Below are 138,792 nucleotides of genomic sequence, written 5' to 3'. Positions count from 1 at the left end.
ATTTTCATGGCTGAGAGAGTCAAAACAAATCTGATTCCAGTCCCTGTAACTTTAGCTAAGCATGATTGACTTGTCTGTCTCTTCTCTGGTGTTCATATCATCATGAAGAAATAGCTGAATATGAGCATCAGTCCAGGCTGTGGTTTGCCTCGCTTCATTTTGTTATTCTAGGCTTTCCAAGCATGAGGGACTGTTGGCTATCAGATGTCAACATCCATCTCCTTATACCCATAAAACTTTGCATTTAGGGGTCATATCCTATCCTGTAGTTGGTTCGGATTACGTTCTCACTCCTAACAAACTGCATCACAATTCAATTGGAAGAGGACTGAGAGGCATTTTCAGGCGTCTCAGTATAGTTATTTGGCGCCAGCCAAGTTCAAATTACATTGTCCTCACCTGCCCAAATGAACCAAACTAAAGGAGTAAACGCTCCAGAGCTCAAATAAACTGCTCCAAACATGCTTGGTGTGAATGCACCCTGGCATAGTAGTGGGGTTAAGCCGGAAAAACAGACTATTCCCTGCTCATAGATTTTTGTCCAAACCACTTCTTTCTACATCAGTGGTCAATCAAATATAAACACCTATTTTGTAGTTTTATCAGTCTGTCATAATCAGCTCTTACATATTTGACTCATAGCTAATTTTATAATGTTAACAGACAGTCAGTTAGCAGTGGGCTGAAAGTATATGAATGGCATGTTATCTAATAGGCAGAAATTGTCACGGGGCAGACAGGGGAGCTAGCTGGTTTCAGTGATAAAAGCCTTTAAATATTGTAATAATGTGGGAGTAACATAATTCACTCCCTCCCACAGCTGTAGACCAAAACATTAATAAATTATTCATGCTTCATTGTTAACCAAGAGCAAAGCATTCAATTGAATGAAGAGATTGCACATTATATTCACACTGTACAGCAATTCAACACTTAAAGCAACGAGTCCTATACTGCCACTGTATATAATATCTGACAAACGTGTGACCATTTCTATTTTTTCATATTCTGTTCATGCACAGGCCAGTTGTCTTGCCACTCATGAGGCAGTATATTGCAATCAGCTTTTTAGATGCCCCTAATCAGCAACAAGGTGACTGGTTCCTGCAGCCATAATGTGGTAATGCCCCTTCCTCAGTGCAGCCATGAATGACTAATGACTGCTTGAGGAGGCTGTTTCAACAAACAACAACAACAGCAACGAAAACAACACAAACAGTAGGCAGTGAGTCTGCCTCTGTGTGGCCTGCCTCCACACAGTTAAAAGTATCTGCATGGATAGGAGCGACTGCCAGGCCTAACGTAGACAGATTGAACAAAACAATATTGGATTCAGCAGAAGCAGGTCGACAGACAAGCTAATATGGATAGAGGGAGGTGCCGTTTGCAGCTCCTCCTAGTTCACTCAGAGAGATGATAGGGATCAGAACACGGGGGTGTAAGCGAGGGCTAATATCCGCACTGCCCTGCAGAGTGCTGCTCTCATATCCGTCTGTGTGATAACAGTGAAGGATAGCTGCTCCGAGAGCCGCCCCAGTCCTGATAAGACATCAATAACCAGCATCCCGCCCTTCTTCAACCCCACAGCAACTACCTGCCAATCAACTCCTCCAGGAAATTGCCTTCCTGTCCATAGAGAGAGGCCGGGCGCTCTGTGTTTGTGGATCTCCTCTGCCTCGGTGTTATCAGCTCAGAAGGCCTTTGAGGTCTTCGGGCTAAAAGGAAGGCGATAGTGCTCTAATAGAATCGGAGGCTTGAGGCTCGCATTGATATGCGGGATGGTGGAGAAACAGCTCAACATCCTCAACACATTCATCTCTACGGCATCCCAGGGCAGCTTTGGCCGAGCGCCAGCAGGAGCCAGAAATTCATCTGATAGTGTGTTAATGTAAAGACACGGGAGGCGCAGCCCAAGGCCACGGTCCATGAAGAAGAACCTGGTTATTTAGGCCCACTCACAGGACAGATATACCATAGCCTACAACCTGCGGAAACATCACGAGTGAGAATGGAGCACCCCTGAGACGTGTGTGTAGATAAGGCAAGAAGTTCACTGTACAGTCAAAACCACTGCCTAGTCGTCTCTTACCTTCTCATACTCGGATGCCTTTTGGCTATTGCTGAACAACTGGAGACTCAAGTGCTTCTTCTCCTGGAGAACATCTTGAAGCTCATTCTCCTAGGCAAAGGAGTCAGGAAGAAAACAGTGTTTAGACCCCCACAAGACAGGCGTGATTAGACCAGAGCACAGCACTCAACTCAACGTGTTGTTAGCGATAGGCCATGCATTATTCATCCGAGGAAACTGCTTGAGGTTCTCTCCTATGTCCTAGAAAGCATGTCTAAAAGGAGAAGATGTGTGGCATCATGAAAAAGCTGCCATTTTAGTAAAAATGATAGCCACCACTACAGTGGAATAATAATAATACAATAATAAGCCTTTACCGCAATGTGTTAGATGTAGAGAATCCCTGTTCCCTGTGATAGGATGTACATCAGATATGCATTCTTATACCCCCCCCCCTCCGCCCACACACACACACACGCAAATAGCCTCCTTCCCCCCACCCTTTTTCCCACCAAGTGTGTCAGGGGGAGATTAAAAAACATCCCTTCATTGCAGAGGAGGAAAACTTAATTACATTCAATCAACAGCCATGAGGCGTGCCGTGGATGCAATTTGCAGTGTCAACTGGAGAGCTCTCTTTTTTTGATGTGCATTTCGCTTTAGCTACAGCAGCATGCACAGCAAGTGTTGTTCTTATGGGGAGCTAAGAAACCTCCTTGCTCATGCATGATAAATTTACAGTAAGTACAGTGCTTCCTAATGGCTAGTGACGGTGCACGGCGTTGTACTGCTGCTGCTTCCTGATGTTTTACTTATGAAGGTCGGCCATGTTTCAACAGAGGGCAAAATGTAGACACAGGCAAACATAAAAACTAACATCAATGTATCAATATACGTGTACACATGTTAACAGACTTCACATCCAAGAATGAGAAGTAATACTTCAGTTGAAATGTTGCTCAAAAGGCATTATAAGGCATCATAAGCACATTATAAGAACATTATGAGTGCCACTGATCCCATTAGATAATGCCTTATAAAACAACATTTGGTATGAGTGTGTATATTTTTTAGGACTATAGATAGCAATGTAAATTAGTTTAGGGAAATTAATCAAGAGAAACCAATCGGACGTATTGCAATCTACATATATAGTGATGTAATGGTTACAGTTATTTTCTTTGGCATTGGACTCAAATGTCATCTATAAATAAAGGAAACATATTGGTCCACCTTGGCAGGTGCTGTGGTGGGGTTGGGATAGTGGGGTGGGTAGATCCTGTGCTTAAAAAATCAGATAACGTTTTAAACCTTGTCTAAATGAATTAATTTGCAAGATTTTTAAAGAGACACATTTTTGCATAAATACAAAAAAATTTCATAATTGTTGTACAACAAAATCTACAAATGTGAAATGGTGTGAATACTGACTGAAGCATCTGTATTTGTGCAAGCTCTTCACAGCCACCTAACACTTATTCATACTGCATTCATAATGGTATTATGTGATGTGATTATAATACACATAGTATATGCATACTACTGCTGCTACTATCACTGCTGCTGCTGCTGCTGCTACTACTACTGCTACTACTACTACTACGGACATATGCACACCATAGAGGAGAAATACTGTCAGAGAAGGACAAATGGCCAAAAGTAAACAACAGCCCTATGACCTACCAAAGTCACAACTACTGAATCTACTGCTTTTCCATTCATTTCAATTCGCTCGCATCAAAAAATGTATTGGCATTTCAACCTGCATCAATTGTAACCAGTCAATTTTAATCTTTCCCGTACAAGCACTGGATTGCATTGGCATTCCTATTCATATCCATTGATCCTCCAATTCAGAGCTAATGTGGGCTGGCTAAGCCTCCAGGTTCATTCAGAGGGACAAATATCTGCTGAAGAAACAGAGGTGCCGCATTGTACACTGATGAGAGCAATGGCCTGAAATGCTTTTTGAAATTTCAGCTCCTCATTGATTTAAGCATTTGAACATGCCTGTTATCCTTATTTGAAACCCCTTTGTGGAATTTGGAATCTATAGCACACGCATGGCGAAGCACACCGAATTGTCCTAAACACAGGGAATCAGCTGTTTCTCTGTCCTGTATTGTCAACATGTTAATGCTTTAAACAGATCAGTTTACATCATAATCCCTTGGCAAGACATTTTTTTATGGAGAGACTGTGAGCCTAATGAGGAAAAGAATCCAATGTAGAATACCGTGCGCTGTCGACAGCATTATTCAGTAGAAAACCTGATATGCTTCTGCTTCACTAACCATTTCTTTAAGTGCAAACATCAAAATTATACATTTTGTACATAATATACTGTATATCCAATGTGATTATTGATTTGTAATGCTTTTGGATCAGAGCAGTATTCTAAGAAATACAACCTCAATAACAGAAACAACATAACTGTAGCTGATGTGCCAAAAGTTAGTGATTTCTGAGGATAAGATGAGGCACTTGATGTTTGACCAATAGGGAAGTCATTAGAATGTGTTCTATTCATTCTTGACGAGCCAGGGTAGGTCTGTGAATAATACATGTTGCACTATAGCACATTATAATTAGGCCCACGGTGCAAAATGCCTGAGATTCTCCTCTGTTTGGAAGCCTAATAGTGCAGAGGCAGTCATGTGTATTGTCCAGACATGGTCTGACTCAGCTGGTGTGTCGGTGCTGTGTGTTTAATTTGCAATCTGCAAGCCTGACGGAGGAAGCAGCCCTGCTCTTTAACACACAAGCACAACAAACATTTCACCCACTTACTCTGTTCTCTTGACTCAATTACTGCAGGCACCACCTTTTACTCCTGTTCAATATAGACCACAGGCAGCCAATCACTAGTGTACTGGCTCTTATTTCTTTAACTAGCACTTCTCTATTATGCCTGAATACGTTAGGAACAAACATATACTCATTACAGGTATTATCTGAGTGTGTGACTTTGCACTCGGGACTTGATTTCTTGTAATGTTGATGATCTTGGAATTAGAATAACCTTAAAGAATAACAATAGGTAATTCTACTGACGCACTCACTATTAGTTACTCTGGAGTGTCAGCTAAATGCATAAAATGTAAGGTGATACAAGTGTGCTAGCGCTTTATAGATGCTCGGCTAGAGGGGTGGGTGGGGGGTACAGCATGCATGATTGAGTGAGTGAAACTACGTTGACTTTAAATCTCCACCTGTTAACACCATCACTGTGGTAGCACAGTGTTGTAACTAAGATCCAAGAATCGCTGCACAAAATATTTAATTCATGTGTTGACCGTAATTAGTCACTGAGCTACATCCTGGTATGCGAATGTACTGCGCACCAACATAGAGCTGGCTCATGCTTGTGTGACTTCTACCGTACCGCCTGGTGTACGAGCGCACACTGTATTTCCCTTATGCAGAGCTCTTAGGGCTCTATGCGGCCTAAAGATGATACCGTAATTCCCCTGGGCACTGAAAAAAAGTACGCATGAACGAACCAACAAACACACAGAGCCCAGCTCTCATAGAGGTGCTCCCATGCACCTACTAATGTATAACTGAATTTATTGTACTGTGTAAAATGCAAATAAAATGAGACACACAATAGACCTCTCTATCTTGAAATGGGATTTTAGATTTTTCTGTTTTTGCACATACAATGCATGCCTAGCCATGTGCCCAAGCAAAAGCCAATGAGACCTGACAAAACATGCTTTTGACAGAAGGTGTTTGTGTTTGCAAACAATCCTTAATGAAAGCTCAGAGGCAGTATGCCCTTCATGACCACAGAGGCAGGCATTTCACACCCAGCTATCGAGCTAGATTTGTGAGCCCGGCTACACAGCTTGGTCCTTTGACTTGTTGACTGTGCTTGCTGTCTGCCTCGCTATTGATCTTCGATTAGCACTGATACGTATTCGGGTGATCTTGGCGCAGCAGCTGATGCTTGTCGCCATGGTAACAGGCCTTAAATGCTAGCGGAGGCACGCTCTGGTGATGGTTTGTAGTTAATATACACTCGATACCCAGGAAGGTGGAGGTGCCAGATGGCGATGGCAGTGTTTACTGTCACTCACACACTCACTCAGACTGTGTGTTTATATACACGACGGACGGCTATGCTCACTGCGAGGAGACTGCCGGAATTGCAACACTGGATATGAAACGTTAATGTACATTCCTGTATAGGCAGCTAGTGTTCGGTAAATACGTTATTATACACCAAACACCAGTGAGACATTCTGCACTGGGAGGCTACAGGATGCTCTTACTCTAACTGTATGTACACTCTTGCCTGCATTTGTTTTCACCTGAGAAGGAGAGAGTTAGGGAGAAAGAGATGGTGACAGACAGACAGACTGGCAGCTAAGGAGAGAGAGAGGAGTGAGAGAAGGAGAAAAACAGAGGAGAGAGGAGGAGAGAGAGGGGACAGAGAGAGAGGGAGAGAGAGAGAGAGAGAGAGAGAGAGAGAGAGAGAGAGAGAGAGAGAGAGGTGAGCCAGTTGAGACCAAACAGGGAGTGACATTACTGTCAACCCACCATCCCCTCACATTGGTGTTCATTGGTCTTGTCTCTGTTTGCGTCTCTGTTCTCAGAGCTCAGTGCGGGAGGAGATAAGAGCTGCGCTGCAGTCTGCGGAGGCCAGCCTGCCATTTCTGCACGCCATTTGGGGACAGTTTGTCCTTTGGGTAGTTTCCCCCGGACTGAGCAGGCTGACAATGGGCGAGGAGGGAAGTGCTGCTCTGGGCAGGGAACGTGAGAGGACGGCAGCGGAGAAAACAGTCCTAATGGAGTGTTTATTTGGGGCACAGAGCCACACACAAAGACAGCTCATCTAAAGAAGAGGGCTTCAGGGCATGAGGGAATGAATTCAAATGGTCCAGGACCAAACAGTGCCATTTAACTTACTGTTGAATCCCTCAAGCGCCTCTCCCTCTCATAGAAAAAAAAAATCTCAGTCCAGGCCATCTGCACTACTCTCTGCCTCCTACCTCTACAGGTTACATGTATGTATAATTTTTATTTATTGTACCAGTGTTCCAAATACCCAGTGCTAAGTTTCATCCTCCTCTAATAGAAAGGGGTGTTGAGAAACTCTGTATTGCTCCTCTCCTACACAGGAGTTCTCAAACATTTTCACGTCACAGACCCCAAAATAGATAAATAGGCTACAGACACCCATTTAATAAGAGTTTGATTTCTGTTGTTGTTGAGTTAGTATTGACTGATGCCCACTTGAGGTCCCCAGACCGCATTTTGAGAACCAATGCATAACACAACAAAGCAGCAATATTTAATTCTCAAGATAACATATAACAGAAGCTTTGTGCTGAGCAGAGCTCTCTCCATCTCAGTATAATGTGGAGTGATTGGTCTGCATGCTGGGACTCCTGTGGCTGTGATGGCAAAACCCCTCAGACCAGAACCATTAAGCCTTTGTTGTGCTGTGATTCACACTGCTGATGTTCTCCTGCTGTGAGAGGGATACTGATAATGATAAAGCCTGATGATTTCTCTTGTCTCAGGTATGTATGTATTCAAGAAAATTAAATAACACAACAATGCAGAGCAATTGTAACTACTGGTCATTGGTCACTGGAGGGTGCTTGGCGTTCAGCACTTGCCTTCAGCCTGGCTCCAACTGCAAACCCTCCGCTCACCAGCACCACCTGACAATAAAAGTTGAATAGGCATTGTCTTCTGTGATCTGCCGCTTGAAAAGGATCCAATTAAAATGGCAAAGTAGGGGTAATTCCCTTTAGGAGTGAGTTTGACCCAAGGGGCAAATTATACTCACTCTTCTTAACTCAAACCACCACCATACACAGCAACCCAAGCGGGAAAGCTGGCTCCTGTTGGTCTGGATGGTTGGTCTGGCCAGGCACTTGGTGTTCAGCACTTGCCATTGACCTGGCTCAAACCGCAAACCCTCCAATTCAAGTAGCAAAGCATGTGCAAGTATCTTGGATAAACTGAATAAGGTATGTTCCTTTACTTCGCTAGCAGCTAGCATCAGTTCTGATCAAGACTGATCAACAAAAAATACTAAACACAACTGTAACCAACCATCGCTTTGGAGTGAGTTATTGTATTACTATCAGAACATGAGCAATGAAGAGTAACAGGGAACTTGTTTTTATGCGCAGCCAATGTGCCCATATGTTAAAATGTCAAATGTCAAGGTGAGACATGTAGACAAGGACCTTAAGAGAAGTCAGGAAGGGTTTTTTTCTCTGCGCCTCATCCTTTCTCCCTTTCCTGGCCTTTTGTCTTGAGTCAAGGCCAGCCCACAAGGCAGAATGACATTTCTAGTACGTTCTGAGAAAATGTCCTTCCAGAGGCAGCGAACGACACGTGGAAGCAGAGGACTTGTGTAACATACCTCTGACCTTTCTCAGTGGGTGACCATTACTTATACAGCATCAACTGTGCTGTATACATAAGGAACAACACTAGCTGCATGAACTATACTGTATACAAAAGACACCACTATAGCCCCAGCCTGAGGACACTGCTCATAGTACACTGTGTACACAATACAGTCCGTAGCACCCTATACTGTATTCCCCACTGTGTTCCTGCAGGATCACACACTGCAAGCAAGAAAGTGTTGCTCTAATTCAGAAATATATTTCCCATGCTAACAAAACACAACATACAGATAATGCAAATTGAAGTTAACTGCTACCCTTTTTCAATTTCAGTAATCACAACCAGAGAGCCAAGCTATCACAACAGTAGACTGGAGCTCATTTCCTCTGGGGACCTTTGTGTGTGATGATAGCGGGCAAGGCTCTCAGGTGCAAATCAATTGTAGCCTCCCGTCCTTTCACTCAGAGGCCAGGGTATATTTTTGGAGCACTTACCAAAGTCTGACATGTTTGATTCTTTTTCTTCACCTCCGCCTCTAGTGCTTCACACTCCTTCCGTCTGGTGCTGATCTCAGTCTCCTGAGGAGAGAAAAAGCAGAGGACGACTGCTATGGTTTGTCAGGAACAGCAGCTTCCTGAGAGAACTCAGTGAGACTAGGCAGTCAGAGATAGAGAGAGAGAGAGAGAGAGAGAGAGAGAGAGAGAGAGAGAGAGAGAGAGAGAGAGAGAGAGAGAGAGAGAGAGAGAGCTGGAGCATTTCATTATTCAGCATTATTTAGGCGTGTGTGTGTGTGTGTGTGTGTGTGCGTGTGTGTGTAAGTGAGAGAGAGAGAGAGATTTTCTGAGATTATCTATTACATATTACAAAATGCTTTTATTGTTGGAAAACAGATAGGAGGCTGGAATGATTCTCAGCCTCAAATGTTAAAGATTGTGGGGTGAGGTGTAAAACAGGGTCCTCTGGTAATAATGTGGGAAAAAAAACAGATCCTCGGCACTCCCAAAATCAGTTAAAAAGCCTTTATTCTATTTGGCAAGTCATAACTGTAACTTAACAACTGGGGTGCCTTGGATCTCTTGTTTTTTCCATGGTTGTACAGTTTATTTTGTGCCAGGTCTCCCTTGTAAATGAGATGTAAATTGATCTCACAACTAACCTTGATAAATCAAACTCAAATATTTAAAAATTGTTTGAAAATGTATGTGTTTATTGCATTCTCTGCCATGAGTCACAGCACACAAGGCTCCACCAGCGTCCACCTGACAGCTGACACAACCTTTCCTGTTTCCTGATGTTTCTGAACGCTTGTTTTCATGCTTGTTTTTTTCTTTCCATCGAGCAGCCGTTTAATTGAGCTGACAACTGAATGCTGCGTTAGCGTTGGTGAATTACAATGGAGAGAAGTTCAGCTTTCTTCACGTCGTGCGATTACAACCAAAACACAGTTGAAGTCGGCTGCAATTACTATAGAGGATGACTTGTATAGTCTATCAGTGTATTATCCAGAGAGTTAATCACCATTGGCTTTTCACTGGGAGCAGACAGCTCAAAATGAGATATCCCCATCAAAGCTGCCTGGGTGATCTGCCCGCTCTGGAGATGCCACGTCTCACTGTGACTCTAATCCAATCAGGAGTTAACACTTCAATTTTAGCACGCTCGAAGGCATCCGCTAGTGTAGGGTATACACACTTAAACAGAGAATACCCAGCTCTTTTTATGGGTATTTAGAGTATAGTCAACTATAGTCAACCCTAACTACTACCTCCCCTTCTGTTACACTGTATGCATGAAAAGCATCAGTGGACTAGTATTACATCACCAACCAGATCCTCTGTTTTCAGCAGCTACATATCAGCACACAAGGAAAATCCTTACTCAGGATGGGAGTGAAAGGGTGCTAAAGTGCAGCTGGATGTTCAAAGATTAGTGTATAGAATTAAAAAGGGATTTTATCTGTGTCAGTGTGTTCTACCAGTGCACACTCTCTGGTTGCGTGGAAACACGTGTCCCTAAACAGGACTAAAATAAGCACCAGTAGAGCCACCAGAAGTCCACAGCACACAATACGTGCTGTACGTGTGAACGCATGAATGTGCACTTCATCACAGCAATGCCTACGGCTCGGTTTGACTTTGAATAGATATTGGAATTCATTCAAACGGAGGACATTTTGCTTTGCTACATCTGCTGGTTCCCCCTTTGACCTTAGAGTGTTGGCTATATTTAATAAGACAGCGAGCAGTGAGGTCAGAGAACAGGAAGAGCGGATGGAGGAGGAGGAACCAGCTTTGACCCTTTCATGCTCTTTAACCTTGTGGCGCTTCACCCCAGGCAAGTGACAGTTGGAATGATTACATCTTTGACCTCTTATCTGTCGTAGCAGGTCCAGCAGGCCGTGATCATGCTCAGCTGTGTGTGTGTGTGTGTGTGTGTGTGTGTGTGTGTGTGTGTGTGTGTGTGTGTGTGTGTGTGTGTGTGTGTGTGTGTAAGTGTGTGTATGTATGTGTATTATAGTAGTTCTCCCCTTATGAGGACAGGGATAGAAAAATGAAGAAAATCCTCCAAAGTGAGGACATTTTGCTGGTTCTCACTTCTTTAAGGAACTATTTTAGGGTTAGGGTTTGGGTTTGGGGTTAAGATTAGAATTAAGATTAGGTTTAAATTAAGGTCATACAAATGGTATGAATAAAGTCAGTAATACAAGCATATGCATATATGCTTACAGGTGAAAGTAAGAAGTCAAAACTGTGTTGGGAAATGTTTTCCTCAACCAAAAGGCACAAGACAGACTTCAAACGTCAGGTCTTTGTGCCAAGCATTTCCTTTTAAAATCTGCAAAAACAATGCTGATGCTTCAAATAAACAAAACAAATACTGTATGCTTTAGTGATGATTCATTTATTTACCTGGGAGTCATATTAGCCACTACAGAGGTTAGTTACTGTTGCCTCCATGGGATTTCTAACAGGCAAGCTAGACAGTTCTGTCTTTCCTATTGCTCACCACTATGTAGCCCACAGTCAAAAGAAGCTAAATGCAAAAAGGCGAGAAATGCCAAAAAATATTGGAAAAAGATTGAAAAAGATTGGACTCTTTATACATATTTACAGTATATCCTACCCTGCTAAATGTGAAGTGATTCTGTATTTCAACATTCCATCTATATCATTTCCTTTGAGTGAATCACATAGAGCCTCAGCAGACGGCTTGCCATCTCCCTTGTGGGTTGGTATCTAATGTGTACAGTTTTCAGAACCAGACGGCTTCGACATCACGCTATGAATATATCACACACACACACACACACGCACACACACACACACACACACACAGCTCTCAGGCTTGCTCAGGACCATTTGTTTGGAACACATTTGCCAATGTTCAATTAAAAATCCCTCTGATAAAAGATTCAAATGGCTGCCATTGTGAGTAATGAGCTCCTGGATAAAGTGAAGAGGCGTTTACTGCACATTAGATGAAGACAGATGAGGGAGACCAACCCCTTAAGCTGGATCTAGCATTTGTGCCTCAATGGCGCTAATGCAAATGCATGCACAACAGAGGTATATCCATAGCAATATACATTCCCTATATTCCCTCCATGATATTCCCCCATATGCTGTGAGTGGGTGGGAGTGAAATTCTTTCCACCACTTTCCATAGTGGAACTGATTTGCCTGTTTGGTAACTAGGGGTTTCACTTTCTGGCAAACGGCTCTATATTTTTAAAAATCAATGAATGCGTCAATGATTTTGCTTTTTTTTAACTAAATTTCAGATTATAGGCATAAATCAGGTTATGATTAGGGTTTAGGTGGAAATTATGGCAAGTTCCAGTCTGACAACTTGATCAGTGAACAACAAAAGTAGGAGCATGAAAGATGAATGTATTGGAATTTATGGATGCTGTCATTAACTTTGCTGATCTTCATTGTACGTTTCTCTGTATCTCACTCCTCTCTCTTCCACTCACTTTTTCCAACATTATCTATTAATTTTGAGATGCTTTTTTTTCTGGCTAACAGGAGAAATATTTAGTATATTGCTGCTCTGTTAGCCAGACTTCCCTTGTACAAGATATTTCTACCTGGACTAACCTTGACAAACAAATGGCAACAAATATGCGAAATCACTATCAATAAGCACATTTACCACTGGCTATAGGTACATTTGTACATTTTCCACAAATCTTTTAGTAGCACTGCAGCAGACCACAGAGGTTAGTAAAGGTTTTGCAAAAGAAGCCAAGAACTGGGAATAACTGTGCCTCAGCTGTGAGTCCTGATGCCCGTCTTGGTGTTCAGCACCATGGAGAGCTCCCCTGGGACAAAAGAACAGTAGCATGTGGTGTACTGTCTACTCCAACTATTTTCAGCTATTTTTGCTGCTGCTGACTCTCCACTGTGAGTCTCCCACAGCAACACCCTGGTAAAATGAGGTTTAGATACTATTCTTTCAGAAATGACTAATTAACACAGGAGGCTTTCCCCAATCCTATTCTCAGCCTTTGGTCTTCTGATCTTTTGTAGTTGGAAAAAGCTCTGCTCACAATCTCTGGTGAGCAGGGTTAACCTCATTATACTCTCTCTCTCTTCTCTCTCTCTCTCCCTCTCGCCCAGCCCCTGTTGTGTTGAATATGCATGATGCATAATGATGGATCATAATCCTGCCTATGGCTGAGTGAAATATTGAAAATGTCTTTATCAGGGGGCGATCTACTATATGCAAATAGTAGATATCTGATTAAGATATCAAATATAGACAGACATGCACATGAGTGCATGCTCCGGGATGGGTTTTAAAGCTGCCCCTGGATTTTGCTTTGATGATAGCAAAATCTCTTAGGTTAACCTCACATCTAATTATGACACTGAATGCTAATCCTCTAAACAAATATGCAGGCACACAGCGTGCTACAACTCAGCTGAAGCTACATGATAATCAAACTGACGGTCGCACAACACAAGAACACTTGACCTTTTACTGGGGGGACTAACGCCCAGAAACAAACAGTACATCAACTCTGACTGCGGCACACAGCTTTACAGCTAATTTGTTGCCTCTCAAAATGCCAGTGTTGCACCCCAAGATATACACATCGTCCTGAGACACCTTCTCCTTGTTATTGTGTGCGCCTGTTTCTTTTCTACAGTCGAGCTGCAGCCAAGGAGAAGGCTATTAGGGAGGCTGTAGCCTATCAGGCTGAAGGAGAGGCTACCAATGCTGAGTGTTAGCATGCCCCCACTGAGCTGTCAGGGGCTTTAAGAGAGGATTCCCCTCTGTTACCCAACACCAAAGCACCAGTTCCACTCGGCGGAATCCAGCCGCATCCAGCCTCTGACTATACTGACCATACTGCTGGCCCAGACACACAGTAATCTAGTCCAGCACAGCAAGCAGTCGTGATTTCAAATCATTTGAAATGGCAGAGTAAGTTACATAACCCCTACAGCTTAAGTCTGTGTGCGCGGGCACAGATGCTTGCGCTCTGCTAATACTGTACTCGTCTGCTGCCTGCAAGTGTGTATCTGTTTGCTTGTGTGTGTGCATGTGTGTATATGCACATCAACATGAAAGCTGACTGCTGAATCACAGATTTACAGAAAACCCAGTATAACCCCCAGAGGAAGCTAAGCCCATCCCTCCACACACACACACGCGCACACACACACACACACTCTGAGCCTTTAGCAATCTCCCCTCCCCTCAGCGTCACAGAGCCCACTACACACTCCTCTCACATGACCAGACCCACCTTGGTACTCACGCTGCCTAGGGCACAGAACAGAAAATAGAGAGAGAGAGAGAGAGAGAGAAAGAGAGAGAGAGAAATGGACAGAGGACAACAGTAATGACAGGCGGAGCAGAGGAGAGAGGGTAAAGAGTGAGGGGAGAGAAAACAGTGATAGTAGATGAATATGTGTGTATGAGGCGAGAGGAGGAGAAAAGGAGAGGCGGAGATATGAAAACAAATGAAAAGGAAGGGAGAATGGGAGAAATGAAAAATGGGAGGGAGTCAGGATTTACCGTCTAAGCTCCTCAGCTCTGCAGCATTTTGTCCCGAGTGTACGAGTGTCTTAGACCTCAGCGAGGCGTCCTCTATCAGGCATATTAAACGTCATGCAGCAGTGGCAGTGGAGGCGGCCCTTAGTGGCAGCAGGAGTAGCCTAGTCTGGATTCCAGTGCTTCTCCTTCCTTCTCTGCCTCTCTCTCTACCTGTCTGTTGCTCTCTCGCTCTCTCTCTCTCTCTCTCTCTCTCTCTCTCCACCGGGAACCAGAGACGTCGGCATGCTGCAGAATCAAAAATGAAGCTGCCACTATCGCCAGGGTCTGACCTCCCCAAGCCACCGAACGCTACACTACCTGCCTGCTGATGGCCTATCAGTCTACCACACTACTACTGAAGACCATAGAGAGAGGAGGAGGAGGAGGAGGAGGAGGAGGAGGAGGCAGAGGAGGCAGGGGGACAGAGAAGAAAGGGAAGATAGGATAGGCAAAAGCACAATAAGCAGGAAGATGTCGTGAACAAGAAGAACAAGAAGAAGAAGAATAGAAAGAAGACGACGAGGAGGAACACTACACTACTACTACTACTACTACTACTATCAAAGGGCTCTGTAATAAAAGGAATGATGAAAGGGGAGCGACAGGAGCAGAACAAAAAGGCTGAGCTGGGATCTATCACAAAATGTGTGGCTGTTGGAACAGGGGGCTAATTTGGAAGAGAGCAGGCTCAATGGTATATGCGTGGCTCTAGGGAGAGGGCTGTAATTCTGATAATCCCACTGCATGAACACCAAGCTTTCAGATGAGACTTTTACCTTAATGGAAGCTAAACAATGACTCATAGTGCCACAAAAGACTACTGCAGAGATAAGGGAGGGTGCTGTGCATTGCTGAAATGTCTATTAATCTGACCATGTGGTAAATGACAATACTAGAATCAATAATGCACCGTTACATACAGCGACTATGACAAGAGAGCAAACAGTTATTTTTACACTTTGGCAGCTGAAACCATTTAGCTGACTAAAGGTTCACAGAGAGCATCTGATGATTACTGTTGCAACTGAGCAAACGCTGGAAACCCACTGCTGCTGCCCACTCAGACATAGCGGCTTACTCATCCTCAGACTGGAGTTGCAGGCCAAACCTCTACAGACTGTCATTCAGTTCACATGGTAACCTTCATCTCTCATGGCAGAGCAGTAAACACCGCATAACAAAAGACGGTGCTCGCACACACATATCACCTCTGCATCTTTCATTGTGACCTTTGTCTTGAGAAAACTCATTTGACCCAAACGTCAAACACACAGTAAAAGATGCGGTGAGGTGATGTGTGTGGGCAGGAAAGCTATTTTCTTTATATGTACTGTAAACTTTGGGGTTTGACACCCTGCACCACAGAGAAGAGTGTGGTGGCGTGTATGTTATTCCCCTTTATTGGAGATTGCAGTACACACCCTCGTTCAAGGCTGGCTCAGTCACATAGATACACGCAGATGTGAAGCTTAGTGGACTTAACTGAAAACATGCTGGTGGTGTATGCACTCATTCCCTTCTCTTTGATTCCCCATCCAAACCATGTACATTTGCATTATTGGTTAACCAAATCTAAACATCCCAGCCAGCATTTGACATATGACCCAAACAAGCACAAATATATGAAAAAACATGACATTATGGCATGGAAAAAAATCATATTAAAAAAGCTTTAGCAACTGATATGAGAAAAATATTCAGGTCCTGATTTCACAAAATTACACACGTCGACTCTCAACTATCTCAAGTCTCATTTATTCAGTCAAAATGTTTACTGGGATATTTTACTGTCAAAAGACTATAAAATTACTTGAATAAATAACTGTGATGCTAACGGGCATAAACAGATATGTGTGGCATCACTTGGTAGGCGGAGTTGTACCCTTCAAGTACCCAGATGGCCCGTGTGTATCAATACACAACACTGATACTGAGTGCCAGAGTCTCACGGCTGGCTCAGTCCCATTCGAATGGCCACTAGCCAGGTAGATGAGCTGCTGAGACGATCGACTGTTCTCTGAGCAGTAGGGACAGCGTGTTCATCAGCCCGACCCCAGGAGACAACTTCTACATAGGATACTCAGCAGGGGCCCAAGGCCGGCTCTCAGCACAGGCAGCACAGGGGAGTGGATGAGCTTCTGTTGTCACTGACGCATTACACATAAACACACCATAAATAGAGACTCATCTATATGATGCAACTGTAAATACGCACAGGAAATCCAGGCACTTGTGGGGCATAGCTAACTCATTAGCAATACTACTGGTCTCTTTTTGTTCTTTTTAGCAGCCTGTCAGGCACAAATACAGGTGCAGGGAGCACAAAGTGGGATTTACTGACTGCAATTAGGTGTATGATGAAATTATTTCTTTAAAGCTAGCCACTATAATTTGGATATCTGGAATTTGGATAATTTATCTTGGCCCATACTCTTTTCACACCTCAACTGACCAACAATACAAACTAACACACCTCCCTCTCCACTGTGCACTAACCAAAGCAAAACTCCCATCTGTGAGCATGTACACAACTGTCCCTTTGTCTCCTCTTCTGTGGTGCCGACAATTACTTTGATTTGCTGTCAGTCAAAATGCTTATGAATAAATAGGCTTATGGTATAAGAGTATGATGTTCTACAATAGTCTATGATAGTCTACAACTGCTTAAATTTAAATGAAACCTTTTGAATTTTAAAATGTGAAAATAATAATGATCAGCCAATGTTAAAGGCTGCCTAAAATATGTTTTTCTACAGATTGGACTGTACCTATATTTTGCTTTCAGTCATTACCCAAAAGGTTAATGGCCAGTGGCATACAATAATAAAATATAAAATGAACCAGTTCAGGGGTCAATGGCTTTATGCAGTTAAAGTTAGACTAAATAGCCACCTACAGTAGGCTGTTGATCTCTGTAAAATCATGTGAGTCCTCCTCGTATTTAAGCTCAACTTCCCTGCTCTATCGTAATAGATAAGCAATACAAATCATCACAGCATGTAATTACAAACGTACACAGCATTTGATTACAAATTACAGGACAGCTTTGTCACAACAAAACAGAGAACACAAACGCAACCAGAAAGCTTGTGTTTCTGAGAAAACGGCCATGACTTGGCCCAGGATGTACAGGTGGAGGGAGCAGCCATCTTTCCCTTCATGCTGTCATGACTTTGCCAGAAACACTCACTCCTTTCTGCAGGGAGTTGTGCTGTCACATCTGAGCCCCTCTCAGTCAGAAGTCCATGGAGAAAGAGAATCTCACAAACCTGCCATGAGCACATTAATTCACATCGAACCAGGCTGCCTGTTTGTCTGCACACTTGGGCCCCAACCAGATAAGCTGATTATAACACAAAATATTACATGCTGTCCTATTTGTTCTGATCCAGTGTTATCACAATGTCCCTGGTAATGCAAAATCAGTGACCTATGAAATGTCAAGGTAGACAAAGATGGATAATTATGGGCAAATACAGTGATCCTTCAGATCCGAACTAGTGCTCCCCTTGGCACGACAAGAAATGTTGATCATTAGCTGCGACAATTAAGTCCAATCATTTTATCTACACCTACATTTCATAAAATTATTCCGAAGTCACAAGGGCATTAGGGCTCCCTCTTCCCACCCACTGGATTATGCTACTGTACATATCAGACAGCGATAGCACTTGTGTGTTGATTCTGTGGTAGTATTGAAATTCACATCACGAGGTCGGCAGCCTTTGAAGTGAAGCCTGCACTAACTAGCATATGCTCTGGTGGTACATCCCCTTCCTCTGCCTCAGCTGAAGGTCCTTTCCACAGGATGAAATGCTTAACTCCTAACAAAGGCTAATTCGGTGCTGGCTGGCTCTAATTTAACTGTCTTCCTGCCCCAGACAGAGAGAGCCCAGGCTGTTATAGGCGAAGGGGCTGTCACCAGCTGAGGTGGCTGTGTCTCCCTTTGATCCTGTGCCAGAGCCACAGACATATGCTGTTCCACCCTGCAGGGAGGAGCTGTACTGGGTGCAGGGAACAGCACTCCATTCCACTCTATTCATTAAATACATTTCAACAGCTGGTGGCTATTTAGGTTGCTCTCCGGATTGCAAAACCTGTATCGTGAACACACCTTGATTTTCACATTCTTTGTCAAAGCAGAGCAAAACCTACAGTGGCAAAATATTATTTTGCAAATGTCAAATGCTGCAACTGTGCAGCATTTTAGAGCTGGCCTGCCTGTTTTAGTGCATCAGACTATTCCAGTTTAATTTAGGACTGGCCTAAATGTCAGGAGGGTAGATCCCTGCTTTTTCTACCCTGAATCTGAATCTCAGCACCAGGCTTTGACATCCCTTCCTCAGCCCAATCTTCAATGTTTGCCAAGAGCTGCTGTCAGCCCGGCAACACACAAGTGCCCATTAACAGCTCCGTCATGCCAGAGAGAGAGGAAAATGGAGAGGGAGGATGTACATGGCCTGCTGTAGATGGTCATCAGGTTGTAAACCTGAGTGAAAAGGGCTGTCTATCTGTAAAAGGATTGTTATGAGGTGTCAGAAGACCTGGCTGTTGGCCTTAGCAAACCAGACAGGCTCTGATGTGAGGAATTTTCACATTGGGGTGCGGGTGAGGAGACCCCGTGTCCTGTAATGGGAGACAGGTGGTGCCCAGGAGGAGATAAAGAGTGAGGCTTTCACCCCACAGGAGCCTGGCACAATCACAGCAGAAACAGACGCCATTGCCTCCCATCTGGGCACACTCTCTAACCCTCACTGCCAATTTACAGGACACTCAATTACTGGTCATTACTTGAGCAGCGGACGCTGAGGAGCCAGTGCCTACAACCTCCAAGTGCCAAATCACACAAGTGGTCAGATGGAGAAGCTGAATAATGCCAGCAATGGATACAGACAAATTCAATTCTGCTCTATTAGTATCATCTGTTTGTCACAAAATGCTTAACAGAAAACAAAGCACACAAAACAGATAAAAACTAGGAAAATGAAAAGGCAAGAGATATAACGGGTAAATCAGAGTGTGTGCGTGCGAGAGAGAGAGAGAGAGAGAGAGAGAGAGAGAGAGAGAGAGAGAGAGAGAGAGAGAGAGAGAGAGAGAGAGCACATTTCATATAATGAATCGATCTAATGCACTATTTATACACTATATATTTACACTGAAATAAAAATTATTTTCCCATGAACAGGGTGTAGCCTCCATAGTATTTCAAGTTATTTTATATCTTTCTGTTCGTCTTTGGGCCAAAAGGAGAGCAACAAAAGTGCCCGGGCAATTAAGTTAATGGAGCAAAACATATACAGAGTATCACAAAAATGAAATGGTAACACGCAAATTTTCACACACTCACACAGACACTCGGGTCACACACACATAGTAGAGTGGAACAAATGAGGAGGCGTCCCTGCTGAGGCTCTATTGAAAACAAATTACTTTATTTTTACAGCAGAGAGCCCTGTAACTCCAGGGTGGATGAGGACTGCAAATCTGAATCTAATTTTGTTTCGGCCTGTGTTTTCCCATAAGCCACAGGGAAGTAAATTTCGCAATCAACGGACCTTCGCTGGTAAACTAAATTTAGCAGGTATTGTATAAGCCTTTGTGATCTGACTGACATTCTACATAAAAGAGATGATTATCGTCACAGGAGACATTTTTGTCAGGCGGGATGGGAGCTGAGATTAATATGAAGAGTTAACGCCTGGCGTGCACCACCAACAGCATAACAGAAAGCGAGTCGGCCATGCAGGCGTGTCAGCGCCTGGCATTAGCATATAAACAACAGCCTGGAGTAGATGGCTGCTGCTACTGAAGACTCAATTGTCAATATGCTCGCTGGTCCTCATCCAGGGATCAGAGAGGGCCTGACAGGACTTTGATTCCTGCACACTGGGGAGAGGATAAACAGCAGAAAAACAAGACCACCTGTCAATCACTGGGCTCTCCACTCCTTTCACTAACAAACTCCAATTTCAGTATTCAGCTTGAAAAAACTCCAATTTCACTTTTGCTTTTGGAAAAATAGACTTGGAAGAGACTGAAACAGACAAGGGGGGTGGGCGGAGGTGGAAGGAGGACAGAGATAGGCTAGAGCAATTTCATAATGCCATAATAATAGCCATAATGGGCTTTTTTTGCTTTCCCGGCCCGATACTCCACTCCACTGCGCTAAATCTATACAAGCAGCGAGGTTAATCCTGAAAGTCATTATTCCTTTCTTTATTCAGCAAACAGCAAAGGAAAAAAAACAAACACATCTAAGGTCAATTTGGAACTGAGATGCAAACACTGTGACTCTTTATGACTCTGTGAATGGCCACCCTGATTTAATGCTCCCTCCCATAAAAGGTGACAACATATGCCTGGAGACCACGGGACCCAGAGGACCTGATTGAGGGCAGGGCAGCATGCCTCATTATCCCACGTGGAGAATAATAGTGGATTATGTGTGTGGGTGTGTTTGTGTATGTGTGTGTGTGTGGTTTCTGGGAAAGGGCATGACTGTAGGGCCATCCATCTCATCTGCCTCCACCCAGCAGGGGCAGTGCCAGGCTGGTTAGGAGGGAACAGAGCCAGCATTAGTATAGATCCAAACAGTTCAGTGCCACTAGAACTCACAATGAATATCTTTCACAAGCCCTTACAACACTGCTGGTAACCACGCTTTAAAAGCCTGTCCAGAACAGGCATGCATTTTATCTGGATCAGTTTTCCTAGACATTGTAATGGCCTTTTACATGGCTTACACAGCATAAATCATAATATAACATATGATATACGTTATATATACCATTTGGGGGATGCTTCTATCAAAACACAGGGTACAAGCAGAGCATACCCAATGCAAAATAAGCCATAAAGCACTAACTAACTATGGCACTAACTGGTCATGTTAATGCCATAGTGCCACATACCCATTCAGCAACACAGGAGCATACTTATTATCTTTCCACTGAAAAGGCAACCTGTTGTTATGCTTGCATTTTTGCGAATGTTGCACTGCACTCAATAGTTACCATGGCATTTATGCTGGCAAGGCAAAAGCTTTTATTTGAAATTGAATAGATGCTGGTTTGTAACAGGCTTTGGCACTAAAGCTAAAGTTGTTGCAGAACTGGCATTACTGTGCTTAGACCCTCATTTCTCTACATAGGATTTCATGCCACGTCAAAGGTGTTTATGTGCTGTCTTAAATGGTCTGGACTGCTAAGATTTCAAAGGCAGTGTTTAATTATACATACAGAATGTGTCAATTTATAAAACACCTGTTGTGCTTTGAAAAAGAGAGAGAGACAGAGAGAAAGAGGAAAATAGGTAGACTGTGTGTGTGTGTGTGTGTGTGTGTGTGTGTGTGTGTGTGTGTGTGTGTGTGTGTGAGAGAGAGAGAGAGAGAGAGAGAGGGTGTGAGAGGGTCAACATAGCCTCTCAGATATTCCAGTCCATTCAATTAAAATCCCCAACTACTTCAAGGAACTGTATAAGATAAGCTATTACGCTAATTGACCCCTTTAATATAGGCTCAGCTAAATGGTGCCGTGCAAGGCAGAGCTAGTGTGAGATGTCAAAGCAGACATCTGAGGAAGCGTCTCCATAGAGAGTGCACTTGAATGGAACATTTACTTGTAATTTATCTGTGCAAATTCAATCAGTGTAACCATGACTATTATATTGTGTGTTATGTATATTGCATAAAACCTCTTGCCTCTTACTATGTGCTTTATGTCAGTATATTTCCATTCATTTTGCTGTATTTATGTAATGTACACCAACTCACCAAGGCAAAAAATGCCTTAGTAAATGTATATGTACATGGAGAATAAAGTGATTCTGATTCAGCGCTTAAATACAGCTCTCCTGCAAGTATGGCCAACAATTCTGTCTCAACACGAAAACCATCAATTTTCTCACACAGACTGACAGATTGAGATAAATTCCTCAGGAACACCATGATAAGTGCAGCTAAGAACTGTCGAAATGGACGTATGAATTCCGAACCACTTTATTTGTTATATGATATAGTCTGCAATCTGCAGTATGTTATTATCAGTAGATAGCAGCACATTAGGACTTCACGGCACATGTGGCTCTGCTACACCTGGTTAGAGCACTGTGCAACATGGCAGATGACGGAATTAGTGGAGTAATGCCCGTTATGTCCATGCAGATGTCCGATACTTCTGAAAACTCAACCGTCCAGTTTGCACTAAGATGAGGCAGAGTACGCAGGAAGCTCACTGACAACAAAGGACAGATCATCCTCTCCTCTTCCGCTGGCCCCCACTGACCTGCCTTCACACTCCAGTACACCGAGAGAGAGCCATGCTGCATGCCAACGGCGATCCACAGCATTTACTGAATCTCTGCAACGCAGACTGATATAATTTGGTATGCAACAAATAAATCAGTGCACCATGCCTTCTCCTTTATCTCCTTTGAAAAACACCAAAATTGCGAGGAAAGAAGAGGGGAGCGGGGCAGCAGAGATTGGGCAAAACAGAGAGAGAAGGAGAGAGAGAGAGAGGCAGAGAGAGAGATAAAAATGGGAGAGAAAGAGAACATGAGAGGGAGAGTGATTGGTAGCTGGCTACCATTCTGGCCCTGCAGCCCGGCGGCTGATGCACAGGGTTGCGTAATGGGCCTGCATGCAGTGTGAAGCACAGCAGCCAGGGCTTCAGCACATGTAGCTGAAGAGACCACTCCAGCCTTCTGGGGAAGGGAAGTTATTTCAGTGAGCACATACATACACAGGATGAGACAGCCTTGTTTTGACACAATGTGCTAAAAATAGCAGATTCTTAATAGAAAAAAAGCAGAGTGCCAGTCAAATCCAGACTAGCACGAGGGAGAGAGATAAAACATTTCTTCCAAAGACAGTCCTGAGAGCCGAACCGGGGGGCATGGTAAATAAGAGGACAGCGACCCGGGCAGGGCAGAAACCACTCACATCTGTCTGTGACTGTGATCTCACCTGACACCCGTGCTTCGTACGAGGCCGCGCAGCCACAATCACAGAAAATAAACCAACTGAAGCAATTAAGAATCAGCATGAGTAACTTTGCAGATCTGTTATGTAATTCTCGGCCTGTGGGGCTGTGTGTTAGGAAATGGCGTCAGGCGGGCCTGTTGTGTTTTCTGCCGCACATACATGGCCATTAATCACGCTCGGTCTCTTTGCTCTTTTCCTATTTCCAGAGAAGCGGAAGCCTGAGGGCAGCGGACCTACGGCACCGCAGCACGTGCAGACTGGACTTCAGCATCACTGCAAATGTCACACAGTGTTAGCTCGCTCACTGGAGGGCAGCCTACGGTGACAACTATGGTATGGGGGATCATGAGGACAACCTATAAATGGCACCTTTGCACCCTACTCTTTAAGCGTGCAATGTCTGGTAATTCTTTGATCTGACACTCCGCTCCCTCGGCTGAAATAAAGGCCTAAATTTGTGCGTAAATGTGCCAAATGTAATTCAAGGTTTGACTTTGCCTCCTTCTTTAGAGGCATTAAATGTATCTGATGAATGCAAATGCACTCCTGAAGTCCCTCCGTTGCAGATAAGAGAATCTGTTGTCCGAATAAACGTACAATATACTCAGGGGCTTAACAGTACGAAAACACCAGCTGCATTCCCACCCAGGAGGGAACCATTGGGAATAGTGATGAGTATAGGTATTCCTGTATACAGATAGACAGGCAGAGACAGAGCAGGTGGAGCAGGATGCATGAACGGATATTGTGTGTGTTAAAGCCACATCAAAGAACGCATCTTTTTTTTTTTCCTTCTCTCTCTCTCTCTCTCTGTCTCTGTCTCTCTCTCTTTCGCGGGTGCTGGAGAAGAGATTTCTGCAGGGGTGTGTTGGAGTGTGAGTCATCATCAGTGCAGAGAGAGAGAGAGAGAGAGAGAGAGAGAGAGGCATTCTTTAAGTCGAAGACAGCGCTTACGGCAGCAATGCAGCAAGGAAACACCATAAGCCCTACTTAAACCCATTAAAAGGGGTAAAATCCAAGGCACAAACATCAAACAACGGCAGGTAATGGACTGCTGCCCGGTGAAAATATATGCAAGCTCAGTGTTATGTAACAACAGGGCAGCACAGCAGCTCCGTGTAGCCTACTGAGTGATCAGGGCATCAGACACTGCTGGGTTGGGCCAAGGCTTAGGCTTACTGTTTGAATAATGAGAGATGTGACTTTCCATTGACGCCTGTGGTCATGTTACTGTAATGAAGACAGCCCTGCACACGGCAAATTCACACGGTATGAAATGGTATAGGGCGTAGGGCAAATACAAAACACAGGTAAATCAATTTTTTTTTAGGTTTTTTACTTGAATCAAGTGTCCTTTTCTTGATACTAGTGGAGTGATCTGCCTTATTGTGCCTTGTTATACGATAGCCTACTGACGCTTGTTTCTAGAAAATTCCTGAGTGTATAGTGATACTGCATAAAAACAAGTGGAATTATCTCATCCCACTGGCTGAATTTTTCACTGCTTTTAAGAAAAATAAGATTTTAAGACTATATATGAGACTAAATGACGTTTTCAGAAATACATTTTTGCAGTGTAAACAATATAAAGTGACTTTATTACCCAAACAGCATTTGAAATAGAAAATTCATGATAGACAAATACTTGCTATCAATGAAATCTTAATTTTCCATGCTTATTAAATTCTACAAGAATGCTTAATTTAGCACAAAAGGGTATCTTTTCATCTAACCAGCACTAGAATGCCAGCAGTCCCTTTTGTTGTGACTCAAGGATAGTGATGGAGCCTGTGTGGCACTGAAATAAGCTGGCCTCTCTTCGCATCGTAAGAATATCAATTCACAATTCAATTCAGTCGCATTTCACTCTCTTGAAGCTGAACCCTGAACTTTCTCACCAACACCGTACAAAGGCTACTTTCTCCAAGCACTCTCACTGGCCTTACCTTCTCCCAAACACAGACAGTGCAAGACTGAAAGACTAGTTCCCTCATATCCAGAGTAGCAGCAGGTAGCTAGCAGCGGGATTCGGTCTCCACACGACTGTCCGGACCAGAGCGCAGATGGAGAGATAGACAGACTTCTCTTCACCGAAGCCTGAAACCACCACAGAAGTCTGCAACCTGATCCTGAAGTTCATCTGAAGTCCATGGTGCTATCCAAGCCCGCTGATTAAATTACTGTGCGCTGCCAACTCTCCAGTCGCCCAATAATACACCATCGGCCGGCAATGGACAGACTCTAACTGATAAGCAGCGTGTTTGACACAGTAAATGAATATGGACTCACTGCCAGCATAACGAGTCCAAGTGGTGAAGGATATTCTTTTATTCAGCTGTCTGACTGTGAGGGAGATATTCAGGAGGGACATACACTAAAAAAACAAAGGGCAAAGACATTTTTCCTTTACCTGCAGCCACCGATGGCCACTGATTTAACAAATATCACATCTGCAGTAAAGTGTGTGATGGGTTAATGTAAGAAAGGTATTTTGCTCTGCTCTCTGCTACTGCCCATAGTAACTCTAAGATGATGCAAGTTAAAAATTCAGTCCCCTGTAAGTGGCTCAGTCTATATTTTGCTCTGTAAGACCTCTGTTAGATTAAGCTTTGAGTTTGTAGAGTAAATGTAGATGTAGCTCTGAGAGTGGGAGATTAGTCCCTTGCTATCTTTGTTTGGATGTTGACAAAATATACAAAACATGGAGCATGGTTATTCACTTAGTGTTTTTTCTCTCTAATCGACATATTCCCAGGACTCTCCTTTTCATACTGAGGGGATCCTGAAGTGGCTTCCATTTCACTGGAAAGCCCTGTGACACCTAAGACATCAACTGAGCACCAACGCCAGGACAGAGACAGATACAGCAAGAAAGGGGGGATGGGGGGGCGGCGGCAGAGAGACAGAGAGAAAGAGAGAGAGAGAGAGAGAGACGTAATCTAAGCAAATGACCCAGAAAACAACCCTTTTCTGGTGAATTCCTTGGACAAAAAGTCACGTCAGCAGTGTGAGTCACCCCGAGTTGGCCTGTCAGGACCACTTGCTCCTCACACTCATCCTATCCTACCTCCTAAGAACAAAACGTCGCATAGGACAACGTCCCAAACTCGGTAAGTAGCGAGAGTCTGAACTTAAAAGTCAACAAGCGCCGAGAAAGCCGCCTAACCACCAACAACGCTCTGATGAACAAGCGTTCCTCAGTGAAACCGAGGAACAATTTGAGGAGGCAAGAGAGCGTTAGAGGCAGTGTACGATAACAATACTCAACTCCACGGCACAATCACAGCTCATCCCGGCTCCTCAGACACCCTGAGTGGCCAGATTAACAGTCAGCTCCTCTATCTATCTGAGAAATGCTGGCAGCCATCGTTGCCCTTTCCCTCCACCCAGGCACCAATCTAATTAAGGAGCACTAGATTGAGCACATCCCACCTTCTGATGGTGTACAATTAGATATTAAAAGATTTGAAAACGCAATCTAATAACGTTTTCGTATTCTAAGTGTGTATGCAAAGCAGTGTGCATGCTTGACAGAGCAGAGAGAAAGATGATGATGATGATGATGATGATGATGATGATGATGATGATGATGATGACGATGACAGAATAGGTTAGATTAATACAGACATGATACTAACATGCATGAAACAGCAGAGCCAAATAAAAAATAGTGGCCTGCACTTTGTTTTTACTGAGCACTTGTGTATCCTGTAAGTGCAGAAAATATATATATATAAATGATGGATATATTATTATAATAACATCTAAATATCTAATAATATCTAAATAATAATAATAATAAACTTTATTGGTATTTGTATTTTTGTAAATAAATGTTGCAAATCGCTGACAGCATGAAAAAGGCAAAATGTCTTAAAGTGAAAATAAAATACAAAACAGGTGCAAGAAATAAAAAACAGAATACCAATAGCAATAACAATGAAAGTGGTTATTATAAAAAAAAAGATTATGGCTCTAGTTGGCGTGATTTGATTTTTAATGTCACAGTGCATGTTAATACAATACAACTGTGTACTGCTTTATGTTTGGTCCTTAATTGGTGTGCATTATTAAACAACCAAGAAAGCATACTGACATGATTTTCCCGTTGTGTATTGAACAAGAACGTGCTCCACAGTAAAACACACTATTAGGAGAGTGGGCACCTTTACTATTTTAAAGTTGTATTTATACAGTGGGAAAGTGGAGAGGGAAAAAGATTACAGGGAGACAGAGTAACACAACTATCTCTGGCCAAAAAACAAGCAGAAGATACTTGCCTAAATATTAATACTCCCATCTTAAACTGCACTTTCACATGACAATGCAGCTTGGGGACTTCAGTGACAGGCATTGTAATTAGCCATCACTTAATGGGAATGACCTTATTAAGCTGCTGCTGGGTCAGAAGCAGATTCAGGTTACCAAAACTGTGTGCTACCACCAATGATTCTTTTTTATCAGATGCCATCATATCATCCTATTTTTTTTTTTCTTGATCTCAAGTTCTCAGATCTCAAGTGCTCGTGTGCGCACACACACACACACACACACACACACACAGACACAAAGTCAGATCTCTCTTTAGGAGAGCAAGTATCAATATTTATGCACTGGCTGAGTCCATAAATCTCAGTGGCCGGTCCAAAAATCAATGCACGCCTGCTACATATTTTAATCTCCCTATGAAGGTCACATTACTCCAGCAGTGCCTGAGAGGATGAGGCACACACACTCGGCTAAATCAGCCGGCAGCTTTTGCATTCACGCCGCCCTGACCCTGTCCTAGTTCAACTAACGTTACAGGACCACGTACTGTATTAAAGAGAGTAAAAAACAGAGACAGCTCATCAGCCATAAATGGATTATGAAAGCCATCACACGGCAGACACTCTGCCTGAAAAGGCTGACTTTTCAGGGTTTAGCCCAGTGTAACATATGTACATTATGGATGAGGCAGAGGAGAAGGGGAGTGTTCAGTGGAGCGCTATCAGTTACCAGTAGGCCAATCTAAATCTCCCCCATCACGACTAACCTCTATTTCAGAGCCACAGGGGTGACACAGCAGCAAGCTCAGCCTTCCCTGCAGGCTAAACTTAGGCACAACTCTCTAGCCTCCGTGTAGCTCCACAAAAAAAAAAGCTGTGCTCTCATCTCGAAAACTGAGGGACTGCCAAAGTGATTCCTGCCATTGCATGAATTCGTCACTTGGCTAACAGGGCTTATGAAAGTTAGATGAACATTTTACGATCTTGTTAAAACCAGTTACATTATTAAAAGGGCACATTCATCCTGCGAGGCGAGAAAGAGAGCCTGCAGCAGATTGAAATTTTAATAAGCTCAATGCAGTGGCTGGAGATTGAGAAACTTGGCAGAGATTTAGCTTTGCAATCCTGAATATGGGCACTGAGATGATTTAGCCCCATTGGTATCACGCATACACTCCAGCGGGTCAAAAGACAGGGGATTCTATGAACCTGTGATAAACCCATTAACCGGCTTAACTAAAGACATTTCCCCTGGCATTTAATCCGCGATATAAAGCAATGTTTCTTCTAGTATTTTGTGCAGCAGTGGTGCTAATAGTACTACATTTATTTCCGTTTTGGAGGTATATTACTGTACATTAGGATACATTATGCTGTTATTTTAAGTCTCTAGCAGAGGTGATCTTTAGTTTTTTTTGCTGTGGTACCACACCACTGCTGAATGAATACAGAGGAAGCACTGTGATGCTGAAGCCCTGTGGCCATCATGACAGGCCAGACTGTAGATGAAGTGGGCTGGTGTCAGCAGGCCTGGAAATACCTGACCCTGGAGGAGACTGGGAAGGACTCTCTCTCTCTCTCTGCTATCTCTCTCTCTCTGCTATCTCTGATAAGGCTGTGATAAATGTTATCTCAGCATCATAAGTGTACAGTAATCTGATAAAGGCTCTCCCACCGTCTATACACAGTGCTGGGCATGTGTGTGTGTGTGTCCTTGTCTGCGTGCATGCTGGCATGACACCAGCCGCGCCAACCTCCCCATATCACCCTGCGTTTTAAGTTATGCTACACATCCCACCCGCTCCTTGCAGACCTGTTAGAGCAAAGAAGGAATGGGCCTTGTTCCAGCCGTAGTAACACCGTGTTACAGTTTACACTCAATAGTTACAATGGACAATTCTCAACTGGAAATAACACAGGATTCAGAGCCATGTCCATATGAATATTATGGATTTTGCTCTGTGCAGATAGACAAAATAGAGAGAGAGGCGAGGCAAAGTGGGAAAAAAACACAGAAAACATCCTACGCTCTTAGACTCCCACCCAAACGACCTGTTTTTAGATTGCCAGTGAACCAAAAACATCTATGCCTGTCATGATGTTAGGCAAGTCGACTATTGCCTATTTGGCAGTCTCTGCCGTCAACGGACTGGAAAGTTGGTAATGCTAATAGGCATGAAGAGAGATTGGTAGCAAGCAGAAACCTGGATGCCTCCGTCTGTGCATCTATTAGACAATGGAGCCATACTAGTCAGTCCATTGGAGAGGCAGAGTAGAGAGGGCTGTTGAGTGAATGGTGTGTAGCAAAAAGCAGTGCAGTCCTGGGTCAGCCAGCAGCATCAGAGCGTTAATAAGGGGGGTAATTGAATTAGAGGATCAGTGGAGGCCTGTAGTGTGGGCGCCACACGGCTCTAATTTCATTACAAGTGATGTAAACATGGGGCATTTGGAGGCTGGCCCCCAGCGCAGTAGCCTCCCACATCAATACATGCACAAACACACACACACCGACACTCACACAGACAAACACATTTTCAAACCATAAACCTGCATCCATAGATTTTTGTCTTAGTATAGCAGCATCCTGTTCGTCGCCTGTACGAGGCTTCTGCCTGTGTGTGTTTGTGAGATTTCTGAGTTTGCACTAGCGCAGGAATAAAGACGGATCAGAGGGAAAAAATGTAGCGCTGTGTGGCACAGGAAAAACAGGAACACAGCGTCAGGGCAGCGTCAGCTATTTCACCATCTACTCCACGGCGTGTTATGGTGAAGGATTCAAAGAGTCATGATGAAATCTGGGCAGTGGTGGCGCTATAACTGCTAGAAGAGAGCGTACATAAGACAGAACGTTGACAGGAATTATAAGCCTTCAGAATGTTTTTAGTTGTGTTTGTTTGGGAGCGCCTGATGGCCGTGCCACCATCATGATATCTGTACTCGGCGATGACTGTTTGTGATTTTCCCAATTTGCCTGATGCATATTTATGATCAGCATGCCTTGGTCTGATGAGTCACTTGACCATCAATCTGAGCGCAGCCCGAATTAACCTGTAGGCCTGACTGTAGGTCTACTCCCAGTCATGAATAATTATGAGAACAGCAGTACACCAAGGAGACTCATTATAATATCGCGCAGACCTTGCAGACCCAATGTAGTTTGCGTCCCCAACTACTGTCCTCAAGTCTTTCCCCTTACCATCTCGGCTGTTAGAATAAGACGCTCCCAGAGACAGATGGGTAATGGGTCATATCCTCACCTGCCCAATATGCGGGTGAATAAAGGACCAATCACAGCACAGGAAGGAAACCGAGGGACATGGAGACAGGAATAGTCTGTAGCACAGCAGATCGAGGTAACAGCAGAGACACACACAAGAGCACCTCTACCGAAATCGACTTTGAGGTCAGTAGCATTATTGATTTTTAGGGCATTTTCCTAAAATTTCCTAAAAATAAAAAAAGACTTTGTGAGATGATTGAAAGATACAGTATATTTAGCACTTACCTACAATTTCCAAAAATTGTAGATGCATAATTTAAGTACAGGGAAGTGACTGTACTGATCATTCAATGGCATCATAGGAATGCATTTCCTTCATTTTGAGAACTCATACAGTCATAAACTAAATTAAACCTATACTCAAACTTCATCTAACAACAGAGAAAAATCTTGGGAAATTTAGGCAAGATGGAGACTTTTGCAGAATAACATCCTAGAGGTCAATATCTGTGAAATTCTCTCTTCAACTGTAAGCTGCATGCCTAAATGCCTAAAAAGGTACAAAATCTCTATGGCCAAGACAAAAAAAGTGACTCCCTTATCAAGATTCCTCATAGAAATACATAGAAATGCTGCGTAGCATGAAAAGATGTAATGGCCGCAGACAGCTGTGTACATGAGGATGATACCTTTGCCAGAGCGCGTCTGCGGTTTGTTGATTGCATCTCCATCAGAAGATAACAGAGCTAGAGGCTAATGGAGCTTGCTGCAGAGGTGCCTCATGCTCTGTCAGTTTTTCATTACCACTTCACTCAGTCTTACGTGGGAGCATGCAGTATCGGTAATTACTGATGCCACGCCAATCTTTCAGAATCCATAATCGGCTGTTTTTCCACTTCAGGGGACTAACAACACCCCCCCTCCCAACCCTCCACCCACCCAGCCCTCTCTCCAACACCCCTGTTCCTCCCAGCCCATTTCTCTGTTGACTGAGCGATGCAAAACACCAGCTTAATGACACGATAGGATGCACGTTGACTTCGAAAGCGCTCGTTTCCCGGCAACCGCCACAGGTACAAGGGCAGACCTCGTTCAAGGATGTTACAATTATCAGGAGATACACTGCATTAAGGCTGGATGAAGGAAACACCTGCCAACTAATACCACAAACTCCCTCTTTAACGTCAACCAACCTGTCCGTTCACTGCAAAAGCACATGAAGGGGATTGCACAGTCAAGTGTTCTTTCCACAGACGCATTATGGAGTTCTTTAGGGAGATAACACTCCCACCGATTCATCTCACATTCAACTCCTTAAATAGATATTATTATTCCCTTTTGGTCGCTTTGAAAACGCTGCTGCACTGACATGATGCGGGTTTTAAGACTGAAAAGGCAGGCGAGTCTTTAAGAAATGTTGACAAGCTAATTATCAAGTAACCCTGTCACAAGCCAGCTGAGAGGTTAAAAATAAAGTTCACACCGCCCAGATTATGCTAACAATCACATTCAGTAGTGCTAACCTCGCACCCTTGAAGACTACAGCTGAAGGACTTTAACACAAGAAGGTGACACTTTCAGCGTGTGAGATATTTAAGGGTTGTGAGAAGGGTAGTGAGAATGTCTGGATGCTGCGTTTCTGTATGTTCATGCAATGCAACCGAATGGTTGAAACTTAAAGAGAGAAAATGGAGTACAAGCAACATTTTCTATCAGTCTTGTTGGCTTATGTTATCATTACTGTCAGCAATTAGAGTTCCAACATTACAAGAAAACGTCAGTTATTAACATCAACCGTACATTAACAACTAGGAAGCAGCTGCTTGCTTCAGTTTATGGTTCAGCCAAAAGGTGTCCATCATCATGTGCTCCTCCTGTGAAAACAACAGTCTGCTAAGCGCTGAGGAGACAGAGGAGAGAAAGCCGACAGACAGGGCAAGAGGAGCCCCCTCAACACACTCACACACACACACACACACACACACACACGACTCATCTCCTTCGCACAAGCACCACACTGAGGGCTAATCGATGCAGCTCATTCATATTGAACCACAGACGTCAGGGGAAGCCGGGGGAATTACAAGCAGCCTCTGCTGTGAAGTCGCAGCCTGGAGTAAGCCTGAGGAGCAGGAAGCCAGCTTGCTTCTCGAAACCTGCTGTTTACTGTCCATGACAAGTCAACAACATGGCTACTGTGTCTCCTCACACCACAAGTGCAACACCACTAAACCAGATCATGAGAACAATACACCAAGTTTTTGGGAAAGTAAGTTAAGTGATGAGAATATACACACCAAGATCATCCATGCACCCCCTGTAGATCATTCATGGCGACTAGCACTATCCAAAGTAAGAAGACTGACCTTTTAATATTGAAATTTGTTAGTGGTTTTTATTACATGGTCTGTAGTATCATGAATTTAAAAAATGAAATATCATTAACCCAATTTAGCTGATGTAGTCATTTAGGGGTAGGGTTAGGTTTGGAACTGTTTCAGGTGAGCAACCACGTATTCATCCGCTGGGCAGTGATTTTTAGCCCATCACCCACCACCTTCACTTCTTATGGAAATAGGGAAAGTAGTCCCTGGTAGTTCAAAACAGTGTGTTATAACATATTTTGTGTGAATTTTACAAGTCTCCTACACAAAACTGCCAGACTTGGCAACATATCATTTAAGATTACTTAGCATTAAGCTTTAGAGCTGCTACAAGTTCTCATTTTTTTCACTTTTGAGATAATGCTAGTCTCCTCCTATCGCTCAACATAGCGTATGCTGAAGAGTTAGCATGGAGCACTGGAGCGAATGATCTACCAGGGACACATGGATGATTTTGGTGTCTATGTTCTCATCACCTAGCCTAAAGGGTGAGTTGACCAACAGGCCAATCTCCCAGCTCCTTTAAGCTTGGCCTTCTCACAGACAGGGATGAGGGAAAGCACTGGCATAAGTTGAGAAGCATTCTGTCTCCTGACTTTTTCCGGACATGATCAGTGATCATTAAATACTGAGAAAACCGCCGCTCTGACCCCAATTAATCCCCCAGACGACTCCAAACGAACAGAGGAGAGGCGAGTTCAACTAATTTCAAAATTAAACCAACAACTGGAGGAAAAATAATTCATGGTTCACAAGTTCACAATCCAAAGCAGGGGAAAATGACATGAAAGCCAGACAACTGCTGAAAGCAAAATGCCTCCACAGCAGTCTTCGGCTGCTCTGTAATGGCCTATGCTCACTATGGCATCAACAAGCCTTTATCTCCCTTTCACACAGAAAACTCACCAGTAACTTCTGTTGTAGCCTTTGGTGGCTGAGGGTCCCCGGGTTGAGTCTCAGAGCTCTGTTGTTGTCCTCTAGAAGACGAAAGCTGTCCAAACGCTGTACGCCTGGGAACTGGAGGGGCAAAACTTCATTTCTCAGCTGTGGGGGAAAAGAGGGAAAACAAAAGCTGCAGTCACAGTCTTTTGAATTCTTCCAGCCAGATGAATGCAGTGCTGTACAAAGCTTTCAGGATACCTTTCCTCAATGGCTAGTGATCTATAATGATGGTAGTTCATAAACTAGTTGGCTAAGCTATTCCAAATGAGCTGCTACATTTAGCTGGTAATAAATCTGGTACCCTAGTATCCTATCCATAAGTGTAGGTGAGTGGTAGCCTAGAGCCAGCAGGTGGTCGGAGTGGAAAAACAGCTATGCTCATGTAGTGCATAGTGAGTGTTTGCCCCCCTCCATTGCTCCTCATAGGTTGGGTTTCACAATACAAAGGATTACGTAGCTATACTAGACCACCTGCCCACCTGCTGCATTGAGTAAACAGTGTCCCAAAGAGCTTTGACTACATGGAAAATAAACACGCATTGAAATGCACCACTATGCAATTCAGTAAAAACAATCACGCATAACAAAAAAGGAAAATGAATGCTTTCATTACGGATGAGTCGCAAAATGGAGTTGAAAGAGAACAGTGTGCTTGTAAGACTGTGCGACAAAATGGTCACAATACATCAACTGTGAAATACAGATTGGTCTAATGGTCAAAATATTCCAAACCAGAAATCCACACTGTATTATGCAAGTCAACTAAATGGGTATGCTTCGCCTAGCTCTGTTTACACACATGCCTAATTCTGTAAACAAGTAATGAACAAGTTGACATATCAGGGAAAAGTAACGCTTCAGTACTCATTCAACCAAATACTTACAAACCCACACAAGTATAAGATGCCAACGTGGTAAAATAACATCCTCTCTCCATGTTCAACCACTTAGCAGGCAATGCTGATAGCACTACCTAAACTGCTTGTTATTGCCAAGCCAGTGGAGCTAGCTGGAAATAATAATGCCCCCTTTTAAATTATTCATGGCTCCAGTCAGGTGGAACCAGATGCTGCTTTTGTGTCATAGAGGAAGAGCTGTAACTCGACTCAAGCACGGTAGGCCATCTCTGCATGGAAGTGCTGGGCTTCATAGGAATTAGCCTGGATGTCGCCGGGCGGGAAACAAAACATTGCATGTCATGACACTAGCTTGGCTGTTTCCATGTGACATTTCCCTGCCAGTGCTCAGAGGACGATGGTTCAGTAGGTTGGTCCATATGGGGCGAAGCCTGAGGTGCTGCTTGCAGTTCACCCACCCTGTGTTGGTGTCGCTCTGTACCCCGCCCTGACATTTGTGGCCATGGCCGGAAGATGACCTTTTTTTTGTCCATGCCATGCTCTAGTGCTGAATACTAATGCTATGGTGCTGTGTGCCCGCCACTCATGGGAACAGGCAGTGCTATTTTTAGCTGCTTGTCCCCAGCTGCACATCTCCAACCCGAGGCCAATGGGCAATTAGTGTTTGTTTCTCCTGGCAGGAGGCAGCGCCGTAACCTCCCTAACGCAAACGGACATCTGGACCCAGGCTGTCTTTGTCCCGCCCCGTGCCCCTGCCGCAAGGCACTAGTCCTACCGCTATGTCCTACCTCAACCCTCATAGGTGTTCAGAAGCTCTTCTCTCTAACATCTACTAATCTTTAATCTGGGAACTAGGTGACTCATTCACCATTTCTCTCCATATAATACTTCATGGCCTTGGCCGAAGATGAAATCTTCCTGCAGCCGTGTTTAAATCTGAGCGATAGTGACTCCTTGGTTAAGTCTAGGTTTGATTTTCACAATCAAAGGACCTATTTGTTTGTCAAAGGGGCCGTTCATGGTAATCATGTACTCATGGTTTAGAACACTATATGGTCATAAATTATTTATAACTGCAATTTTTGTTGAGAGGTAACATTTACAAACATTTATTCACTATGTAAGTGAGTGGCCTGCTCAGGCATGTACATTGGATCAGAGAGTGAATGAAATCTCAGAACAATAGGAGTGCACTATTCTGTTATAATTGTCAGGACTGAGGGGCTGGTTTCTGTTTTCATCCATATTAGGATCGACATTCATACAGGCATGTCTAATTAAGGCTGGATTAAACACTGTTTATGATTTCCAGTATACAGCCATTTGTACAAAAATCATGCTGGGTTGTAGTCCTAGTTTGTCAACATTTATAAGATAATATATTATGGTATATTTGGCTGAGCAGGTGTAATGAGTCAGTTTAGGAGTCTGCATGTCATGACTGTCTGTTTAATTCATTTTAGTCAGGGCAAGGCTAATTCAATCCATCTTATTACAGCTTCTTCATGCAATTACCCTGTGCCCCTGTTCATTGATGGACCTGCATGGAGACTGGAGATTGAGGCTTACCAACCCCACAGAGACCTATAACATATTACAGTGTAGCGTGCCCTACCATACGGTTAACAAAGATGAATCACTGCAAAACAGGAATCATCGTGCTGCAGCACCCACTGCTTGGCAAAGCTTTTTCTAGTAATCTGGTGTGAAATTCCACTTGATCAGGACATTAGAATCAATTACACCCCACACAAACAAAAAGCATTAACACCAGTGCACATTAGCATTCCATTAATCATCCTCAACATTAAAAGTGGTGTGGAAACAGCACGTGTGCCTTGAACTGACTGGCAGAGTGTGTCTGTAACATTGCCTGCCAATAATATGCTGTTATCAAAGACAAGCCTGTGCAATTAACCTCCGACATGGTGGACAATACACAGAGAAGAGCTAGCCACCACATGTCTGTATGAAGGAAGAACTTGAACAGATATGCTGTTCACCACACATCTCATGCATCAAAGGATCATGTTCTTGTTGCCTATTGTAGGCAACAGTAAGCTAAATAAATCAAACGCACCACAGACCAGGGGTCATATCGATACAATATCTGTCTCATGGTGATGAGGGATGAGGGATTTTTTTAGAAATAGCCCCTCATTTTAGACACAAACAATTTTGGGCATTTGAGTTGTATTAACAAACATACAAAGTAATGTTGCTAAAAGGAAGACCATCCGACATTATATACTTGCATTGACAGCAACATAGGTGGCTACGCAACATGCATCATTTTCCTTTAAAAAGAACATGCTAAAGCAGTGTGGACAAATCAGAGACAGTAAGCAAAACCTGAGGAGGGAAAGACAGAGACAGAGATAGAGACAGAGCTTGAACCTGTGGAGATAAGCTTTTTTTATTACAAAGCAAATCCTGGCAAATAATCGCCACTGCCTCTGGATTTTGGCAAGGCCAACATAATCACCCCCCATCCCCCCCACCCCCACCCCCAGGCGTGATCTGCCACCTTTCAGGACAGATCCAAATAGCCCTCCACCTCTCTGAGCTGACTACAGCCACAGGCTTACTGATAGCTAGAGGGGAACAGGAGGAATTTCTAAAAAACTGGACGTCTCATCTGAATGCTCTCTCCATACTCATATTCAAATGATTGTCTTGGCACTATAAGTTGTGTAAATGAGAGACTGGCTAATGCTGACTAAAACCACATTGGTCCCCAAGAATGGCGCTTTGCCTTGGAGTTCTACCTCCTCCCCTGCGCTGTATCCTCATTAAGACAATCAATGACCTGACTATTATATATACGTATATTATTATACAGAAACACTGATAAAGCTAAAGCATTAGCATAGGCCATATCTATGCAGGTATAATGGCTCAACACAGAACAGCTCTCAAAAATCAACCAAACATTGCGGTCATGGTTTTGAAATACTGTGTATCTCTCAGGTTGTATCCCTATGGGCCTGAAACTATTAATCCATCCAAACATGTTCCTGCTGTGAAAACAGCAAAGCAATTTAGAGTTTCCCTGCACATCAGTAAACAGGGGTGACATATTAGCGTCACCAGCTAGTACTAACAACAACCCCACTTCATCAAACATGACAGAATTAAATCAACCCCCATTTAATTTCCCGAACCAAACTTTTGGGGCTCATCTAATCTCATGCTCTTTAAGCCAGATCAGTGTGGTCCATCTGACTGAGTGGACAGCCCTGATCAACTCCAGGAACAATCAATTATGAATGCAGTCAGATCCCCGAGGTGATTACTGGCTACTCTCCTCTGACCTCCAGCGCAGTCAGCAGCCAGCCCCTCCCTGACGTCTGAGCCCGACTACAGCAGTCAGCAGTCAAACTGCCGACATGACGACAGCTGGCACAACATATCCACTTACATTACATTTGTGCTCAGGGAGCTGCGGCGGAACACAAGCATGTGTGCTGTATGTAAATATACACATGCACTCACGCACACAAACACACGCATGCATACGTATAGATACAAACAGGCACAGTTATAAAACCGGATGCACATAGATTCACACATATGGACAAGCACGCACACATGCAAACACACTGAACATATGTGTGTAGAGAGGATCTAGTGTAGAGAGGCATTGCAAACCAGGGTTTATAAATCTACAGCGCAGAACATCTACATAAATCAGCCCACACATGAAAATACCCTCAGGACACACAAGAGAGAGAGAGAGAGAGAGAGACAAAAAATGCTTGCTTTGTCATGCACAGGACAGTCCAATATCAAACCAACAATGACAGTGATGTGGCTGCTGACGATGATTATGCACTTTCCCGAGTCTCCCGGATTCATCTTTACGGAGATTTCCCAGTGAAGATGGTGTTATGTAACAGCGGCCGTGGACCCTGCTGTTCATATCACTAATGCCTCGCACCGTGGCGAGGCGGTCACGTGCCTTATCCAGGCCACATCCAGGCGCCAGCAGCGGCAGCAGTGATCCAGCTGTTACTACGGCCTAGCTTCAGTCACTGGGGACCACGCTGAGCCACGCTCCTCTCACACAACCCCATCCTCCACTGAGCAGCCCTGACCAGCGCCTCAGCCTCAGCCTCCGCCTCAGCCACTGTGGACTTATTCACACCAGTACTGGAGGGGACATCGCTTCACAGACACTACCCCTACTACACAGCTCATCCACCGCATGTTGCTTTAATCACGTAGGAGCAAATTGTTGTCAGGAAACATTTCAATAGATTTTTGTGCCTAATTCCATTGCTCTATTGCTGGCTGTGTTGACCATCTATATTGGCCAAAAGTTGCTTATTGTATCACCATCCAAAGCTGCTGGTTTCCCCAACAACATCATGTTGGAGGATACAGCCCATTCATATAGAGCTAAACAGACCAGGTTCAAAGGACATTTGCAAATTATTCTTAGCATTTGTTTTAACCTGCTTCAAATACCAGATGGGCAAGCACTAGATGGATTCCATAACGCATAAAATCAGTGAGACAGTATTTACTTTTGAAAGTCAATTTAGCATACTTTTCTGTCATTAAAAACCTGAAAATGTCTGAGTTGTCCCAGTGCGGTAAACCCCACCCATTTGGTGCCCCCAGTGGGAAAAAACAAAAAGCTAAGAATTTTATGCAAATACTATTTGACCCAGGTCTGGACTTCAAACGCTAAACAGTACACTCCCTCCCTTCCTTACTCCCTGCTTGGCTCCCTCTCTCCTGTCTGTCTCTTTCTCTCTCTTGCTATCATTTCATTGCAGAGCAAACAATTTTAAGTTAGGAATATGGATACCCGTGCACTGTGCATAGTGAAGATAAAAGTCCCTTGCTGGCAGCTCAGGGATAAGCGGTAGAATGATGAATGGCCGTGCCTCCCTGTCAAGGTGGGCAGGTGGAGCTAGAGTATGAATGGGAGCCTGGGGTTGGAGTACTCTCTCACATCCTAGGTGTTGGTCGCGACTAATTATGGAACCTCTTCAAATGAGTGACCTTGGGAGGCAGCAGAAACATACACACATGCATGCATACCAGCAGACACACATACATACACACACACACACACACAAATACACACACACACACACACACACACACATACACACAGACCACATATTATCTTATGCACACAGTGGAAACTACAGATCACAGTAACCTTCACTATGTGTTCCCACTATCACCCTTTTCTCTCATGACTGCCATCTATAGGATCTTGTCTCACTGCAAACTGCTTTTGAGGACACACAGAAAATACAAAAACAGTTATCTCCTTTCCTTATCCATTAATGTCCCCTACAACCTATCAACACATAACGCATGTGCGCGCACACACACACACATACACACATTTCTGATACTTGAAATAACATACTAACCATATCATCTGTTTTCAGACCCACTATAGGCTACTGGTATCCTAATAGCCCAACACTGATGGATAATCTGCACAAATGTTTGCCAAAATGGCAAATTAATCAATATCAGACACCTACTGTCTCACAATCAGCATTTCACATTCACATCTCCCACTCATTAATACAACCTCATTGTCCCTGATGATTTGTCTCAACTCAAAACTAACACAAACCCATTAACTTCCCTTGCATGTAGCCTCGACATAGACAGCCTTTTCACAGGCATGGTAGTGATAGCCAGAACTAACATTGTCAAACCATGTCATATCAACCATAGACAATAAACACACTGCTCATGCTATGCCAACTGAAGTATTCTGCAGCATGTCCTCAATTAGGACAAGAAACTCATATAATCTAACACAGAAATATGACAGTGAATCTGTATTACATGCAAATGATGTGCAATGTCCTCTGGCCACAGTGCTGTCAAACCGGGATATTCTGCACTCCGCTGTAGAACAGCTCTAAACAGGCAGATCCATGGGTCTCTGAAGAAATGCGTAAGGGTAGGGGGTTACGTGTGTGTATCTAGGAAGCATATGATAAGCAGAAAGACAAATTTCAACTGTCTTGTGTTGCCAGGGCAACAATCTTCTATCTTCTATCTTCTGGGCGCCGCAAAGAGCCTGAGACACCGAGGCATGTTATGATCATCCTTATTCCCCCAGCAGCAGCACAGGGATGCTGCAGCAGAAGCAAACCCTGGCTGAGAAAAACACAAGGCTTGACAGCAGACAGTAGACGGTACAGTACCTCAGCAGCGGCTAGAGGACCAGTGCAGAGGCAGCTGTTTCCTACTGGGTCAGATGGACGGAGTAGCCAGCAGTGGGACCAGGACGATGGCTATGGCAGCTCCGTAGCATAAAATGGTTCATCAGCGCTCGGCAGAGAGAGGCGCAGCCAGGCAGCGCAGGGAGAGAGAGAGAGAGAGAGAGAGACAGCCAACGAGCATCATTCAGCTCACACTACCGTGGCTGTGCAGCAGAGCACACACATCTACACGCCCCCTTTCTCTCTCTATCTCTCTCTCTCTCTCTCCCCAGCTCTCGCTCGCTCACTTTCTCTCACACACACACACGCACGCTTACTCACACAGACACAGGCACGCAGGGGTGCAGAGGCAGTGCAGTGCGCAGCAGCACTGAGCAGCGCTCTCTCTCCAGGATGTCTTTCGTCTTCCTTAATCAGAATCGGTCACTCTGTCTTATTCTCAGCAGTCACAGGGAATCCTGTCAATAACCCCTCCTAGCACCGTGTTCCCCCATGCCGCCAGCCCACCTCCCCACCACTGATGAGCAGCCATGATTGAAGCTGGCAAGGTCATATGAGGTTCTGTTGGCCTTTGGCGTCCCCCTTGGTCCTTCCTCCCCGTTCTCTTGCAGTGCTTCTCAGCTATTTTGCAAGCTGATACTGGGACTCTGCCTCGCCTCCTCATGGGTCATTATGCTAAAGAGGCTCCCCTGAGGCTCAGCTTGACAAACCCTCGCTCACTGCACGGTGTGCCAGACCAATCAGCTATCACAAACAGCAGCAACAACATTACCATCCAATCACAGATCAGGAAATCAAGCGCAGAAGGGTATTAAGGGGGATTATTTGGGCCATCCTGGGTTTTTCCTCTGTAGGGAGACATGGAGGAGAGGGGCACAGAGCATGCAGTTTGGCTGCCCTCTCTGGTTGTCAGTGGTGCTGCACTCTGTTATGGGAAAAGGAGAGGAGGAACAGGGCCCAAAACAGATATGCTTTCCTCAGCTTGGCTGCCTAGCAACCGCAGTGGCTCCTTTCCTCTGTTTAGAGCCTTCCCTCCCCCTCCAGCGGGACCCTCTCTGCAATCCCAATTGAGAGCTTATATTGCACAGCGGCTGTTTAACACTCAAGGCACTGCGACATTACACACGATTGATGTCAAATGTTCCCGCCCATGTCCTCTACTCTGGACTGTAAACACGAAAGGAGGAGCTGAGCTCTGACAATGAGCCAGCAGCACACCTGATGTGTTCACTATAACATCAACTACTATAGGCTACTGTAGGCTCTCTCTCCTCAAGGGGTAAATTCACTAAAACCATAGCACAGATTTTGTTATTCTTTTGTGTCTTGGTAATAATGGACAAGGAAACTGTCTTCATTAATCTGCTTTTATTCTATAATTAATTAATGTATATGTAATGACTGGCCTTCAGACATTTGCTTAATTGCTGCTGATTTAATGTTTCTCCAGGAGACAGAATAATGTAATCTTTTATTGTATTTGCCTTGCCATGACATATCAAAGCTGCACGGGTCAAATGGCTTTGTGCTTTTAAAGTTCATGTCAACTGGGAAAGCTACAAGACTCAAAGACCACTTTAATATGAACATTAACTGTTAACATCAAGCTGTGGCTCCTGTCTGAACTCTCCAAAGTGGGACCAAGGCCTCTTCTGACCCTTTAGTGGAGAAGATGGAGCAATGCAATAGGTACACACAGGCCAGGTAGGTGAAGGGTGCAGCTAACTCACTAATGATGCTGCCAGGCTTGTGTTAGTATTACAAAGATGTCAATTCTTACAAGTTTACTTCTTAGAATCTTTTTTTTTTTTTACAATGACTCAGAGGATCCCTGCCTAAATTAAAATGTTAAAGAGGGCCCAACCTGTTCAGACAGCTGTCAAAAGATGAAGTCAGGAGGCAGAGGGGGAGCTACAGGCCTGCCTCAACTCAACTGACTGGGACACTTTTGGAGGTGTGAACAACTGTTTTGACATTTCCTTTTGTGATGGGTCCTGCATTTCAACAAAAAACACTGTGAGGTACAACAATAACAACCCAAAGAGCTCAGGCAACTGAGACATCAAGGTCGTTAAGGAGCAGGCAACCAAGGCAGCAAATAGAGAGGAATACAGAACAGCAAAGAAAACGCTCAACATGGCAACAAGTCTTGCCAAATCCAAATACAAGGACTAGTTGGGATGGGACTTCTCCACCTGTGATACACACACTAGGAAGATGAGCTCAACAGATTATACTTCTGATTTGAAAACCAAGCCCCCACCCTTCCACACCCTCACCTCCCTCCAATCTCCACCCTGCTCTCTGCTGCACCCCTCCCCTCCAGCCCCTCACATCGTCACTGTTCAAGAGGCAGGAGATCAGGAAAGTAGCAAGGCCAGACGGTGATTCACCCAGTAGCCTCAGGTACTGCATCTACCAGCTAGCCCCTCTTTGACCACTCCCTGTCCACATGCAACATTCCCACCTGCTTCAAGGTATCTAGCGAGAATACCTGCCTCAATGCCTACAGACCGGTGGCACTGACTTCAATGATGATAAGTTCCTTCAGCAGTTGGTCTTGTCCTGCCTTAAATCTGTCACTGACTCACTCCTTGACCTCCTGCACTTTGCCTAACAAGGCGAAACACGGGCATCCACTATGTCCTGGGACACATGGGCACTTCTGGCTCCTGTTTGTGGACTTCAGCTCAGCATTTAAAACAATCATTCCAGGGTTCTTGCAAGGCAAGCTTGCTTAAACAAAGCTCCTGCCATTTGTCAATGGATCATGGTTTTTCTGGCAGGCGGAAGACCAAATGTGAGGATGGACACCCTGCTAGTTTCTTGGTGACCACAGGTGCCTCACAGGGCTGCATGCTCTCCTTTCTTCAACTTCTTATGCATCAATGACTGCACCACCAGTGACCCTTTAATCAAGCTGCTCAAGTTTGTGGACAGAACCACCTTAGCGGGCCCACAACGATGAGGCCATCTACCACTGAGAGGTGGGCAGGCTAGCGTCTTGGTGTGCCAATAACAACCATAAGCTTAACACTTTCAAGACAGTGAAGATGAGGATTGACTTCTGCAATGATGGTGCTACTGTGAACACAATGGAATGGTTCAAATTTCTGGAGACCACTATCTGCAACACCCTCAGATGGGATGAGAACATCTCAAATCAAAAACGGCTACCAGAGGATGTTCTTCCTGTGTTAGCTTCGGCAGCTAAATGTGTCACATGTCCCTGTCCAATTCTACAGACCCATCCCTGAAGACGTCCTTATATCGTCCATCACAGTCTGGTATGGCTCTGCCTCCTCCAGAAAACAAGAATGCCAGTTGTCTTCTATCAAATACCTGCCCAACACCAGAGTAAGGACAAAGACAAAAACAATGCTGCTGACCCTGCCCGCCTGGTTGGCATACAACCCTCTGGAAGATGGTTCCAGTGCATCACTGGCCCCAACACTTACCACACACACAACAGTTTCTTTCCCACAGCAATCACTCTCCTTAACTGACCTTCCTAAAATCCCCCAACCAATCCTACATCCCCAAGCATGCTCTCGCACAGGCACACACAAACACACACACACACACACACATACCACAAATACACACGCCACCCTGGACCAACAGATTGACTGAACCCTGCTAATCTGCAGATGGACACTGATATAAGCTACTCAGGCTATCTATCAACCCAGCTGCATTATGCAAATCTGTGGACTTACTGCACTGGCACATCCATGTCATTAAGCTTCTGCACTACCGATGCTTCACGGCATTCTCAGGTCAGTCCTATTCTGTTCAAGTGACTCTTGATTGAGAGTTTACAGTGCACAGGACTACAGCACTACCAGTCATTCACTACCCCAATCATTACTGTCACCAACAGTGTCAATGCTGTTACACTGGAACAATTCTTCAGCTCTGAATGCATCTCTCTGATGTGTTTATGTTTAGTCTACTGTCATATAGTATGTCTTGTCTGCACTGTGTATATGAGGTCATGTAACCTTTTACCCTGTATTATGTTACTGTCTTGTAATGTCTCCACCGATTAACCAAGTCAAATTCCTAATGCGGCCGTGATACTTGGCAAGTTCTGATTGTGACTGTAGCAGGCTTACAAAAATACAAAATAAGTAGGTAGATTTGGCTTAACCAAAATCTAAAAATACATGGTTTGTATGGGAATCTAGGAACAAGGGAGAAGCATCTGGCTTGCGTATTACTTTCCTGTTTTTGCCCCGTCTCTGTGGGTATGACTAACGCAAAAAATGTTGCAAACTTGCCCAAACGTAATGAATACAAAACATACTGACACATCGTATGCTCATGCAGTAGTGCACATTTATGTAGTAGGCTACATGTTACATAATGACATGTTAGGTAATCCCTTTGCAGACAAATAGATACTACTGCAATAAAAGCACTACAGTATCTTGTTTGATTAATAGCTCCATCAACTGTATAAGGAATCCAAATGAGCGTACGATCACTGAGAGCCACATACAGTCACATTTGTTAGTGATGAGCCTTGACGACTGTAAAGAGCTTTGGCTGAGGGGTGCAGGGTGAGGTCAGATTATGGCTGCAGGAACCAACAAGTGTTGATCCCGCCGGTGTCCAGACATGGCTGAATCAAAGCTTATTCATTGAAAGCTCTAAACGGACACGCAGGCAAACAGAGACCTTGCTCACCTTATCTCTGTCTCTCATCCGGCTGTTCTTCTCAGCTATGGCTAACCTTTGTCTTTGACTCCACAGCAGTTCCCTCTGAGACTGTTTCAGGAGTTTCTCCACCTTGCAAGCCTTCTGACAACACATTGTCCCCTGACATAAAAAAAACAGAGATCAAATCAAGCCTTGCGTCAGTAAATCAAGCCATGCATCGGTAGCATTAAATCACAATGATACAGTTACTCAGTTTGTTCTGCACAAGAACCTACCATGACAGTACGGTTTGCATGCTTCCCCAAATGCTTGTCATGGTCAGCAGCGACGGATGATGTCATAACTCCAGCATGTTGAGATTATTAATATCTGTATTCAGCAGAGTTACATAATGGATGTTGGATTATTGTCAGTGACAGAGACAGCAAAGATGGCACAGCTGCCACATGAAATACATAAAATACTAAAATGATATTTTGGTGATTTAAAAATGAGGAAGGTTGCATGCAGTGCATTTTTGTGCCATGGATAAAGCACAGAGGTAGTGTATTTCTTTTGAAAGGAGCTTGCTTTTCTAGTTATTGTTCACTGACATTAATTGAATAATGCAACTGGCATGCAGAGTGGGGGTTCGTGTACCACCTGCATGTTTGGAACAGTAATGAACAACTTGTCACTGTAGAAATCAAAGTGTATGCCTGTGCAGTAGAAGAAACAAGGCCTGCCTGTATGCACTGACTGATGAAAGCTGATGTAGGTGCAGTGTACCAGAGTAGCACACACAGATATGTGTAATGAGAAAAGAAGGCCTTGTCAGTCTACAAGACATTCAAATGCAGGGTTGACGCTGGGAAAAAATAGTGATTACATATTCCAAAGCATGTTCGGTCCCATGTTGGAAGAAGACATTTAGCTTGTCGACACAATTTTGACTATACAAATTATGACTGATAGTTGTAGATTCTAACATTATACAAAATATATACGGTGTGTAAATTGGAATAAACTGTTTATTTAACTGCACGTACAGTATGGAGGCAAAGGGCAAAGTAACCCAAAAGCAACTAAAAGTAATTGCGTTACTGAGTTCGACTATCCAGTGAATTCGGCTAATGTTTGCTTACACTTTTAAACGGGACAGCTGAGCCTTCCTGAAGCATTTAATAATGTTGCACAGGGTTTCCGGTGGAGAAATGTGAGCTGGTGGTTTTCGTAGACCTCAGGAAACAAAAGGTAGGAAACACATTTGACAAGAAATGTGGACTACGACGATAATATAAAGCCTCCTTGGCTACGACTTGACTAGTCTGCACAGAAGTTAGCTAACGTTAGTGTCGTTTGACTTGAACTTTACTTTGGGCCAACCCCAAGAAATACATTTCACATGCACTTCAAATTGGGCAAAAATGCTTTTGTACACACAGGTGACATTCATTAGAAATATATTTCGGGACACTGGGAATAACACTTTCTTCATAACGTTATACACTAAAAAAAAAATGCACATAACGTACATTTTAGGCTAATTTACGTACAATCTCTCTAAACATATCATGAAGTAGCCTACATGTGAAATATATTTTTTTCTGTATGGGAAAGGTGCACATTTGTTTACATTTAACCAAATTGGGAGCAGACCCACCTCTGATGCTTGCAGCTGTCCGGACTCCAGCAGACAGTTGAGTGGCGTCCCAACTCTTGTCCAGTGTGTTCCAAAAATATGACAATAGGGACTGATAGCTGTGGGCTTTTCCTTCACCCTGTGTGCACCAACTCCATTTAGACCAAGTATTCTTCTGTAGCACTCTGCATTTCACTCTTACCCTTTTAAATTAAGAGCAGTAACATAATAGACCTATCTCATACCAAGCATAGCCGCAGAAAATCCTTTCAAGTAGTGCCTACAGCCCTCTAATGTCATTTGAATCGCTTCCACACAGGCCGAGCAGCGTAAAGCCTCCCGGCCGCCTCACCTTGAGAGTCTGCAATCAAAGTCTCTGAGCTCGAGATGCTTGTTTCTCCTTGGTTCCTTCTCACTGGTCAGGTGAACTTTCTGTTTCTTCCCTTTTTCCCCCCCATTCCACACAGTGTTTTCTGTATTCTATTATATAACTCTGCATCATGTTGCCCTTTCAAATTTATGAGGGCCGAGAAACTAGGTTATGTCTGCACATAGGAGCAGAGCACGCCAAAGACACAACAAGTAACCTCTTATTGTCCAGTCAGCTGTAGGCTACACACACACACACAGGCTCTACTCTGGCTTCCATAAAGACAGCAGCAGTTTATGTCCCTTGATGGAAAGTTAGTTATTAACTGAATTAAGAAAATGGTTCATTAGGCTTGTACTGTAGCAGAACCCTTTATGGTGCTATAAAGAACCCTTTAAGAATGAATGAAATGTTCCAAATCGGCAATACCAAAACAACTAGCCTAACCAAAGGGCCCTTAAAGAACCCTCCTTTTTCAGTATACCTACTGCACCTGCCACAGATTAGTCTTTATAGCTGCTTTCCATGATCTTGAGAATAATAAGAATAGTTGACGAACACAATACAAAATAGAATCAGTAGCAAGCAGAGTTTGATTTCTTTGCGTTTCTTTGTAGCCCAACAAAATAGAATCTGAAGGGAATATGGTATTGGCATGCAAATTCCACCTGTACTAAAAAAAAAAAGATGGTTCTTTAGAGGTTCTTTAATGGTACTCAATAGAGCCATCTCTGTTTGAAGAACCACTTCAACATCTTAATGTTTTTCCTTATAAACCCAAATGGTTCCTCAGTGGCCTTAACTCCAACAGACCGACTCCATTTGAGCTCACACTCCATCATAATGCCAGTATACAATATAAAAATAATATGAGGAAATCGGAATAAAAAAAAACCCTGCATGCTTCTTAAAATGTTCTTTTTTTATACATCTAGCTTCACTCACCAGTGATTATTATTGTACTGGTACACAACACTAGGTAGTTTCAACCTCTACTTCAGTACAATGTATCAGTCCAGTGTAGTTATTAGCAATCAGAGGAAAACAGTGATTCCCTAAATTAGCACAAAAATTGCTCATCCAAATAAATTGTTCGTCACATCAATCAAATCTGTGTCCAAGTCCAATCACAGTTCATGATATCACTTGACTTGACATCTAGGATAACTTGCTCAGTGACCTGGAAGCTTCCTCTTGTGCAGATTTTGAGGATGTTCACTGGCATTTCACTCTAAATGCACCTCTGAAGTTTTCTTTGATCTAATTCAAAGAGAGAAAAGAACATGCCCTCTGGGGACCTGCTTCCACTTTCTTCACTAATCTTGTTTGGTTGATTACACGGAAGTCAAGCGCTTTGTGCAAAGTGCTCATTAGTCCAGAAGTAAACAGCACCCTGAGTTTCCTCGTATTTTCCTCTAAACAAACTCCAAATGTATCTCCAAATGTTTGGAGACTTAAAGGAACAGAAAGAATCAACTTAATGCAGGCAAACTCAGAGGTGTTTGCAATTCAGAATGTCTGATCCTGTATCTATTGTGTGATGCATAGGTTCAACTATACCAGCTTCAATATGAAAAGTAAATAAATAATAACAAATTCTACAAAGACTTTTTACTGTTTATTTTTGTACTTACATGAGACTTAATTATTCTGCTTCAATATAAAATACAAGATATAACTTAAAAATAAAAAGAAACCAGATGCTTTGTATCAAAATGAAAAATTGTGTGCTCTTGAAATAACATTAGTCAACAGTCCTAAATTACAGCATGACTTTTACACAACCGATATTCCAGTCATCACACACTGCGATTGTGATAAATACAGTGAAATAAGTTAAAGTTTCATGTCAAAAAGGCACTTTTCGGGTCAGGAGGTGTCAAAAAGATTGAAATATAAGAAAACATTTTAATTGTGCAGTAACTGTTCATTTAGCAGTATTAAATCAAGTGATGGATTCCATTTGATTGATCAATCATTTTCAGCAGATCTGGACACAATTTAATCTAACCTGTAGGCCTAATGCTTACAGTGGGTACAAATTTATTGCATTAGACTTCTAATTTCTAAAGGAGTCCTGAGCTGTTATAGTTTTACATTCAATTCACATGACTTTAATATAAAAAGGAACAACAGAACATACAAACATACACTTGCACATGTCAACACAAATTAAACAGTTGATCTTTTATAACAACAATTACAATTGTTACAATTTCTGGTTTATATTAAACTTATTAGGCCAAGAAAAGTCTGAAAGTGATATCCGGTTGCAACATGAAAACATGGCAGCAATAAGGAATGTACACCAGGGTGTATGTTTGATGAGCTGTCAGTGTTCATTATATCACAGGTGACAGTGAAGGATATGTGCTAACACGGTGCTTCATTCTAGCTGTATAGAGCTGCCATGGAAGTACTCTAGCAAAACAGTGCATCATGAGGTCTGATGTTACTGGTGTAAAGACAGGTAGATCACACACATCATACTTACTTTGTAGTGGTCAAGAGATCCTCTCTGTAATGCTGTTGGATATTGATTGGCAGTCTTACTGTGAACTGGTTCCCAGGTCAGTGCTACAGGTACAGCTGACTGCTTTGAGGTTCTGAAGAGTGAAATCCATCACTCAAAGACTCCAACTAATATGATGAGTAAAAGGATGAAACTTGCTACTCCACACATGGCAAGATAGAGAAGTTTCTGTGAAAAAGAGCACAAAATAGTAGTCAGAAACGTTCCTGGCTCCACCTAGAATCTTTTGAAGGGGTGGGGTTGCTTGCTAAGAATGTCAAGCTATTAAAAATACATTAAAATATTAAGCAGATTAGAAGAATGAATGAATGAATGTTGGAGTCACGGAATGGAAGTCATGTGGATGAAGTGTTGTTGTTACCTCAGGCAATAATCACAGTAGGTCTCATTCAGGGGGTTTGGTTAGTCCAACAGACAGGCCAACAATTAGTGCAATGACAGCAAGCAGGATCAACAGAGCAAAGGCAAGGATAATGTATTTCTGCCAAGTAAAGAAAAGGTAGTTATTTGAATTTAAACTAAAAATACAACTGTAAACAGACATTTTGACATTCTGTATATTGGCATCTACACATAGTTTCAATTCATGACAAGCAACTTATAATTCATTAGCTAATATGAGCAGACTATTTCCTTTGCCTAGTCTAAGCTGTGTCATCCGAAGCAGGGTACAGTGCTTATGTGAACCAGAAAACGTCAGCGTGTGACCGTTGGTTAGGAAAGACCACATACCCTCCGGGACTTTTTCTGGTATCTCACTGCTTTTTTGGTCTCTTCTTTTGCACGGCCAATGTATTCAGCCGCATTAGAGACATTCTGCTCAATGTTGTTGACCATATCCCCCTGTAAATCGTAGTCGGAATCAGAATGGCTTTATTTGTCAAGTACGACAAATGTAGAGGAATTGGTGAGGAGACATAGTGGCAGAGTACAGAGTTTAAAAGTACATACTGGTACATTTGGTAGAGGACAACAGACCCTCAAATACAGTGCAAAGAGACAGTGCAAGACATAAGACAGACTATCCATATGAGACCAAATAAGGGATATAGTACGTAATAGTGGACATTAACTGATGACACTAGTGTTAAATCACAAGATTTAGCAGGGGCATAATGAAAATGGGAAACCTTAGTCTGCATCTTTTACTTAGGCAAGTTCTCCTATAGAGTTAGCCATTACCTGAGTCTCTACCAGCATCGCCATGTCCATAAACATCGCATGGAGCTCTCTGATGCTGGACTCCAGACGAATGATGTCCTGGTGCCGCGACTCGATCTCATTCAAGGCCTGTCGTGTGATCTGAGAATCTGAAATGATCTGACAAGAGAGGGCAAAGATAGAGGGTGACACAGTGGAATAAATTGTGTGACACTGAAGAACCAATTTCCTGCCTGTAAGGGAATCAGACACCGTCTCGGTATCGAGGCTCAAGGCCAATTTATGCTTCCACCACACCAGTCAGTCCTACTTGGCGATAGTGTAATTTCAAATCACCATATAATTTGCCCCAGCTCTTATTGAAAGAACAGCATAGTAGCGGCTTAGATTGTTTCCCCCAAACATTCACTGGGATGTTAACTCACTTCTCCCCACTAGATGGCGTTAATATCTTTTATTCCAGACATGAGAATACAGAGCATGTGGAAACTTACGTCAGAAGTAAAGATTGATGGATTTCCACTTTCCAACATGTCCTCCAGCTCTTCATTGGTGGTCACTCTTCCAGCTGAAATAATAAATAACTAGCAGTCATTATCCAGCAATGAATTGAACCTAGTATAATCGGATCTGTCACTTAATGGTGAACAGCAGTAATAGCGCCACAAGGAAAGGATAAAAAGTATACTGTTGTCTTGTTTATATTCCTGAGATAATAGAGTTGGTTGTTAGTGCTGTTGCTGGTGATTCTTCTGTACAAAGCCTGCTGTGTGAGGAGAGGAGGATGCCTCATCATGGCTCTATTGATTTAGCTGACAGAAAAATACTCTCTCTGTTATCCACCCAGGGGACACAGCAAGAAAGAAAGAGCACAAATGGTAGTGACTTTCCCTCAAGTGATGAGAAATGTTTTTATTGTTCAACGAAACAGTTCATTCCAAAACAAGATATCCCCCCTTTGAAAAAAAACGACAAGTGCTTTGACAAAGTGTTTGTTGACATGAAAGTAAAGCACATCAAGTGTTACTATTGAAGTTATGAGTCACCTTTGGACTTTTGCTCAGAGGACAGAACCATCTGTGGTTTTGAAATGTTAAATGATGAATTTTATGTGGCAAAATTTGTCCAAAATGAATAATACACCATTTTGCAATGAACCACTATAAATCTTCACATAGCTTCCCAGAGCAACAATAATTAACAATGCACATGAATTATCAGTGGACTCCTTTTTGCCTAAAGAATAGATAATCATAATGTTTAATTATGGACAATTATTCACACTCTGGCGTTGTGTTTCTTCATGGATAATGGCTGTGTTTGTGACTAAGATTAGACTACTAACTGTCTGAGGAACAAAGGAACTCTGCAGCCCTCATAGAGAAACAGCTGCTGGAACTCTATAAACAGAAAGCCCTCCTTTCCTATAGCCTTCCCTCCCATCGTACAACACCCTCCCTGGAGAGACGGGTCTCTGTGCAGGTGCTTGTGACACACACACGTTTTGCAATAGCTATTCCTCAGAGAGACACGACCGACGCTGCCGAGCGCGGCACAACACACCGCAATTACCTGTCATCAATAACGATCAAGCAAAAACTGTATCGCAAGCGAGTGATGTAAATTAATGATATCAGGCCTAGACCACAACCGCACAGACAAAGGTACATGTGGCCATGTCAAAGACAGGTGAACTAGAGTTACACAGGCCTCCGAGCCCTCTGCCCGTTACCCTGGCAACGCAAACACAGCGAGGCGTCTCCAGTGTCAGGCTCTTCCGTCTGCAGTGTGGAGTGCTACAGCCTCTCATTAATGCTGGCTGCAGGGACTGTGGGAGCAAGTCCTATTTTTCACCATCCACCGTTGTCTCGTGTTCCTCATACTGTATGTGCATAACATCATGCGCATGTGTTGTACAGTTTCCTTGCATTTGCTCACCACTACCATTTTGAATTTAAATGTCTCGGTTCAAATGTGTTCTTCAGAGAATTGGTGGAAGATAGTTGCAGAGTTGCAAAAACAAACAGTCAAATCGTCTGTTAGCTCAAAAAGGTACGCTGAGCAACACAAGCAAAGTGAAACTTGAAACTCCAGTATGAGAACGCTTGTATTCCTCTCATTGTTATATATTGCATATATATTGATATTTTTTATCATTTTTATAATTCTCCACCTTCATAATGCACAAATCTCACATTGTCTTTATGAGTAAGTTCTGTTTCGGATACTAATGCTGCTTTTTTGCACGTCCTGTTAATGCTGGAATCTATACTTTTTTAGCATATTTTCATTCATACATTTCTACTTGATATGTCAGCGTGTTGGGATTGTCGGTTGCATATATTTATATAACGCCCATTTTCTCTATTCTTATTTATTTCTTATTCTTCTTTGATGGATCCTGCTACAGCCCAATTTCCCAACAGGGATCATTAAAGTTTCATTTAATCTAATCTAATCTAAATAAAATGCTAATGTAGGAATGTGATCAGGAACATGGAAAGCATTAAAAAGCAGAAAAACAGCTATCTCCTTTTAGGAATGAACTGTGACTTTGGTATGTGCAAAAGAGAAGGTGAAAGCCTGAAGAAACCTGAAAACTGCCTTCCCTGCTGGTGTCTTTTTATCAACAGGTTTAGGGTCCAGAGGAACTGAGAGGAAACCTCTTAGGTGTGGTCTGTTTCCTGGTTCCTGTCCTAACAGGGCTTCGGGATATTATTTGTCACTCACTTATCTCTAAGTTCAGATGTTTTATACACACAAATGTTGTACTTACAACCAAATTCATGTCAAAGTTGTACTTTATCAAGATTAGCAGTTTACATTAATCTTTTAGTGAAATTTTGTGATGTATCTAAAGCTGAAGCTATTCTCTATCGCCACACAAAATGTATCAATCCTGTAGATATCAATTTAACTTGTTTTTCTATTATCTAGTCTTTTAAATGGGTTTCCACCACAGGATGCGGTCAAAGAACATTTTTCTAAATGAGGCGTCTAGTTCCTGTCCTAACGTGGGTCCAGGGGGCTCGTTACTTGTAACTCACTTATCTCCAGCTGCCTCTGGATCCTTCCTTTGCTCCTCTCCCGAAAGGACACTTGAGTCTCGTTGTACTGGGTCATGACCTCCACAAACTTCCTGGACAGGACCGTGTGCTGGAGATGAGGGAAAACACAACGTTACGACAGAGGAGGGAACTGTGCTCTAAAGGTAATACACTACAAAACACTTAACTGACAGAATGCTAACACAATGCTGCAATAAATAACACTGCAACAAGTTGGTTTATATTGTGGCCCACAAGCAGGGTTCGAAAAGACCACCAGCCAAATGCTGCTAAATCTTTGGCCCTGGCTGGTAGGTTTTCTAATTTCTAGCAGTTAACTAAGCATCATCTAAACCTATCTAGCAGGTAAAATGGTGGACATGGCTGGTGAATTTGGGGATTGGACTTGTAGATAATAAAGGTATTTTCCTTTTCTATATTCTATAACCTGGATGAAACTAAAAGAACGTATTATCCCCTTTTCCCTCCTGATGTCTCCTGTCTACAACTTGGAGAGAGAGATGATGTCGATCGTATACGGGCGATATATTAGGAGTTAGCAGCTACGGATTTGTTTCCTGACCTGCGTTTTCTGGATCCGGAAGTCAACTGAGGATCTATTGGCGATGTCATCCTTGGGCATACTTTGCTCCATAGCTTCAGAAGAAGAGAGTTATGATACATTGCAGAGCAGCAGAGTTATAGACAAAATCTAACTGTCATTACGCAGCTTTAGTGTGGTATATTTGATGAATACTCAATCATCCTGAACAATAACTCTGTCTCAGTGTGATGACTTACATTTTAGTTTAGCTCGCACAACATTGGCATTCCCCTTGATGTCGTTGGTCAGCGTGCTGAGTCCGTCCTTTGTTCCTTGCACAAAATAAATAGGAAACATGTAACACTGGGCTTGGTGATGAGGAAACATAATGTCATCCAACTAATCACTGTAGCTCCCCCTCCTGTAAATACTGGCTGTAGGCCTCGTCTTGTAACTTGGCAACAACCCTGTGGCAATATTGGCGAGTTCACACTTCACAAAGCACCTAGCCCTATTGTTTCATTCCCTGGTGACCGTTTCCACGTCATCCATTTTATGATCAAACATCTGGCTCACAGTTCACGCTTCCTGTTGATAGGTTAAACATAATCTGTTCCTCATAGCGTTGAGGCAAGGCTGATGATGCTGTGGCACATGAAACTGAAGGGTCTTTGTCTTGGCAGGCTCCTGATGGGCTCCTCAGGCCTCGGCTCAGCTCAGACTCTGAACAAGGCCGCCGATTGATTCTCACAGCTGCAACAGCAAAGCATCACAAGTCTGCCTCCGAGTGTAACCAGTGCAAATAAACAACGTGTCCTTTTCACACATCTCCCAGTTATAGAGCTTTAAATGATCTTAAAGATTTTTAAGCTGTTTCTATGGAACTACAGTAAATGTGCAGAGTCTGATGTCAAAGCCTGTTACACACTGTTGCCTACAAAGATCTGGAAGTGACAGCATGTTGAAATCTGCTCCTAACAGGACTAGTCAGAGTCCACCCCTGAATGGAGTGTGAGAATTTGGGCAAAGGGACTGTTTCCTTCATAGGTTTCCGGCCAGGCAGCCATTCACTTACAATGAGGAGGAAAGTGCAACAAAGGAAGTTCAGACATTTGTTGCATTGTCACTGTGCAGCTCCAAAGTCAGACTTCAGAAATCAATTCTCAAGACAGTTCGTTACATAACTTAACTCCGGGAAGTTCTACAGATGTCAGAAAATAAATGGAAAAACAACATCCAAACCAAATGCATCATGTTCTCTCTACATGTTTCTTGAGGGCACAGACTTACTGTCATCTGGGTTGGGTGCAGACAGGATCATGCTGTGTATCTTCCTCACCTCTTCCACCTGGTAGGAGATCTTATCAATGAGTCCCCTAACTTCTTCCACCTAAATCAAATAAGTGATCACACAAACGGTCAATACCTTGGATTATCCCAGTAGTCAAACCTGTGCACACCCTGGAGGGCATCAGTCTCACCCACCCTTCTGAAAAAGCCCTCCATGAAGCCATCTCTGTCCACCGCGACTGCAACATCCTCCTCTGCTTGTGTCCTGCTCTGTACGGATGGGAAATGTATTCTCAAGTAACTTTTGTGCAGCCTGGTTTGTTTACCAACCTAACTTTATGCAGTTAAACCAAAAAGGACAGGCTTGTCTTTACTCACAGCAGTTAATTCTCCCAGTCGATCCTTCATCACAGCGCTCATGCAGCGCGTCTTCTGACCAGATTATTCTAGCAAAACAGCCGCTGGGTCATCCTGAAATTCTCCGTATGTAGTGTAACATTGTAGGCTTAAATCTATGGCTGATTATAGGTCAGAAGGTCAAAACTCTGTCTAAAAATGAAACGCTGTAGAAATGAAAAGGCTGAAGTAACTCTGTTAAAGCCTACTCTGCTATATTTCGATATTTCTTACCGAGCGCAAGACTCCATAGTAGATCCACACTAAAGGCGCTTCACTTTCCTCGGGATACGCCTCTCCTCCCTCTCTCTCTCCCTCTCTCTCTCTCTCCCTCTCCCTCTCACACTCTCCCCCTCTCTCTCTCTCTCTCCCTCTCCCTCTCACACTCTCTTTCTCTCTCTCTCAAGGGGCGAAACTGAATCCAACCTCAAATAAATTAATCTGACCATTACGAAAAACAGCTGTGGTAATCCTCTAGGAATACTATAGTGATACCATAAGAGATAAAAAAAAATACGATAAAGTATTGTAAAGTCACTATAAACTCATTATTGTGTGCCACAGACGCACTATAGGCTAAATCCCTATAGGAATACAGAAATACTTAAGTGACTTTTTCGTCACCGGCTGTTATATGAGCCGGTTTGATTAATAAAAGATAACGGAGTGGTTATAAAACTATTGGCCACTTGGCCACACGGTGGCGCTGTTGACCTTAATATGCAAGTACGGGACTGATATTGCTCTTCACTCTTGCTTAGGCTATCATTCCCCCACACAGGGGTAACATGTAAGGTATCACAATATTTTACATACAGTAATTAACAGAATAAAAAAGCGCATTGTGGCCCACATCTCACTGGACACTTCAACAAACCTTAACGAACAATCACTAGGCTATAATATTTCTATAATATTCCTATGGACTTAAAGTGTGTCTGTGGTACTCAATAATGAGCCTATAGTAACCTTATCGTACTTTATGGTATTTTTGATCCCCCATGGCATCACTGTAATGTTCCTATAATATTCCTATACGCATTTCTTATTGTTGCTGTGACATTTGTATAGCATCCGTCTAAAATTAATTATAGGATTACTATAGTTCATTTTCGTGTGGGTTGCAATAGGAGTGGTTGGAAATTAACTCACAAAACCATTAGGTGACGCAGAAGAAGTTGTAATTAGTTTGGAAGATATCTGAGAGACTGGCTCTGCAGACCGTACCATCTTCAGCAGCATCCCCGTTGTTGACGGTCCGGGGTGTTGTCCTGTAACTTATCCCAATATCTAAACCCGTCATAAAACTTCATGTTTATGCGTATTTTTTATCTGAATACTATTTAGTTCATACAGCGCAGAACCTGATCTCATTCATGCGCCGCGCAATCTCCAATTACGCACAAAAAAATGCCATTTACGCACAGCTCTAACGCCCCTCCTCAGATGATCCAAAAATGACATCACGTTTTGAATTCCCACGTCCAGTCCAACAACCCAATACGCCTCCGCGGAGAATTTCTCTACTCCTTGCAATTTCCAGATACAGGCACAGAACAAACTCCAAGAAACAAGCACCAGTCAAATCTGGGAATAAAGATCACTTTTAGAGACGGATTACTGACTTCTGCATGGATGTGTATGTTGGACTAAAGACCTTATCATGAAAGTTCAACTCTTTTTCTGCCTCCTGCCAGAAGATTAAATTGATTCTTTTTCTCCTTTTTTGTTGTTTTTATTTGTTTTTTTATATTGGACACATGGACTGATAAGCAGTTTTCAGCATCTTGGAATAATGAGTGACTCCTGTTGGATTCATCTTTATTTGCGGATTTAACAATTCTTCTCTAGTAGGCTATATATGGTAGATGTCAAATTTTCAAGGAGCTATGGAACTTTCATTCCACTTTCACCTTTTTACAGCCTTTGTCTCCTGTATTAAGGTAGGCTAATAACAAAAAAAAAATACAACTTATGACAATTAGGTCTACTCATAACTGTATTGTCTAACCATAGATATTTTGTATGGCAGCCTGTATGAGTATATTTGGTTTCTTTTCAGGTTTATGGTCAAGTGGTACAACCTTTCAAGCATCCAGGTAATAACAAAACCCATTTTTGGATGGCTGATGTGATTGATTTACTGTATTTCCATACTATGCGAAGTTTCCCAATTTGTAAGATAGAAGGTAAAATTCATACATCATACTAAAATTCATTCAAAACTAATTACAGAACCAAAATGTGAAGATAAAATATATGCTTGGCCAGCTACTTATTTCCAGCCCAGTGAATGTAATTGTTTTGTTTACCATTCTTCTTATTAATAAGAATGGTATGCATAAACAACTTTAACAGCTGTTCGGTTCATTATTATCAATCTTTTAATCCCCAAAACTCCACGGCGGAGTGCCAGGAAAATAACAAATTGTGAGTAATGGGAGTGAGCTTGATTAGGGGAAAAGCCCCTTCTGGATCCTTGTTTACCGTGAACTCTCCGTCCAGGCCTGCAGGTGTTGGCCACAGCTTCACATTACTGGCCTCTGGATGCTGTGGACGGGATCCGTGAACTGTGGGACCAGATTGGAAACAGACCAGGTCATGTTAACGGCAGTAATATAAGTATGTGCATATACACTTAAACCTATAGGCCTATACTCAGGGGGAACACACCACCTAAGTATCAGTGTTTTTCTACTCACTGTCCGCATGGTCTTCAGCTGTTCACCACCCACCTTCCAGCCACAGCACTTTTCTGTTCTGAAGCCACCAAGTACTTGCTTTTAAAGGTGCCGCTGTGTTCAAAGCTCTAAATGATTTGACAAAATATCTCAGTGTGTGAAGTAATTTATTGTGAGTTGACGCTCGCTGCATTACATTAGTAAAAGTGGGATCAAGAGCTTAGGGACAGATCACCGCTGGAATATGTGATGCAGATCTTTCAGATTTGTTTTCAAATCGGTCAAGGACAGAGCACACTGGCCACTGTGAGGGAAATTGATTTCAAATCGACTGAAAGACATTTACTTGTTTCCTGCACATTGGGTCTGCAGCCATCCGTAGTGTTGTAGCTACATCAATCATTGAAGTACAAGACATGAATTTGTAGAGGGATCAGGTATAGACTTCAGAATGATGTGTGGAGTATTTCCTCTGGTGATTCACTCTGAGTTTAGGAAATTCCTCAGGTGAAGGGGAAATGAGCTGAACCTCCTTGAGCGCTGCCACCGCGCACTGAGCTCAGCATCACTCTATCTCATACCTGCGCACCACATCCCTCCCATTGCCTCCAATTGTCTGTCTCTCACTGTTCTCTTGTGTCTGCTGTTTTGTGCCTGTATATGTGTGAATCACTATTTTTCTCCTTTGTCTTTGTCCAGCACTCAGAATCCACAACCACACTGTGCTACCTTCCTCCCATAACTCTTCCTATGTGTATACCAATGACTCTGCCTACACTAACATTTCTGCAACAGTAGGTGAGCATCACTCCTGCTCTCTGAAATTCATTTGTGCATTGTCACCCGCTGTCCTCTGTTGTCCTCTCTGTATCAACATACAGCTCACTAGAGCTGGCCTGAACGTTTCACACTGTTCTCTTTACGAGGTGTTTCATCTGTGCAGGAGATGAGGAATCTTTGCTCTTTAGTTAGTTTTTTATTGTTTGGGATTTGTCTCCAATCCTTTAAGACTGCATTGGCAATACAGCCTGCTAGCTTTAGTCAAGCTAGAAGTGTAACACAGTAAAACATTTAAGCCATTGTTGAATGTCTTTAATTAGATGTCAAAAAAAGAAAGAAATCCTCAAGTTCATCAGTTGCAAAGACAGTAAATTTGTGATTAGTTTGTTACTTAGGGAGTTTGGATAACTTGATGAGAAGAAAGCTGAACTTTCAGAGTATGTTTGGCACTAAGTAGACCTGCTGGCTAGAAGACACACTGCTCCCCACTTTCAGGCAAAATGATCTCCTTGGCCTTTTGTTTTCCTGCAGACATTGTTGAAGGAATGGTCAACAAGGGCATCTTTCTGAATGGAGATAACGGTGGTACATTTCTCCACTTTGGAAGCTACCACAACTCTTGCATTAGTGACCCTACTTTGTGCGGCCCTGAGGGTGAGTGCAACCGCGCTCCTATTGGCAAATTTCATCATAGCGTGTTACTCATTATAGTGTCATCTGAACTGTAATTTATACATATGAGAAACTGGCCAAAAAAAGCATTATAATGGCATTTCTAATCTCTTTTATTGATGTCTACTAATGATTTGTAATCATTTTGTAGGGATTACCTTCTCCTTTTTTTGGAAAAACCATGAGGCACAGTCGCGCTTTGCTGTAGCCTCTGGAGGGAAAGTCATTTCCAACGGCTTCTCCGTCTACGCCAATCACTATGGAGGATATGTGGAGTTTTACACTAGAGGCAGCCACAGGAGATGGAAGGCCAATATCAGCATTCCAGGTACTGTGAATATGTTTGCCATTGTATTACACCCTGCTCTTTTTATTTGTGAGTTCCCCATATGCACCCATGAGGAATGTATTTTGGCCTTTGAGGATTTCTTATTTTCAACCCTAAACTGTAAGTTATGCAATTACACTCATGGTTTGGTTAACTGAAACCAGATGTAGCCACAGACAGTTGATTATGGCAAGTCTAGGAGAAATTTTATGAATGTTTTTCTCTATCACAAAACATACAATTATCATGGATGTGTAATTAGATGTGGTCATTTCTCATTTGCCCTCTTGATTGAAATACGATAATGTTGTCCAGCTTTGGTAATTTGTAAAAGACAAGACGGATGCAAAGAGAAACGTAACATGGGTCAGAGTGTGACAATTAAAATTTTTCAGATTCAGCAATGAACATAGCATTGGTATTCTAATAAAATGAAATGATTTGGTAAACTGTTTCGAAACGATGAAAGACAATATATGAGACTTGGAGTTAGAGTTAGAATCTGAAACAGGTCAGTAAAAGTAATGATGTTCTCAAATGACTGCTGTCATCTCTGTTTTTGCTACAATTACTCAAGGTTGTGTTTGAGAGGCGTCATAACTCAGAGGGCAAGTTTGAATTTCGTGTTCAGTTGCAGAGGATCAAACATCATCTGGTTCTCATACAGCGTAAAATGTTGAAATTTCACAACATAATCTTAAAATTTGTTTCTCTCTTGGTTTGTACAAGTGAGGAAAATCTTTTGGAGGCCATAGAATATGAAACCTTTAGGTGCCCTGCAACCAACGTAATGCAATGTCAGCGGAGGCTATGAATGTTACACTCTACATAGAAATTAAAAAAAGCGAAAGACAGAGTTGAGACGTGTAAGTGGGGGGTGGTCTCCAGCACATATGGTTTGTATTTGAGCTAACCACAAAGGCATAGATGTGTTCTGGCTGTTTTGTTCCTCTGGCAGAAGTGTTTTCAGACAGTGAATGTATTGTCTTCTGGGACTCCCCTTATTGTCAATTTACCACAGAGAAGCTAGGGGAAGTAATTTCTTCTTTGAAGGATTTTGTGTTGAAAACATCGATTGGGAAGAGTCTGCAGGGCCAGAAGAGACTCTGGCCTCCAGCCTTTGTGGGCACACAGGGTTGATCTGCGTAGGGAAGAAAAAAAACAGAAAAGGACAAATAAAATGTTGACATGACATACCGTATGGAGAAAACAACAGTGTTTGACAACCGTGTCAATATGAGGGTAGCTGTCTGTAAGTCATTATAGTGTACCAGCAAAACAAGATGTTACATGAAGACCCATAACAATGACTGCATTTCTGTGTCTTCCTTAGTTTTTGATGATATCCCCTTTCTCTTGTTTTAATTACCTCCATTGTTTTTTGTTTTTTTTCAGCATTATTTTATCATTTGTAAAGCACTTTGTAACTAAATAGTTATAGTAAGTGCTACTTAAAATGCTATATAAGTAATTAGGGCTGTTTTCATTTGGACAATCCGATATCGATTCTTAAAATCCAGAGATTGATCTTGTAGTCTGTGCCTTTTTTCAGTGGATGTGTGTAGAGTCACGTAAAACGTGATTTGTAGCGGGCCTCCCCTTCTCCAATTGTCAATGTTAAACATTAACCTTTTTAGTAATGCACCATATTATAGAGGTTCCTTCTCAGAGAATCTAACCAGTATTGGTATTGTAACTGAAGACCCTTAATTGAATCGATATTGAATCGAATTGAATCGGGACCTTGTGAATCGAAATCGAATCGGGAGATCAGTGTTTAATGTTTAGTGTTGTAATGCCTGTTAATTTTACAATATATCTGTTTTCTCCTTCAGGGCCTTTCTGGACCCACATTCTCTTCACCTGGACTCTGAAGGATGGTCTGAAGGTCTACATCAATGGGACCTTCAGTATTGGTGACCCCGCCGGCAGCGTGTCAGAGAACTACGGTGACCCATACCCGGACCTTGTCATTGGAACGGGGAACGACAAAGCCTACGGCCACTATGTGACGGGGGCGTTCGATGAGTTCATCATCTGGGAACGGGCCCTTTCGCCCAACGAGATCTTTCTGTACTACAACGCCGCCATAGGTAGGACGCCACCGAAAGCGTTTCCTCTCACTTTACGACACGAAACGTCTGTTATAATGATCCTCCTCCCTCCACTGTGCTCTGAGGAGATAGGGGTTAAAAAGCAATTTCCGTCCTTTTCCTCGCCACATTCCAGCCACAGCGTTCATGCATGACAACAAGACATTAAACCGTACAAATACACCCTCCTTTCAAATAGTCTCACATGCCTCTCACATTTACACAACCTTCCACCATATAAGTGCCAGTGTCTCACATATTTCTGCCTTATAAGTATTTATTAGAGTGCTGAGGCATGCGGGATTGCAGGGGGCAGATCATTTTGATTTAAAATGACAGGTTATAACCAACTAGGACAAAACCAAATTACTCTTTTCTGTTTTTGTTTTCGCACCCATGTTTGTACCTCCTTGAGCCAGTATTAGAGTGCCATAAATAGACAAAAAAAAATCCTCTTGACATTTACTAGATTTTAGAAATAATATTATTCTGCTGTATGGTAACACAGAAAATCAAATTCCCTTGGTAGCCTGGGAAATGTTGTCCAGACCCTGGTCAAATTTACATTTGCTCATAGAAAAGGATGAATCACTTTTTGTTGTGTGTGAACCATACTGATTAGTGAGGGTGTGGGCTGTCTCCTCCATTGTGTGTCTGGTAATGTTGTGAGCCCATTAGTGTGTACTGTTAGTGCTTCAACTGGTCATGATGTGTGAAGCATAAAGAGCGTGCTGCCTTGAAGTCGTTACCAAAAGCAATATATTCCATAGACCATTACCAGACGCAAAGAGCAGGACTGTTATGGTTACAGAAAAATATTTTTACTCCTCCAGAGCTCACATGTAAAATGTTGCATCGAACCAAAGAGGAGCAGGAATGGTTCAGACTGATACCTCTAATGTACATCCATATATGGCCATTTTCTGGTAGCTATAGTACTGTTTTTATTAAACGACAGCAAAGACATAAAGTGTATCCAGCACCTCTTAGCCCTGTACAGTAGCTCTGAGTGTTATGTGCTTGATTATCAAAGTCTTGTGGAAGTTATAATCTGTCTCTTTTCATGGGCATGGTCCAGCCATCATAAACTGTTAAAATTGGATGCTGAACAAATCCCAACACGTTCTAACAGCTTGCCTGCGCAGGTTCAACAAAGGCTCTGAGCAACTGGCTCTCAAATGGGAAGACTACAATAAAAGTAGTAGCTTTTCTACTTAAGCAGGGATTATTTTAGCAAAGACTGCTACTTTTCCAGAAGGTGAAATCCAACAGAAATTCCACCAAGCTACAGGCCACCAATGTGGTTCCTATTTACAAACAGTCCTTACTACTGTCCCCTCCAGGTCAAGCCATGGTTTCTCCCACAACACCCGATGTTCCCGAAGAAGTCACTTCGACTACGGCAACAACTGTGAGTTGATCCATTCTGACTCATTACCTTCCAATCTGTAGTGCAAGGCTCTGTGGTCAATGTGCACAGGACAGGACATTAATGCTCTAGTCTATTTGTGAACTATCTAGAATTTCTTCACTTAGAAATGGCATGATATGGTATGATGCATTTGAATAAATTCTTTTGGGACAAAACACGCACAAAAGTCATGCAGGAAATGAGGTGGAGGCCTTTTGCTTGAACCATCATAAACACAAACAATTCATTTCTTATTGAGCTATTGTTTTCTTTTGAAGGTTGAGGAATTGGGGCTGGAAAAAAAAAAAGGATATTGAGAGCATATGTGAATGGACTCGTCCTGTTTATTAAAGGACTGCTGTGGAGGTAGAAGCAGAAAGAAAAAAGGAGAAAGTAGAGACAGCTGCTCAACACTACGTACAAAATGGCTCCCCGTAGGGCATGAGGCAGAAAAGGAGCAACACTCTGAATCACTTCAAGCCCCGTCCAAAAAGTATTCCCCCAACTCGGGCTCGCAGTCACATTAAACATCCTGTGTGTGCTGGAACTCGCCGCTCTCTCGGAAACTACCTCCCGACAGTAAAGTGTGTTTGATGCCTGATGTGTTGCCTCCCCAGAGAGCCGCTGAAGTGAGTCCTCCTGTCATCAGCAGTCAGCGCGAGGAGCTCCAAAGCTCCCGGGACCCCTCCTTGCCCGTGGTGGGCTTCTTGGAGGCGCTGCCACAAAGCCTGCCCAATAGGAGCATTCCCCACGACACTGCCAACAACCTTACGCAGGTACTGGAGCTCATACCCGCACACACACACACGCACATGCAAAGCCAATTCACACGCAGATACGATGCCCACCCATGTGCGTATGATGCAACAGTTCCATGATGTGCGTTTTCTTCCGCCCAGGCTTTTCTCAAAAGTGTGGAGGAAGTGCTGTCTTCTCCAGAAGTGCCAGAGGTAAATGAGTTCACGCTGTTGTTGTGAACTGTTCAAACATGACATAACGTTAACATGCAATCCGGTGGACACTTTAGTCCAAAGCACTTTTTAGAGCACAGTGAGTTTCAGATTCTAACACCGCACATTTTTGGCACCAGCATGAATCACACTACCTGGCAGTGTCAGTGCGACGCTCTAGCCGTCTCACAATACAGGACCACAGTATGATAGTACTGTATACCCATCCTGGCCCAGGCTCAGCACTCTCACATGCAAGCAGGGTATTGCCTGAAGAAGGACATTTTGAGCGAGTTTGTGGTTTACAGTGCAGAGTGCTCAGAACAAGCATGCTTGTTTGTGTATGAGCAAGCTGAAACAGATGTTCATGATGTGTATGAGAACGCCGGACTTGGACAGTACAATACAATGTTCAATCAAGTCCCCCGTGATTACCTTCTCTGTTCAGATGCAGTCAGAAAATTTCACACTCTATCACATTTTCATGGGACAGAAAATCATCTGAGACAGAAAACACAGGCAGTGATTATAATAATAACACGTGCATGTCTTTCTTTGCCTCACGGGCTTATCACAAAACATACTTTTTTTTTTCATTTGACGCCATTTGATGAGTTGATATGAGCGCTTTACAATGTAGCAGCCTGTGAATCCCTTAACATTTTTCCGACGGGTCGTTGTTGAGCAGCAGTCCACCCCTGTGGTCAGCGGTCTGATCGAGACAGTGGACAGAGTGATGGAACACATGGTGACTAACCTGGAGCCCAGCCCGAACTCGCTCATCTCCCTGGGCGGAACATCTTTCGTTGCAGGTCAGTATGGTGTCAGCGCCCCATAAGGTGACTCACCGCTTGTAGCTTGTGTTTGAAGAAGACACGGTTAGGAAAAGCAGGACATGGAGCGTCAAGCTGACCTCATGCGTTTTCTTGTTCTAATGCAACAGAGGATAAGATGGGGTCAAATAAGCATGTGTCAGCCCCCTCCACCCCACCTCTCACGGGTGTGGGTCTTTTTTTTTTTGCATAATATTTTGTTTGCCAGCGGACAAGCTTGCTTGTGTCGTTCTCCCGAGGGTTGCATGACATCTTTGATCCACCCATGAGAAAGCAGATAGCTCAGTTGCCTGGTTTCCCTCTGTGTTGGACTCACCACTTCTCGCTTTTTACAACCTCTGACCCCCTACAGACTACTCTCTGATGAAGCTCCCGCAGAACTACAACCTGCCGCATTACCGCTTCCCCACGCAGGGCAAGAGCTACATCTCAGTGCCCGGCGAGGCTTTCACCATGCAGTGTGAGTGCCGATAAGCTGAAATCGGCTTCGCTCTTTTTGTGTAAACATTACGCACTACATTCACTCTCAATGACATGTTTTGCGTGCGTCTGATTCCGCACAACATAGACTCATCCCAGCTTGAGGATTTTCAGTGTAAAATAACACACATAATACACAACAACACACAGTAGTAGCTTCTATAAGTTGAGTGTGAATGCTGCACATTAGTGCTGCACTGATTCTGCCAAGAGAAAATTGCCCAACTGGGAGTCTCTTGTTATTGGCCAGTAATTTATTACACTGAGATTTAAGACTTTTCACATAGCATAAAGTGTAGGACAGGAGCGCCATGAGAGCTTTTGTGTGGCTTTATGGTACGCTGTAGAAATCCAGCTATGACTTTAGTGTTGGCAGTTATTCTTTTATTCAAAAGAGAGAGAATGAGAGAGAGCACTTTCTCTCCACTTACCTCTCTCATTAAAAAGAATAGACTTTAACTCACATAGTGAACTCATTTATTTACCTTTGCTCACTTTTTTTTGCCATGGTGGTAGTGAGGGAAAGCAGTAATTATGGTGGGCATTAAAACTGTGTTTGTTTGACTTTGTGTTCAGGTCAGATTCCCTTGGCTCCACCTGGCCCCAGAATGCACTGTGTTGCCATACTAACATTGGAATAAACCGTTTTAATAATACATTAAAAGACTATTATCAGAAATGGAATATAGATGTTATTGCTGACACATTAGAGCCAGGATCGAGCTAACTCATGGGTTTGAATACCTGGCTGCCTGTATGAAAGGCTCCAAGGGGAGGTTTTATATCCCAATTAAGTACGTAGAAACTGTTACACATTGGTGTGTTAAGATACTTTATTACATTTTCTCTTATTCCCTCTCTTCCTTAGGAAAGTTGTACACGCTAACTGGCCACCAAGTGATCTCCTGTGGGACTTGATGGGGGGCATTCTGTTGAAATGATTTTTTGGAGGGTTGAAAACTCTCCGATTTTACAGCGTATATACCATACATCTGTTAGAAATCAGCCAGCTTTTGTTGTCACAGTCAGTGGGGTTGAGGGCCTTTTAAAAAGAGGAACAAGACCATCAAGGATTTCCTCCCAATTTTATTGTTTATCTTCCAGTATTAAGGTGGGACCGAGCTGGATGCTGGGTCAGATCAGGGGAGGGGAGGGGGGCCAGACCTCCTGCTCTACTGGTTAAGTCATGGAGCTTTCATAAGATTTCCCAACATCCACGTGGTTTGCAGCCCTGTCCCTTTCACCCTTGTGTGAGCATACAGCTCTCCTATTAGCCCGCCGGTGCCAACCTGAGGCAGCGAGGCGGCGTTAATTAACTTCCCTTCCTTGTGAGCATTTTAGCGGCACTGCATTACATTCTCAGCCCTCTGCCTCAACCTTTCACCTTTGACGATGCTCTCTCTCCCTCCGTCTCCCTCTCTTTTCCCCTCAGCTCAAACCACCATCGTTGGCCTCTTCTATCACAGCATGCACAGCTACTACAAAGAGATCAGCCCTATCAGGACCAGGTAAGAGGGAGTGTCCAAAGTCAGATATCCTTCCGCCCGCCTTACACGCGCTGCTTTTTCTTAAATTCAACTGAAAAAGCAATTGTTCAGTCAGGTTTATACATGAAGGTTATTTTTGGAATAAGATTTAGTCAGGGAAGCGTGCTCTAAACAAAATTGTTTACTGTAAAGTCAGCGCAATTATGAATTTCAGCCATTCGGAAAAAAACTCAAGTCTCCCTCAGATGATCTAAGATGCAGTAAGTGCCCTCAGCGTCAGCCAGAAGCGCTTCCTGTATGTGTGTGTGTGTGTGTGTGTGTGGAGGCGGGGTCGGGGGTCGGGTCCCCTGGCACCGAGGCGCCCCTGCTTCCTGAACCACAGTACGGCTGATGCCTGGGGCCGGGCGCTTATCTGTCCCCCTGCCTATCTCTCATCTCATCACTCAACCCTACCGACTGATACACCCTGCTATTACTACATCTCCATTTGCCTCTCACGTATTTTCCCATCACAAGGCCAACTTATTCCGCTAAAAGCAGCAATGTTTATTTTTTACCAAAAAAAAAAAAAAGTTACACCAGTTAAACGACCTGTTTTTCCCTCCTCATACGTCGTTTATTCATTGAAGTTACCGTCAGAAGCAGCCTTAATCTGGGACAGCGTGTCACATAGTTTGTATTTGATAGTGAGGCTTGTGATTGAGTGTTTTTAATATGGCCGTCCCGCTGCTCAGCTCCTCTGCGGGTGAGAATGTCCCTTTGTACCATGATAGAGGGGTGATGCTTGTACAATCCTGATGCCACATATCTGATGACCTTGAAAAGCTAGTGTTGCAATGCTGTGGGTGGTCAGTGCGATTTACAGCGCAGACAGATGGATCAAAGTCCCACTCTCATGCTACTGCTCTGGGCCGGCGTGTGACACTTGTGTGTAGATGTCAGTGCTAGATCACATTGGTTTGGCCTCTTTTTCAAATGAGCTTTATTGGCATTAAATACTTCAGTATCTGTGGCCAAAGCAAAAAAGTGATGATAATAAAAGTAACAATAATAATTCAATGTAATTGAACAATAGAAAATTGCAATCATTCAACCGCACACAAAGAAAAATAGACAGCATTAGTAGTTAGTCCCAAAAAATCAAGTCATTTCTGCCAGCTTGTGTCTTCAGTCGGGCATCTGTCTCTCCTGTCTCGGGTTTTCACAGGATATTACATAAATGGCAGCTAGAATCACACTTTTTTCTCCAAGAATATACAGCATTTTTTTGTACATATGTTTTGGAATTTGGAGAAATAGGTCGCTCTGACATTTTCATACCCAGTGCAGCTCTGTCTCCACCTCTGCTTGTCAGGTAATCTGCCATTGTGTACTGTCTGTTTAGGGCCAAAAATGTCTCTAATTTACTCTAGATTTCTTTCCAATATGATTGATACCTTTCTTTTTGTTGAGCCATAATTTGAAATGTAATGAATCTGTCTCTCTCCATCTGTCCCTTTCTCTCTGTATCTCTGTTCCTGTGTCCATCTCTGTCTCTATCCCTGTTCCTCTGTCTCGCTGTCTTTCTCTTCCTTCTTCCTCTGTGCCTTTCTTTCTGTCTCTACCAGGATTAATGAAGCAACTGACTTCAAAGATCATAAGATCCAGGTAGCCAGCTGCCTCATCTCCCTGAAGGTGGAGCCTTCCCCGGCCCTGTCAGTCAACCTCTCTGGAGCCCCGCTCATCAAAATCGTCCTCACCCACGTCCTGGTAAGAGTCTGCCCTCACCCTCGCAACACACCAAGGCGTCCCAGCTCTTTCTCATCTGAGTCATGTCTTTATCTGCCATAAGAAAGCACCCTTTTTACTTCAGAGTGAGTCAGTCACGCTGGGAAACTGGCGCCGTTAGGTTTTCCAGATGGCCAGCGCAGATGTCGGGTGTGGGACACTCACCTTATCAGAGGGAAAAGGGTCGTGGTTTGCTTGTGGCTACAATAGTCGGATCCCCCCATATGAAATCCATCAGCTCTATTTTTGGTGCTCTCTTATGTAAGAAGATGAGTGTCTATCACTGACCGAGGCTCGTGCAGCTGGGCACTCACCAACGCAAAGAAGGAAACTTATTTTGGTTTTCATTAGCCCGTCTAAATTCTCCTTCGCAGAGCATGTGGCTTCCAGAAAGCAAACTGATTATGGACATTAGAACTGCGGGCTTACGGCCCTTTGAAAGGAACAATAACTTGCCTTTATGAACAACATACTTTTTCTTCACTGCTTTGTGGCAGGGGCTTTATGGACATGTTGCCAGTTTTCCATAGGAAATGAATTTGAAGCCCATAATGAAAATGAACTTATAAAATGTGTATTGTGTGTATGACATAGTACTTCACAGCCATAGAGATCTTTTTAATCTTTTGCACACTGGTAAGATTGTGAATGTGAAGCCATTCTATTCACCTAACATGACATAATAATCTGTCATATGATATCAATTATATAGCTGTTGACTAAATCACCCACTAAATGTAATGTAGACTGTTCATTACATCTCCCAGAATATACAAGTCCAGTGGTTCTCAGTTGAACAATATTCACTTTCTATTAAAGTGAATCACCAATAGTTTTTTTTTTTTTCTTCCCTCACTCTTAAGTGCACAAATGAAAACCATGCGGCTTTGTGAAACCATGGTAATATTGCTTTGTTTGCCTTCATTTTCCCTAGTGAAATAAATGTTTATGCTGCAATTATCTGGCCTGGTTCCTGTGACAATGATTACTGTGTTTGTTTTAGCAGACACCATGGGAGAGGGCTTATACTCTCCTTTGTTATGGGAGTGCTGGAGATGCTCACCAGCTCTGCTGCATGTTGATTCAAGGTGTTTCTATTTTAGTTGGATTGCTTTTACTTCTGATGTAAGGATAAATCAGTGTTTCTTACATTCTTTCCTCTCTACCCCATTACATATAAGCTTAGGCTGTTGTACTTATTACTAACGCATACTGATTGGAAGGTAGTGTGCCAACACTCTTCTTTTCAACTTAAGTTGAGCTATATAGCATAGACTCTATATTTAGGAGTTGCATCATGATTTGGCACGCAACACTTTTGGCTGTGACCATATCCAGAGAAAGGGTTGTTTTGCTATTACTGATTTGCTGCGGAGACCTGTAGATGGATTTGGTCAAAAAAGTGACTATTTTTGGAATTTTAATGTCTTTGGCAGCTGGTGGATACTTATCACCCCCCCAGAGTTGGAGGCAGGGAGAGCTGCTCACACAGTATGTGGCAGACCTTTCCCTGTCATTGTTTGTGCCGCTCTTTACTGTCTGCGCAAGTCAAACCCCAAAAAATGGCCTCCCATGGCACTGCTCCAGTGGCCTGGAGTACGTGATTTGTGATTGACCTCTCTGTTTAGCCCCAGAGAGTAGACAAGCACCCAGTGACTTCATTAAAACCTAGCGGGGGAGCTGTCTCTGAGGCAGAGAGCTGTCAGCTCGCCCGTATTTCTTGCTTCTCTTCATGCTGTCATGGTTACAACAGGTCCTGTGTACCATCTCAAGTCGTACAAACAGTCACCTACTGTCATGGCTCTGGTCCAGACGGTCGATGCCTTCGGCCATCCGTTTTCCCTATCTGACACCTGCCACGATGAAGCGCATTGTACCGCGGATTGATGGAGCCACCGATCCGGAACGACCTTGTGCGGCGGCAGGTAGCGGCCTCTCTCTGAAGGTCAGAGCCATGTGGTCGGCGTCTGTACGACCTTGCTATGTTGATTGATGCCCTCTGAGCTCACACCGCAAACACCCCAGTGAGGTCATGCCATTCCCAGCTGACTGTGTCAGGGCCGAGGGTGCCGCCGTTGCGGGTTGTGTGGCACGGAGCGGGTCCGATACCCAGACAAGGTGTTATCGGGCCTGCTGGAGGCCCGCTAGCTTTCTCACGCCATTCGGACGCGGCGCTGATTGGACCCTGGCTCCACCGGTGATTTATTACCGCTGTCTGACCAGGGTTTGGTTTGGGAGGGACTGAGGAGAAGAGAGAAGAGGAAAAGGAGTGGAGGGGGGGGCACTGGGGTCTGTAGTTAAACATTAATACATACATAAAAACTCCAACACCTCCTCCTCCCTCTTCCCTTCTTCCTTCAAAGCATCACACCGATGGTATGAAGTGAACAAATGGAAAGATTGATTTCACGAGCAAGGACGATTTTTTAGGGTCAAAACTGAAAGGATTGAAAAAACAGATTTTGACAAGCAAGACCTGACTTAACAGGCTAGTAAAGCAGTGTGTTAGTTTGGCGGCTGCAGAAGAAGAGCCAAGGGGAACGGAGGAATGGGGAGGTAGCACTGGAGGAGCGCTGGTGGCCTCTGTCTCTTCCCTCATACCAGGCTTGGGATCAGTTCACTTTCACTTTTTATCATCCAAAATGTAAACGCCTTAATAATACTTAATCATTTCCACATAGAATGAATACAAGATTTCAATTTTTACATTTTCAAGAAAATACGCTTTTTTTTATTGACCCCGACCCTGCCTCATAGACCTCACCGATACACCACCAATTTGTGATTGGAAAAAAATCAGTGTTAGTGACTAAGTTTGAATATTCCATTCAACTTCGTCCACCGGTCCCCTCCCATAATTTAAAGAACATGAAAGGGAGAGTTTGGTGGGAAAGGGAGGAAAGAGGTCAGGGGAAGAAAGGGAGACTGGGTGGTTTGTGTTTACAAAGGCGTCTAGACTTGTTGGAGCTTCCTAATAAGTGCAGAAAATAATGGATTAATTGTTCGGCAACTGTGAAAATAAACACACAAAGACTATATAAAGCTTTCTGATACCCAATCTATTAATCATGTGTGCCTACGCTGGTATCAGTCCTTTCTGCCACAATAATAACCACCCTTTATTGCCAGTCTTTTTATAACTCCCAGCACACGCCCAGCTTAAATCTTGCGGGCAAGTCTCTCCCCCTTCTCTCTCTCAACCACCCACACCCACCCATACACCAACACACACACACACACACACAAATACAGGCTGTATGAGCCAGCATGCTGATCAATCGCAGATGGAGGTCTGGCTATTGCTATTCACCTCTTGCCAAAAGCTTTGCATTTAGAGTCTCTCTTTGCCACTCCTCCCATTTACCGCCCCCCTCTCTATCACCACTCTATCCCCACTCTATCCCCACTCTGTCCCCACTCTGTCCCCACTGCCACTACCACCACCGCTCGCTATATGCTAAACAAAACACAGCTCCAGTTTGACTCCCGGGGACAGTAGAAAAAGTCCCTGGCGCTGGTTCCGTCCATATTGACGTTTCACTTTTCCCGCATTCCCACCAGGCTCAATGCTTTTGTTATATGAGTAAGAAGGGGAACAGCCCTCAACTTAAGAATGCCAACATGTTGTTCCTGCGGTCTATGACACCCTAAGCAGTATTTGTGAACACGGACAGGCCCAGAAACCAGAGAATTAAGACTCAAATGTGTGATATCAGCTATAAAGACTACAGCGGCACATTGCATTGCTCCTATTTAGATTCTGTTGTCTGTTTAGTTCTAAATGGAAAGAAGCACATGCCATGTTTGTTGTTATCGCCATGGTATTTCAGCGACACTTCCCTTTCCAGACTTTCCAGCTCACCTTATCAAAACAACACTGTAACTTGTGCTGTTGTTTAATTGTCTCCAGTTTTTCTTCACACCCCGCACGCCTATCAACACTTACATAGTTGTTTTGAGTGTCTACCTCGGAGACCGAGTCGAGACCACAGCTGCACGTCTTATTACATTTCCCCTGATATAATGATCTCACTCAAGGCCAGTTGTGTTGTGCTGCAGACCCTGCGATGTTGTCAGTAACCAGTCTGTAAACTGTAAAGGCCTGTTATTACAGTGCTGAGATCTGTCTGAGTTGCGTGTTGTGTCTGCTGATCAATAGGAATTTAATAATGTCAGTATATTGAATTTAAGATGGTTTAGTGGGGTGTTTGTCCGGCAGCGGTATGCCAAAAAGGCCCGGATGTGATACTGTTTTCCTAGTTTGACATTGGCGAGTTGACATTGGCTGTTTTCTGACTGTACATTGTAAAGTGATTTTTTTAAAAAAATGTAAAATGGGTGATTTGGAGTGAGTAATCTGATTGTAAAGTGAACCCTGATTTAAGAGGGTCTCTTAACAGACTCAAGGTCACATTCTGTCCTGTGGTTGGGTCCTTTGAGCCTGGATAATGTTTCACCATACCTCCGTGTGCCTTTCCCAGACACACTGCAATAAAGCGTTTCCTTTCCTTACTAATTTTAACAACAGTCAGTGTTGCTTTTGGGAAATGCACGTATGGCCTCTCTCATGTTATGCAGAACAAATTAACCACAGTCAAAACGTGTTCGGAAACTTCTACATCTCCTTTCTTCTGTTGACTCACACTTAAACAAAGCCTTTTCCCCACCGACTTAAACACTTCCACATTGAGGGATGCTCAGCGTAGCTTTTTAAATAAAGTGTTGTATGTGGTAAAGTGTGGCTGATGAGTTTCGATGCTCTCCCTTCTGGTCCGTGCTGGCAGTTGTACAGTGGAGAAATGATATCTATACCACATGCAGTTCAGAAAGTGCAGTCCAAATTACACTCTGGCGCTCCGTGTTCTCAAATATGTTGGAACATTTGAGGGGAAAAAGAGAAGATCGCTGACTTATTCACACTCATAGTGTTGTGTAATTTTTCACTGGTTTTTAAATTTAGAGCAACCACAACCTTTATTTAGACTTCATCGCTCCTGAAATATGCCTCACTGCACTTGAGGCTGCATGTCAGTGTGCCAGCACTCAATGGAATGAGCGGGTGTGTGTAGGACTTATTTAGGCTGCAAGGAGAATGTGAGTTTGAAGTGACATTTAACATCAGTGCATTTTCACTTATGATCAGACTTGATTGACAATATTTTCCACGTGAAAATTTGCCTTTTAATTTGCATATCTCCATTTGACATGCTTTCATTGTGAAAACCTAGTCTAAAGAAATCATACTCCTAAAACATTAACAAACTACAGCAATGTGCACAGTAATCATATATTTTCTATATGTCTAGAGTCAGTAGTAATGTTGCCTTTTTGCAATTTTCAATAATGAGAGTCTGAATGCTGGTGGTGAATAGAGTTATCTTATGCCAGAGGTTGACTTTTAATACACTCATAATTATTTAAGCTTAAAGCAAAAAAGTACTAAAGTAAAAAGTTAAATATCCCAGTAATTTGTGTGTGTGTGTGTGTGTGTGCATACACACTGTCTGAGTGTGACAGCCACCTCTGCAAGTGTTCAGATTGTGTTTGTTCAGCACTAGCCTGTCTGTGTTGAATTGTTGAAACAAGAATGGTGGCTGGTCTGCAGCTTTCTCCATCTTCTCCTTATTAACGCCTTACTTGAGAACCAGCTGTCAAAAGCTAAGATGTAATTTGGCCTGGAATAGGCCGATGTCTTGGGATTCGAAGAGGCGTATGCTGTCGGTGTTTGGTGAAGCTGAGCTCGACCACAGAGAGGGTTTGTCTTCCAGCTCTGCCAGTCATGGGAGGTCTGGAAGACACCACAGAGAGACGAGCTGCGTGCGCTTACACAAATTGCCGGGTATGTCATGTAAGGCTTATATGCAGATGTGATGCATGAGAGTGTATATTTTCATTCCTCGTCATTTTCGCCCGACAGGCTCAGCGCAGTCATTAGGCAGCAAAAGAACAACATTTGCTTTGGATTAGAGGGATAGACGTATCAGCCAGCGATTCTCCTGTTGGCAGAGCAGACACTGAAGGCCATTGCTTCACCATGACAACAGATTGTTGGGGTGGTGGAAATGGACTGCAGGAGTGTCCTGTTTCCATGAATCATCGGGATACGCCACTCATACCTGAAGCACAGCTCAGAGTCTCCCCCAAATTGTTGTTATGCAACACACTGTCATATGACAGGCCTGTAGTGATGATGACATGGCAGCTGGAAGTGGTTTGTTCACCGCTAAAGAGTTGCATCATACTTTGGTCCCCCTGCAGCTGTTTCATGTTACATCTCTATTGATGCACCTGAGTCTCAATCCATGCAGTATTACTATTAGTTGCTGCTAAGGCTGGCTAGCTCTAGGAGTTTAAGCTTATTCTGCTCATTTTGATAAAATGTAAATGTAAACATGAACCTATTTCCATTTTTAAACTCCATTACTTTAAAATCCAGGGGTCAGTGAGTTGCAGTTGAAGTAGGTTGATGGAGTGGGACAGAGTGACGGAGAAGCCCCAGAAACACCTCCACTATCTATGATTTATCGCCCCCCTCTCTCACTGACGCTCCACCTTTATCTGCCTGTCACTCACTGCATCTCTCGCCTTCTATATCTCCTGTGACTGGCTCTCTCCCTCTCTTGCCTCTCCCTTCCTCTCTAAGTCTCTTCTTCTTATGAGGCTCAAAGTGATTTCCAAGGCGGTGCTTGCTGGCCTTCTGTTGTTAATAAAGAGTTGGAGTGCCGGCTGCAGTCTTGGCTGGTAGACGCCGAGGCCTCGGGGCACCGGGGGAACAACGGCGTGCGCTGAAAGCCCAGCCAGATCTCTGAGTGCATTCTAACACTCACCAGCGACTTTCGGATCCATGTCCCCCTCCTCAGATATCAGCTCAAAAACACACGCTGGATAGCTATACCACAAACAGACAGTTGCTACAGGGGAACAACAACCAAACAGCACTCCTCACATATGGTGATGGTCTGTCAGTTGATGTATTTTTTAGTTTGTATCTGGGACGTGTCAGGGTTTGATAATGATGGATTGTGTCCCAAGAGGCCGGGTCTTAGGCTCAAAATGGATAATTAGTCTCTCTTCAATAACACAGCTGCAGCAAAGGTTCAGCGGTTGTGGAGAGCAAATGTGTCACTGTAAAGCAAGGGTTACAGTGTGTGAATGTGCCTTCACACTCTCAGCTGCGATTGGATGCCAGTTACAGTTTGCCTCTCTTCCATCTGCTTTCATTTACACCCAACAAGCAATGTTGAGTTATTAAAGCCCGCAGGGGACCAGTAAATTCACCCACAGGGTCGCTCGCAGCTCCTTAAAGCCAGCCGCCTGCCCATGATGACGGGGTGCAGTTAAGGCGCTCTCATGGCTCTGGAGCCCATTGTCCTGCTTACACTGATGGACCCATGGATTCATCTTAAGGGTCACAATACACGATGACTAAAGAGCTGCATGTGCAAAATAGACAGAATGAGACCAACTATTTGGTTACACAATGAAGTCAACGTATTGTGCTATGCTTTGTAATATGAATCATTGAGCCTATGGGCCAGGAAACAGACAGGCTGACTGTCAGTTTCACTCTCGCTCTCACTTTTTCCAGAAGGAAATAGCGCAGACACAGTCCATCTCAACATACACTTATCCAGTCTGAGAGTCTAGGCTCAGGGAATAAGGAGAGGTGTGTAGTCTCTCAATGTACACCCAGCCAGCCAATGAAAGTGTTGTTTTCTTCAGATGACAGATTGAGGAGGGTAGAGGTTTAACCAGGGTCAAGCCCTAATTGCTGCATTCTTGCACTTGAGCCATTAGCTCACTGTCTCTGGGGACTCCAAATCTCATATTAAGGAATTACGCTGAAAAAGCGAGTTATAATCAAATAAGATTCTTGAAGACAGGAGTAAGGAGTCTCTCTCAGTGTAATAATCACCTTTGCTGAGTGCGGATCCTTTGTTACAATCTCTGACTATTGAAGCTGAAGTTTATTGACATCTAAGCACCAGTGAAACACTTTCATTTTGTATGAGAAACAACTGTGAGGTGGTTTATTCCTCCCTGGGTCCAAAAGCCAAGCTGGACAGTAGTTTTAGCTTTAACACAACAAGTTCTGATGCTTCTGTTGAGCATATGGATGGAAGGAAAGCCAACCAGCATTAAGGAAAGAATGCTGCTAATTTGGGTCCAAAATATTCCGTGGCCTCTCCTATATTAAAGCACATTTTCCTAGCAGGTTGCTCTGAGTTATGGGACAAACATGTAACTTATTGGTCATCAGTCAGCCAGTACAATACAAAAGCAGATTTTTGCTATATGACATAATTTAGTCTGGCAATGAAAGACAACATTGGTTCAGTGATAGGATTATCTTTGTTTTCCTTTCTTTCTCTTTTTCAGAGCAAAGACCAGCAAGATCAAGCTTTAAATCAGAGCAATAAAGTCTTCCTCTACTGTGGCTTCTTGGACTATAGGTGGGTCTCCCTTACACAGCGTAGATACAGCATGTTTTAATTAGCAAACTCCATTCAACATTCATACTTAGTCCCAAAATGAGATTGTGTTTTGATTGTCAAGTTTGCTTATTCTTTAAGGCTTTAAATCAAGAATTATAATCAAAGGTCTGGAAAGCTGTACTTTCTTTTTGTCACTCAAATCCAGTCCAGTGTTAAACACGTTGCTGTTTCAGCTTGGTGTGTCTTGAGAAACAGTTTGTAGAACAAACCTTCTGTAAAAATACAGTGATCTGATAAGTGGAGCCAAAACACTATTTAGAAACCATAAATCATTTTAAAAGGGAGTGTGGTTCAGTTGGACTCAAAGGCTTCCTCTCCTTACTCCCCTTCGCCCTGAGGTTCAAGAAAAATGTGAATTATTGGATTGTCCTGTCAGATGTTTAATTCAGCAAAATATTCTCAGCGCACCTCCCTTAATGGATCATGTTGAATATTCCCAGCCAGCAGTGTTCCTACAAAAACCCTCTGCATGTTTTTTTTTTTCTGCATATCTTTGTTTTGATAAGTTTCATGCTTACTTGTTTAGAAAAGAATGCATAGTATGTTCTCCCAAACACCACTGGATAATGTCTGAGTCTGCATGCCATATTTTCTCTGTGAATAAGTTGTCTTCTCTCTCAGTTCAAAGGAGGGAGTATGGTCCAACGAGGGCTGTGTACGCTCAGGTGGGAACATGACGTACTCTGTGTGTCTATGCAACCACCTCACCAACTTTGCCATCCTCATGCAAGTGGTGCCTTTAAAGGTATGAAGCTTTGGCCACTCTTTATGGAAATTATTCTGCCTATAACCATGTGGAATCTGTTGGTGGGAAATTTTCTTTGTTGCTTTTTGCCGGGAGCATTGTTCTTCTGCACCACCTTTATTCCATAGCGAGTTTCTCCCTCTGTGTCCTTGTCTGTTCCACAGTACATAACTAGATTTGTAGGAGTATAATTGGACAGGAGGTGGTGGTTTACCACACAGTTACCCACCACCCAGAGGCCCCACTGCTGCTTTTGGACAGTTTGCCATTCCTCCCTGTAGGTCAATTGTAAGCAGACCTACGCAGTAACAATGTTGGTTTCACTGGTGGTTTTTATAGAGAAGTACTGTGGACAACCATGATTAAGTGTGGTTATATCGGGTCACTGCAAAGGTCAGTGGACCATTCCTCAAGGACCACAGTCTCTCAAGAGACCAAAAACTATCCCTTTGAAAGATCTGGGTTAATATTTATGCCACTACTGCTCACTTTCTCTCTGAATGCTCTTCTGCATAGTATTCCCACTGTTTACAATACATTTGCATTATCTGCATTTAGCTGACACTCTTACCCAGAGGGACTTACAATGCCAGCCCTGTGTACATTGTCACCACAGACTATTCTCCGTTATCCCAGAATATGCGCCATGGGAGTATGGGCAGCATCACGGATGGCTTCTTTAAATAGAAAAGAGGAGTCCTTTTTGCAGCTAAGTGGGCCAGCGCTGTATTTAAGTAACAGAAGTCTATTTGATGCTATACTTTCCTTCGACCAGTCTCTAATTAGTGGGCTGCCTCATCCCTCAGCTGCTGGGGAACATCCCACGTATCCCTATTCTGGAAGGCAGAGGCTTCTCAACCCTCCTAATGACAAGGCACATGTGAAGAGAGTTAATGGAGAATCAAACCCAAATCCTCAAAATAGCTTAAACTCAAAAACAACATCAATGCGCCGGGCCATATGCCACGGATATATGCATATGGACAAACACAATTACCACTGTCTCTCTTTGGCTGGTTGGACGATGTATATTTTGCATATCTCAAAACCATAAGAAAACACAGAACTTTGGACCGAGGTGTTTTCCTGTACATTCACAGTCACATTAATCTAAAAAAACTAGAATACACACGGTATATGAATAGATCTCATCCAGAAAATGTGATTCTAAGTTGATTCAGTGTTTTTTTGGGGTTTTTTTTTGACACTGCAGGAGTCGTGCCATTTTACTGAAGCTTTATTACAATGATATAGTCTTGCCCAGTCCTGGACAGGAGCCCGCCTGAGAGCATACTAATGAGGGTCACTATTGTGGTCATCATCATAAACTCTACTGAGCCCCTTTTGAATTTCCTGGCTACCAGTCTACTGGTCGAGGCTGAATGAAACAGACCAGGGGGTTTGGACTGGACTAGTGCATGGAAGAGAGGATCGGACCTCATTTTATTCAACTCCTTCCATACAGGCTGGCCACAGTACAGAAAACAATAACATCCTAGATACAGTAGATACTGCCATGTTTTGAGGAACATAGCAGTTCACAACAGCCTGTAGGGGGCAGTGTTGCACCACTTTCAGCTTGACTTGTTTGAAGCTTCAACTTTACAGCGCTACTGATTAACCATAAACCACATTACCAGCAAAGTAATTATGTTTTTCCATTTGATCTTATTTTGCCATTATGGGTGGCACTAATTGTGATATCCATACACAGCTCACCAATGTCCACCGGGTGGCGCTATCAACCATCGGTTATGTTGGCTGCTCCATCTCCATCTTCTGTCTTGCCATCACTCTGGTCACCTTTGCAGTCCTGTCGTGAGTATCATCACTGAATCACAGTCATATACATCATTTAATAGCCTCATAATGTGGAATATTTAATATATAGTGTTTATAAAAATATTAAGATTTATACATATATGTAGGCCTACATAATACATAATGTAAGTTCATAAATGTACTCATATGAATATGTAAATGTATTTTATATCTACTTATACACTATACAATCCAATTTTATATGTTTTTGTCTGCCTGGCTGTACTGACTTGATAGTGGTGTTCGTCTGTTGCTCTGCAGGTCAGTGAGTACCATCCGTAACCAGCGCTACCACATCCACGCCAACCTGTCCTTCGCCATCCTGGTGGCCGAGATCTTACTGCTCATCAGCTCCCGCTTCGACCCCGGCACGGTAGGTACAGCACACCCTGCTCTTCAAAGAGGTGAAGCAGAGATGTCACACTCATGATGATGATGATGATGATGATGATGATGATGATGACAATGGTGATGAGGATAGCAATGGCAATTATGTTGTTGATGATGGTGATGATGATGATGACAAAGATGGTGATGATGATAATGAATAATGACGATGATTATGTTGTTGATTATGGTGACGATGATGAAAGATGTACCTCAGGATGATTAGTGATTGTCTCTGGCGTTAGCTAATGTAGCTCCTTAATAAACTAAATAATAATAGTAAACCAGATTTGTATAGCACTTTTCAAAACAATGTCACAAAGTGCTTTACAGCATGAAAAAGGCAAAATGTCATAAACTGCAAAGTACAAGTAAATAAATAAAATCAAGGTACATAAAAGAAAAAAGAAAATCTAATAGACAAAATACAAAACAGGTTCAAGAAAGATTAAACAATAAAAATGAGTGACAAAAGTAACAATCATACAAATAACGAGATTTAAAAGGCAAGATTTCAAACTGAAATAAAAAATGATGATGAGGAGAAGGAGGGGAATGGGCGTGAGGAAGATGAGGATTGGATTTGCATGTTCTAAGAGCCTGGTCTTGTCTCCTGTCCCAGCTGCCCTGTAAGGTGATGGCGGTCCTGCTCCACTTCTTCTTCCTGAGCGCCTTTGCCTGGATGCTGGTGGAGGGCCTGCACCTCTACAGCATGGTGGTCAAGGTCTTCGGCTCCGAGGGCAGCAAACACTTCTACTACTACGGCATTGGCTGGGGTAGGTCTGCTTGTTTACACTCTGAATCATATGCGTGATCCATGAAGACAAACACACAAAAGCACATACAAACAGTACATTGTAAACACACACGCCTCCCTCACACACACATACGCACGTGCACACACACATGCTCACACATCTGACCTTTACTCGCGCCATCGAACGCATTTGAGTGATATCTTCTATCAGAATATACACGGAGGCATCAGGATCTGTCTTATTCATTGCTGTGATATACAGTATATTCCTCATCCATTTTTGCCCATATCAGTCCCTCTGTTGTGCATTTTTGTTTGTCTGTTTTACATAATTTGATCTTCTTTTTTTTTTACCCCAGTCACCTGCCTCTACCTCGTGCCATACCATCATTGTAAATAAGAGTTTGTTATGTTAATTGACCTTACTGGTTAAATATTGGCTGCATCAAAATAAATAAATGTGACCCTGCTAAACCAGCGGTGAGTTGCTCTCCGTTGTACCAACAGTAGAGGCAGAGTGGACAGACAGATAGAGAGACAAGCCGGGACATATATACTGCGTTTGCCTGCTGGGGAATGCATGGTCTCTCCTCCACATGCTGAAGCCATTAGTGGAAATAAGATCCCTTTTTTATTACTTCCTTTCTTTTGGCCAAAGTAATTTCTCATTTTGTGTGGCCAACTGCAAATTATGTGCCGGAGACTTGTCCGGCAGTTAGAAGTGTAGCTGTTAGACATGTAAAAGGAAAACACTCATTTTGTAATTAACAGCTGCTGCTATTAGCTGTGATACAGGCTGCTGACCCTTTATCTTTAATTTCCTCCTTCGAAGTAACGGCTTAATTTTCCTGCAGTAGGATTACGCTGGAAACCTCTGGCCTTGGCAAGCCAGAAGATCTTTGAGCAGATCAAAGTATTATAATAAAAAGAGCTGTGTTCAAGGAAATGAGCAAGGAGCAGCGCAGCAGATAAAGACCGTCACAACAAAAACCTGGGTCCAGTCGTACAGTATTTGCAACGTGTCATGGTTTGTTTTAGCCTGCTTGCGTGCCAGGATGGGTGGAGCCGTATTTCAGAATTAATTGAAGCGTACTTGTCGGTGATTGACAGCTTACCCGACACTGAACTGTTCTGATACAGTTAACCCCATCCAGCCAGTACACCATGCAGGTTAAAAAACACTTCAAATTATTTTGCAGCCAATATTTGACCCAAATCTGTCAGAACACACACATCTGTGGCCTTGGGAAAAAGCTTATAGGGATAGATCTTTCATTTGAGGTTCCCATGTTGATTTACTGTAGATGACCATGTTGATAATCAGGTTATAGGTTACATTTTTGGTGACACAATTGCTTCTTTCTCTTAACATTTCTTTGTTCACTACCAGGTTCTCCGCTGGTGATCTGTGTGGTGTCCATGACCTCAGCACTGGGCAGTTATGGTGAGGTTGATAAGTAAGTAGCTGAGCCAGCACACTCAGACCTGGACATTCAAAAACCATATGATATTAATTTAATTTGATTCCATCAAAGCCTCAAGGCGTTGCATGAGAATGATGTCACCCATGGTAAGAAATTGGAACAGGCACTTTTCTATAACTTTATTCAAAAGCGCTGCAGTGTTTAGGTTACCGGCAACTATGTCATTCCATGTTTACACTGCAGCGTTATGTTACAGTATTTTTACTATTTTTACTTTATACTGAGATTTCTTCACTTCTACTTCTCCCCCCTCTCTCAGCTGTTGGCTGTCATTGAAGAATGGAGCCATCTGGGCATTTGTGGCACCAGCACTGTTTGTCATTGTGGTGAGAAATTTACACAATAAACAGTCATTTTTCACAGTTTTCATAGTTTAATTTGGGCTATAATTTAATCTCCATTAAGTGTAGGCTTAGTAAGTGTATTCTATTTTAGGCAAAATCCCCAAGAAAAAGCCCAAATCATGTCTCTTGTGCCATTGTGTTAAGTTGATTGACCCTACATGTTGTTTCCTCTCTGACTTTCAGGTGAACATTGGCATTCTGATATCTGTGACGAGGATCATATCTCGTATCAGCGGAGAGAATTACAAGGTTCATGGAGACGCCAACGCTGTCAAGTGAGTCATTTTGTTTTCATGACTGGACTGATGCTCTGAATCCTATATTGTTCTCAAACTGTGTGTTGTTTGTTTGCAGGCTGACTGCGAAGGCAGTGGCTGTGCTGCTGCCTATACTTGGCATTTCCTGGATCTTTGGCGTTCTTGCCATCAACACGCACTCCCTGCCGTTCCTCTATATCTTCGCTGTGTTCAACTCGTTACAAGTAAGTTCTTAACTACAAGATCTTTTTTTCAAAAATGTGTGCAGTCATTTGTGAATTTCCACTTTGAATTTCCACTTTCTGTATTTTTTTTTTCTGTAGGGATTCTTTGTCTTCCTGTTTCACTGTCTTCTCAACTCTGAGGTATGGTGTAATCCCAATATTTTTACTATGCGCTGTGCTTGCCTTTTCTGTGATATTTGAATGATACAGTTAAAGCTGCACTAGGCTACTTTGCATGTTGGCAGCTCCAAATGGCAGGGAGAGGTAACTGATTGAAATTTGAACCTCAGTACCCAGAAATCATCACTGTGACCTCAGTAATCTGCACACAGCTCACTTGCTTATCTCCGATTCGTCTCTTCCTGTGGGTGGAGAAGTGTCACCAGAACACCCGACACCAGAATATCATATGTGCAAAAAGGATGTATTTTCACATGCCTAGTATAGCTTTAAACTGGCATTTATCACTATCATCTGCCTGTTACTGCTTTACTCCTTTCTGTAGGTCAGAGCTGCCTTCAAACACAAAACCAAGGTGTGGTCTCTTACCAGCAGCTCTATCCGAAACATCAATGTGAAACCCTTCAACTCTGACATTGTGAGTGCTGCTGTTGAGGATTCGCAAGAACAAAAATGAGCTGTTCAAGTCTACCTGCCCGAGTCTAACTGAGTCTCTCCTTTCCATCCTCTAGATGAATGGCAACAAGGAAGGCGTGACTCCCACGAAGATGAACACATGGGACAAAAGCACCAACTCGGCCAATCGCATCGACCTGTCCGCCGTCTAAAACCACAAGATCATCATTTCTGTCTATGGCAGAAGAAACAGAGCAACCTGAAGCTCACTAGTGTAGAATGACAAACACTGGCCAGAGTATTTTTTTTTTTCCCACTGTTTTATGTGATGAACGCTACACTCTTGTCCACTCAAATGAAAAGCAATACCAAAGGAGGTGTTGTGTGGATAGCTGACTAGTAGCCTCACCTTTTAAAAGACAAACAGACTCCAAGGACTGTGCCTTTATTATTGTCTCATTTAAAGACATATCGTGTTACCTAAAACTAGGGCAGGGATTTCTGAGGAGACACAAGGTCAGCGAAGTGACGGCGAGCTTTATGATCACCGAGTCTGGTTCAGTGTCTGACATGCAGTAGATACCATGACGTGCTTTTACAATCTGACAAAAGACAACACGCAGCGTTGTCTCGACTCGTCTGTTGCCTAGCCTACGTGTCTATCCCAGTTGATTTATTATTTGGCCAGAGTTTATTTAAATCGCAGTGATATGCTTCGACATGTTATTTTCCTTTTTGTGCCACTCCACCTGCTTTTATTTACTTGCAGAACATGTAATGGAGGCTAATCTCATTTGGGATGGTAATTAGACTGTCATGATTTTCATAGTGTTACGGTTGGGTAGAAATGCACAACTTTGCATAGATAAAGACCAAGGGAAGCACTATACTTTCATAAAGTGTAGTGTTAGAGTTATGGCTTAAAAACAATGAGAATGGCTTCACCTGTTAATAGTATTTGATTCATAATCCACATTGACACATAGCTTTATTATCTGTCCTCCTGTACTCACTGCAGTATGATCCTCTCCATGATTCAACTCATTCGCACAGTATTAATCCATATTGTAGGAGCAGCATAACATAATAACGACATAACAACAGTGGATGATGTAGCAGTAAATTAAACCCCACATTCTGATGTATTTATTTATTTTGTGATTCAAAGTTCTGCATCATGTTTTCGCAAAGCATCACAGCTCAAGAATCAGTCTGTATGTTCTTGTGCTGTTCAATACTGTGTCTCTATCTGTGTGTTGAAATGAAATGACCGTGGTATTTTGCAGTACCTCACATCTTAGTAAGCTGCAGTATTTTATGCTTTTCGAAGACTAGTCAATTCTTGGTTGTGTTTCAGACACAATTCTGTGAATTTTTGTGGTGTTTTGTTCAGCGGTTGCTGTTGCAAATTTTGTTTTGAAGTTTCATTCCTTTATTTGTAAAATTAAAAAAGTAGTAAAATATGTATTCTACAGCAGAGGGATTTGATTTAAGTCCAGGCGATTGCCGTTTATCTTAATATACTGTGAGACTGGAGGGAGATAAACGTATTTTAAAACTCTTCACTGATTTTACACTGTACCAACATTAAATTTCTTACAACAGGATTTACTGTAAATCACTCTACGCTCACTCTCCATGTCACATTTCTATGAATAGTTAATTTTCAAATATTTCTAAACTCATATCAGGCCTTTATTGATTGTTTTCTAAGGTACTATGTTCTGGCCATTCTGTGCTTCTACGTTATGTTTATTAAAAAACGTATATGACAAGAAAGCATAGTGTCTTCTTCATTAAATAGCCTCTAGCATCACGTTAAAATCTGTAGTTTTGGATGTATGCCAGCATAACATATGCCATTTGGTGGGCACTTTTATCTGCCTCACACTACCATGATGAGTGCATAGGTTTTCAGCATGGGTGGCCTCATTGGGAATCTAACCAACAACCCTGACGGTGTTGGTGCCTTGCTCAACTCACTGATCAATGGATCACTTGGGAGTGTTATATGAAATCAGACAAAGATCGGAAGTGTGGAAATATCCTGCACTGGATGGTAAACAGCTCACTGTGCTGATGGCCTAATGCTGCCTTTAAGTGCTGTCGGAAATATCATAATTAACAGTTTAGCGCCCTTGAATGATGCAGCAAAGTGGTAAACATGACTGGAAAAGTGGCAATTTTCTGTGATACCCAAGTTGTCAATATGGGATGTTTAGGAATGGAAAGCATGGAAGCTGTGTGAACAATTGATGGTAAACGTAATGCATTTTATTGTTATACAATATGTGATTGTTTGGTATTCTGTGTACATTATTAGGCCTAGTTGTATCCTTCTATTTTCACTTTTTGTCTAACTTTTAGTTGTCATGCATACACATCTTTGGACTAATAGTTAATGAAAACATAAATGAAAATTTCAAAGGTTTGTACTTATTACAGCAGCAAAAATGTTCGGCAGCAGACTTCCCTTTGTCTCCTCTGTATTCTTCACCCATAGAAATAATAAAGTTGAAAAGAGTTTACGAGGTGTACCTGAAGGCGCCATATGCCTGTCCGTGTGCGCATGCTCGCCGTGAGTTATGAATAACTACAGAGCGGAGGGTTAGCAAGGTGAGAAACACAATATCGCTATCACCGGTCTGTGGCTGGATTCAAACAGAAATCAAGATCAGAAATACAGGTTTTTAATTTCCAGGGATTCAGGGAAAAGCAGTAGACGAAGCTTGAGTCGTTGAATAAGCACAGGTGCCCGGAAATAATTTGTTTGAACACATTTGTTTGTCCCTACGCACATTGTTTGAACTTTTTATCTATGGTGACAACAACTTTGGAAAGCTGTCGTCGATATTTTTCTTGAATTATAAAGTTTGTCATGTGTGAATACGACATTTTCATCAATGAAATGGGATTTACCGGCACTGGGGAGCTGTCGTTGGATTGTGCGTCTGTTCCACTTGGAAATTCAACCTCCTGAAGCCACTCGGATACTTTTATACGTTGATTTTTATTATAACGTTAACTTATGGAGACTGTTGGGAAGTTTGAGTTCAACAGGAAAGACCTGATTGGCCACGGCGCCTTCGCAGTCGTGTTCAAGGGGAGACATAAAGAGGTAACTGATCATCTGAGAGAAATGTGTTGCTGTCTGTGGATTGTTTTCAGTGTTGATACTGTACTTAGATCCTGCTTGTTCCTTTTCAAGAAACGGGACTATGAAGTTGCTGTGAAGTGTATCAACAAGAAAAACTTGGCCAAATCACAGTCTCTGCTCGGGAAAGAAATCAAGATATTGAAGGTAACTAGCTGACTTTTCAGTGCTGTCATACATAGCGGCAATTCTGTCTCTTTGTGCCATGTACTGACCATGTGTTTTCCCACATCCTCAAGGAACTCAAACATGAGAATATTGTTGGACTACTTGACTATCAGGTATGGATATTCTCCCTCTCTCTCTCTCTCTCTCTCTCTCTCACACACACACACACACACACAGACCCATCCATCTGTAACCACACACTACACACACAAGCCAGGTAGCCCCTGTAGCCACATGTTGCAAATGTTGACACATTGTGCAAAACAGTGAGCGTCACTCGCCCATGTGGTGCAGACTGGGCTCTCTGGATGTTGTAGTTCTTCATGGGGCCAGCAGGCTTCCACGACATAGAGTGGAGCTGTTGGGTTTTATGTTCAGAGGAGGTTTCACCCAATATAGAGCAATCATTAAGAGTGAAAACAGATACAGGATTGCTGTTTAATGACATGGTGTCCTAAATCTGAACAGGATTGTGGATTTTCCCTGTCTAGGAGGTTTATGCCATAGCCGAAATATCCTTAAGCCTTTACACATGTCAAGTACAATACAGGACTTTTGTCATTTGTTTGGAGGTGTTTGTGCGAGTGTGTGTGTGCTTTCCACCTCTCACCTTACTGTCACTGTAAGCCACCAGGCAGGCAGGCATGAGTGAGCTGATCTGTCCAGTCAGTCACACTATCTGTAACAGATGGCAGGGTGCAGCCTAACGACCGGGCTAAACAAAGGCTTATAAAAGCGCAGGCTTGATGTGAGTGTCGTCTCAGCAGACACGGAGCGAGGCACGGAGCGAGGCACGGCCTGATGACCTCAGATGATACGCTGAGATCTAACACCCGCTCACACCGGGGCAGGGAGAGAACCTTTGAGGACAGTAGTGTTAGGTTGAGTGACGTGTTAATTTAGCCAGCGCCTCTGTCATCTGTCACACCGGCACTTATTACAGTGAAATAAACAGCCTGTTGTATTCATACATTATTAGTAATGGCAAACACCTCCAAATTGAGATTACCTCCTTTGAATCCAATACACAGGCCATATAATCTTTTTTTACCAAGTGAACTAAATGACAAACAAGAAGCAGCCTGCTCCCCCGCTCCTTACTTCCCATTCAGTAGTCAGGTTGGACTGACACCCTACACCTCCCCCCACCCCCCACCCCCCACCCCCCACCCCCTCCTCACCTCGCCTCTCCGTGACTTATTTCATGGAGATGGGCCAAACGGGAGCCAGCCCAGTCTTAAGAAGTGAGCTGGTGTCACTTGTTGTGTAACTTGGGACACAGTTGCTGAGGTATTGATGGATTGTTCGTATACATCACACGTGCCCATCACTCTTTAGGTAAAACAGTGATGTATTCAGATGACTTCAGCCTGGATAATCTTACCTTATGGTGAACTTTTCAGGGGGTTTTTTTTATCTGATTCTCAGCATCAATGTTTTCCAGGTACTATTCCTTTGCCCTCATGATCATTTGCATTGTATCTGGTTTTATCAACAGGAAATGGGAGGATGTGTGTATCTGGTCATGGAGGTAAGATGCGTTGAGAATGGCAGCGACTGGTGTCTTTTCATGTCCAAATACAAATAACACATTTACTGCACTGCACCAACCTACCAAGCTAAATTCCTTGTATGTGCACATATACTTGGCAGCAGTAAATCTGAATCTCATTTGGCAGCATCATCGACGCTTTGGTAACAACTTTGTTTTTCTTGTCTTCTCAGTACTGCAATGGAGGCGACCTGGCAGAGTATCTCCACTGTGAGTGTGCTATGCCCCACCGCTCACACAGTCCCCGGTCTCACCCCTGCTGTGTCTGTAAAGTTTGCCTTTACACCTGCGGTCAGAGCAGAAAGGGGACATTCACACCACACCTCACCGCCGCGGGAGAGGGTCAAACTCACAGCTTGTTACATGTAAATATTTTGGGAGCAGCTCGGTCTGTGGCTTTAAGAGGCTTTGCCGAGCTCTTTCAGTGTTTTGAAGGACAATAATAGGATTTAGGGTAGGCAGAGCAGTATAACCATAGAAATCAGGTTCAGCGCTCCCACACGTCAGTGGGTAAATGATAAGTAATGCTCCCAAGTACTTAACCCAGATAAAGTGAAACACATGGAACTGGGTTTTTTTTTTGGGGGGGGGGGGGTTTGTGTGATTAACACTTTCCAAGAGTCTTTCCCTACAAATCCTGTGGAAACTAAAACAGAGTGCGTCAAAAGTTGCTGAAAATAACTCCCGGCCTTTATTTGTCTTGCCATCTCCTTCTAATGCCCCCTATGCTCCCACCACTCATAAATTCGCAGAACAAATTCTCCCTAGAATGTCACGCTGAAAACTTCCCCCACCTCAAGTTTCACACCCTCCCCTCAAGATGTGACGACGAGGCCGAGGGCACGGAGTTGATATTTCTCAGGCTAAATTTACCATGATGCGTCTATTTAAATGCCCTGGTCTAATTTGGCCGCCGTGCCAGCGTCTCTTATTTTGTAGACGTGCCCATTTTGTGTCTCTTGCCAGGGAGGCACATCCTGCCATTTGCAGCACAACACTCAGTCACGCTTGGCAAGGTTCACGGAGCACCCACATGACCTCACCCATCTGTCACTCACTTATCTCCTGTCCTGTGGTGGAAAAACACTGCAGCTAGAAATACAGGACTGGGCACGAGCGCGGCTTGCGGTCTTGACGTTAATTACTAATTTGCTCCTCGCCATCGACAAATTTCTGTGATCAGTCATATATTTTCACTCCATCGTCATATTAGGTTTTCTGCTGAGAGTGGCATCACATGCCAAGCAAATCTCATTTTAAAGTAAAATATTTGATGTGCGATACATACATACATATGACTAACATTATAAACAAAATAGTTGTTTAGGTTTGGTTCACTGAACAATCTAACAATATGGGCTTGTGTTGAAATAGGTAGCAGGGGACACATGTATATGCTGATAGTGTGTTTTTTTTCCCACCTCTCTGTGTACCTATATACCATTGATGAACCTTATGTATCTGGCCCTGCTAACTTCTTCCCATGTATGTTCTCCTGTATCTCATCAGCTAAGGGCACGCTGAGTGAGGACACCATCCGTGTCTTCCTGCAGCAGATAGCCCAGGCCATGAAGGTCCTGCAGGGCAAAGACATCCTCCACAGAGACCTCAAACCCCAGAACATCTTGCTGTGCCACCCAGAGGGCCGCAGGTCCAGCCCCAACAACACCTGCATCAAGATAGGTGTGTGTTTGGTAATACTGCTTCCCTCAACAGGGAAACACCGAGTCACTGCTGCAGGGCGTCTGTGAGGTTTGTTGATTTGTGACGGTTTTGTTATTGTTGCAGTGTTTGGATTGGAAGGACATGGTGTGACAAGAAGTTCTGGCTGATTTCGACACTCCACCCTCCTCCACCTGCTAACCCACACACACACACACACACACACATCTCCCTCACCCTCTCTGTCTCTCTCCCCCCAGCTGATTTCGGGTTTGCACGTCATCTCCAGACAAACACGATGGCAGCCACGCTGTGTGGCTCTCCAATGTACATGGTGAGTATTAGACACCTATTACCCTGGTTTCCTCTGCCAACAAGGTATAATATGTCTCCCTCTGCCTAAGCTGTAAGCTGTGTTTGTCTGGCTACAGGCTCCTGAGGTCATCATGTCTCAAAACTACGATGCCAAGGCCGACCTGTGGAGCATAGGAACCATCGTGTACCAGTGTCTGACTGGAAAGGCCCCCTTTCACGTAAGTGCCAATCACACACACACACACACATACACACACACACACAAAGACAGAAGCATCACTCTTCTGTGTTTAGGTAAATGGATTTAACAACTCTAGTGGATTAAATCACTAATTCTCAAACTATTACATATTTTGGTCGGCCAGGTTTCCATGACCTACTAATCTGAAATGTTCGCTGAGCTCTGCTTATGAAAAGCTTTTCAGATTTGCTGTGCCCTCTAGAACGGGCCAGTAACCAGAGTCCTTTATTACCAATAGTTTTAACAAGAAACAGCACAGGATTCATCCCAGTCACATCTCTTGACAAAGCAGCAGCCGGGCGACACACGACCCATAAACACCACGTGCCTGCTGGGTGACACCCTCCCTGATCTCCACCCCAGACTTGTTGTCTAGAAAATGCTGGAACAGCTTGACTGCTTAGGAAAGAGCCTTGTTTACAGATGGGGAGCATGCGGAAATGGCTGTGAGCCATTCCTGTGAACCCAGGGTAAATGTTGTTTCACAACCCCGGGTATTACTTTCTACCACTCACTCAAGAGGCTGCTGAGCTCAAACCGTTACGCTGATGTTTGTTCATTCATTCAGCCTTGGTATAGACACATGCTAATATGCGGTCACCAGGCAAGGTCCCTTCTTTGATTTGTGTATTTGTGTTAATAATGAAAGAAGAAGAAAAATCCCATTGTTCCACCTTTTTTTGTAGCTGTTGAGGTTATTTATGTTGCAGTTTCCTTGAATGCGTTTTCCCTGACAATGAGAAAGATGGTTGGCTTCTATTTCTGTTGCGCGGGTCAGTGAGTTGAGAGCAGTCCAAGGGTCAGTGTCAGGTTGGACCACGGTGTATTCTTTACTTCGTTGGTTTAGCTGACATCTCCACGCATTCCACTCTGTCCTCAGTGGTATCAGCCAACATCGACACGCTGTATATGTTTGCACTTTGGCACAATTCATTTTCTGTACGCATGTGTGTGTGTGTGCACGGTGGTTTTCATGTGTCCCTCTCATGTTTGTGTTGTGTGTGTGTGTGCAGGCCAGCACGCCTCAGGAGCTCCGGCTCTTCTACGAAAGTAACAGGACCCTGCTACCCAGGTTAGTGCACCTCTGAAACCCCCTCCCAACACACACACACACCCTACACACACACACACACACACACACACACACACACAGGCAGGTGTTAGGAAGAGGGTGTAAACACACATTACCAGGGGATCTGTCTGCTTTGCTGATGAATGGCTGATGCTGATCCTCCATATGTTCACACTAAAGACTGTGTGTGTGTGTGTGTGTGTGTGTGTGTGTGTGTGTGTGCATGATATATGGTGTGCACATGGCCAGTACATGAAACACATGCAAGCACACAGGCAGCCATATGCACACAGCAATAAATACAGTAGTTGCACATGACCTTTCAGATATAGTCCTAGCTAGGAAGACACTGAAACAGACGCCTGACTGACAGGTGTTTATTTTTATTTCTTCAGCCAAGCTCTTAGAACTTTCTGGATCCCCCTCTCACCCACTATCCACTGTCAAGGCATCCTGCTTTCTAATTTATTTGCTACAGATAGCCGATTAGTTGTTATGAACGAATGATTAAGGTAGTTGAAAAATATAAGTTAAATGTATGTATGGCAATAAGTCTAGTCTGCTGTTTAAAGTATGTTTCTCTATGTGAGGTTCTGTCCTCCTTGTGTGTCAGTATGTACTGTGAAACTGTCAATATGTCACCAATGTCAATAAGATAAACTCCTATACAATCAATACACATGGATATTAAAGGTTATTCTGATTCTGACTCCTGCACCTCTGACATTCAGAGCTGGAAACTCTCCAAAAGGAATTATGCATTATCTGCCCGCTGTTTTCATTGTTGACTTTGTAAGCTTGCGTTTGGCTCGCGGCCACGCTAATCTGCTGGAATGATAAAGCCTGTGATAATGCTGCTCATGTTTGTGTGTGAGGAGGCATGGTTTGTTGTTTTCTTGTCACTCTATATATAACTGCTCCAAGCTGCCAGCTAGTGGCCTGCACTGCTATCATTTTCCACATGACCCACATAGCTCAGCACAGACGTAAACAGACGCAGACACTCACACACACACAGACACTGTGGGTGTCATGATGCCCTGAGGTTTTGCACTTGAGCCTCAAACTAGATTAAAAATGAACGTATTTTACAGCTCACTTTGTGCTTATGAAATACACCCGACCTAAATATTATTTCTTCAAACACTACACAGCATAACATATCGACAACAAAATGCACAAACAATCGGAAACACACAGGAACATAAAATCCGTTATAGATACACCTGCACATAAAGATGCATGAAAACCTATGTGTGTTCGTTCCCCAGCGTCCCAAGGGAGACGTCTAGCCACCTAAGGCATCTGCTGCTGGGCCTGCTGCAGAGGAACCACAAGGAGCGGATGAACTTCGGTAAGCGTCTGCCTCCCAAGACTCACTACTCCTTTTTAGAATTCCATTTTAGAAATTCCCTCTAACATTGAAATCTTTCCATTCGCAGATGAGTTTTTCCACCATCCCTTCTTGGAATCGAGTTCATCCACAAAGAAATGTATGTACCTACGTTGCCCAAATACAGCTCGGAATCAATAACGCTGCTGTAGCTGAGATCCTAACACCAGTGCGTCTATGTTTCCTTCACAGGCTCTCCAGCTCCCATGCTCTCCTACCCTAGTTCTGGCTCTGGCAGCTCCTGCAGCAGCTCCTCCACATCCCATCTGGCCTCGCCTCAAGTGCGTACACCTTTGTCTTTGTGGATCAATAGAACAAAAATGACGCGGTATAACAGATGTGAACTAGCAAGCAGGGTACACTCCTAGGATTTATTTCACTGTCATTCCCTTGAGTAACTTTTGATCCAGCATGCCTTTTTTCCTCCGCTCTCTTAGCATTCCGATGGAGAGATGCATCGACTTCAGCCCAAGGCCCTGCACTGCCCTACCCAGGATGCCCCTGTCTTCATGCTGAAGGATGCAGCCAATCAGGACAGCAGGAACGCCTCATCCTGCACAGAAGACTATGTCATGGTGCCTGTGCAGTTTGCCAGTAAGACGTGCTTGCCACACTCTCATTCAGCAAATGTCTGGATTTTTGTTATCATACCGTTTCCTTTATATCAGTCTGTTGAAATCTGACTTATTTCCTTTTACTGCATTGTAGGTGAATACGCTTGTGAGATGGCAGATGGGTCACCCATTGAGGGCAGTCTGATATACAGTGGGTGAGTTGAACAGAATCAATTTAATTGACTTAATTGTGATTTATAGTAGTGTGCTCCCCCTAGTGTTTTGTTTTTTTCTCAAACGCACCTTTTTGGCACCACTTTAAATGAACATTACCCCCCTGAGCAGGACTCTTAAACAGAACTTTACTATACTGAACTCACTGAACATTAATCCCTGCCCACAAAATCATTTCTACCTGCTGCGCCAGGTACTTAAAATCATTACCATACTATATGAACTTGAACTCTATGCCCCAGTCATTTTATGCCTACATCCTGGACTCTGTTATGACTCTAATAACATTTGTTTTGAATGCACCATGACCCCAAGAAAAAGTTTCCCTGTGCACTTGTGTAAAGTGGAACAACAATAAAGTTGAATTGACTTGACATGGCAAGGGAGTTTGCTGATGAGAGCTGGATAGACTGAGCTTACTGACATCTTCCTTCATGCTTTCCCCCAGGAGCTCACTACTGGCTGAGCGGGGTCTGGGGACCGCAGGCAGGACTCCTCCCTCCTCTCCGCTGCTGCGCTGTCCCCCCAGACCTGTTAGGTAAGAGGAGGGCAGGTGGGTTGGTGCAAGTGGGTTTCGGTTCTGGTGGGTGTGAGGTGAAAGTGTTCAGATATAGAGATAGAGATAGAGATATGATAATGAGGTTGCATATGCGTAGTTCATGAGGGAATAAATAGTGGTTTTAGAACTGGTGAATTTACTTGTTTTGTAAATTACACTGCTGTTTTCCAATCCTTATAAAATCTGTAAAGTCACTTCTAACTGCCTCTTCCTCCATGTCTCTTTCCTCCTCTTCCTCTGTTATCCACATAGCAAGCCCAATGAGTTTGGCGGCAGTAACTACAGCCAGTCTGTGCCCATTCCTGTCCCAACTCAGATCCAAAACTACCAACGTATGGAGCAAAACCTACAACCTGTAGGCTTGCATGGCTCCACCAGGCATGTACAGCCTCCCACCCATCTTATCATGCCCCCAGTGTCTTTTTATCACCTTTTCTCTCCCCTCTGAGAGGAGACATTGTCTAACTGTACCTCATGTCACTCAGGGCCACACTGTGCTGTGCTGGCAGCAGCAGTGAAAGCTCCCTAGCATGTGCTGGGTCCAGAGCCCCAGGTCCAGGCTCTGTCCTCAGCTCCTCGAGGCTGGCCACCGGTGGAGCCCGACCACAACAGTCCTCTCCACCAGGTAGGCGTCTGTACTGGCCTTTGTTTCACCTGTCCAGGGAATATTTGCTGAGCAACACTCTTTTTCAGCATCACTCCTACAGTTAGACACTTGGGAGTTTCCTAGTACAATGTCACCACTGTTGGCCACTGAGGCCATTTGGGGGTTATAGGAAAAATGCACCCTTGGATATTCTTACACTGTTATATACTGTCAATCTGTCATGTTCAGTGGGGTTATTTTGTGACGAGGTGTGTTTTTTGGTGTACCCACTTTCCTTCAACCTGCCTTCAACCTGCCTTCAACCTGCCTTGTCTACTTCTATTACTTCAGTTAGTGATTTCCTACATTTCCCAGAATGCCGTTCAACACCCCCAAGAGAACGTGCCTGAACTTCATTCAGTATGTGAAGGTTGAGACAGGAATAGTGATTGTGAGCAATATTAAGAGCGAGAGAGCGAGTGTCCCAGTTGAGAGAAAGCATCTGTTTAGCACCGCTCATTTAAAAAAAAAAAAGGCCAAACTCACTGTTTTTGCTTAAGCAGGGCTAGTTAATCACTCTGTGCTCTGTACTCTGTAGTGGGAACCACCCCCGAGACATCAGAGCAGACTCTGCCCCTCAGCACCAGGACCAGGCTGCTCGCTGGCTCCCCTGGCATGCAGCACAGCTCCAGTCGCAGGCATAAGATCCAGCTAAGGAGGCCTGATTCCCTGAGCCCCAAGGTCAGCTTCCAAAATATGTAGAATCCACTTTAACAGAAACTGTCAAATTTAATAATCTTTTACGCCTTCACCATGTAACTATATGTGTGTTAGCAATGCAATTAGGTCTGAGAGCTTTAATTGTTTTCAGCAGCAGGCTCCACTATCAGTTCCCGGCCGAGTCAGGACAGTCCCGGACCTTCAGTCCTTTGACCTGTCACCTGCTTCCCTCATCAGGAAGCCAGACAACAAAAAAGGCCCTTTTAAAAGGTCAGAACTTTTCTCCTATGGCATCAGCAGTTAATCGTGAGTCTGTGTTAATGATATGTGAACCTATCCTCTGGGACCTGTTACATACACCATATGTCATTTGATTAATCATTAAATGCTCCTAATGGTGTCTGTGGCCGTATTGAATGTCCAGGTCACTGAGCACAGGCCGGCTGTCTGATATGCTGCTGAAGGCTGCCTTCGGCGCTCAGCTGCTGGAGGAAGGAAGTGACGAGAGCCTCAGTTCGGAGAAAAGCATGGACACAACAGGTACCAGGGCAACGTGGCACAACTGCAGCCATTCAAATGGATTTCTGCTGTGGAAAAGCAAACATGTATTGTGTGTCTTTGTTTATGTAAAGCTGTTAGTGTAATTTTTGATGACATTTTTCTCTCACTGATTAGGAAAGATATCTGTTATATGTAGAAATCAGTACCTACCATGACATAAAACACACAACTCACCATTAGAGAGCCTTTGTCGCTAAGGTGAAGTATCAGTCAGTGTGATCTTGGCAAGCAGCATTAATGTTTATGAAAGTGAGTCAGACTATTTTGAGTTAACTAGTGCTGTGGCCATGACCATGTGTTTACCAGTTCAGGTTCCAAGAACAGCTTGGCCAACTGACTCGGCTCCTCTTATTTGTTCCCACAGCTCCACCTAGTGGTTGTTATAGAGGTCCTGGTTCCTCAGACAGCCCCCCCGCTGTGGTCTTCACTGTGGGTTCTCCCTCCAGAGGAAACACTCCTCCTGATGCCGCAGCACCCAGGATGTTCACAGGTCGGTCTTCAGGCTCTCCTGAATATTGATTTCCTACTGAGTGCATTTACACACACATTAATATCCCAATACTGTTGGGCATATCTAGTCAATAAGTATTCAATTTTTGGCTCATCTAATGTCATGTCCCATCTTTAATAACACTTACAACATATTCTGATGATAAGAAACCTGAATATTATAGTTGGGATATGCCCATATACTGAAATTTGTTGTGGTCTGTGTGAAGTCTCTTCCTATGGTAATATTCAGAATATTCTGTTTATTCATGTATGCAAGGATGTGATCGGGACATGAAGATCTGTATAAACAGTTGATCCAAAATAATAGTAACCCAGACACTCATTACTCTTTGCATGTCACTCATCATGATCTGCTTTTATCAGATGAGAAAAACAACAGACATAGTAGTAGTATTAATAGATGTATCAAGGAATTGGTAAATACAGAAAAAGTAATCATTTGTTTGGGAAGGATACCTTTAAATGTAATGCATTATGGATTGCTGATTACTTGTTTGACATTGTAATTAGTTACATAATCCATTAGATAATCTCATTACTTTAAGTAACTTTTAGCTAAACCAACAATTGATTCCAATTTACATACTGTGTTTTAAGTAACTTTATTTAGTATCCTCTGTAATCATCACTAACCATTACTTTCCTATTAGAATACCTGTGGTGCAATTTAAGTACTGAGTATGCATGTCTACCAGGTAAATAATAATAATAATATTAATAATAAATATAACTTGTCAATCTACGATTTATTTTAATCTCATCCTCTGACATCTGAAAGAGAGTAATTCTCAAATGGAACACCCTCTCTCTTATTTGTTGTCTTCTATACCTTCCTCTGGACATTAAATACCGTGTACAATTACAGGTGAAATTGACTGTTTTGGTTTAGTAAATCAGTGGGAGTGATCCATTTCAGTAATCTCCTCCATTTTAGCACCCTGCCATTGCCACTCCTCAAAATACATGCTAATTGGGTAACGCGCTTAAAGTCTCCTGCCAAGTGTCCACTCCATAATTCCACATTGAAAAAAAGCGCACAGGTTAGTAGATCAGAATCAGCACTTTTAACGCACTGCACTGCATTAACAACATATGGCCCTTAATTGGCTGTTTTTAAAATGATGTATATGTCTTTAAGGATTCGTAATCCAGCTGTTCAGGGTTAAGCTGTACTTGTGTTTGTCTTCACTGCAGGGTCGCCCAGCTACGTCAGCTCCGCCTGGCTCTTCAGCAGCTGCCTGCTCCAGAGAGGAGGCCGTCGAGACAGTGACGGTGAAGCCATGGATGCTACTCCGCACAGCAGCGTGGTCTTTCACCCTCCAGAGCTCCCCGCAGACGCACTGATGGAGGTACAGACAGACACTCCGATGATTCAGCTAGGTGATATGGATCTTGCTGGTTGACTTGAATCCTGCTTCCGCAGGAATGGTTTCACTCTTCACAATGTTATATCTGTCTCTTCACCGCAGCAGGCACACACAGATGCTCTGAGTGATCTGCGTTTCACCTTGGCTTTTGTCCACTGCGTCATGGAAATGGCTTCCTGTAAAGACCCTGGGCTGGACGCCAGCAACAGTCCCGATGTGTCTTTCCTAGAGCAGAGCCTGGTGGCAGATCAGATCAGCCTTCTAAGCAGAGAGTGGAGGTGAGAAGCATGGGGCTTTTCACAATCTCTCAACACATAGTTCACTTTTCTAGCGGTCTCCCCACCAATTTTCTTGAGAACTATATTTTTCTGTTTCTCTTGTGCATTTTCCAGCTTCGCGGAGCAGTTAGTGTTGTACATGAAGGCTGAAGAGTTTCTGTCATCAGCGTTGCACACTGCAAAAGAGAATATCAAACAAGGCAGACTCTTTCCCTCTGCCACAGTTAAGCAAGGTGAGACCAGCAACCTTTGGTTTTCCAAATGACCCAATTTTGATTTTTTTTCCACATTTAAAGCTGCACTAGGCAGAATGTTTATGTAAATCACAAAGTCAGGCTACAACAGAGAAGAGCGTCGCCAACGTGCAAAATTGCCTTGTGCAGCTTTAACCATTGAGGTATTTCTTTTGCGGTGGTCATAATGATATTAGCCTTATTGAGAGGTGTTGACAAGATACATTTAAAATACAGATTGTCACTAATGGCTTCATGTTTCTCCTGTGCAGTGATCAGGAAGCTGAATGAGCTGTACAAGAGCTGCGTAACGTACTGTCGCTCCCTCAACGCTCAGCTGCAGAACTTCCTGCTGGACAAACAGAAGCTGATAGACCGCTTCAGTGGCATCGCCGCAGAGAAGCTCATCTACAGCCACACAGTGCACATGGTGAGCTCACATTGACATTCACTCCAGATCCAGTCTAGCTTTCCAGTATGTGTCTCTACACTGTTTATCTCAGTATGTTTTGTCTTTTGTGTAAGTGATGGTTTACAGCTGTAGAGCTGACACGATGTCTACGGTAGATGATATCATGTATCCTCACTACTTATCGTGTTTATGTGTGTGTGTTTTTGTTGTCTCTAGGTGCAGTCTGCAGCTTTGGATGAGATGTTCCACCATGGAACCGCATCAGTCCAGCGCTACCATAAAGCCCTCCTGCTGATGGAGGGTCTGTCCCGTATCATCACAGAGCAAGAGGACATCGACAGCATACATAAATGTATGTGTAAACGCTATCACACACAAACAGCCAGGCACTAGCTGTTAGAATAACACATGAATGGATTTTCCATGGCATCACTATGATGAATTACCTTTACTGGATTATTATTCTTGTGATATTTGATCGGAGGTCTTTATGTAACTTATGATATTCTGAATTTCTCTCTCTCTCTCTGCTGCTCTCAGGTAAGCAGTGTATTGAGCGACGGCTTTCTGCTCTGCAAACTTAACAGTGTCCAGCTCTACAGCTGTGGCTGCAGCAGCTGCACCTTCATGCCTCATCCGTCTCCCTACAGTGTAGATGGACCCTCTTAGACTGTTGATACACAAAAAGCACTTTGATCTTCCTTAAGGGAAATGACCACTGGAGCATCAGCTCTCATCCCACCGCCCAGCCTGGAATCTTTACATAAATGCACGGAAAAGGCAGGAAAGGAGTCCTGTTTTTTCAGATTGTGTTGTGATTGTTGGAATAGTCTGGACGGGCAAATTGTTCTCAGGCTTAGTGTTGTTAAACTACAGTCTGTGTACATTAGTGTGGTGAATAATTAGATGCATTTTTAACTGATTTTAAATGAGTTGTTTTACTTGAAACAAAGCTTTGCATTTTCTGTGTGTGTGATATGTTATGTGTACTGTATAAGTCTACGGGCAAACAGGAGTGGGAAGATTGTACAAGTGGATGTGAAGACCAAATATTGCCAATGTGTAGCAAAACTAGTAAAATTGCACCTGCTGTATTTCTGTACATTTTTTGAGACGCAGAGTAGTGGACTGCAAGGTAATGAAAAGAGACATAAAAGAGTCATGTGGTTTATCCTTGATGTTATCAACACTATAATGGAATGAGAAGGTTTTTAAACCTCATACAGGTTAATATATGTCTTACAATCAGGCAGACATGTATGATATATCTCTACATTAAGCATCTTTTGAAATGACATTTGAATGAGATTGTAGTTTTATAACTGAATCCAATAATGCCTTCCCTTTAGGTGGCTATGTACTCAGTAATGAGCTACTTTCAGTGACATTATCAATTGCATGCCACATTGCTTGTGTTTATGTGTGTGTGTGTGTGCGTGCGTGTGTTTGCACACATTGGTATGTATCTTTCAACAATGATAATCTGTGATGTAGAAATGTGAATTTGGCTCAAACACAAAATGTATTCTTTAATTTTGAATGAATGTGTATGCAGTTTTTGACTGACTTGTCACACCAGTTTTTGTACAGTATTTGTACAGTAATATTTGTGATGAATGAAATGAGTGTTAAAGCGGTAGAGTTTGTTGGATTTTATCAAATTGCCTTTTCTACTTTCATTTTAAGACTGCCACTCAAATTTGCCAAAATCAGTTAGTTACATACTGTGTGCAGGGTGATGGAAATAAATATTATTTATTGTTAACTTCTGTTCAAGTCCTTCTCTGTTTGGCCACTGAATGAATCTGCCTCAGGAAAATTGCATGTGCTCATGTGAAACCACATGATCTGAGTGAAATAACAATTTTGACCATTATTATTATTATTATTATTATTTGTAGTAGTATTACCAGCTCTTCCAAATTCCATGTTCCAGATGGATCATTTTATTGCTGAAAATTAGATACATGTACATAATTAAACAACAGCAGGATGCAGTGGCAGGCTCACAGATACTTCTTAGTGCAAAATACAGTGCAGGTGACTTATATTTTAACAGCTTTGGGATAAGTGCATAAAAACTTACAAAGAACTGATCTAAATACAAAGAAATTGGGTTTTTGATTGGAAATTTGCCATGTGATATGTGGCTAATAATAAGAGCAGGCTGACAATATATAATGCATCATTGTCTCCCTGGAAACCCCATATAAAACATGTTACATTTTTAAATGAATAAAATGCAGCACCTAGAGTCAACCCCATAAAACCAAGAAGACCTGAAAGTGTAATTGCTGCTTCTATGTGTTGATTCAGAAGTTTGAATGCTAATTTAAATGAGATATTTCTGCATTTCGTTTTCAATAAATTTGTAGAGTTTTCTGAAAACATGTTTTCACTTTGTCATTATGGGATATTTTGTGTAGATTGTTGACAACAAGTCCATTTCATATTTTTTTATTCAGTCTGCAACATCACAAAATGTGGAAAAAGTCAAGGGGGTTGAATACTTTCTGAAGGCTATATATTACATATCTCAGCACTTTACCCTAAGTCTTGAGTGACTTGTTATCAATTTAACAAAAAGTTGAGTTGAAGAAGTCCAACACATCTAGTCCACCTGGTGAGAGCTTGTTCATTGCATTGCTTTTTATGTAATTTAGTTTTATTTTTCTATATTAAATTAAAAAGGAGCCTATCTTGAGACAGATCTTTTTTTTCCTTCAAAACTTTATTGCAAGATTAGACAAAACAGAGATAATGCAAAATTAGGAAAAAACATCAACTATAAAAGCAGAGACACATAAATAAAAAATTATAATTGACAGATCATTGAAAAGTGATACAGTATATAATACAGTAGACAGACATTTTTTATTATTTGTTTGTAGTTTCAGAGTCCAGGGAAAGGAAAATTCAAGCATGAAAGTGTTGAAATTAGGAATGGCCTTTGAAAATGTACATTTGTGTATCTAAAATTTATTTACACAGTATCATCAAGTTCACAATGTATACACGACTCTTGTTTTTACATTAAAAATCGTTCTTTATAGATATATCCTTCTTTATAGTTCAGTGAACTGGTGGCCTGTGTTTCTTAGGAAGTGTACCATGTGTCGTTCCAAACGGCTGCTGTATAAAAGCAACTAAATAAATGAAGCAGTGTTTCTTCTTCAGAAGTTCAAATTCTACATTTATTATCAATGTCTTTGAGTTTAGACATAAGGGCATTGTTTGGGTATATATTATGAAGAATTTTCAGATCAGTCTCTCTGGCTTTATTGGAAATACAAAAGTTATAAGGTAGGGGACATGATACTTTCCAATTTATAACGATGGCATTCCAGAAACTTTTGCCTCTGAGAATGACCCATAGGAAGGAGGGTTTATTATTATGGAGCACCTGTCTCACCTGCTTGTTGACACATTTAGTCATAATATCTAGACTCCCAATTTTGAGATGGAAATCTATCTTACGCACACATATGACTTATGTGGTTCTTCATTAGCTGCGCAAGACCAGCAGAGACAGCTCTTACCACTTCAGACCATAAGACAAATAGTTCTCGGTCCAAATGGATCTCCTTACGTCATTATCTTTATGGTTTTACCACTTCCTGTAGACAGAAGCACATCCAGGTCACACAAAAGGTTGCCGCCGTCGCCATGTTTCTGAATGAGATTAGCCCAAAACATTGAATAGTCACTAGCAATATCGATATTTTATTTTTTCGCCTAATAGCTTTTGTTATAGCTTGTGGCTTTTTGTAAATATGACTTAGGATTTATGAAACTACTACAGAAGCTCCATTCCCCGTAAGTTACCTTGGTGAGGTGATAATAATATTTATTTATTCATTGGGAGCTGGCCTACTAGCAAGAGCAAGCTAACGTTAACATCATTAGCTAGCACGCGTCCCGTAGCCAGGCTCAGTGTAATTGCTGAAACAGCACAGACGGCATAATTGCAAAAGTGACCGTCTAATATTTGTAGGCTACTTCTAGTATTTTGTATTACCCTATTTTAGTCTATGTCGAACTGTACCGTTACTAGCTAATGTTAATGCTAAACCGTACTGCTACTAGCTAACTAACGTTACGCCCTGAGACGATACTTTGAAATTGGTAACGTCGTTACAAACAATGAACGTTCTAGTCGGAACCCAGAAAGATGCGGTTCTGTGCAGACTGTTTTGGTTATAAACATATAACCGTATAAATATTGACATTGCAAAATTGACTCTTGACTGTCTTAACAATGCAATTTATTGCAAGCCACTACACAACAGTATCACAGCTAATCACAGCTAGCCTTTGTTTGAAATGTAAATTGACGTTGGCTATTTTCCAGCTATTAGTCAAGCCCTCTTTGCCAGTAAACAATCAGTATCTGTAATGTTATTGTTGTCATAACAATTATTTTTGTTCATGGTGTAAGCTTACAATATTTGCAACATCAGGTATTTCTCTGGAAACGGCACGCAAATGTTTAGCAGGGGCGCAAATAAGGATATAATGTCAGGAATTGTATAGCGGCTATGTCTATGTTCTGGAGTTTCAGGTAATAGGCCCTGCCTTCTTTTATCACCAGCTAATGCAAGGAGCGGATTCCTAATACAGCACCTGCTACCCAATAGATGGCGATTTAATGTGTCTGATGTGCCACCTGTCCCAATGTGAATTGTTTTGTCTGATAGCTGTAAACAAAATACGTTTAGATTACTCAGTGTAATTGCATTTGCATCTGTGTGTGTATATAAAACATGGCAATTGCATAGGTATATTAATTTAAGTTAGAAATCTATTAAGGTGTTTGAACCCAGGGCCCAAATTGGATGGATTTAGTCCATTCTGAAGGACCATGGATTACTAATGCATACTGTATGCATTAGTAATTGTTATGGGGTGATCCACCAGAAAAAGGCCTGCGACCTGTTATGGGTCCCAAGCCATAGTTAGAAGCACTGATTTAAGCATATTGTGATTGTTCTGTTCTGTTATTCCCTCTCCACAGATTATTGTATTTAGGCATAGTAACAGTGTCACGCAATGCACCATGGAAGTGGATCACAGAATATGCAACGGCAACTCCAGAGATCCAAGTCTGTCAGTGGGTCTGAAGCAGAAGAGCAGCAGCAGCCAACCATGGCAACTACTCAGCAGCAAGTTACAGTTAACCACCCTCAATCTCCTGTGACCACGTTTACCTCTGCAGCCAGCCCTTCAGCCCCTCAGTCCCCCAATTACCAGATAATCATGAGTCGCAGTCCAGTCACTGGCCAGAACATGAACATCACCTTACAGAATGTGGGTCAGATGGTGACTGGTAACCAGCAGATCACCCTAACCCCACTCCCTCTCCAGAACCCAGCTTCCCCTGGCTTCCAGCATACCACCCCTCAGTGGAGGTTTGAGCATGCTCCATCCTCCTACATCCAGGTCACCTCACCTGTACCCCAGCCCATGCAGCCCCAGAGTCCCACCCAGCACAGCCCAGTCCCCCTGCAGGGAGTTACACGACCAGGAGCCCCTGCAACAGCATTAGGTGTGTGTGGACAGAGTCCAACACGATTTGTTGAGGCTGGTATGTTGGTGCGGCAAATCAGTTTAGGCAGTCCATCTGGAAGTGGCCACTTTGTTTACCAAGAGGGGACAGGGCTGGCCCAGCTGACTTCAGCCACACCTGGCCAGGTACAGCTGTCCTCCCCAGGAGCACCAGGCTCTGTGAGGGAACGCAGGCTCTCTCAGCCCCACTCACAGACTGGAGGCACCATCCACCACCTAGGACCTCAAAGCCCTGTGGCTACCGGCACTGCTCTTCCCACTCTGGGCAGTCCTGGCCACATCACCACTTCCAACCTACCTCCACAGATCAGCAGTATAATTCAAGGACAGCTGGCACGCCCTATGATATTTGAGAAGACTTCACAGGGCATGGTTGCTGGAGTAGGAACAGCTGCCACAGCGTCATTCAGTATACCCTCCTCCATCCCACCCTCCAGCCCATCCCTCACTAATCCTCCCCAAGGGATCTCCAACAACCCTCTTACGCCCACCAGTATGGCAATGGGCACCATGAAGAAGCAGACACCCAAGAAGTTAGAGGAAATTGCCCCCTCCAGCCCAGAAGTTGCCCAGCTGAGGAAACAGTGCTTGGAGCATCACACCAAGAAGATGGACAGCCTGAAGGAGGTGTTCAAAGACTATCTGATTGAGCTTTTCTTTCTCCAGCACCTCCAGGGGAACATGATGGACTACCTGGCTTTTAAGAAGAAACCCTGTGTTCCCCTGTATACTTACTTGAGACAGAACGACTTGGACCTTGAAGACGAAGAGGAAGAGGAAGAACAGTCTGAGGTCATTAATGATGAGGTATTGCATTTGCTATCCCCTATTGTGGCAAGGGTTCAAGTAGGAATTTCAGAATTAGAGAATTTCATATGCATTTCATCCCATGAATATTGTGCCTCTTTCAAATCTCTGCCTCTTTCAGGTGAAGGTTGTCACTGGAAAGGATGGCCAAGCAGTGACACCAGTTGCCATAGCAACACAGCTTCCACCCAATGTTTCTGCAGCTTTCTCTGCCCAGCAGCAGTTTCAGGTGATAGTGGCAACACTTGAAACTCCTTGACAGAATTACCTTGAAATTGTTATCTATAGTTTATTTCTTGAATGCCCTTTAGATTTTTTGGAATGAGGAAGTAACTCACTAACTTCTTGAGAGACTTTCTTTGCAGGGTCATCCAGGGGCTGCTGCTGGCTCCATTACAAACCCCGGAGACATGGATGCCTTTAAGAGGCAGCAGGCTATGGTGCAAGCAGGTAGGGCAAGGATCGTAGACTCCTGTGTCTCTTATGTTGCTTTGTTTCCTCCCCGTTTGCTTTCTTTTTTGTTTGTTTTCTTTTCTCCCCTCTAATTGCTTCTGCTTTTAGATATTTGGCATCCTCTACTAGCGCTCTGTGTAGAAGTCTTAACCCGAGGAAGGAGAGGTGACCTGTAAGGTTTACAGAAGGTCATTGCTGTATGCCGAGTACTCTTTTTTTGCGTTATGAGGGTATTGTGTGTTTTAAATCCCAGATCAGGCTAAGAGGTCCCGGATTGACGTTGGTCGCCATGGGCTGATTTTCCAGCATCCTGGTGTAGGTCCTTTAGGATCACCTGGCGTTCCACTCCAGCAGCTTATGCCAACTGCGCAAGGTAGGAGTGCTACTACCAGGCCGTTCTGTGTTCTGTTCGATGCTGCTGGACGTATCCCAGTCCTCATATGAAGGAGATAAAAAAACTGAATCCCAACATTCATCGTCTACAAAAAACCTCCAAGCAGCATCAACAAACAGATCTTCATCCATCCGCTGGATTTCCCAGCAGGCCACAAGAAGTTCAGGCTTAGCTCTGCCAGCACCAGCTCTCTCTGTCAGAAAAAATGGGGAAGAAGACAATCCAAGTCTGAAGAAGAGTAGCCACTCAATGGGAAGATGCCATGTCTTATGATTTTACGTTTTTGTTTTAACTATTGATCATCCGTCCTTATCCATCTCTTCTTTTCTGAAGTTCGTTCTTCTCAATCGTCTTTATTTGGACGGACCTTCCTGTGCTGATGGATTTTCAGCTAATTTGGAGGTGGATCACAGAAAGTGGGAAAGGGGGAACCCTGGGAGGAAAAATGAAAAACCAATCCATTTCTTCTTCCTTTCCAGCGGGGTTTGCGTGTTTACCCATTCTTTGAGTCCACTTGTCGTGCCTCCTTTTGGTTTCTCATTGTCATTCCTTCACGCCTCTTTCCCTCTCCGGTTATGCGTCCTTGCATTGTCAACACGGATTCAAAGTCATTTCAATCTTAAGTTCATGTGTTACATCTTCGAGAGTGTTGTCTTTTATTTTTTTTAAATCCATGTTCACGTTTTGTTGGTTTCCCTCCATGTTATTTCATGGCATTTTGTTCTGACTTGGCTTCTTTCCCTCAGTCTAAGTAGGAGGGGAGTCATGTGGAGGAGTTGTGTTCACGGCACAGGTTTTTGCGAGTGTGGTGGTGTGGGTGTGTCAGGGCCAGGTGTTGATGGCAAGGTGGTGTGACGGGCAGGGAGGTAAGGCAGGCGCTGCTTTAGTGTGCACAGCTCCGCTCAGGCCTGCTGTCTGCAAGACCCCATGTGTGTCCTTCTGCTCACCTCTGTGCTTTGTCGCTATGTACTGTTCTTCACTAATGCAGAGGCCTTCAGATGCCTTCGTTACCGCTAGAATGACATTGCTTCATGCATGCCAAACATATGGTGTTTTTGTGAGTGTCCGCTCTGTATTTTTTTCCCTTTCTTCTTCCCCTGTCTTTTTATTTTCAGTAGTTTTTTTTATTCATTTTCTTCTGAAACATTTCTATTTTCCTTCTCCTGAAACCTCTCTGAAAACCTCTATTATTGCATGACTACTTTTTGATGTTTTTAACCACATTCTCTCAACATTTGAAATGCAATGTTTTGGTTTTGCATTAATCAAAGTAGTATTTTATTTGAGAGACATGTAGATTATCACATTGATTTCATTTCTTCTGTAATCATTTTGCTGTATGATTTTCATTAGTTTTCACTCTTCAATCAGCAGGAGGTAGTACACTGCTGTTGATTCATACAGTACATCTAGTTCATTAAAGCAAGGTTCTGAGGAGCTGAAATAGCTGAAGCTAAAACATAGTCATTCTATAAATTTAAATGTACTACATTCCTCATCTACTCCAATAGAATCAGGTATTAACTTAAAAAGACTTAGCTAGTTTAAAGGGTTTTCTCACCAATATATTTAAGGGTAAGCTAGCAAACATCTCATGGCATTTTAATATCTTTTATTTTAGCAAGAGCATGAAAAATATGGCAAACATTTTGAAGAAAAGCTCAGATGACAACATTAACTCACAACCTGATTTTTGCCCTCTCTCCTTGTCTCGCTCTCTATACCACTCTTTCGTTTGTCTTATGATTTGGTTACTGTACCCCAGGCGGGATGCCGCCAACTCCCCAAGCAGTCCAGATTGCAGGACAGAAGCAGAACCAGCAACAGTATGACCCGTCCAAAGGGCCACCAGTGCAGAATGCTGCCAGCCTGCACACCCCTCCCCCTCAGCTGCCGGGCAGGCTGCCCCTGGGTGCCCTACCCATGGCAGGCCTGCCCATGGCTCTCTCTCAGCAGCCTCAGTTAGTGGACAGTACAGCCCAGCCTGGTGGTCAGCTCCAGGCTCAGGTGAAGGTGCAGGCGGGAGGGCCCATCCTGTCCTCAGTCAACCCCCACACTCAGCTCCAGGCCCAACTCCAGCAGCAGATGCAGCCTGGCCTTCATCTCCAGATGCAGGCTCAGCAGCAGCAGCAGTCCCAGGTCATGCTACAGTCAGGACAAGCGGTCAGTCTACTGGAAACCATACAAATACAACTTGCCTTTATCTTTATGCCCAAAACGTGATGCTGCATATTCAAGACCAATTAAGAGTTCTTCTCTCTCCCTCTTCCACAGACCGTGGCCCTTGCTCGCCCTGGAACAGAGTCAAACCAGCCTGTCCAGAGGATCATGACCAACTCCTTATCCATGTCCACCATGTCTCCTGCCCCCCTCTCTGCTCCCAACTCAGTTCCATCCCCCCATACTGCGAGTCCTCTGCGCCCTCCTGGCTCCAACATCAACCCAGGCACCCAGTCCAAACTGGCTGGAACCAACGGCATCTCCACGGTCAAAATCGGGGGCTTTGGTCACAGCGCAGCCATGCAGTCATCACAGGAGGGTTCCCAGGATAAGCAAGTCGAGCAGGCCAAACTGGTGAGTTTATATTTTCCTAAGCACACCAATGTATTCACACTTTTTAAAAAGTCTTAAAATGTTTTAAATTGATTTATCCATATTCAAGGCCTTTAAATGTCTTAAATACTGTTCAGTGTTGCCTTTGGTTCTTAAATACCATGTCAGAGGACTTAAAAGTCCTGCTTTTTCTTGGTGTTCTCCCTGATTGCACAGATGTATGCTTCGCTAGTTCTACTAGGTTTGTTATTTTTATTCTTCTGCCTTATTTTTAGGGTCATATTGGTCTTAAATTTTATTTAAATTGCTATTAAAAAGGCTTTAGAAAATGCAGCTACGCTTTTAACATTCACCAGGATTAGGGTCAGACTAAGGTATTCTTTTCATAATTCGTGTTTTTTTCTAATGTACTATACTAATCCCCAGGAGAGTCAGGTGCATCAACGCATCTCTGAGCTGAGGAAGGAAGGCCAATGGTCAGCCAGTAGGCTCCCCAAGCTCATGGAGGCCTCGCGTCCAAAGTCTCACTGGGACTACCTCCTGGAGGAGATGCAATGGATGGCGGCTGATTTTGCCCAGGAGAGGAGGTGGAAAGAGGCAGCTGCTAAGAAGGTATGGGACTGTTGATACCTGTGTGTGAGGGCATGTCTGTGGTACATCAAATGAGTTGCTGCAGAAGTTGAACTAGGGTCTTGTTGAAAACCCATCTTTCTGATGTGCCCCCACCCCAGCTTGTTCGCACCTGTGCCCGTTACCACCAAGAGCAGAAGAAAAGCGAAGAAAGGTCCAAGAAAGAGGAGGAAATTCATCTTCGTCACATTGCCAGCACAATTGCCCGGGAGGTGGAATTCTTCTGGTCTAACATTGAGCAGGTATGGGTTTGTGTGTTAAAGAATGACAATATCATTTAATCTATTATAAACAACAACAGTCCATTGGAATGAGATATTCTTTTTTTTTCAGGTTGTGGAAATTAAACTCCAGTTTGAAATCTATGAGAAGAGGCTGAAAGTGCTCAGCCTGCAAAAAGCCTCAGGCAAAGGTACGTCCCCCTGAGCAACTCTGTAGCAATTATTTTGAGGCGCAAAAGATAACTACAAAAAATAAAACACAATGCCTTTTTATTTTTTAAGGTCAGAATAGCTTTCTATTTTTGGGGATTGCCCTCCAAGGGGCTTGGTTTGAACGTAAACCTTGGCAGGAAAACCCCCACCTGCTTTCAACATATTTTCTATCCCTCTTTTACTTGGGTGATTTCTTTTGTCAGTTACCTATGCATATCAAGTGCATTGAATTCAAATTCATTGTGTTACAGGACCTGCTCAGTTGACGGGAGAGAAAGCTGACAAAGAAGTAGGTGCTACACTGGCATACTCATTTATGACAATGCCAAAGCATTGTCTTGGATACGTTTTTTACATTATTCTCTTTTTACAGGAGGCAACCACTTCAACTAGGAAAAGAAAATCAAATTCATCTTGTGCTGATGAAGAAGGTATGTGCCAATCTGAACTCTCAGGGTCCTGCAAAACCTGGATGTTTAAAGAGCCTGTGCAGTTGATGTTGCCTTGATAGTAAAGATTTACCCTACAAAACTATACAGCTGGAGCATGCAACTGTTCACTTTGACTGAGTGTCATGTCTATTGTCTTGTCTAGTACCAGATGAAGAGAGCACCATGGAGGAACAGGAGGCCATGGAGCAGGCAGCAGACCACAAGGCAGAGTTGGCCGACCTGGCCAAAGATGGTACTTCAGTTGCTCACGTTACTTCTCTCTATATATACACTAAGGAGGAAAAAACGCTAGAGGAGTTCATGCTTGTCCCCCACTTGTAGAGTCCCATCTAAACCACACATATTTAGATTATCTGTAAACTGAAAATAAAGGTATGTTTTTTTTAGCCTGTCATAATGTTAGCCATGTTGACTTGCACATATTTGGCTATGTCTAGCGTCAGCAGACTGTAAAATCATAGAATAAAGAACTTAATGGTGGCAGCAGGCAGAGAGACTGATGGCATCGCTAGTGAGTTAGATGTACCCTACAAGTACTAGGGTGACCTGTGTGTATGTGTCTGTCTTGCTTACGCTCCTGCCTCTGTGTCATGTGGCTCTTAGCTGAGATGCCTCTGGATGCTCTGGTGAAGCAGTATGCTGGCGCCTATGCTGACAGCTTTGAGTGGCCTCAGCCCAGTCCTCATAGTGATGAAGATGACATGGAGGAGACGGAAGGTACCTTTTATAATCTATATCTAAAATTCTAACCCTAACCCACATACCTGTTTTGCCAGTATGTGGATGATATGTCTCTAAAATTGTAGATATTCTGTATTTTCCAGGGATGGAGTGTCCGGAGGGCAGTCCCCATGAGGCGGTGGTAATTGACTCCCTGCTTAGTGTGGACCAGTACCGTGGGGCTGACAAGGCCAGCTCCACTGACACTGATGGCAAGCCCATCAGAGACATAGCTGAAGTGGCCGCCGCCACAGAGCTCATCCTGCCCAAGGGCAGCGCCAGGACCACCTCCTCTGTAAGTCTTCTACACACACGCACACACCAGTTGTTGAAGGGTTAAAGGTGTTAGTGAAGAGTATTTTAAGGGAGAATCGGAGGGTATAACTGTCAGTGTTTGTCAAGAAAAGAACAGATACCTACCTACTTTATTTTTTTTTTTATATTAATCTTTATGTTCTTTATATTAGACCCGCAGCCCAGCTCCTTTTCTACTGCATGGCTCGCTGCGAGAGTATCAGCAAATTGGTGTGGACTGGCTGGCAAACCTTCACAAGAAACACCTCAACGGCATCCTTGCTGACGAGACGGGCCTCGGCAAGACTGTCCAGACTGTGGCTTACATGGCCCATTTGGCTGGTCAAGAGGGTATGCCTCTGTTTAAGTAGAATAACAAAAATCAGTGTTTTACAGTGATTGGCTTTTTTCCTGAAGGATGAATATGGCAGATTCATCGTCTATTTTTGTCCACAGGCATCTGGGGACCCCATCTTATTGTGGTGAGGACGTGCAAGTTGGTGAGCTGGGAGATGGAGTTCAAGCGCTGGTGTCCTGGCCTCAAGATCCTCCTGTACCTGGGCAACAGACGGGAGCGCAGATCTAAGAGAATGGTAATTTTTGCTACATTTATTTGAGATTTTTTTTGTCTTTGCAAAGAGCTATTTCCTGTCAAAGTGAAAATAAAATGTAAAATGAAATGAATGTAAAAGTTTTTTCTCCAATAAACTGATGAATTATGACCAATGACACTGATTTCATCTGATGACTTTCATCTCCAGTGGTGGGGGGAAGCCAATAGCTTCCATATATGTGTGACGTCCTACAAGCTGCTGTTGAAGGACCAGAGCCACTTCCTGAGGAGAAGGTGGAGGCATTTGGTCCTGGACGAGGTGCAGCACATCAAAAACATGACAGAGAAACACTGGGAAACCATCTTTGCTCTCAAAAGGTGAGCTGTCACAAATATGCTTTAGTCAGTCCAGTATTTCTTCAGAATCAGGGTTATGATTTTTCAAGGTTGGACACATAACTCCCATTTATTTCTAATGGGAGATCGTTTACCTGTTTTTTTTTTATGTTCCAGCACTAAGAATTGTTGGTTTAATAATTACTAGGCTTTTGGAAGTGACAAATATGCCTCTAGGGGTGCGTGTGTGTGTGTGTGCAAGTGTGTGTGTGCATGCAGATTATTTAACTGATCTGATCTGATCAGATCTTCATGCTGCACGTCAGTGATATTTTTTTCCCTTTTTGAAATCACATTTAACATGCTGTTAGATGCCTACAACTCAGCTCTGAGTCTTCCCTGTGTGTCTTCCAGTGAGCAGAGGATCCTACTCATCAACACGCCTCTGCAGAATACTCTGAAGGAGCTGTGGACCATGATCCACTTTCTTCTGCCAGGAATCACCAGGCCCTACTCGGACTTCCCTGTCAAAGCAGGCACAGACCAGAACCAGGACTACTGCCACAAACTGGTCATCCGCCTGCACAGGGTGGGTATAGCCCCTGTCAACCCCTCTGCATGCTCAACTGTGCCGTAGTGAAACATGGATTTATGCACCTACTATCCATAAATGATCGTTACATGTGAAATCCTCACACACTTACTCTTAACTGTAGATGATCCAGCCCTTCATCCTGAGGCGCTCCAAAAGGGACGTGGAGAAGCAGCTGCCCAAGAAATACGAGCACATCCTGAAGTGCCGCCTCTCTAGCAGGCAGAAGAGCCTTTACGAGGACATCCTTACTCAACCAGGGTGAGATCGTTGCTCCACATAGACAGATAGATCGATTGTGGTTTCACACTAAGGTTTTCCGTGGCCTTGAGAGTCATATTTTATAACATCAGCAATAGATTAGGTTTCTCGCTGGGATGGGAGTTAGAAGACACTCTTAAGACAGGGTTCCCACAGGTCCTAGAATTCATGTAATATTCAATTTTGAGAGCTCTCATTAATTTTTCTCATGGAAGTCATGGAATATCAGGAAATGTATACAAATTGATCACTTTACAGCAAAGTAAACCTTTATCACAATGTTCAGCCTTTTTGACATGATTTATAGCATCACTTTGTGGTCACCAATTGTTTTGACTCGGGATGGAAAGTCTTTTTTTTTCAAAGTCGATTAGTCAGTGGGTTGTCGGAACTAGAGCTGCAGCTATCGATTATTTTAGTAATCGAGTATTCTACCGATTATTCCATCGATTAATCGAGTAATCGGATAAGAAATACTTTTGCTTTATTAAAGAGCAATAGTAAATATACAAAAGAGAAAAGCTGTCCGCACGAAGCTGTCCATACTACACTGTGATTTACTGAAAACGAGGTGAAATAATAATTATTATTGATATTTATTACTAGGCCTAAATATCATACAAGTTCATAAGACTGGCTAATGTACATTTATTTGCTATGTTGAAGGGTTGCCCTACACCTGCTGACCCTACTCACTGCAATCAAACTAAACTGAATATACCTGCTGTATTGGACTGGTGCATTTTAGGCTCCAATTGCCACTTACACCACCTGATATTTTGCTTTCTGGGGTATCTTATGCATCACTGTGAGGGAAGTAGGTGTGTGTGTGTGTGTGTGTGTGTGTGTATGTGTGTGTGTGACTATCATAATAATAACATGAATGGAGCTCAGGCTTTCACAAATTGACTGCAGCATTTTATTTTCTGTGGTTATTTTCTTGAGCAAAACTTAGCTAACTTAGGGACATCATAACTAGCCACCATATTGATTTACGTTCTTAACTAGCCATTACATATAGCCATAATTAACGTGCATTCTTTACTAGCCTTCATCTCATCCCGTTTTAATATTAAGTGCTGACTCCGCCCACCCGGCCAGTTTCGGTGTACGCCGGTAGCAATTACAAGTGGACCCTATCCTACAGTCCCTGCTCTCAGCGGAGGGAGGGAGCTACGCTGTGTGTGGGAAGCGCTGTGACCGTCAGACCTCTCTGGATTAGACAAGCAAGTAGAGAAAAGCGGCATCAGCCGAACCAATTTATTGCCAAATGCTTTGGGATTCAACACATTAACATTGCTTCCCATGGTCAGAAAAAGTCGGCAGATTTGTCGCTAGTCGCTTTTGAGAAATAAAGTCGCCAGGGGGGTCTGAAAAGTCGCTAAGTCTAGCGACAAAGTCGCCAAGTTGGCAACACTGGATCCGAAACTTTGGACACTTTCTGTCGTTTTCTCTGGCCTGTCTCTTCTCTTCGCCCCTCGCTATTTTCTCTCTCTTTCTCCAGCGTGTTGTGCAACAGTAATAATCATCCGTGCGAAACACTGAGTGTGTATATAGTTATATGGATTAAACGAAGCTTCGATGCAAAGAATTTGCGAATGTTTGCGATGATTTTTAGTAATCGAGTTACTCGAGTTTCTCGAAGAATCGTTTCAGCCCTAGTCGGAACGTTTAGTCGGTCTGAAGAAAGGCCTATATTTAAATTAGGCTGTACTGTGGATAGGCTTAAAAATAAGTTTCTTGGCTGTCTTAGTAATGAAAAGGCATTAACTGCGCTTTTTGAGGCAGAATGCCCTTTTTCTCAATTTAAAAATAAATTGATAAGCAAAGATAAATGTAAAAATGTATTCCTTCCCTTTTGCTCGTGTTGAACATGGGCCTGTAGCCTTGGTCTATATTACAATTTCTCTGTGATGACATTTTAGATGATGATGAAACTTTAATAGGGCATATTCAAGACTTTCTGCAACCTTGGTGGGATTAGGCAACTTCTGCGTTGTCACAAAAAAAAAAGGTGAATAGGTTACCTTTTAATCTAAGAGGTTAAAAAAACAATGTCAGACACCATCCCAAATATTATTGGCTGATGTTATTATATGAATCTCAGCGGTACAAAAAAAAAATAAGCCTAGTTGAATAGTTTGCTGTTGACTGACTAGTCGACTATTCTGGCCCATCCCTAGTTTTTACATTCATTTACTTTTTTTCTCAACTGAAAGCCAGTACCAACATGCCAGGAACGTGAACAATTTAAGGACCTGGAATATCCCTTTTATTTTGGGGTGGCAGCCTTGCTCAGAGCACACAGACATGTTTAAGAGAAAACATCAGGATACAGTTTGTTTTCACATTTGCCATTTCCCTAATGATTTAAATCCATTGCTCACCAGAGCGGATGCAAAATAACAGCGATAAAGTGGACACAGATGTAGCTTGTGACAAGAAATGAGAGAAACTCCCTCAGAACCTTTTATGCAACACAGTAGGAACTCATTGAGAAGATGTGTACTCCTAGGTGCTCAACACAACACTTCAGCAGCTGGTTAAGAGTATGATAGGTGATAGTGAAACTGCTGTGAACCTATGACACCTACGATAAATATGGTTTGTCTGTATTGGGGGAAAAAATGTAATTATCTCATTTCATTGGCTGATTTTCACTTGGTTTAAGAAAAATTTTAAGACTCAGTATAACTTGTCGAGATGGATATTTTTGGATTATGCTTCCTGTTTTCCTTCCTTTTCATCTTTCATCATCATGTCTTCTGCTCTCCTCCAGAGCCCAGGAGGCGCTGAAGACAGGCCATTTTGTCAGCGTGCTTCAGGTCCTGATGCAGCTGCAGCGGGTGTGTAACCACCCCGAGCTGGTGGCTCCCAGAGAGACCAGCAGCTCGTACTGCTGCTCCTCTCTGCAGTACAACACCCCGTCACTGGTGCTGGGAGCACTGCAGAAAGATCCATGGAAGGTACGTGATTGTGCATTGCATTGTTGCTATGAACCAAGGTCTCTGCAGGTCCTCTTAAATTATCTTGAAAGGTCTTGAATACATATAGCATTTTAAGTCTTGAATTCAGCATTAGAGGTTGTTGCGGTCACTTGGTGTTCTGTTTTTCCTCTGAGAAATATTCCCAGTCATGTAGACCTGTATTGTGGTAGACCTACTGAAACTCGTAGATACCCTGAATATGCTGTCATCCTGCCTATATCTTGTTCTGCTATTTATCTATTATATCTGCTTCTATGTCATGTGTGCTTATCTTTCTGTCAGTTGATTTTATTTTTTTGTTTTAATTGTATTATAATTTATTCTGTTTATTTTGAACCCCCTGCCACTCTTGAATCTTTTTACCTCCTGTCAGGATGTAATTGTAAATAAGATTTTTGATAGATAACATATGTCTGCTGTTGTCTTTGATCTTGTCCTCCCAGATGGCGGATCTGTCGATATTTGACCTGATCAGCAACGACAACAGACTGACTAGGTATCAGACTAACGAGGCAGTTCCCAAACTCAAGATTACAAAACAACTCATAGAGGAGATCTACACTGCTCCAGATCCACCGCCTCGGCCCAAGCCATGCAAGATTAAACCCATGAGGTCAGCGCTGTTCCCTTTACCTTTTATAAATCTCCATTAGGATATTGTTTTAGCCTTTGGACTCCTTGGACTATTTTGTAATTGCCCTAAAATGGAAACCTTATGTTATTTGTTACACAGATATTGTGGCATTGACACAACTTTATTCTTTTCTTTGTTTCTCCTGTTTGGCTAATTAGGTTGTTCCAGCCAGTGCAGTATGGGACAAAGCCGGAAGGTCGCCTGGTTGCCATCACCAGTGCTGCAGGCCAGCGTCCTCCAACCACCACCCCCACCACTACCACCGCCAGCCAGCCAGCCCAGACTAGGGGCAAGTCCCCCGTCACCACTACGACTACTACAACCACTTCTCAGGGTAAGACCACAACTTCCCACCTGCCCCATATTGCACCAGCAACAAAAGGAGATGCACGTTTTTATGAGCAGGGGCTGTACTCAGGACAGGAAGTTCTCTTTTTTTTTATATATATATATTATTATTATGTAACGGCCACAGTGGCTAATGGATATAAAATTTTACCAGCTGCTTTAACTGTTTTGCCAGTCAAATAGTTTTTGAGAATAAGAAAGGTTGGTTTGTTGCCAGAGTGACTAGCAAAGACAAACTTGCCAACCACTGCTCAAGATTTACGAGTATGTGGCTAATGGTAATTTCCTATCGTGTTTATACTGGTTTTACATTTGGAATGTTTGCAGTGTATAATGTTGTGCTGCATGAGTGTAATCCTATTTTGAGTGGATTTTAATGCACATGATTTACCCTGTCTTGCTTGAATAATTCATTCACTCTGTGTCCACACTGTCATATGTTGTAAGCAGACATTTTTAACATTAGTGTTTGTAGCATATTTCATCAAAGTATGTACAACACTACAAATCCTAAAAGTCAAATATGCCATCACAGAAGTTCTTCAGAGAAGTTTTTTTTACTACTCCACTGACCGGCTGTCTTTTCACTGGTCACAGCTTATACAGCAGACATGCTCAGCTCGGCTAGTTAGCCCACAAGTGTAGTTTTGATTTCATGTGTTTAGATTTACACTTACCATGCAACAGTGGTGGGCTGGCCACAGTGTTTTCCTCTACAACCATTGTTGCTACAGCAGTGATTGGATTAAGTTTATCTGTCACTGTAATTATACTGAAAGCACTAATTATATATATTGGACCTATACTCATTTGTGTGACTAAAATGTTTTTTTTGTTTTGTTTTTCACATCTTCTCAAGCAGTGGTGGCCGTCGACTTGCTGTGGTGGCCCACCACTGCTGAATGAATATGTAGAGGAAACTGACATCGTACTGATGATTTGACTGACTATTGGGTCACCCCTAACACATAGTCCCATGCCCAATTCCCTTGTACTTTACAGCGGTTGGAACAGCTACTCAGAGAGCCCAGACTACCTCTTCTGTCAGCAGCAGCAGCAACACTGCCGCCTCCTCTGTAGCCTCCTCAGGGAGCAGCGGCCTCGGGCAGCATGTGTTGGGGGCCACCCCTGTGGCCCTGGGCCAGACCTTGGCTGGCACAGTTGTGGGCTCTATGGCTCCCATCAGCCAGCCTGGCATAGCACAGGTCCCCAGGCCGGCTCTAGCCCCCAGCCATGCTATCCAGCCCAGCTTGCTGTCCCAGAGGCTGGTTCTTACATCCCAGGCCCAGGCACGGTTGCCTAGTAAGTGGCCTCCCCTCCCCTCCCTCTCAACATTTCCCCTCCACTTCTGGCACAACAGAATGGGCTGATCTGAAATGAGTCCTTTCCCTGGGGCACTGCTGATGTGTGTGTTCAGTCTTGACTTTTCTAAAGAAATAGGCAGTGGCTTTGTACATTCACTCTAAAGTGGAATCAATCTGGATGAATAAATAGACATCAGTAATGTTAATTTTAGAATATTTGTCAAAATTTGATATGGCCCATTTTATATTTCAGCTCTCAGAATTTATATTTTTAGTTTTGATCTCTTCATTTAAAGGCAACCAAGATACTCTGAACTGTAGCCATATCAGCAGCATCTCCACAGCCTCAGCATTCCCCAGTTTCTTTCTTGAAACCTGCATGCCCACAATGAAAAACCCGCTTTTTTTACACCACACAACACTATACTATTTTAATCTAATTATATGTCCTTCCCTCCCTCTTTAAACATGATTATTTTTTCTCCCACTTTACTAATATTCTTTTGTCTCTTGCATCAGCCCAGCTGCAGGAAGAAATCCCAAAGCTTTGGTTCTTTTCTTTGTTTTGTTTTGTTTTTTGCTGATGTTATGGTTTCACTCTGATGGTGAGCATCGCTGCAAAGCATGTAGAAATGGTCCCACGCGTTGCCGGCTTTGAGACCACTCCCTGCCTCAGATGTGAACAGAGAAACCTTTTCAGTGACAACACACAATATGTGAAGAAATCAAATTATCATTATTATTATTATTTCCCCTCCAAATTTCCAACATTGCAACTTGGACTTGGGGTTGTTGAAATCTCTTGATACTGATACTTGAAACTCAATACAGTTCTCAAAAGATACTTTTTAAAATCACCTTACTTTTAAAATGCAAGCACATTTCATTATGTTAGAGTAAGTTAATTTCCTGATAATATTTTTACATACATTTGCTTTTTCTGCACACCACACTCAATTGATATTTTCAATAAAATATATAAAATGTAGATTCCAAGAATACATTTTGAACTTTTTAATGCCATTGGGTACTTTTTGTTACCTTAAAATTGATCTCAATACCTCAAAATCGGTATGGTACCGAAAAGTATCTTTTTTCGAAACCCATCCCTAATCATAACTATATTTCCTTATGATGGGTGTGTTGCCTTTGAAAAGGCAGTCAAGTGCAGTCCATTGCTTTAAAATGAATGTGTTTGTTTCAGGCTCTCTGTCTCGCCTGAGGACTGCCCTTGTAGCCATTTTGTATCCCCTTCAGCGTCTGTAAAGAATAGGAGCTGCTATGGTTCTGTTGTGGAGGGCGGCTGTGCTCGCTCCACGTTTTAACCCACCCTGGTTCTGCATGTCTTGTCTCTTTTCACCCTGTAACTAACTGATGCATAGTACCTTTTTTTGGAACTATTGGTATGCCAGAAGTCTTGACTGACTTTTGAATGCTTTATTTGATGAGGTATGTGTGTGTGTTCTTCCATCCTATTGAAGGTGGAGATGTGGTGAAGATTGCCCAGCTGGCCAACATAGCGGGCAGTCAGAATCGTATCTCCCAGCCGGAGACTCCTGTCACCCTGCAGTTCCAGGGCAACAAGTTCACGCTGTCCCCCAGCCAGCTCCGCCAGCTCACCACCGGACAGCCCTTGCAGCTCCAAGGTACACTCGGTAATGTACACCCCCTAGTCATTCTTTCCTTTCATCTAATTTTCTCACTTCCTTTCTCGGTCACTTTTAGTCAAGTTTCCTTTTGACATTGCCATGTAATTTAAGTCTCCTGACATTTGATTGTCCTCATTTCAATGTAGGAATCATCAATTTGTAGAGCTTTATATCAGAATACAGACGCTTACTGCAGGTCCTGAAAAAAGGTTTAAAATGTCATAAATGGTATTATCTAAACTCAAGGCATTAAATGGTCTTGAATACAGTTAAATAAAGCATTGTATGTCTTAAATTTAGTTTGAGTAGTTGTAATAATGTTGTGACTTCCTCTGTGTGGTGTTATTCCAGTGAGATATAAGCCCAGTCCCGCAATCCTAAATTACAGTTGTTTTTTTTTCTACATTCATTCTAGCTGGCATTAAAAGGTCTTGAGAAGTCTTGAATTTAACTTGATAAGACTTGCAGACATCCTGTTACTGATCAACACAAACAGCTTTGTAATGGTTGTATGCTATGTGTCGTGTGTTTTTTAGGCAACATCCTGCAGATTGTGTCGGCTCCAGGGCAGCAGATCCTCAGGCCCCAGGGCTCCATGGTAATGCAAACGGTGCCACAAGCTGTTCCTGTCTCCAACTCAGCTACACCTGGCACACCTCAACCTGCCACCTCTACAGCCCAACAAGGTGATTCATCCACAGTAATGACATAGCAATTTCAATATTTGAGCAACTACCACTCAATCATTTGTTTAACTAACATCAGCCAGCACTGATGTATTGATACACAGTATGTTTCAAAATTTCACAAAGTTGAATTTTTGTACTGGCGGATCACCAGTCTCAGGTTTAGAGAGAATATCTGCCTGTTCCAGTCGGCAGCCAGTTGATCAGACCATCCCTAAAACCACAACTGTTGCACTGCTAAAAAATTATCCAGGCCTAACACTGGCACTATACACCTAAACATTGTAGTTATTGTTAATAGACTTAATGTTTTCCATGTGATAATGTTCTTACTGATTTTTATTTTCTATGTTTCTCTTTAAAGCCTTGGGAGTGACCACAAATGCCACAGCAGCTGCCTCCAAGCCCACTGCTGCAGCTCCTGTTGCTCCTCAGGTCAGTACATTACTTTCAAAGTAAGTCGTGTTTATAATGACCTATTTCACTTTCTAAGGATGTGATCGAAGTATGTTACCATGTGCAAATTCAGTCTCTTTGACTTTGATGAATACTCATGTGTGTCTCTCTCTCACTGTTATGTTCAGGAGTCTTCAGAAGAGAAGACTCAGCAGGTCAAGGAGCGTCTGAGCCGCCTGTTTGAAGCCAACGAGCGGCGCTGTGGCCGCAGGGTGCTGTATGGGTTGGACCTGCTGCAGGCATGCGCTGTGAGCTCAGAGCCTGGTCACTCTGCTCTGACTGCTGGAGGCTGGAGGTGGGTGGGCAGGGAAAGCTGCCTCAGGGCCCAGAGGACCTGCGTCGCCACCACCTCCACCCTGCAGTCCACCCTGCTCTCTGTCGAGGAGCGCCTGGACGCCGCCAACAGCCTTGTCAAGAGGTACTTCAGCTCATTGTTGAATCCTCCTTATTGGTATAAAGAACATTTATATAATTAGATAGTTCTGCTCCTCAGCACTGATTGGCTCAGACGCATTTGAAGCTGTTGTAAAATACCCGTGATCGCATAATAGTTAACTTGCATATTAATGCACTAACCAAAAATCACCACTCATACGGTACTTATGCATCACTTAGCAACCACGTTGTTTAGTTGCTGTTCAAGGCTTACATTGGTTGGCAGAAGAAAAACATTTATTTATTATTGATTAAAAATGAAAAACGTATTCAACATATTGAGCATTATTTCTACTGCCGTTTTATAAAGGCAATACGCCACTTGACACTTAACAGTGATTTTAGAACAGCTGAGAGGGTTTTACCTTTATTGCTTAATTCAAATAGTGAACAATTGATATGTTTATATCTATACGCATGTTTATATCTTTACCTGTTACACGTTGAACTGTCCCAGTCATTGAGAATCTGCCCTTCTATGTCCATCTTCCAGGCTGTCATGTGTGGTGCCTGCAGCTGTAGCCCCGCCTCCTCACCTGTATGCAGCCAATCCCCCGGTTCCCTACAGCCTTGGGCAGAAATCCTTTGGCCGTAGGCTCCAGGAGGCCGCTGCCCCCCACAGCACTGACATCCACTGCCTGGCATCCAGACGCCTTTTCCACTTTCCTGACCTGCAGCTAATGCAGATGGACTCAGGTTAGCACAGCACTATTTTCCATATGGCTTCACATGCAATACACTAAGGCCACACAATTAAAACTATATTAAAAACATATATTGCAGGAAAAAATACTAATAATAATCACATTATTGGTAAGTCAATTGTAATTTCCAAATTACTAATGGCTGCAATTTTTTTTTATAAAGGGGGGAAAAGATCTAACAACTTCTTACAAGGCATTCTTGTGCTGTGAAGTATCCCTGGCCCACAATATGTTTTGTGGACTTTAAAGCTACAATATGCAACTTTTTCTTTTTTTACATTAAAGCCCGTACAAGTAAAATATTTATCTCAATATGTCATTCTCAAATAAATTTTGGCAGCATAGTACAATGGCTGTAGAAAAATTTGACTATCACTGTGTAAATTGCTCTCTGTGTTTATTGAATTTGTCCCGGGGTACGATTTGCCGCAAAATGTTCAGGACGACTGACTGACGTCACAAGGATATAGCCTCAGCCAAAACGGGAAGATATGGTTCCCACAGGCCTTAAAAATCCTTGAAAGTTTGTGGATTGGAGAAATATAAAATAAAGACTTTAAATGTTTTGAAAAATGAATGTATGGCCTTTAAAGTGCTAGATGTCATTTAAAGGTAGACCTTTATTGGATAGTTGAAAGTGGAGAGAGACAGGAAAGACTGGGAGAAAGACGGGGGTGACGTGACAAAGGTCCCAGGCCGGATTCAAACCCTGGACATCAATGTTGCATGGTATGCGCCTTAGACCACTGAGCCACCAGGACACCCGACATGAGAATGACTTGTGACAGTGAATAGAGGGAGTTGCAGTATCTCAAACGAGATGAGATAAAAGCATGAATGACCTTTTCTAGGTCTGTATAGGTCTGTAAGTTGATTTTTGATATCTTTTTCTTTTCAAAAGGTAAATTGGAGGCCCTGGCCATTCTGCTCCAGAAGCTGAGGTCAGAGAGCCGCCGTGTCCTCATCTTTACCCAGATGGTAAAGATGCTGGACATCCTGGAGGCCTTCCTAGACCACAGGCAGCTCACTTATGTGCGGGTGGATGAAAGCTTCACTCCTGAAGAACGACAGGTAAAGTTTCCACCATTTTAAATTGGCTCTAACCAGCCATACTTGGTAAGAAGCATATTCACTCGAGTTTAATCAGAATCACCTTAATCAGAAAGTACAATAAATGTACAGGAATTTGTCTTCATGACACTGGAGCTGACAGATATTGAGAGCTTAGCGTTCCACATTACATATTAACACAGAAAGATACAAAGACAGCAGGATCTCTCAGACAGTGCAAAGGAGCCAGATATAGGATACACAGTTAACTAGTGGTGGACAACCGAAAGTCTGTAGGTTTTCATTCAAACCAAAGACTGCAGCAGGTGATTTCACTGTTTAGCACCTTCAGCCAGAGAGGAGGAATCGGTGAAATCACCTCCTGTAGTCTTTGGTTGGAATGAAAACCTGCAGACTCTTGGCCCTCCATGGCACATGGTTTGAGACCCCTGGTTTAACATTTGATCGTTGTGCATTCAGGCAGTATGGCATACAGTGTGGTTCCAGTTATAAAGTACGTATAGTGTATATGTCCAGTATTGTATTGGACCAGTGTAGCATATTCAGATATACTGAATAGGATGACATGCATGAAATAAATTCCAAGCATTACGAAACATTGACGAGTATACATTGAAGACATGTTGTCTTCTGCGTGATACTGTAGTAGTTCACTCTCTCATAGACAGCCCTGCCTTTCTGTTCCTCCCTGTCTAACACCAGTACCTCCCAGAGTCAGTGCAGAGTTCTGGCTCAACAAGGGGACAGACTACTTTGCTCTCTTCCCTCCCTGCTGGATGCTGTTCCTTCCAGGGCCTTAAGAGATGCAGACACTGGCTATTCTTACTAATTGTCTGGGCTCAAGTTTCCTCTCTGCCTGAACTGTTGGATTGTGAATGCTTCTATCTGATTTTAACTAACCTTTTGCCTTCATGCAATTTTTTTTCCTTCTTTCTGGGTCAGTGAGCTGAGTGAACTAGGCCGGGTGTTGTTGTAAGAAGATGCAAGCAACTACTTGGTCACAGTAGTCACATAAACAATAGTCTATATGATAAAGATAGGATGACATTTTAATGATCCTGTGGGGAAATTGCAATTGGGAAAATTGAGCTGTTGCACCAGCAAATAGTAAAAGGATACAGCAAAGAAAAATAGAATATAAACAAGGATAGGGCAAATGGTGGTTATGTACTGTAAGCATACACAACTGACAATATTCACACTAGAACATATTAAGCAGAAATGTCTCCATTAAAATATGAAAAAAGGCTGGATTACAGCATAAAGAGCATTTGCAAAATAGCGGCAGTCGAACCTACTGGGATAAGAAATTAATGTAAAATAAAATATAAAAAAATTTAAAAAAAACATCAATATATAACAGCTAAGAGGAATATGAAGAAAAACAATATATGAAAATCACAGCATTATGTACACAATGTGCAGTTTCATGCCCAAACCAAGCCGACAGCTTCCTCCTTTGTCAGAATCTGCTCATGGCCTTTCTCCCTGCAGGAGAACATGAAGAGGTTTAACAGGAACAGGCAGGTGTTCTGCAGCATCCTGACCAACCGCTGCTGCGCTGCAGTGGGGACTGTCTTTGACGCCGACACCATCATCTTCTACGACACCGACCTCAACCCCAGCATGGACGCCCGTACCCAGGAGTGGTGCGACAAAATCGGACGCTCCAAGGATATACACATATACAGGTGATATAATCAATGCAGGGTTTTTTTCATTACTTTTTCTGCATTTTTGTGTTCCTGGTCACATCCCGGGCTAAACATCTCATTGTAGACTTTGAGGGAATTTAGTGCTACTTTTGGTGAGGTAACTTCTTGCTGTGTCCCGGCCAGGCTGGAGAGTGGGAACTCCATTGAAGAGAAGCTGCTGAAGAACGGCACCAAGGACCTGATCAGAGAGGTGGCCGCCCAAGGCACTGACTACACCCTGGCTTTCCTCACACAGGTACGATGAACTCACCGTAGCCATGTCCTTGCACTGCAGAAACACTACTCACATCTGTTCCCGTTACTTACTGAAAGGTACACCTGCTCAGTCAAACTATGAAAATTGAGTGTGTGTGTGTATATATGTGGAGTGTTATGCATAATTTACATAGCAGTTCTTGCGCTGTGTCTACCGTATGTGAGGTTGTCCTTATACTATGCGAGTCAATATATACTGTGAATTTATCAGTTATCAGTATGTTTCTGCACCAATGGAACTAAGACACATTACTAAAAAAGTAATACTGACCATGATACTGTCTGTTTCTAGCGGACAATCCAGGATCTTTTTGAGGTAGAGGCAGGCTCTGGGGAGAAGGTGGAGGAGTTTGTGGTGCTGCACCAGGAGCCATCGCCCTCTGAGGCCATCTCTCCCAGAGTGGCTCGACCCTACATCCAGGCCCTCCACAGCATCAACCTGGACGCCCCTCCAGAGGAGGAGCAGCAGCAGAAGGAGGAGGTGAAAGGTGAGGTGGGGACAGAGGAGGACCTGGAGAAAGAGAGGCAGGCTAAAGAAGAGCCTGCTCAGATAGAGGAGCTCAACGCAGTCATGGAACAGGTAACTGAACCATTTTTATATGCCTGAACCAAAACAAATGCAAGAAATGAAGTTAAATAAAATGAAATGCCGTTTTTGCTCATGTTGACTTTATTTTTGCATTCCCTTCCCCCTTGAACAGCTCACACCAATCGAGAGGTATGCCCTGCACTACCTTGAGTGCCTTCATGTCAGTGATGACGAAAGCGCTCTGAAGGTAACTTAAACTGTAATACCAAAGATCTGTTGTTAAGATAAAGTGAAAATAGTTGTGGAAATGATGTCGCTGCAGCAGCTAATAATAAAAGGAGAAATTGAATGGGGGTTAACATTCTCAGCTGACTATTCCGCACTAAAACATGGTAAGTAGAAATATATGAATGACAGTATGAAAAAAGTATAGATTGCAACAAAATAGCAGCAGTTGTAACAGCAGCAGTTGTAACAGAACTCACAACAAAAGAATGTGAAATGTCAGTGGTATGTACTTAAAATATATATATATATATAAATATATATGTGTACAGAAAGTGTCTAGGTTTGTAGACATGCATTACAAAAAACTACACCTTCCAAATATACTCGGGTAACAGATGTAGATAACTTGTTTAGAATGTGCTGACTGCTATGTTGGCATTGCAGTGTACCATTTGTCTTTTGATGCATCAAACTGGTGTTTTTCACAGGAGCGATTGGAGTGTGCCAAGAGAGGCTGGGAGCTGCAGCAGCTGCAGAAGCTGAAGACTGAGGAGGAAGAGAGGCAGATCACAGAGGGAGACGAAGATCTCTTCACCTACACCAGAGAGGATGCCTACAACATGGTGGGCTGCCGTTTCTATCTCTGCTGATCAAATAAGTGTGTTTTGCACTCAACTTTTGTCTGACATTTTCCCTTTCTCTGCCTGTCAACAGGAGTATGTATTTGATGCAGAGGATGGCCATACAGAAATCATGCCGGTAAGACATATAGTAAAAAACATATAATGAAACAGAAATATGACTGGGGACTTTAAGGTTTTTCAACTCTCATTCATTTCTAATGGGGGATCATTGATGCCTGACAGACTGACCTGCATTTGGCAGGAGAAGCACTTGAGAAAATATTTTCTGTCAGTCATGTCTGCTCTTTACTGAGCAGTATCTAATTAATAATAGGAAGTAAACTTTAACTATGAATCTTCACACCTTAGCTGTAGATTTTCACTCAAATCCCCCAATCCTCGAATGCACCTGTGGGACTGTGGAGAATTTGAATCTTTTTTTCCTGATCTCATCGTATCAAGGCACATAGATCATTAAGTACCCCTTTGTCTTCCGGCTATGTTCTGACTTGTGATTTTCCAACGCAGCTTTGGACTCCACCCACGCCGCCACAGGATGACAACGACATCTACATTGACTCTGTGATGTGCCTGATGTATGACACCACACCCATGCCGGAGTCCAAGCTGCCTCCTATCTACGTTCGCAAGGAGCACAAGAGACTCAAGATGGACCCCTCAGGTGTGGAGGGAACTGTCAATAAGGCCTTACTCATCTTCTCTGTAGTATTAAGTCTGTCACTGCAGTATGGGGCCCTCTATTGATACACTGTCAGCTCAATACTGGGTTTGATTACATAAGGATTACTGTATTGAAGATATTTTTTTCACTCTGAAATTTGTCCCCTTTAATAAACAGAACGTCCGTTTGTAACAGCTTTACATGTAGTTTAAGGCTGTAAAAGGTTTGTTTGCATTTGTAAAGTTTGTAAACAATGGAGTAAACCTGTATTTTTAAGGGTAAAGACAGTTCCAAAAAACTCTTCAAGAACTTAGGTGTATATATCCAACATTGAGATGGTGTTTTGAATAGCTATATCTTGAAATGTCAGTGAAGGTTTGCTTGGTATGTTCATACTCATGTGTTTGTGTCCAGCAGCAGCCAGGAAGAAGAAGAAGGGCCATGGGGAGACGGTCATTCCTCCACGCTCCCTCTTCGAAAAGGCCAGCATGCTGAAAGTTCGCCGCGAGGGCAAGGACCAGAAAAAGAACTTCTCCCTCAAGCAGCAGGCGCCCTTTGCCAAGCCTCTGCCCTCGCTGGTTAAGCCTGCGATGGAGGCCGGCCAAGACAACCCAGAATGGCTCATCAGTGAGGACTGGGCTCTGCTTCAGGTACTGGCTCCAGCAGCCTCTTTTCTCTGGACGGTCCTCACAATCCAAACTGTAATTACAGGAAATCAGTTGTATTGTTGGAAATGAGTGGATTTGTTGAATTGTATGCCCGTTGATGAAATGTGTTATAGTTCAAGTATATTCAGTGCCAATATATCATTGCTGTGTCACTGACAGGCTGTGAAGCAGCTGCTGGAGCTGCCTCTGAACCTGACCATCGTGTCTCCTGCCCACACCCCTAACTGGGATCTGGTAAGCGACGTGGTCAACTCCTGTAGCCGCATCTACCGCTCGCCCAAACAGTGTCGCAACCGCTACGAGAATGTCATCATTCCGAGAGAAGAGGGCAAGGTAATGAATACGAAGTCACCAGGGCTCATAGTTCTGAATTAAAAGCTCATAGCTAAACTGGCCTACTTGCCCAGAACTCTGTTAGCTAAACCATGTTTCTTCCCAATTTCAGTTGGTCTATGAAGCCAACCCCAAGAAGAAAACCAAGAGCATATACAAGGTACTCTATTCTGTTCTTTGCATCTGATAAAATATGTTGTTGCTGTCGAATCCCTTGACTGACGCGCGCGCGTGTGTGTTTGTGTGTGTGTGTGTGTGTGTGTGTTTGTGTGTGTGTGTGTGTGTGTGTGTGTGTGTGTGTACGCACTCTCTAACAGTCTAAGAACAGCCGTCCTCTACGGACCTGTCAGATCTATACGCAGGATGACAACGCCACTCACATTCAACTATACAACAGCCGCTTTGAACTCATGAAGATCATTGCTAGCAAGAGAAGCCCACCCATCAAACCACTGTAAGCATTGAGCATTGTCAATTTATGGTGAATGTGTTGGTGTTAGTCGCTTGATAAGAAATCTCCACTTGGTTCAGTCATTAAAGGGAAACTTCACCAAAAAAACAAAGATGTTATGTTTACGTAGCATCTTACACACACATCCCATAAGTGTAAACAATCTTGCATAACAATGTTTGACTCATTGAGAGTTTTTGAGTGTGATATTGTCCTGAGTCATCCATGGATATTGAACCGTTGCTGTATTAATTTAACGCCTGAGTGAGGGAAACTGTTGGAAAAATATAGCTTCAAAGTAATTCAGGTATTTTATATACATGGAATGAAATTAAATATATATGAAATATATAATAAAATACAGACTGTGGCAAAAATCTTCCTTGAAGAATCTTTCCACAAACTGGAGTTCAGATGTAGTGTAGCTGAAATGTCCTTTTAAATGTTAATTTCTACTTGGCTATTCACAGGCTGGGCATGAACCCATTCCAGAAGAATCCCAAACACGCCTCAGTCCTGGCAGAAAGGTATATGTGATGTTTAGATTTGTGCCGTTGACATCTAAACCGCAAACCTAAACATAAAGGACAGAAGTGTAAAATTTGTTTGTTTTCTCCAGTGGGATCAGCTACGACAAGCCCCTCCCTCCCATTCAGGTGGCATCTCAGCGTGCTGAGAGGATCGCCAAGGAGAAGAAGGTGTGTGTCTAGAATGTGTTGACAACTGCTAGCAAATGTTGTGCGCAGCAACATGCTAAGCCAGGGATAGGCAACCATGTGCCATGGAGTGCCGAGAGTATGCAGGTTTTCATTCCAACCAAAGTCTACACCAAGACAAGTGATTTCACTAGCACACCTTCAACCAGAGAGGAGGAACTAATCGGTGAAATCACCTGGTGTAATGAAATGAAAACCTGCAGACTCAGCCTATCCCTGTGCTAGGCTATTGTGACATTCAAGTGCAGTCATGTTGGTATGTACCAGTGTTTGTGCTGGCCCACTAAAAGTTGGAACGTGTTTTTATTTGTGTGTGTGTGTGTGTGTGTGTGTGTGTGTGTGTTTTCAGGCCCTTGCAGAGCAGCAGAGAGCTCAGCAGTTGGCCCAGCAGCAGCAGGCTGGAGCTCCCCAGGCTCAGGCTGCACCGGGCCAGGCCCAGACTCCCGCTGCCGGCCAGGCTCAGGCAGCAGGGGTCCCTCAGGCTGCTGCAGTGGCCGGAGCTGCTGCCGTGCCCAATGCAGCCGTTCTGGTGAGAATCAAAACATCACCCACCAGTGTGCTTCCATAGTGAGATCCAAAAAAAAAAGCCATTTGTTTGATTTACTCTGGGAAGGCTCTTACAAGTGAGTCTCATGTGTTTTCAGGCTGGAGCCATAAAAAATGCCACTGTGGGCACAACCATTCAGGCTGGTATGTTTGCATGGCACACATATGGTTCACATTACAGAGCTCTGTTGGTGTCCCAGTAGTCAATTCCATTCTCTTTTGTTCCTTCCAGCCACTGGGGGGAACGTGATCGTGAACACAGTAGCTGGAGTTCCTCCAAGTCCCTTCCAGGCCAACAAACGCCTGGCATCTCCAGTCATACCAGGCACCCTGTCTGTGAGTCATGTTCATTTATCACTGCTGCTCTGGCTTAACTCAGCCTCCTACTGACAAAGAGGAATTCATGACGCAAATAGCCTCTGGATTGGAATGAAGTAGAATACACAACCCCAACACCTTCAAAGACTTAATGATAATTACAAGCGTTGGAGTCTCCGTTAATTTTGCTGTTGTTGTTGTTTGTCCAGCCTGCCGGTGCAGCCGGGGCCCAGGTGGTCCATGCACAGCAGAGGGCCGTTCCTGCTGCCACCACCCCCGCTGAGGTCGTCACCATAGCTACAGGACAGGGTGTCCGCGCCGTTACCCCAGTGACGGCGTCTGCGGTGGTTTCTACAACCCTGAGCCCGGTGCAGTCACAGACTCGCTCACTGGTCACTCAGGTCACACCAGGTACTGAACCGAACACAGTGTTTTATCTGAAAAGAGACACATTTTAGGTATTTATTACTGCTTTACAGAGCTGACCAATCTCTGCACCCCCCCTCTCTCCCAGCCACAGGCATGCAGCTGCCCCAAGGCAAGCCTCTCACGCAGGCCCACCTCCAGATTCTCCGTCAGCAACAGCTCCAGCAACAACAGCAGCAGCAGCAACAGCAGGCTGCCTCACCACAGATCAAAGCTGTGGGCAAACCCCAGGTACATCACCAGCATCTTCCACACAATAGCTATACAAAATGCAAGGGTACATGTCACTTTGAGAAATGTAAATGAACATCACTGCTGGAGACATGTACGACATTCTATTAACAGCTTTGTAACTGTCATATGTTAAAAAATTATCTGTTAATTCATCTCCATTAAGATCACAACAACAGCAATTGTTTTTTAGGTTTTCCCAGGAAAGGGGATTTTAACAATCTATTATCTGTTAATTCATCTCCATTAAGATCACAACAACAGCAATTGTTTTTTAGGTTTTCCCAGGAAAAGGGATTTTAACAATCTAATGGTTAGCATAACAAAATGCCATATGTGTCTCCTTAACTACAGGGTATCTCCAGTATTATATGGGTGACTTACTGACTTTTATTTCTCCCAGTGATCAGTGAGTGGTTGTGTGTGTGTGTATGGTTAACATGTCTATAAAAAATAAGATACAACGCGCTCAACTCACAATAATACCGTAACAACTGGGTGCTGGATCCTTAAAGTAGTTGATAATGTGAAAGGATTAGAAGAAGAATTAACCCCACCTGTGTCTATGGATTGTGAAATTGCCAATACACACGCTGAAGAAGGGCATCTTGCCCGAAACGTCCGTGTGGCAAATAAAAAGTCAATTTGGAGTGCTGTCCTAGTTTTCCTTTCTCATTAACATGTCTATAACTCATAATTGTTGTGTTTACAGGAGCTGTTGAAGATGCACAAGCAGAAGCTGCAGCTGGCCCAGCAGCAGCAGCAACAGCAGCAGGTAGCAGCAGCAGTGGCGGCAGCAGCAGCCCAGGGCCAGCAGGCAGCAGGGGCCCAGCAGGCCACCCAGGTGCAGCCTGCCCAGGCGGCCCAGGCCAATCCCCAGCTGGCAGCCGTGGCAGCGCCCAGGCCCGGGGCCGTGCTGACCAGCACCACTGTGGCCAACTTGCAGGTGGCCAGACTGGTAAGACACTGGGAGGGATGGTTAATTTGATGACTCATAAATACAGAATTCGCAACTCTTCACAAGATGCCCGCACACTATGAAGGTATTTTGGTAGCACAACGCATGAGAACTTACATGTTGGAATTTACACACACACAACACATTTACACAATTGTGTTCTAAATTTGAAGTCACAGAAAAGATTTACAACTGTGCAAGTCAGTGTTTGAATGAATGTAAATGCATATATGTAAGATATTTTCTCCCATTTATTGTTTTTCTTGAATATATTTTTCAAACAGACAGTTCCAGTTTTAAATATTAATGTGCTAACCAAAAATCACCATACTGGTACTTATGTGTCGCCTAGCAGTGGCTTTGTTTAGCTACCGTTCAAGAACTAAATTGCTTGGCTGACAATAACATGTAATTATTATTATAGAAAAGATTTCTTTATATTTATGTTCTTTTTTTTATTACAATGGTGTGTTGCTGCCGTTTTATATTGGCAAACTTGGCATCATGCCTAATGACGCGTCTTAGCTGTTCTAAAATCACTTAATTGTTTAAATAAACGGTACTCAGTGCCTTCTTGTTCCTTTTCTTCCCCACTCCTCATGGTAGTGGTTGATGTTGGTGTGCCATTGAACAGCACTAATACTGGTGGTGTTTCCATTCCCAGACTCGAGTGCCCACTCAGGGTCAGATCCAGGCCCAGGCGGGGCAGACGGCCCAGGTGACCCTTACCAAGCCTCCTGTGGTCTCTGTGCCGGCCGTCGTCTCTTCTGCTGGAGTCACCACACTGCCAGTCACTGTGGCAGGCATCAGTGTGGCTATTGGCCAGGCCCAGAAAACAGGTGGGTGTCTTATTGACTCACTTAGACACTTAGGAAAAGTCTCTAAGTGGTTTTCCTGGGAAAGACCTACCAGACACCAGCTGTTTAGAACAGCAAATGTAAAAGCTTTCATGAACTGGGAATAGGTTCAATCACTATCGTGTGGTATCAATCGGAGATGGAGAGAAGCAAAAGAAATATTTATTTATATGAAAAAAGTTGCGGATTATTACTTTCATTCCTCTATTCCTGTGAGCTATCAAACTTCATAATGGTTAACGGTGGTTATATAAAAGCAAGAGAACAATTGGGACTAAAAATTGTACTATTGTGACAATTCAACTATGAACTTTCACACCTTTTATGCCGATTTTGTATGCTGTATATTTATAATGTAGCCGTTTCCCACAAAGAAACCGGGCGGGGGTGTGAGGGTGGATGATATGGATCAGTTTCTATTCATTTGTGCATCCGTCCCTCATGCGTGATGTCAGACATCACGGATTTTGACTATACTTGGACAAATGATGCACCTGCTGACTCGGGCTGCATCAGTTGTGATAGGCGTCCTATTTACTGTTGCTGCTAAGATTGTTTTGTTCCTTTTGTTTCATAGCATTTAACTGATGTGGATTTTGTAGCTCCTTATATGTCCTAAAGTTCCCATGTGAGATTGTGTCATTGTTCCTCCTCTCCGTCAGGTGGGCCTGTGCTGACGCCGCCCTTCCCCCAGATGCAGGTCCAGCAGGTCCAGCAGTTGCTCCAGATGAAGAAGCAGCAGGCAGCGGTCCAGGCGGCAGCTGCAGCTCAGCAGAAAGCAGGGCAGCCACAGCAAGGACAGGCCACTGTCCAGCAAAAGGTAACCACACCACACTTACAGCCAGCACCACAGGGTGTGCATATTAAGAACTGCTTTAGATTGTTAGGAGTGAATCTCTATCCATATGGGAATCACCAAGTACAATAAATGCAGAGACATCATAGTGATTCACCGTGCATACTGACTCACATGGTGCTACACCTACTGTGCAAAACATACTATGGGTGGTAGACTATGCATATCACTCTCTGTATATATGTGCACAGTCAGTATTCTGTAGTTGTGTGTTTATACAGTATGGTGCTGTAGTGCAGTTGTCCAGTGTACCATTCGGAAGTTACAGTCAATATAAATATTGAGTTAGCATTGACCGTGGTTGTGTTGTGACCCTTAGCTTGGCACCCAACAGGTGACAGTGCAGGCAGCCCAGCCAGCCCAGCAGCAGCAGAAGGTGACCTACGCCGCCACCACCACCCAGCTTCAACAAGGAATCAAGACCCAGTTCTTCACTACCTCCATCGCCCAGGCTCAGAAACCCACTGGAGCCCAGCAAATCCAGGTACATCCTTGTCACTGGCAGTCACTATCTCAGAATAAATATTTAGAAATAAATAATGGATTTGCAAGCTTATCTGTGATTTTCTTGTTTACTTCTCTTATCAGGTGGCTAAGCTCCCACAGATAGTGCAGCAGCAACCCACCGTGGCCAACATTCAGCAAATAGTGTCTTCTCCTCAGCAGGTAAGGGTCTTAGCCGGAGCATTACTCCCGGGGGCAATTTCTGTTTTGCTGTTCGCTTTTAAAGCATGGTTTGGTCTGGCCCCAAGCTATATCACAGACATTTAACTCCTTATGAGCTGGTGTGCAGCCTTACAGCCTCAGGCAGAGCCACTCGAGTCTATGCTTAAGATTAAACATCACCGGGCTTTTGGCTCTGGAACAACCTGCCTGAGGAGCTTAGGCAAGCAGAATAGGTATCATCTTTTAAATCACTTCTTAAGATGTCTTTTGTCCTATTATTTTTACTTTCATATAGTTTTTACTGTCTTCATATCTTGTGGTGCTTTCTTGAATATTTTTTTTTTTTTTTTTTTTTAGGTGAACATTTTGTGAACTGTTTAAAAAGTGCCGTACAAAAAAAGTTTATTATTTTTCTGGCATGACACATGAGCAGTTTTGGGATGCAGTGGAATGAGATTGCGGGAAACCTCTGCGTCTGTATCTTTATTTTTCTTCTTGGTCGTTTCCCAGATCCAGGCGCAGCCTCAGACGGTGGCCTTGACCCAGGCGGCCACGTCGGCCCCTGCTCAGGTCCAGATGATCTCCGCTGGGACGGCGACGGCCCAGGTGGTCCAGCAGAAGATCATCCAGCAGCAGGTGGTGACTGCAGCCGCCTCACCGCAGATCCAGACCCCTCCCCCCCACAGCCCCGCCCAGCAGTCGGCGGCGCCTCCTGCTGCCGAGTCCCCCGTACAGCAGCCCGCTCAGGCCCAGCAGCCCGCCAAGGGTCAGGCCCGCCAGGGCGGCATGAGGGCCAAAGCTCCCGCCAAGCCCAGCGGGGGGAGCAGCTAGGGGCGGCTAGAGCGAAACTGGCACCAATACGCTCAATGGAACTCTTGAGAGTCTTCACACTTTGATGCAGTACAGATGTGGCTGCGCTGAAAGCCGTACTGAGTCGGCGTTGTTACTTCTGATCTCTGCTCATTTGAGGAAATGTGGAATGTTCCTTGAAAATTTTCACAATCTTACTCAAATTTCTCCCCACCCTTATTTCAGATCTACTGCCCAATACAACATCATAAGATCAGAGAGAGATAATAGTCATGCCTTCACATTGATGATTATAATGTTATTACTCCATAGATATCCTGTTGCCGGGGCCTATGGGTAATTCTACCTTGGGGAATGAACTGTCCATTAGAATAAGTGTATTCATGCATAGTCCCTTTTATGATGTCTGTAATTCCCTTGTTGTTTATAGATATTGAATGGAAAATAATGCACGTTCCTTTAGTCATCATTTATGTTTTTTTATTGTAACAAATACACTGTAAACATGTACTTTAGTATTTTGTGTTTTCTCATAAATTTGTCTTTTTTTTATTGATGTCAGAAAAAAACCTGTAAATAACAATGGAAAACATTTGTACTTGTAAAGTAGTTGTGTTTTCATTGGATTTTTTCAACCTAATTGTAATAAAGTGTTTTGTTTTTATACACAAATTCATCTTTTTTCCCTTTCATCTTTCATTAAATCCCTTGTGAGTAATTTGTAGTCTTGTGAATACTTCACATCTATTTGCCAGAACAATAAGGAAGTGCACCATTGTAATGTTTTGACGCGTGGTGCAGTATTTTTATCATTTCCTTTTTTTTTTTTGTCAGACATTAATAAGTAACAAAGTGCTGGAGGGCAGGCCGTGTTCTGGACCAGTGTCTCAACTGAGCTATAGGAAGGAAAACACCTGACAAACTGAAAGCAGAAATGGCCTTTACACAGGCTGCAGTGAGACTTCACCTTCAATAACAGTGTTTTGGTTTGGCAGGCGATCGATTTTGTGCTTGTGAAGCGTCCTGCCTCAAGGTAGTCTGAGGACGGCATCGGAGACTAGAAAGCCCCTCTCAGCAGTGTCTGCTGGCCCGGCTGGCTGCTGACACCGGCAGATATGTCAGAGCAGAGTAAGTGCATTCAGACTCAAGGGCAAAAGGAGCCGGAGGATTAAACCCAGCAGCTCTGCAGCCACTCAGCGCGTTAAAGGCAGCATCTTCCCGACCATGGCCTTTTGCAGACTCACTGCCTCAACCAACAACTGTAAAAGCCTAGTATGAAAATAAGCAAATATGCACTGAATTGTAGGGAAATTGAATCGTTTGCCGAGATGATGAGGCAGGCTTTTATTTGTCCACAGGGGGGCACTGTGGTATCGGCGTCCTCCTGCCCGCCCGCTGAAGAAGACACTGGTACTCAGGATTTTCCAGCTCATTGAAATTTCCCATCCGCTCCTCCATGCACACCCTGCATCTCTC

At 43.3% G+C, this 138,792-nt stretch overlaps 4 protein-coding genes and 1 non-coding gene across 8 annotated transcripts; 4 read left to right on the top strand and 1 right to left on the bottom strand.

The window, feature by feature from the left end:
• Positions 1-49,618: 49,618 nt before the first annotated feature.
• stx2b (syntaxin 2b) lies at positions 49,619-57,136 on the bottom strand. 3 transcript variants are annotated; one of them, XM_071927789.2, is made up of 11 exons: positions 56,967-57,136; positions 56,784-56,858; positions 56,589-56,688; positions 55,556-55,630; positions 55,338-55,411; positions 54,755-54,863; positions 52,202-52,275; positions 51,729-51,866; positions 51,279-51,389; positions 50,908-51,027; positions 50,578-50,714 (listed from the first exon to the last, which is right to left on the bottom strand). In XM_071927789.2, exons 1-10 carry the CDS (start codon positions 57,006-57,008, stop codon positions 50,932-50,934), a joined length of 894 nt encoding a protein of 297 aa, XP_071783890.1. In that variant the 5' UTR covers positions 57,009-57,136; the 3' UTR covers positions 50,578-50,714; positions 50,908-50,931. The 3 variants fall into 3 exon arrangements, with proteins under 3 accessions (XP_071783891.1, XP_071783892.1, XP_071783890.1); XM_071927790.2 differs by lacking the exon at positions 50,908-51,027 and having other exon boundaries at positions 49,619-50,714; XM_071927791.2 differs by lacking the exon at positions 50,908-51,027 and having other exon boundaries at positions 49,619-50,653.
• A 1,373-nt stretch (positions 57,137-58,509) lies between these two features.
• Positions 58,510-87,163, top strand: adgrd1 (adhesion G protein-coupled receptor D1). Of its 2 annotated transcripts, XM_071927827.2 has the most exons (26): positions 58,510-58,927; positions 59,047-59,083; positions 59,490-59,606; positions 60,365-60,463; positions 60,977-61,099; positions 61,269-61,445; positions 63,281-63,538; positions 64,882-64,949; positions 65,567-65,725; positions 65,849-65,899; positions 66,588-66,711; positions 67,085-67,192; positions 68,645-68,720; positions 70,307-70,448; positions 78,846-78,919; positions 79,583-79,706; positions 81,421-81,524; positions 81,789-81,900; positions 82,537-82,690; positions 84,062-84,128; positions 84,415-84,481; positions 84,683-84,774; positions 84,854-84,980; positions 85,080-85,121; positions 85,486-85,578; positions 85,673-87,163. In XM_071927827.2, exons 1-26 carry the CDS (start codon positions 58,853-58,855, stop codon positions 85,766-85,768), a joined length of 2,766 nt encoding a protein of 921 aa, XP_071783928.2. In that variant the 5' UTR covers positions 58,510-58,852; the 3' UTR covers positions 85,769-87,163. The 2 variants fall into 2 exon arrangements, with proteins under 2 accessions (XP_071783928.2, XP_071783929.2); XM_071927828.2 differs by lacking the exon at positions 60,365-60,463.
• A 1,308-nt stretch (positions 87,164-88,471) lies between these two features.
• ulk1a (unc-51 like autophagy activating kinase 1a) lies at positions 88,472-102,292 on the top strand. Its single transcript, XM_078285159.1, has 27 exons — positions 88,472-88,674; positions 88,765-88,857; positions 88,950-88,991; positions 90,377-90,409; positions 90,604-90,640; positions 91,940-92,113; positions 92,353-92,426; positions 92,524-92,625; positions 93,662-93,720; positions 94,992-95,074; positions 95,163-95,213; positions 95,306-95,394; positions 95,551-95,707; positions 95,822-95,882; positions 96,350-96,439; positions 96,713-96,838; positions 96,946-97,085; positions 97,645-97,771; positions 97,944-98,036; positions 98,191-98,306; positions 98,692-98,817; positions 100,035-100,189; positions 100,310-100,485; positions 100,600-100,718; positions 100,991-101,148; positions 101,347-101,482; positions 101,671-102,292. The coding sequence occupies exons 1-27, from the start codon at positions 88,585-88,587 to the stop codon at positions 101,712-101,714; spliced, it is 2,751 nt and encodes a 916-aa protein (XP_078141285.1). The 5' UTR covers positions 88,472-88,584; the 3' UTR covers positions 101,715-102,292.
• A 2,518-nt stretch (positions 102,293-104,810) lies between these two features.
• Positions 104,811-138,034, top strand: ep400 (E1A binding protein p400). The gene is made up of 53 exons (XM_078285100.1): positions 104,811-104,946; positions 106,145-107,502; positions 107,624-107,731; positions 107,868-107,952; positions 110,115-110,512; positions 110,624-110,923; positions 111,329-111,514; positions 111,634-111,774; positions 111,866-111,944; positions 112,218-112,255; positions 112,340-112,397; positions 112,561-112,650; positions 113,022-113,135; positions 113,243-113,433; positions 113,606-113,783; positions 113,889-114,025; positions 114,194-114,363; positions 114,736-114,910; positions 115,038-115,174; positions 117,954-118,140; positions 118,605-118,774; positions 118,954-119,129; positions 120,146-120,445; positions 121,929-122,093; positions 122,633-122,782; positions 123,147-123,217; positions 123,367-123,656; positions 124,167-124,369; positions 125,279-125,448; positions 126,943-127,139; positions 127,287-127,398; positions 127,711-127,998; positions 128,120-128,194; positions 128,664-128,798; positions 128,890-128,934; positions 129,327-129,480; positions 129,895-130,130; positions 130,308-130,481; positions 130,594-130,641; positions 130,799-130,935; positions 131,403-131,459; positions 131,552-131,630; positions 131,998-132,177; positions 132,293-132,338; positions 132,427-132,530; positions 132,722-132,923; positions 133,027-133,169; positions 133,882-134,127; positions 134,792-134,966; positions 135,647-135,804; positions 136,160-136,324; positions 136,429-136,506; positions 137,017-138,034. Exons 2-53 carry the CDS (start codon positions 106,180-106,182, stop codon positions 137,335-137,337), a joined length of 9,345 nt encoding a protein of 3,114 aa, XP_078141226.1. The 5' UTR covers positions 104,811-104,946; positions 106,145-106,179; the 3' UTR covers positions 137,338-138,034.
• Positions 126,132-126,262, top strand: LOC139933699 (small nucleolar RNA SNORA49). Its single transcript, XR_011785609.2, has one exon. It is a non-coding gene; the product is annotated as a small nucleolar RNA SNORA49 (small nucleolar RNA).
• Positions 138,035-138,792: the final 758 nt, after the last annotated feature.

Source organism: Centroberyx gerrardi, chromosome 8 (assembly GCF_048128805.1).
Source record: "Centroberyx gerrardi isolate f3 chromosome 8, fCenGer3.hap1.cur.20231027, whole genome shotgun sequence".
In the NCBI taxonomy this organism is placed as follows: domain Eukaryota; kingdom Metazoa; phylum Chordata; class Actinopteri; order Beryciformes; family Berycidae; genus Centroberyx; species Centroberyx gerrardi.
Note: the sequence above shows the minus strand (reverse complement) of the source record. Positions and strands in the feature narration are given on the sequence as shown.

Coding starts and splice junctions, on each gene's coding strand:
- stx2b (XM_071927789.2), bottom strand. CDS start 57,008: ATGAGCGCTGTGATGAAGGATCGACTGGGAGAATTAACTGCT. Junction 54,864..55,337: donor TCCGGATCCAGAAAACGCAG/GTCAGGAAACAA, acceptor CCTCATCTCCAG/CACACGGTCCTGTCCAGGAA. Junction 52,276..54,754: donor CCAGAGGCAGCTGGAGATAA/GTGAGTTACAAG, acceptor TTATTATTTCAG/CTGGAAGAGTGACCACCAAT.
- ulk1a (XM_078285159.1), top strand. CDS start 88,585: ATGGAGACTGTTGGGAAGTTTGAGTTCAACAGGAAAGACCTGATTGGC. Junction 96,440..96,712: donor TGTCCCCCCAGACCTGTTAG/GTAAGAGGAGGG, acceptor TTATCCACATAG/CAAGCCCAATGAGTTTGGCG. Junction 101,483..101,670: donor CATCGACAGCATACATAAAT/GTATGTGTAAAC, acceptor TGCTGCTCTCAG/GTAAGCAGTGTATTGAGCGA.
- ep400 (XM_078285100.1), top strand. CDS start 106,180: ATGCACCATGGAAGTGGATCACAGAATATGCAACGGCAACTCCAGAGA. Junction 107,503..107,623: donor CTGAGGTCATTAATGATGAG/GTATTGCATTTG, acceptor TGCCTCTTTCAG/GTGAAGGTTGTCACTGGAAA. Junction 113,434..113,605: donor GCGCCAGGACCACCTCCTCT/GTAAGTCTTCTA, acceptor TCTTTATATTAG/ACCCGCAGCCCAGCTCCTTT.
- adgrd1 (XM_071927827.2), top strand. CDS start 58,853: ATGTCAAATTTTCAAGGAGCTATGGAACTTTCATTCCACTTTCACCTT. Junction 84,981..85,079: donor CTGTGTTCAACTCGTTACAA/GTAAGTTCTTAA, acceptor TTTTTTCTGTAG/GGATTCTTTGTCTTCCTGTT. Junction 85,579..85,672: donor AACCCTTCAACTCTGACATT/GTGAGTGCTGCT, acceptor TCCATCCTCTAG/ATGAATGGCAACAAGGAAGG.